Raw genomic sequence first — 144179 nt, forward strand, 5'->3', positions numbered from 1 at the left:
AGTACTGGCTAACTTTCATGAACTGACTAACCAACAAAGATTCAGCAGCATTTGCTTACCCTGAAAAGAGGCCTTATAAAGCAGGTGCTGTCCACGCCCCACTCAGACCTCACAGACTGTGAGCACAAAAACCAGCACCGGATCCCCTGCCGTGCACAGAGCCTATAACCACTGCACAGCAAAAGACCCGAACCGGAGTATCAGCTGCGCTCAGGTTACTCCACTAGCACTTGTCTCCCGGTTGCCATTACGACGTGGCAGCACAGGGCAGGAGACCCTAACAGTACCCCCCCTCTGACGAGGGGTCAAAGAACCCCTACCACCGGGTTTATCGGGGAACTGCGAGAAGAAAGAGCGTATCAGTCTGGGGGCATGAAGATCACAACTGCGCACCCACGACCGCTCCTCCGGGCCATACCCCTTCCAGTGCACCAAAAATGACAGCCGACCCCGAACCACCTTGGAGTCAAGAATCCTTTCAACAACAAACTCCCTCTGGCCACGTATCAGAAGAGGGGAAGGTCTTCCACTGGAAGAAGGATTACTAATCGCCCGTTTTAAAAGGGAACAATGAAATGTTTTATTGATACCCAAAGAACGGGGCAGATCTAACTGAAATGCCACCGGATTGATAACCCTGGTGATCTTATAAGGGCCGATGAACCGGGGCCCTAACTTATGAGATGGCTGTCTCAACTTCAAATTCTTGGTAGACAACCAGACGAAGTCTCCTAATTTGAAGCTGCAGGGTCTTTTCCGCTTATCAAAAACCCTTTTGGTCACTAATGACACAGACACAAGGGCTTTCTTCACTTTCCGCCAAATACCTCTAAGGACCGAAACCACAGAGGAACCACCAGGCGTGGAGTCCAGGGGGTCAAAAGAATTGGCCTTAGGATGATGCCCATACACACAAAGGAAGGGAGAGATCCCTGTAGCAGAGTGAGCCGCGTTGTTATAGGCAAACTCCGCCATGGACAGATGAGCAACCCAGTCAGTCTGACACTTGGAGACATAACACCTGAGGAACTGCTCCAAGGACTGGTTCACCCTTTCAGTCTGCCCATTAGACTGCGGATGGTAGCCTGACGACAAGCTGACAGAAATCTGGAGATCGGAACAAAATGCCCTCCAGAATTTGGCCACAAACTGGGATCCGCGGTCAGAGACCACATCAAGTGGCAACCCGTGGAGACGCACAACATGCAGCATAAATAATTCAGACAGGCGTCTGGCTGATGGCAGCCCAACCAGTGGAACGAAGTGCGCCATCTTCGAAAACCTGTCAACGACAACCCAGATGGCTGTCATCCCCGAGGATTTGGGCAAGTCCACCACAAAATCCATTGAAATGTGGGTCCATGGCTTAGATGGGATAGAGAGTGGATGTAATGGGCCAACAGGAACCCCTCTAGGAGTCTTATTTCGGGCACAGATGTCACATGCCCGAACCCACTGATCCACATCCTTAGCCACCGAGGGCCACCACACCGCCCTAGATAGCAACTCCCGAGTTCTGGCAATACCCGGGTGACCTGCCGACTTCTTGGCATGGAATTCCAGGAACACTCGCTGTCTTAACCTAGGAGGCACAAACAAAAGACCTACCGGAAGGTCTGGAGGAGCCTGCTCCTGTGCTCTAAGGACTAATGATAAGAGGTCCTGGGTAATGCCCACTTTAATACATGATGGGGAAACAATGGGCAACGGCTCCTCGGTGGTCTCCTGGATTGGAGCAAAACTCCGCGAGAGCGCATCAGCCTTGATGTTTTTTGACCCAGGGTGATATGTTATCAAAAAATTAAAGCGAGCAAAAAACAAAGCCCATCGTGCCTGCCTGGCATTGAGACGCTTCGCTGACTCTAAATATGCCAGATTCTTATGGTCAGTGAGAATTGAGACCACAAACTTAGCCCCCTCTAGCCAGTGTCTCCACTCCTCGAGTGCATCCTTAATAGCCAACAATTCCCGGTTACCCACGTCATAATTCATCTCGGCAGGCGAAAATTTACGGGAAAAGTAAGCACAGGGATGAAGGCGATTATCAGACACTCCCATCTGAGAAAGCACTGCCCCAATACCCATCTCAGAGGCATCCACCTCCACCACAAAAGGACGCTCTGGATCTGGGTGTCGCAGCACCTTGGCCGAAACAAATGCCCTTTTGAGACGGGCAAAAGCCGCTTTAGCCTCACAAGACCAGTGAGCAACATCCGCCCCTTTCTTAGTGAGTGCCACCAAGGGCGCCACTATAGACGAAAATCCAGCGATAAATCGTCTATAAAAATTCGCAAAGCCCAGGAAACGCTGAAGCGCCTTCAAACTAGTGGGCTGCACCCAATCCAGGACTGCCTGTACCTTGGAACCCTCCATTTGGAAACCTTCTGGGGAGATAATATATCCTAGAAATGCGATTTGCTGAACTTCAAATTCGCACTTCTCCAGCTTCGCCCCAAGCCGGTGGTCTCTGAGTTTCTGGAGGACTAAGCGTACATGCTTCCGATGTTCCTCCAGGGAATGGGAGAAGATTAGGATGTCATCTAAGTATACAACTAAGAATCTATCCAAATATTCCCTGAGCACATCATTCATGAAATCCTGGAAGACTGCCGGGGCATTACAGAGCCCAAAAGGCATCACCAAATATTCATAATGCCCTGAGTGGGTATTAAAGGCAGTCTTCCATTCATCCCCCTCTCTTATTCGGATTAGATTGTACGCACCGCGTAGGTCAATCTTAGAAAAAATGGTGGCAGTACGAAGCTGGTCAAACAAGACCGAAATGAGAGGCAGTGGGTATGAGTTTTTAATCGTGATACGGTTCAATTCCCTGAAGTCGATGCAGGGTCGCAACGAACCGTCCTTTTTACCCACGAAGAAGAACCCCGACCCAACTGGAGACTGTGAAGGTCTGATAAATCCCTTAGCCAAGTTCTCCTGAATGTACTCTGCCATAGCCTGAGTCTCAGGACGTGACAGGGAGTACAACCTGCTCTTGGGAAGCTTAGCATTTGGCAACAAATCAATGGCACAGTCATAGGGGCGATGGGGAGGTAGTACCTCTGCAACTTTTTTGGAGAACACGTCCGCAAAATCTGCATAACACCCTGGCAATCCTGGCAAACTTAGCTGTGAGAGCCTGACTGGAAGGCTCAAGCAACTCCTGAAACAATCAGTACCCCAACTAAGAATCTCCCCAGAGACCCAGTCAAATTGAGGATTGTGGGCCCTTAACCAGGGTAACCCCAACACCAATGGGGCAAAAGTACAGACAGTCACATAAAAGGACAATTTTTCAGAGTGTGTGGCTCCAATAAACAAAGAAATCAGGCTAGTGCAAGAGGTAATTTTACCTTGGGATAATGGTTCCCCGTTTAACCCACAAATCTCAATTTCCGATGCCAAGGGTACTAAGGGAACAGAGTGTTTCAGGGCGAATTGGCGGTCCATAAAAACCCCGTCGGCCCCACTGTCCACAAAGGCCTCAGTCTTGACAGTTTGACCGTGGATCTTCAAGGTCACCGGAATGATAAAAGTCTTCTTGGGAAATTCTGACTTCTGGCCTGACAGGATATTTCCCATCACCCTCAGGCCCTGAAGTTTTCCGGCTTTTCTGGGCATGATACTACCACATGACCTTTATTCCCACAGTACAAACACAACCCCTGCTGTCTCCTCCGCATCTTCTCACGCGAGGAGAGGCGGGTAGCCCCAATCTGCATAGGCTCCTCAGAAAATTCCTCAGAGTCTGAGGTTCCCTTGGGAAGGAAGGAAATCTCAGTCTCCCTTTCAAGCCTACGCTCTCTCAGCCGTCTATCCACCCGGATGGATAACTGCATGAGCTGATCCAAGCTATCAGGCAAGGGATATTGTACCAGTTGGTCCTTTATCTGGTTAGAAAGACCTCTTCGGTACTGGTGTCTCAGGGCTGGGTCATTCCACTGGGTATCATGGGCCAACCTCCGAAACTCTGTACAGTAAACCTCAACTGGCCTTCGCCCTTGCTTAAGGATCGAAATCTGAGCCTCGGCTGAGGCCGTCTTGTCAGGGTCATCATACAACATGCCCAGTGCCGTAAAAAAAGCATCAACACTTTTAAGCGACTGACAGTCAGGCTGCAACCCATATGCCCAGACCTGTGGGTCTCCTTGTAGCAAGGAAATCACTATGCCCACCCGCTGAATCTCCGACCCAGAAGACTGAGGCCTAAGCCGGAAGTATAGCTTGCAGCTCTCCTTGAAACAAAAGAACTGCGAGCGATCTCCAGAAAAACGATCCGGGAGATTTACTTTCGGCTCCTTAACCCCTGCAGGTGCTGCTGCTGCGGGAGCTCCGCCAGCAGCCTGGGAGGTGTGCATTTTAATGGACAAATCATTAAATTGTCGAGTCAGGACCTGCACCTGATCGACCACCTGTTGCAACGTATTTTGAGGGGTATGCTCCATATTCCCACAAAATTTCAACAGGAGTATTAGGCTGCTGAATATGTTATGCACACCAGTGCCTGCAGGAAAGTACTGGTGTCAGAACTGTTATGCACTCCAGTGTCTGCAGGAATGTACTGGTGTTTGAACTGTTATGCAAAACAAATGGACTCACAGACAAACTGGGGAATATGACATAACGTACACAGAAGGTAATAGGGTAACAAAATACACACAAAGTGAACAGAGAAGCCCAGAGGCTAAGGAACTGGGTATCTCCCTTGTATTAGAACTGCACAGATGGAAAAAGCAAGATGTTGTGTTTTAATACGTAGAGAACCCGAAATGCTGTTGCTAAGGGCAACAGCAAAACCCTAAAGGGTTACCAACGGGTGTGGCAGTAAACTCCTTGGTCAGAGATGGAATGATAGACACAAGGAGAGTCTCCACAATCCTATTTCTCACTTGCAGTGCACAGGTTTTAGCTTACTGCCACTAAACTGACCCCTGACACCTAGCACAGTGAGACAGGATTAGACAGGCAAGTCTTAGAATACAGCCGCAAACTTGCTAAGTTCACAGAGTAGTAACAGAACCCCAGCAAGCTAAACGACTGACTCCAGTCTTACTGCTAGGTCTGGATTGGCAGAGTGTAATACCAAATCCCCAGGCCTATTTGCAGTAAGCAACAAACAAATACAAAGCTACACAGTACTGGCTAACTTTCATGAACTGACTAACCAACAAAGATTCAGCAGCATCTGCTTACCCTGAAAAGAGGCCTTATAAAGCAGGTGCTGTCCACGCCCCACTCAGACCTCACAGACTGTGAGCACAAAAACCAGCACCGGATCCCCTGCCGTGCACAGAGCCTATAACCACTGCACAGCAAAAGACCCGAACCGGAGTATCAGCTGCGCTCAGGTTACTCCACTAGCACTTGTCTCCCGGTTGCCATGACGACGTGGCAGCACAGGGCAGGAGACCCTAACACTATAGTAGTATGTATAAAGAAGAAGAAAGAAAAAAAAAAAAACGGGTAGGTGGTATACAATATTATATATATATTATATACAATTATATATATATATTATATATATTAAACTGGTGGTGATTATTAAACTGGTGGTCAGGTCACTGGTCACACTATCAGCAACTTGCAAGTAGTACTCCTAAGCAGACAATCACAATATATATTATACTGGTGGTCAGTGTGGTCACAATGGCAGTGTGGCACTCTGGCAGCAAAAGTGTGCACTGTACGTTATATGTACTCCTGAGTCCTGCTCTCAGACTCTAACTGCTCCTCACTGTCAGTGTCTCCCCCACAAGTCAGATATACATTATACAGTCACACTATCTATCTATCACTTCAGCAAGTAGTAGTACTCCTCCTAATGCTCCCCAAAATTACTACTGTGTCTCTCTCTACTCTAGTCTCACTCTCTTCTCTATAAACGGAGAGGACGCCAGCCACGTCCTCTCCCTATCAATCTCAATGCACGTGTGAAAATGGCGGCGACGCGCGGCTCCTTATATAGAATCCGAGTCTCGCGATAGAATCCGAGCCTCGCGAGAATCCGACAGCGGGATGATGACGTTCGGGCGCGCTCGGGTTAACCGAGCAAGGCGGGAAGATCCGAGTCGCTCGGCCCCGTGTAAAAAAAAATGAAGTTCGGGCGGGTTCGGATTCCGAGGAACCGAACCCGCTCATCTCTACTCCCCAGTCCCCACAATTAAGCAGTGTGAGCACAGATATATGCAGCACACAGAGCACAGATATGGAGCGTTTTTTTCAGGCAGAGAACGGATAACTGGTGGTCACTGATCAGCAAAACTCTGCACTGTACTCCTCCTATATTATACAGCTGCTCCCCAGCCCTCCCCACAATTAAGCAATAGTGCACAATCAAGTTCAACAATAACGGAGAGGACGCCAGCCACGTCCTCTCCGTAACATTTCCAATGCACAAGTGAAAATGGCGGCGACGCGCGGCTGCTTATATAGAATCCGAATCTCGCGAGAATCCGACAGCGGGATGATGACGTTCGGGCGCGCTCAGGTTAACCGAGCCATACGGGAGAATCCGAGTATGCCTCGGACCCGTGTAAAAAGGGTGAAGTTCGGGGGGGTTCGGTTTCCGAGAAACCGAACCCGCTCATCACTAATTGTAACCCTTAGTAACCCTTAGTTAACTCCTAGCATTTCCTCTGGGGGTATATGATATTTTACCTGAATCTTACCAAGCAATGAAACGCACTGAAGTATGCAGATTTGTGGAGTCATACACTCTCCCATCTTTCTGAATACTATTATACATTTCAGACAAGCCTCTTATGTTTTATTGACTATACAGGCATCATCTTCTGTGTGTACTGTGTTGGCTAAATAAAACTGTCTTAAGCCTATGACATTATGGTGGTCATTCCGAGTTGTTCGCTCGTTGCTAATTTTCGCTATGCTGCGATTTGCTGCTAAATGCGCATGCGCATGGTACGCAGCATGCATGAGCTTAGTTATTTAACTAACAACTTGGCAGTTTTGCTGTTGTTCGTGCAGCGCTTTTCAGTCGCACTGCTGATCGGTAAGTGATTGACAGGAAAGGGGCGTTTCTGGGAGGTAACTGAGCGTTTTCCGGGAGTGTTCTAAAAAACGCAGGCGTGTCAGGCAAAAACACAGGAGTAGCTGGCCGAACGCAGGGCGTGTTTGTGACTTCAAAGCAGGAACTAAACGGACTGAGGTGATCGCAATCTAGGAGTAGGTCTGGAGCTACTCAGAAACTGCAAGGAATTATTTATTAGCAGTTCTGCTAATCTTTCGTTCGCTATTCTGCTATGCTAAGATACACTCCCAGAGGGAGGCGGCCTAGCGTTTGCAATGCTGCTAAAAGCAGCTAGCGAGCGAACAACTCGGAATGACCACCTATGTCAGACATTTTACCTATTTTGGAGACATACCATATACCCTGTGAGGCAACAGATAAACAAGAATTTATTCTGAATCTGACATGGATTTGAGTTTGGACAGTAGTGGCTGTAGTATTTTTTGTGCTTCACAAATGTTTTTACACCATTTGATGTGGAGACAAAAGAAAATTAATTTCTTAATGAAGCACTTTGTGGTCTGGAGCACTTTATTTTCTTGTGCACTTTAGTTTGTTTGGATTACACTATGATGTGTTTTAATATATTTTTACATACTGTTTAACATGGATCTGTGCACTGCATCAAGACGAGCTCTCATTAATTTTGGTACATATGCACTTCACTGGATTTCTTTTGTAGCACATATCACTTGAAATAAACTAATATACAGCACTACACTATGACCCTCATTCCGAGTTGTTCGCTCGGTATTTTTCATCGCATCGCAGTGAAAATCCGCTTAGTACGCATGCGCAAAGTTCGCACTGCGACTGCGCCAAGTAACTTTACTATGAAGAAAGTATTTTTACTCACGGCTTTTTCTTCGCTCCGGCGATCGTAATGTGATTGACAGGAAATGGGTGTTAGTGGGCGGAAACACGGCGTTTCAGGGGCGTGTGGCTGAAAACGCTACCGTTTCCGGAAAAAACGCAGGAGTGGCCGGAGAAACGGTGGGAGTGCCTGGGCGAACGCTGGGTGTGTTTGTGACGTCAAGCAGGAACGACAAGCACTGAACTGATCGCACAGGCAGAGTAAGTCTGGAGCTACTCTGAAACTGCTAAGTAGTTAGTAATCGCAATATTGCGAATACATCGGTCGCAATTTTAAGAAGCTAAGATTCACTCCCAGTAGGCGGCGGCTTAGCGTGTGTAACTCTGCTAAATTCGCCTTGCGACCGATCAACTCGGAATGAGGGCCTATATTTTCTCACCCACCACCATTTTATATAATGGATGCACCTGGAGTTTCATGTTGTGTCAAGTACAGTTATTTAAGAAAAAAATATTGTTCAGTATGCTTATCCCTGATGAAAGTCAATAAAGTGTGACTAAAATGGAGTAACCTCAGGAGCCATATAATTTAATAAAAATTTGTGCATTGCCGCTTCCACGAATATGTCGTGAACACACACCTAATTGTCATCCCATAAATGACTCATTTCACCTTCAAAATATCTGCTAAGCCTAAAGGTTCAAACATTTTTGCCACTCACAGTGACAGATATGTGATATTGGATCATTTTCCTCAATAAAAAAATGAGCATGTCTAATGTTTTTATCTCATTTGTTTGATTTGGTTCTCTTTATCTTCTTTTAGGACTTGAGTGAAAATCTGACTTAAGGGGGGGTACTCACGGAGCGATCACTGCTTAAAATCTAAGCAATCTGACTAGATTGCTTAGATTTTAAGCAGCGATCACTCTGTGTGTACCCCTCATAGTGATAGCGATGTGCAGCCCCGCGCATTGCTATCGCTGGTGCTAGATTGGCCTGCATGCAGGTAGCACACAGCACCCCCCCATCTCCCCCAGCACGCTCAGCACACATCGCGCTATGCTGAGCGGGGGGAGAGATGTTCAGCACACCTCTCTCCCCATATCGTGCCGTGAATATGGCCCTTTAGTTTTAGGCCAAACTTCAGCAGTATAGCAGTCTAGCTGCTGTGCAGCATGGACACAAACTGCGCTGTGTCAGAAATACTGCCACCAGTGGCCGAAAGCCAATAATCATCCCATTTTGCAACTCAGATAATTCGCCCCTTTTACCAATGACAGGAACGAATGATATGTGTGTAGATGGCCTATTGCACAACTTATACACCCACCAAGCCAGCACACGACACAGTACTTACTTCATGGGCTACACGCTGCTGATGTCAAATGTAGGAGGTGGTCCTAGTAATGTGACTCGACCATGTATATACAGTATATATCAGTGATGGCTAACCTTGACACTCCAGCTGTTGATGAACTACATATCCCAGCATGCCCTGCTACAGTTTTGTTATTTGGCCATGCTAAAACTGCAGCAGGGCATGCTGGGATGTGTAGTTTAACAACAGCTGGAGTGTCAAGGTTAGCCATCACTGGTTTATATAGTATTTATTGGTCTTCAGTTACTTGTATTTTTAGACGCATAGTTATTAGACTGTTCTTCTAATGTTATCAGCTAATAAGAAAATAAGAAAATATTATGTTAATAGCAGCAGAGAAGGGTGAAGCAGTTATCTCCTATTTATACAGACATGATTGCACACCTGGTCTTAGCCTTGGGGCAGGCATGGTGGTACATGTCAAGTCTATGAACCGTATGCATATTTGCTCCATATACTGTAGGTATATACGTTTGCTTTCGTTATTCTTATTAATGTAAGGAGACCATTTGAAGTGTGCATTCTCTCTCACACAAAACAAACTTACAGTATATGCCTAACCATGGATTGTGAAGGGCCCAACACTAATTACAGTATAACTTTCTAATTTGAAAAATGGAAAGAAAAAAAGATTCTTCTCTTTACACATCCCCCAGAGTCATTTACAATGAGCATAGTGTAGATGATTTATACATTTTTCCAGCTATGAATCTAAAATCCCCCAAAAATCTGTGTTTATACTAGATTTATAAAATTATTTTTCCAAATGAGAACTTTGCAGAATTCACCAGAGGCTGTGGAACAGAAAAAAACAGCCCATGAAATACTTAACCTATGAGGCACTGAAGATTATTTAGAACATTACCTGTTATTTTTCTACATGCTGACATCAAACTCTATAACTATACAGAGAAATAAGAAAACGTGGTAAGAAAGAATTCTGATGCTTTTTCTTCTCCTTCTTAACGCTTAGGAATGTTAAAAGAAGAAAAAACTCTCCCTTCCTCCCTAAAGTGCCAATTCAGTTACTCATGGCAAACAAATAACACTTACAAAAAATGACAATTCAGTGTGCAGATAACTATGAAAAGTGAAAGAAAAGGCTGATAAAATTCTGGCTAAAGACGTTGGAGACATATCATTACCATATGATCTAATGTGGGTGTCAGCCTGGATTGTGTTCATTGAAGGAAACTATTCTCTAACAGTGCTTGGGAATAGGAGCAGGAGGGTTTACACAAAGTGACAGTCGCTGAGCACTGGGGCTCCCCCCTCCTCCTCTGCACACCTGTAAGCTTCTTTGTCTGGACTGAATATTTAAATGACATCTCCTCTTTGAAAGTTCTTCTTGCAAATCCTAGGATTACAAGGTATGAATTGTATTATTATTGGATATAATTTAGAGAACTTTATTCAGTTTAAACTAAAGAAAGAGCATTTGTATGGTAAAGTTGCAATCTTTGCAACTTGCTGTTTTAAAAGTTTAAGTATTCAGCATGGGTCAGCGCCTAACTGGATGTAGGTGACATTTCATGCTATTAATTGCTCATTTGTGTTTTTACTAAGGGAAAGATAAATATTAGTGTTGTATTATGTATTATTTCTATCATCACAATAGCATTTTGCAGTGGGACAGATTATCACAATCACTATCAAGTGCTGACATTGATATGATGTATTGCACCTATACTTTAAAGCACATTGCGAATGAGGGTTATATTACTGTGTTACTGTACTCTATTCTGAAGATGAATTAATTTAGCACATTACAGCTAGACTGAACGCTACAGTGGTATGCTTCACTGTGATGATAGGTTGTAATTAACTTAATTGTTTAAATACATTATAAGGACCTTCTACTCACAAGTGGCATCATTTCACATTGCTGTGGTTTGTTGCTGTGCTACTATCTAATTAGTGCAACTACTATGGCATTATGATGAAAAAAGATACACAGAAGTACTGTACACATGTGCATTGTTGAATATAATAAGTATTGCATCTTTTAAGCTACAGCTATCTCTATATTTACATATAATAGTAAAATGTATGGTTTGTGAACTACATTTGGGAGCCATATATAAATTTTGTTTTCTGTATGAAAATGGTCCTATCTGCTCAACAGGTTAAACCATTATCCTATTATGGATGGCTAGTAACTTAGGGGCAGATGTATTAAGCCTGGAGAAGTGATAAAGCAGTGATAAGTGGAAGGTGATAACACACCAGCCAATTGTGACAGTTTGGAGCTGATTAGCCAGTGCGTTATCACCTTCCACTTATCACTGCTTTATCACTTCTCCAGGCTTAATACATCTGCCCCTCAGTGTGCTATGCAGAGCTGGTGAGAGATCATGTATGTGTCAGATCAGGAATACTCACGCCCCTTTTAACCACATTCTAGAATCAGTCAACACTTTTACTATTAATATAAACAGTGCATAAGCATTGTGCACATTAAAAGGACAATATTCTCTAATACATAGATAAATGCATGTAATATATTGTAATATTCTATATGTATGGGATTTTCATTGTAAAAGCAATAATATAGTAACCTGGTATCAGCACTGAATTGTATAAAGTGAGAAGACATTTTGAGAACAAATTCTCATTCCTTGAGTGAACCCTCCCCAAAAAAAGAATATACATGTACTTCACATCATTTCTATTAATCATTTGGTTACGTGCATCTTTACTGTTTAAAGCAGAAGTTAGTTGCCTTCATCTGTTTAAAGTAGTGATTAAACAAAAATGCTAAATAGTTTGAAAGATGTATCTTTTTGATTAAAAATAGAATGGCAAGTTAGATCAACATTATTTACATGAAATTTTTTTCTAAGTATTCAGATTTGGTAAGGGAAACCTTTAGGTTTAACAAGGGTTTGGGCTATGCTGATATTACTGATAATTTAATAACATAATTATTGTCATTTATAAACAAATTTGTATTTTTTTTTAGATTTATCTTAATTACATATTCAACATTACAATAAATTAGAGCACAAGCATTAAGTTAGTGACTTCTTAATATATTTACATTTGAATTTCTAAATATAAATTCTAATATGTATCCTTTATACCTTATAGTACTTCTAATTAATATTTAAAACTAAGTTATGTACTGCAAATCTGTTTTTATTTGGCCTTAGGCAGATAAATACATTTTGATTACTGGTTGTTCATGGTAAGGAAGTGGTAACAGTACTTCCTGTGTGTCTAAGATTACAAAGTAGTACTTATACATGTCCACAAAAAACAAAACATATGCTTATGTCCCTATACAAATTTGGTATTTGTGCATCCTCATGATTAGACAGAGAGAATGGGGGAAGGAAAGGACATGCAAACACAGATCAAAGGGGAGATTTATCAAAGTCTGGAGAGAGATAAAGTGGAAAGAGATAAAGTAACAACAAATCAGCTCCTCATGTTACAGGCTTTGTTTGATAGCTAGGAGTTGATTGGTTGGTACTTTATCTCTTTCCACTTTATCTCTCTCCAAGCTTTGATAAATCTCCCCAAGTACAGTAAAGGCATGTTTGCTTATTTGTAAACTGAGGAAGGACTGCATGGAGTAACAGATACTCCTGTCAATACGTCATATCACTTACTGGTGCCTTTAAGCATATACACACTGATAATGATCATGAGGTACCCAGAAGTAGAGAGCAGCTTCTGATTGGTTGAGTGCTGATTGAGTACAGAATCTGATAGGTGCTGTATACATTCTTCTTGGCTACATTCTATGATTTTGTGGAAATATTTTAGAACTAATCTTTTTTCTACTTTAATTCTTAAACAATAATGCAAAATATACCTGCTATATTATAGAGCACTTTAAATCAAACCTATAAGCAAATGTGATATAAAAAAATAAAGATAAAAGCTTTACTCATGCTTACCTGGCTGGGTGTAAGTATATCTGATGTACAGATATAGCCATGCTCATCTGGGCTACATCTAGGTGCGAACGAGGTTTGTTTGCAGCAACGCACGTGCACGCCACATCTAAATAAGTAATTAATGTAAATCTGACTTACATGCAATTGGAGCAGAGCTAGATGCATCTTGTATACCTCCTGCTCAGCAGATGGATGTAAATGCGCAATTGATGTATGCATTTGATTTGCACACTTTATTATATAAACACAAATCTAATTAACACTGCTTCAGCCCCAATCTATTCATCTAAGCCCCAGAAACAAGTAAGAAATATTATGCACATCTAAAATAAAAATGTAACTGTTTTTAACTTTTTTCGTGAAAAGGACATTAATATATTTTGTTTAAATAAAGTGTTAATAGTGTCACCTGTTTATTTGAGATTATAAACTACTCAAAAGATTTAATATTAACTGTGATGGATTTCCTATGAATGCAGTTAATATTGTCTAGCCCAAGACAGACTTGTAAAGTGGTTGAACAGTAGAGTGAAGTCCATATTATTACAGTATATTAAGCATGTTTAAATTCAAAAAGCAATAAATGATTATAGTTCTATGTGTTATATTTATGTAAATTAGAATGAACCATTACCCACTATTAACAAACTGATCTTACTGTTTACAAAAATAAACCCCAAAACATATTTTGTGTAGAAGAATGGAGAATCAACCTACAGTTGTGGACTGGCTACCAGGGAAATCCCAAGTGTACTCCTACAACCATATGCATCCATGGGAACAGTGGAGGAGAGGGAGATGGCTGGATGGTGGAGAAGTTAAGCCACCTACATGGGCTGGCCACACCACTCCAGTGGGAAGCTATTATGTGGGCACATGCTTTCCCCCTTGGGCCCTTCATATACTAGTCCTAAAGTACACTCAGAGGTGTAGCTAGGTGTAGCTAGGTTCAATGGTGCCTGGAGCAAGGATATGTTTTGATGCCCCCTCTCCTGTATTGAACTGGGTGCATGTTACAGTTTAAAAGAAAAAATATAAAACATCCTAAATTGGTGACAGGGCCTGTTCTAGACCTTGTGGAGCTCAGGGCAAAAGTTTCCTTTGGGCGCCACCCAGCATAACTTAGGAACAGTGTGCGCCGAAGGCGCGCAACAAAAATATAGGTGTGTGGCTTCATGGGGAAGGGGTGTGGCGATAGTACCAATTCAGGTTACACCGCACAATATTGTCAGTTATTCACATTACACCACACAGTAGTGTACAGTATTCACATTACACCACACAGTAGTACCCCTTATACACTTTAAACCACGCAGTAGAGCCCCTTATACAAGTTATGCCACACAGTAGAGCCCCTTATACATGTTACACAACATAGTAGAGCCATATATAAAGGTTATGCCACAGTAGAGCCACATATACATGTTACCCTGCAGCTTCTAATGGAGGGAGAGGTGCTACGGCAGCAGCTGGGCAGAGAGCGGTGCTGCAGCATCAATTTAGAGAGAGGTGCTGAAGCAGCCGCGGCATATAGGGTGTTGCAACAACCAGGGCAGAGAGAGGTGCTGCAGCAGTGAGGCAGAAGGATGTGCTCCAGCAGCCAAAGCAGAGAAAGGTGTTGCAACAGCTGGGGCAGAAAGAGGTTCTGTTGCAGCTGGGACAGAGTGAGGTGCTGCAGCAGCCGGTACAGAAAGAGGTGCTGCAGAGCGTGGTGTATCAGGACAAAAGTAACCCTGCTGCACAGCTACAAGCAGACAATGAGACATATTAACAGGGCAGCAGAGCTGCGGCATGTGCTGGATGTCAGTGTCTCCTGCTGTCGTCTCTGGCCTGCCCTGTCCTCTATCTAGTCTCCGAGTCCGAGTCAGTGTGTGCCCTTCTGCTTCTCCTCCTCCTACTCTGTGGCTGCCTGTACAACAGCCTGCGGTATAGCGGTTGGATCGAGGGGAGGCAGGCAGCATGCCCTCTAACTTTTCCAGCACCCACCCCTCGCTCTCCACCGGAGCCCCTTCGCTACACCCCTGAGTACATTTAGCACTAGTCACTTGGCAGATTTATTCCGTTATGTAACTGCAGTATATAATGGGCAGAGCTACACATCATAATCCTGTGCACTATCAGTAATTGGATTTATACAAATTAATAGTTTTTTCTAAAATATTAATTGAACAAACTTTATGAACCACAAACTCAGATTAAACCTCAAAGTTAATATTAACTTTACAAAATAATAAATCCTTCCAATTAATATTAAGGTGCATATGTAATAGAGTTCGAGTTTGATGGAGTTGCGGGATGACGGCCATTCTCTGATTTTTTTAAATCAGCAATCATTTACAAGGCATGGTTTTGCCTTGTAAATGATTGCCGCTTTTTAACACCTCAGAGATTGGCCGTCATCCCGCATCTCTGACAAAGTCGGACCCTATTACATCTAAAACATTGGGGACATTATAATGGAACATGGCATTTAAAAAAATGTTTTCTAAAACTCTGTTTCATCAACAAATTAAATATAGTGAAGGCCTTATACAACCTACAATGCATGTATGTTTTTGTGATCATACTGTATGTAAACTTTCTCCAAATCGTTTCTAAAGGGTTCATGTACTGTAACTAAATTTTGAAAACTTGCCGAGATTGCTCAATCATTAGCTACACTAAAAACACACTGAAGTGCATTTGAGAAAAGCAAACAGCTTCAACCTTATTGGATCATGTTCAGTCTTAAATGGCTACACCCTGTACCTTTTTAGTATTTTCCATGTGAACAATGATTTCAGACTTCAAACATAGTGATGTTTATTATTTTTAATAAAAATATTAATTGTAACCAAACATAGGGGTACATTTACTAAGCAGTGATAAGAGCGGAGAAGTGAGCCAGTGGAGAAGTTGCCCATGGCAACCAATCAGCATTGAAGTACCATCTGTAATTTGCATACTATAAAATGATACAGAGCTGCTGATTGGTTGATGGGGACATTTCTCCACTGGCTCACTTCTCCGCTCTTATCACTTCTTAGTAAATGTTCCGCATAAGCTTTAAAAGGCAACATGTTGTAGTTTATTTAACTCCTTTTATTTGTGAGCTGCAAGCCTGAACTTCAAACTAAGTTGAATTTAAGTTAACATCATTATAGTTATAACATTTACACCACTGTGTTTGTTCCAAAAACAAGTATTGATAATTTTGAGACTGGTTTATCCAGAATTTTGATGTTGTCAAACTGGCCTGAGATATTGAAATCAGTAGACATATTCCTAGATAGCAGTATCTTCAGGGTTGCAAAATATTCTGTTGGAAGTCGCTTGATATATAGTGGGTATGTGGAGCGTAGAGTAGGGGTGTGAATGCACATAGTCATGCCCCTAAATGCAAAAACATTTACAGCATGAGGAGATTTTATAAGTGAGACCCAAGGGTTATAGTAGGACATTTGGGGAAAGAGGCAGACTCTCCCAGTTTTGTGTGAGCCACACATCATTGTTACATAGGAAGTACTATTAGTCATCCATGTTCTCTACTTCTGGGGAATTTTGCCATTTCCAGTTGCACTTTTTACAGTAAAGGTCTTTAGTAGCAGCATTTCAACTATTATAATAAAAGCAATCACATATATAAAAGTGATACATTTTATAGAGATAGTCAGTTGACCACTTATTCTTGTGCTTAAATTGAGAAAGAAATAAGGATAAACCACACAGCGTTTTAGGATAAGAATGGCAACAAAAAAGTGTGTAGCTCCTAAATAGAAGCGGGATGGACTATCAAGTGTAGCGCTCAGCCTTTAGCTCATGCTCATTCCTAGTCAGCTCCAGAAACCCACTAAAGGGGATGTTTCAAAAGCAGGCATTTAATTGCACAAACTTGAATGCTATTCAGAAAGTTAGGACATTTACACACACACACACACACACACACACACACACACACACCTTTATGTGCCCACCTATATTGCTTTTTTAAATAACCAGATGTAATGGTGGCCAAGTTCAGAGGTCATGCGGGATGCCGGCCGAACTTGGACATTTTTCTAAAGGGGCAATCACTTACAAGGTATGGTTTTGCCCTGTAAGTGATTGCACCTTTAAAAATAATGTCAGTGTTCGGTTGTCAATGTACACGGTCGCCGAACTAAGGCGTCATTACATTCGGCCTCATATCTAGATATGCTCTTTTCCAAAGATATTTCTTTGTAAAGCAAACCTTGTGATTGTTTTATAATAGTTTAATTACCAGGGGCACTGTTATATTAGAGTGTATGGTTGACTGGTGGCCTAACATGCCAAATGGCAGCATACATTATGCCATATAAGAGTGCAACACTGAATAGTAGATCGGTAACTAGAGGTGTGCGAGTGGTCCCATCGCACAGGATGCAGGGTCCTGGGCTTAGCACTGTCACTGCCCGACAACGCATTCATGTAGCTTGCAAGGTCCCTGGTACAGCACCATGCAGCCAGCAGTGCCTGCAGCCTGTGGGGCTGCTGCAGTGCTCTACTTCCCAGAGCTGGAGACTTTGCTCCACAGATGTGACATCATGATATCATGGGGTTAGGGGGCGGGCCCTGCACATGGTACACTGCCACCCTGTTAAAGTGCTGCAAAATAGTATCTTAGTATATCAGATATGACACCATCAGACAGGCTCCCATTTAGATGTAAAAATGCTGTTGTATATTCATTTTCTGATAAAGTTTGACAAACATGAAAATCCCTTGACAATGTTATAGTTTACAATTTATAATGATAATCACATGAGTTTCTTGTTTTCTGTCATGTAATTACCAATGTAACTCTAATTTTAATTGGTGGGCTCAGTTGCCAATTGCAGAATTGTAAAACTGATTAAATGAATGACCGTACATCTAACATATTTTTAATTCCAGCTGCTACATTAGGATGCTATTTTACAACTCTGATGTGGTATTTTCATGTGCCTTTTAGTTTTTGGTAGAGGTTATTATTCTACTGGGATGTATGGTTGGCAGAGAACTGTTTAATCACATAGACATTTGCTTTCAATTTCATATACCAACTGAAAAATGATTTTGATAAAGACTTCTTTCAGTTCCAGGTTTTTGCATGTGTCAGCGATAGAAGATTTGACACCATGAAAGCTGTTATCATCCTCACATTGCTTGCTACAGTCTGCTACTCCAAACCCTTTCACCAAAGAGGCTTATTTGATTTTATGCTAGAAGATGAAGGATCTGGTTCTGAAACAAAAGAATTAGAACCAGTTGGACCTACATGCCCATTTCGCTGCCAGTGCCACCTCCGTGTCGTTCAGTGTTCTGATATTGGTAAGTTGTATCAAAGTAAAAAAAAATATCTATATAAAAATGAGTTCCTCCAGTGTGGAATGTTTGTATAACAATATTATTAACCTTGCAATGATACTGTTGCAGGTGAGGGTTCTTAAATTCATATATGACAGACTCACAGTCAATGAAATATAATGGCTCTAGGGAGTTTTCCTTTACAGTTTGAATGAGTCCATTTGTCACTCATCTCTCATAAGGTACTGGAAAAACGATAGATGCCTTTGTTCCCTGACTTCTTCAGAAGCTGGACGAGTGGAACCTCTTGGTAACATTCAAGCTTTTGTCAATGACCAATGTGCACTGAATGCAACATACAATTGGACAGGTGCCACCGAAATCCAATCCCTATTGACAACTGCTTCTGTCTTGTCTAGTGACTTCAATCCTCTAATGATGGTGCGTGTTATAACTCTATGGGGTACATTTACTAAGCAGTGATAAGAGCGGAGAAGTGAGCCAGTGGAGAAGTTGCCCATGGCAACCAATCAGCACTGGAGTAACATCTATAATTTGCATTCTATAAAATGATACAGAGCTACTGATTGGTTGATGGCGAAATTTCTCCACTGGCTCACTTCTTTGCTCTTATCACTGCTTAGTAAATGTACCCCTAAATCTCCAACAGCATTTTTGTGGTAATGGAGTCCCAGTGAAAGTACAACCACTGGACCTTTACTCAAAGGGGAGAGGAGGCTTCTCTCAGGGATAAACTCCTTTTTCTCAGAGGCATACAGTACTATACTTTAAGGGCAAAATAGTCTACGTATGACTTTATTTATATTACATTTATTTAAAATTATAGTTAAAATTAATTAATAGTGGTACATGCTCTATTTTACTTTTACAATATTATCTAGTGGTTGCCTGGCAAATTGTGGCCTGAGGGGATAAAGCAACTGAGTAGCCCAAAGGTTAACAGACTAGCTAGAGAAGAGGAGTCCCTAGCAGAAGACTGCGCTCCCGTTTTAATTCTTCTGCTACCAGAAAACTGCATTGTGTCTATCTGAAAAACTGGCAACATCCAATGAATGTACTTATCAACTTATTAAATATGATATAATTTATTTGTGCACGAGAACGAGTGATGCACTGCAGGCCCACAATTTTACACTTTTAGAACTGATCCTTACTAATCTATTTACTAATAAGAGGATGATTATGAGGATGTATTCTTTTATTGGCCATCATGGAGGAGAGAGGAAAGAAAGAAATGCTGGTCCCAAGGGATGGGCCAGATGCCCCAATACTGAACCCTTTGAGAACAGCTTACATTGTCCATACCTGGTACCTGTCTTGTTAATGCCAGCCTATACAATGCCTGAATACCACTGACCCAAAGAGCATCACAACAAACAGCATAGATGAAGGTAGGTCTCCAACATGTGGCAACAACCAGACACTTAATGTATGTGGTAAATAACTTTTCTTATGAAGAAAAGAAAAAGTATTTAGAAATAGAGAAATTATTTTCTCTCACAAAAAAATTCCCTCACAAATCTCGTGCATCTAATATTGACTAAAAGTTGTTTTGCATTACTAATACAAGATAATGCACTTACTACTAATTTCTGACATTAGTTTTCTAAGTTGTCTAATTTCTCAGAATGCCATATTTCCATCTAAAAGAATGCCATATTTCCATCTGCTGTACTTATGGTCTGTAGATCTACTTGACCTTTAGATTTTACTTTTAGCGATTAGGTTTAGATGTACAAATTTTACTTGTAGTCAACTCCACATGCTATCATCTCTGAGTTTGGTAGTGTATGTGCCAATACGTTACAGTGGAGGTTACTATAATAGAGTGGTAGCCATTTTTTGGGGCACTACTTTTAGTTACTATAACTGGACATGATCTAGTAAAATGAGCAAACCAGTGGCATTTTCCTTCATTTGTTAAATGGCAATGCATCATTGTATTTAAAGGGGCAATAATGTTAAATACAAAACTAGGAGTGTTTTAGATTTACTGTTATTGTCCCTTAAACTCTAGCTTCTGAGACCAGCAAAGTCACAGCCTATAGTCAGCGCCTGCAAATGCATTCACATCTGGAGAGGCCCCATCTTAGGAGAACCGCTCAGTCTGAGACTGCATAGGGTTGTTCCTAAATCTGAAGGTCTGACCAATATGCGCCCGATGTTTCCGCTTATGTATGTGAGCAGTTGTTTGGGAAACACTGTCAGTGGGCATCTCTGTGCACAAAATGGCGGCTGAGTCAGTAGCATATTTCCGCAAGTCTACTGAAAATGATATTGCAGCTACACAGTGCACCACTGAATCAGGCACACCTATTTATAGGCCGCCAAGCTTCAAGTAACAATAGGGATAAAAGTGCAATGTCAGGCAAATGCTAGAAAATATATATTGTACTGCTAGTTATTATTTCAAATAATAAATGTACATATTACAGAGTGCATAATTGTATTTAATAAAGGAACTGATTCACAATTGCCCCATAAATATAGTTTTAATTCTTTTATATCAGTTTATCCAGCATATAACTTAGATCTGATGATTAGCAGAGTAGGTCCTGAATTGGCAAAAAGTAAATGTAATCCAGCTTTAGGTAATGTTTTCCTTCAACTTTGTCTATACAATTGTGGAAAGGTATCTTCAGTGTTTATTATATTGTGCTTTGTATAAATGTGGTAAAAGCTACTCTAAGCTTACTCTGCATTTACTTTGGTTCTAAACTCATTTTTAAAAGAAATTTGGATTAATTACTAACATTGAATTTAAGTGAAAAACATATACTAAACTATTACCAACAGACACTTGTTTTCTTGCTCTAACTTCCAATAAATTAATAAAAGATAATTGCCAATTGGATGTGGTGAGCCAACGCAAACATTACTGTTGATTATACCCCCAAATTCACACATCTCATACTTATTAAACCAACACACAATTATAGTATATATACTTCTGTATGTATTCTTGGTGGCTGTAGCCAGTTACAGTTGATAAAGATCTCAGGAGTCTATTTACTAAGCCTTTAATGGAGATAAAGTGGATGGAAAGTATCAGCCAATCAGCTCCTAACTTTCATTTTTCAAACACAGCCTTTGGCATGGCAGTTAGGAGCCGACTGGCTGGTGCTTTATCTCTCTCCACTTTATCTCCATCCGAGGCTTAGTAAATAGACCCCTTAGTCTCACAGTCGCTCTTTTCAATACTTCCTCTACTATCTATATGCAGTGTAACCTTTTGGAAACTCTGATTCTCCATCCAGTATCTCTAGCCTCACAAATCATCTGCTCATGGCTGCCATTCTTGTGTAATTATCTTGTATCTACCTATAACCATGTTCCCAAATAAGTTGAGCTGTGGTTCCATAAATGGCAAGTATCAGAAACATCTGGCACACTGTAGCTACTGAGGGAACTGAGAATTGGGAAATAGCGTGGGCAATGGTTTTGGACACTATAAGGTTTTGCATACAAGGCTTTGTTGATTTTCTCTAGAGTTCTATGCTTGGGAATATAATTAAAAGTCCTTAATGGCAAAGAATAACTATATAAACTCATAGACCAGCTGGCTGACTTGCTAAACAAACTAGCAGGCTAATTTAGTGTTAAAGACAAACTAACATGGATTTCATAATGTATAATTAAGGTTCCAAAAATAAAGATATTATGAAATTATTATATTCTTTTTTATTGATTTTGGGGTTGCTGTGTGTAGCCGCTGTGTATGCCCAGTGGCAGCAGCTTCTCCTACCAAGTCTGCTGTGTGTGGATATGAGCGCTCAATCAGCGCACAGGACCAGCAATCGGAGCACAGCTACCAGCAGGAAGAGACAGGCATACTGTTAGCACTGGCCCTGTATGTCTGCTGTATTACATACTCTGCCCTTTGTATGATGCAGACTACAGCTTGAGTGCTAATTATGCTCCCTTCATGGGCTGGCCACACGTATGCTAATATCAACCAATTGAAACCCCCCTCTACAAATCCTGCAATTGCTACTGCAGAGCCAGGTTTTTTTCCACTTCTCAAGAAAAAAAGTAGCATCAAATACTTTGTGATACTGAACATGGTTGTCAGCTACGGGATGCCTCCCGAAATGTGAAGAGTCCACTGATTAATGTTCACTAGACAACTTGCCAGTTTATAAAAGTGTTGTTTTGTATCTTTGTGTACTTTGGTTAGCCCTCATTTAGAATAGAACTCCCCAACATGCTCCCACTGAGATAGACATCATCATCTTGGTATGTATATGTTCATAAAATTATTACATGACATACTGTATGATATAGCTTCACAATTCATTACATTAGGAAGTTATCTCCAGTGTCACAAAATACAGCACATGTATGATCAAGACCATAATATAAAGTATTGGCTGAGTTTGATGCTGGCATTTATAATTTGCACACTATAAACATATACAGAGCAGCTGATTGGTTGCCATGGACAACTTGTCCACTGGGTCACTTCTCTACTTTTATCACTGCTTAGTACATGTCCCGCTTAATTCTTCTGTTTCTTTCTGTATATTTATATAAATGGCAGTTTGCAGGGTTCATGACAATGATGTGTATTAATTCTGCGGTGCACCACCTGGGTAAAATCGTCCTGAATCCCAGAAAAATGGCAAATAACATAGTAGCAGTAGCACAGTATATTAGTTGTTATAAGCAAAGCATTCTATGTGCTTAAAAAGTGTTAAATGGTTCATGTCTACATTTTTTAATGGTGTAAAAATTCTACTAAGCAGGTGTGTTTCAGCAAACAAAAGTATCTAGGGGCTCATTACAGTGCCTCTATAGTGGTTTTCAAGTATGTATTACAAGTTTTGGGCTTTTTGGGGAAAACACTTGTAACACACATTAGCAAGTTCAAAAACCTATTTCCTATCAACATGTCAACATGTTTGTCTCACATCATTTAACTAATTTGTTTGCTTTTTTAGAGACAATTACATCTTTATTGGCCATATTTTCTTATTTAAAAACCTCTAAATACATTACTATTCATTGGGAGGGCTGTCCCTAGTTTACTGTGCTGTGAGCCTGATTCCGCACAGGATGCTGTTTCAAATGATTATCGGGAATGTGCGCAGGAGCAGGATCCATATCTGTGCATATGCAGAATGGGTCCTGAGTGTTCGGACGCAGTCTCCCTTCTGCCTCTGCCTGATTGACAGACAGTACGGGGTACGGGGGTAGTGCGGGGGTTAGAACGGGTGGCATTTCAGGAAATGAAATTATGCCCCATTTTCCAGGAGTGGCAAGGCCAGGGTCTGCGTCTTTGGATGCATACTTCCTTCCCTCGCAAGGTGCCCTGCTTTGGCCAGCCTGAGTAAGCTGTGGCTTACTCAGCTGGCCGTCTCCTGGAAACATTGCGACCATCGGTTGCAAAGTTGGTTCCAGGCTGCAACCTCGGTCACAGCTCTGGGATTACAAGTGCAGCAAGGAGATGTGTGACATTCTACATTTGCATTTTCAGTGGATGGATTTGCAAAGCCGCTTGTGTGCGGCTTTGCAATTCCATCTACTGCTGAATCAGGCCCTGTGTCCCAACATGTTTCTCTTACTTGTCACCTTCCCTTGGCTGGAACCAAATATTGCATTTTCTCCCATTGAAATGTGTGTTAACTTAACGTGGATTTCTACTTGAATAACTGCTGCGTTTAATTGAATTTGGCCCCAAGAATGCACAGTGAGGGTTAAGCTGCTATATTCTTGCTGTTACATGTTTTATTTCCACTACTTCATCTGTTTTACATATCACTTTTTTTTATATAAAACTGTCCCACTGACAGTTTTTAATTTAAACTATCTTATGTTCTTTTGGCACTCAGTGTGAAATCTGTTCTCCAGAACCCTTGGAATCAAATACAATTTTAAACTTAATTTGGAAACAATTTCTCTACAAAAGTCATAAAACGGTCAACTCCCACTCTGTTCATTCCATGTCCAAATCGCTGAGGTGAACAATTTACTGGAAGGAGTCAGAAAAGTGAGCTTAGAAAAAGAATCACTCTACCATTCTTTCTGGCTCTTGAAAATAAGAAAGATGGAAAATGGACAAAAAAAAATTAAGAATAGAGCCCAGTGTTTCTCTATTTCTTTATGGAACTTTTCAGTTGCAGATTGTCTGTAGATATAAGCTTAAGGGTATGTAGTCACTGGCTTAAAAAAAAAGTAATTAATTAATTAATTTTTGAACATTTGTAAAACGCATTTAAATGTATCTCAAAACTCAGCTCTTCATTATTATTATTATCCTTTAATTATATGGCTCCAAGTGGAAATGTGGGTCAACAGGCACATCAAATCAGTTGCAGTATGGAGCAGGAAGCAAAGCAAAACCTATAGAGTAGACTTTCCTACCTAGAGGTCTATTCAATGCATGTTGGATCCTCTCCAACGAAGAGAATCCGACAATGCAGTATTCAATTTGTGGGCAAATCTGACTGGTTTTGGGCATTTTCAACAATGCCAATCTGACTTGTTTTAAAGTCGGACTGACATTGTCGAAAACGGGACTAAAACCTGTCGGATTTGGCCGCAAATCTGACAAAACACATGGATCTGCGGCTAATCGTGTTTTCCGACAAGTCAGAATTGCCAACAAGTCGGAAAAACAGCAGCCCCACTGAATAGGTCGAATCATGATTCGACCTAAAAAAGTCGGTAACTGACGTCCTTCCGACTAGACGGCAGTTCCGGCTTCAATTGAATAGCCCCTATATTAGTAATACAGCATTGGGAAATCAGTAAATCTCTCAATCAATAAATGGTGATGAAAGTGGGAGTGTTTCTGTGAAATTGTGGCTTGTGAATGGTCCTTCCACTCACGCCACCTGTATAGGGTCTTCAGAAAACTGAGGAAAGCCAGATATACCTGTGTGAAGGAACCATTTTTTTCATTCCCAGGCAGTTAGAATTTTCTTTAGGAATATAGGATGCTTTGCTGTTGTCTTGATACGTGTTTCTTTTTGTTGCTGTGTTTCTTACACAAAGTATGAGGAGTAAGAACAGCACAGGGATGGCGTTTGCCTCTTCTCCATCTCTAACCTTACTACACTAATCAAGGGGCAGATGTATTACCCAGGAGAAGTGATAAAGCAGTGATAAGTGCAAGGTGATAAAGCACCAGCCAATCATTACAGATTTGACAAATTACAGTTAGGAGCTGACTGGCTGGTGTGATATCACCTTGCGCTTATCACCACTTTATCACTTCTTTATCACTTCTCCAGGCTTAATACATCTGCCCCCAAGTTTGGTATTGGGAGATATATAGGTACTGTAACTACACAAAAGTTGGTGTAACCCTATTTTTCTTACTATGAGTTAGAAGTTTGCTTTCAGTTTTTACATTGTACTAGGAATATGATAAACAGAATCTTATAGGTTGCTTTTGCTCTTTTTTGAAGCATTTCATGAAATTTCTACTACATTTCATGAATTTTCTCCAAAGGGTTTCTTTACTTTCCCTCCAAAATCCTTTTTTTTTTTTTAAATGTTAATATTGTGCATGAAATCAATGACACATTACAACATTACATGCAAAATACATTTATATTGAAGGAACTTTAACATTTAACTGGCTAATGAATTTCCAAAAATAAATAGCCATTTTAATGATTGAATTAGGTCAAGAACATCTATTTAAAACTTATCCTACACACTTTTCTTAAACAAAATGTATTTTTTAAACACAGTATACCATAAAATAGCAGATTGTATGGTTTACTATAGTGATGGTCATTGACAACTGTACCATTGATGGCCAATGGTTTTATACCATCATTAGAAATCATCAATGGTTTGACTGTCGATGGTTGAGTTATATGCTGACCTCAGCCACCGATGTCTCTGTGACATCGGGCAGGCCCTAGATCAGGGCTGGCCCACCTGTGGCTCTTCAGCTGTTATGAAAATACACATCCCAGCATGCCTAGTCACAGTTTTAGCATTGTCTAATAGCAAAACTGTGGCAAGGCATGGTGGAACTTGCAGTTTTACAACAGCTGGAGAGTCACAGGCTTGCCAGGCCTGCCCTAAATGTGCAGCTTCGGTCCCAGCAATCGTTGGCCTAAAGCAAATAAGTTAACACATACTTGTCATTGGGTAAAGACCATCAATGGACCAGAGCTGGGACTATTATACTGTATAGTATATAGTATACAATCCCTAATCTGAAGCCCCGTATCGATAGTATTTACTGATATGGGGTCAAAATAATCAAATCAACCATGAACAACTTATTTGTGTCTTTATTAGAAGACATGGCATTTAGAATCTGAGTAATTTATTTTATGGCACATTTATCCCATGCACCAGTTTCCATGTACTATAAAGAATGTCTGACAATAAGTATGATTTTTACTGAAACACAGATTGAATAGAAATTGCTTAACACTCATATACAGTAGTAACTGATGAAACTGCATATACTCCTGAGAATCTAGTCAGGATGGGGCTATGTATCCATATGATGCGACTATATGGGGACATCTATTAAAGACTATACTGGATATATACAGAAGAACAGTAACTAACATGATTTGTGCTACAGCTTATTTCTGCCCTTATCTCCATGGACTACAAACTTAAGGTGAGATAGTTGTTTCCACCATACACATAGTCTGATTACCTGCAGGTAAGCAGTTTTGAAATGTCCTTAAACAGCTGTCTCTCTAAGTTGAAGAGTAAGGGAAATATATACTGACATCAAAGCACATTCCTCTGAAGTATAGATATACTGTGCGCATGTTTATAAAGTTTAGAGCTTCAAAATTAAGTGTCATTTTTTTAATATGTTATCAGGAGCCCTTTTTAGTTAGTCACTACTGGATCTCATTTCTTTATATATAAAAATACAAAGCTGCATCCAATTAAGAGAGAAGTCTAAAACATTGCAATAAAAAAAATAGAGCATATTGTATAGATTAGGAATCATAATGAAATAACAGCAACTAGAAAGAAAGAAGAAATAAACTGGATTTAATTTCAATACACAATGAACAACTAACTTCATCATACTATTCAAACACTATCCTATACTGTAGAATAGTTCATTTAATAGATATAATATGTGAATGTATGACCCTGGGAATACGTATTCTTTTTTTTTTCTTTTTAAATGATACAAGTAATACAGTTTTATTACACAATTGTGCTACTGTATTGAACATATTACTTTCACTATTGTAGGTCGCACCAGAGCTCCTTTTATTTTATTTATTTATTTATTTATACATACATATGTATATTAATAATTTTTTATTTTTTATTTCAGGGCTGGAGCAAGTGCCAAAGAACATTCCCCCTGACACAACGTTGCTAGATTTACAGAACAACAAGATTACAGAGATCAAGGATGATGATTTCAAGCAGCTAAAACATCTTCATGTAAGACATACTATTTTAACTGTTATCACCAAAATATGTTGTGCAACATGAGTTGCATCCAAAGAAAGTACTGTATAGAGGAGGAACGGAAACAGTCATTACTACTCAGTTACAAACATACGGAGATTTAAGTGAACAGTAGTTGTTGTCTAAGGGTGGTCTTCAGTTTGCCGGCTGTCGGGATCCCGGCGCACAGCATCCCGCAGTGTGGTGAGCGCAGAGAGCCCGCAAGAGGCCAATTTGCACGCAGTTGGTATGCTGGCGGTCGGGATTCCGGCGCCGGTATGCTGGTCGCCGGGACCCGGCCGCCGGCATACTATCCTACACCCGTTGCCTAAAGCATTAAAATAAAATGTAAAGTTAAAGGGCCAAATGTAAAAGAGTGAGAGTTTCAAAAAGTGAGAAATTTGGTAAGGTTTTGCAGTTTTTTTTAAAGTGGCAATCATTTACACAGCAAGAACAACCTGGTTTTGCAGTGTAAATGATTGCCACTTTTAAAAAAACTGCAAAACCTTACCAAATCTCTCACGTTCTGAAACTCTCATTCTATTACCTTTGGCCCAAAATGTGTAATGATTGTCAAGTACAATATCGGAATAATTACTGACATTATTGGACCCAGAGTTCTCATTAGTGTGAGTCTGGGACCCATGTATAAGTGGTAAAATGTGAATAAAAGGAAAAATACATGAATTGGGGAGATTAAGAGCCTAATTCAAGTAGACCTGATAATTTATCAAGGGTGAAAAAATGTGGTAGCCTCGGGCTTTAACGCCCAGGGCTATTCAATTACAGCCCTTTTTTCTTGCCCGATAAATTATCTGTTATCGGGTGCAGGTATCTAATTAGCCATGGAAATATACAGCGGCTAATTGGTTTGGCAGGGGGTATACTATTAGCTCCAATAGCTAGCACTTATCCCTTGATGCCAGCACTTATCGGGGATTGGTTTCACCTGCCTCAGACAGGCAAAGCCAAATCCCTGATTTTTTATGTGAAAAGTGCCGTAAAAATACATAGGTTTATGGCTTTTTGCAGACACTATATATTTTCACTCAAAAAAATGGGATTTCTCACTTGAAGTAATTGGATAGTGGGGGATAAAAAAAGTATGTCAAAAAGTATTTAAAAAAATAAATAAAAATTGTGACTGTTTGCACCCGATAACAGGCTAAAATAAACATGCCTTAAATGCAGTGCTATGGGCTGATTTCAAGGCTAATTGGATATACTCAGGAGATCAATTAGTCCATGGCATATTACCGCGGCTAGTTGAATTCCCCCTAAATTAGACAATTTCTTAGGCTCAGGCTAATATTAGGACATGGGACAAATTTAGGGTTATGATTTAGACTACAATTAGAGATTGACCTAAGTTTTATGTGTAAAGTTAAAAGGTAGTGATATATAAGGGATAGGAGTAGTATTTTTAAATTAAGGTTTTGGAGAGATTGTTGAGCCAAGAGAATTTAGGAATGCCTTGGTCATGCAATGTTTTGTTTCTGTCTAAAAGATTCATTGGACTGAGACATGTTTGTTAGAGCTGACCCTACCAAGGGTCCATCAGGAAAATGTAATATTTTGTGCTTTAAATCCTGATGGGCAGAAAGCTAAAGTTGCTACTTTATTAAAACAGACATGTTAAATAGTAACATGTAACAAAGAATTTCCCCTTATGGAATAAAAAAATAGCACACATACATGGTGCTCAGAGTGTTCCAGATATATCACATATACCCGCACTGGGCGTCCAACTTTTGAAATATCAAGTATGATGATGTATGTCTCTTGATACAATATCTCCAATACATCACCAATTATAGACTGTGAGTCCAGCAACTTTGCTTCTCAACAAGTATTTGGCTCATAGATGGTACTGTATATGAAATGGAAGCAAAAAAAAAACCATAGAACATATAGCGTAATACCATCAGTACATCTGCACCACCAACATGTGCACATTGTCTATGTAAAGGTGCTGCTCCCAGGGATCTACACCCTAGGCAACAGCTCACACAACCATAGTTACGTCCCAATGTTTGAAAATGAACTGGCCAATATAATACAACAAGCCATATAGTGTCCTCCCTCTCTTACTAATATTTCCCACAAACACCCCACCCCTGTACATAACCAAAGTCAATTCCCCCCCCATTTCCCTTTACAATGTTAACTCTTGCTAGCAGGGCCCTCTTTCATGTCTTGATATGATTGTGTATTTTGCCTCAGTTGTAATTATGTTTCTACTGTATGTCAATTAGATTCTTGTCTGTATTCAATTTTTACTGTTTACTTTATACACATATAATCATGTATGTTACTTGTTTATATAGGTGCTACGTGACACCATATTATTAAAAAAATCATGATATTAATAATAATAATAATAATAATAATAATAATAATAATAATAACAACAACAACAGTAATAATAAGAATAATTCACAGGTCTGCCTGGTGCCCACTGCTCCGTCTGCCCCCCACCCACTACCCACTGCTCCACCCCCCGCTCTGACTGCAGCTCACCCCAATCCAACCGGTCCCATCCACCCCCCCCCCCCCCGCTTAGTCCCGCACTTCTGCCCCCCTCCTCCATACGTACCCCATTTTTCTCCTCCAAGGTCTGTCCCTTCTACCTAGCAGTGGGAGCTGTTGGAGGGTTGGCACACCCGGCTCCCACTTTGCATGAATTCAGGAGACGAAATAGACCATAAGAAATGATTATATAGATTAGGTAATAAACATCACAACAACAGTTTTGTACAGTATGTAACAGTTAAATTTTTATCTCCTGATAAAAGGCTCACATTCCTGTAACTGCTAAGTGTCCTTCAATTCCATAGACTTACCCAATATTTAAAAGAACACTATTGCACCGAGCCTGTTCCTCTTCATTGCTCCTTTTAACTTTAGCAGCAGTGACAGCATGGCATCACATACGCTGTGCCAGAAAAGAAAGCCACTGGGACCTGAGGAGGGGGTGAATTCTGTCCAACAGACACAACGTGTGTGAGTACCAGGAGGGGTGAGCTGTAAATGGAGGAGGACCATGGGTCCACCGGGACCTGAGGAAGGGGGAGGTAGCTGCTGCTCATCAGTAACACTAGCACCGCCTGCATCATTTATTGATGTAGGTGATGGGTCAGGTTTTTCTGTTGGTATTACTGTGCAGGGCAATGGAGTTGGTGGAACTAGTTCCCCCTCCCACTACAGGTGGTGGAACTCAGTTCCACCTTGTCCCTTCCCCACTTTAACCCGTGCCCATATACATAGAAAAGAGTGGCACCAGTTGCCTATACTATAGTACAGTGTTTTCTCTCCAGTATACAGGTTATTGCTGTGTATTCTCCATACATACAGATTACAGACATATTAAAGAACAAAAAACACACTTTGAAAATGGCTTTGCAGCTCAACACTAAAATCTTTCCAAACTTCTGCATCACTTTTCCCTTACCAATGAATTTTGCTTTCTAGCAATTTTTATTCTGCATATGGGGGGTAGGTGGAAAACCTTCTAAAGAAAGCAGGCTGAGAAGTTTCTTACATCAGCCAATCACCTTCTAGTTATCATTTTATAGAATGCACTTGATATTAATAGCTAGAAGCTGGTTGGTTATTATGGGGAATTTCTCAATTTGCTCTCTTTAGAAGGCTTGACAAATTTACCATTAAGTCCTCTGTAGCACTTCATAAAATTGTGCAACACTAAAAATGTAATTGGGAATTCTATGACTCCATCTTTGCTAAATACGCTTTTTAAGATTACCTCCAAAGCATGAAGAAAATGGGTATTTGGCCTGTGAATGAGTACATAGGTATTACCTTGGAGGGAGTGTAAACATAAGTGAAGTCCGTGGACTGAAGGGGATGGTGATTGTAGATAATCTAGGCTGTATGGTCCTAACTGTATGGTCCTATCTGTCAGCCTGATATTTAAACCATACAGTACAGCAGGGACGTGCGGTGAAGTAAATGGCTGAGGAGGCACTGGCTAGTACCAGAGCCAGATTTACACACAATATATCAGCCAATGGGTTCATGTGGGCTTTTAACAAAGATGCAGCAGTATAGACTTTGATCAGAGATGTTCGGAAAAGGTAGGCAGGTGAGGCTATAAAAATGATTATAATAATACAAACAAGATATTGCTAATATAAGTCCCGATTCAGTAAGGATTGCAAATTCTGCAAAATTTGCATGCTGAGGGCCGCCCATCACAGGGCAAGGCTGCCCAGCATGCTGACCACCGCCTCCCCCCTCTCTTTATAAAGCAGAAATTCCGATCGCATCGCAATTCCTGCTTCATCGCAGAAAGTAGGGATGCCTCCTGCCGGCGCCCTAGCTGCGCCCGCAGGAGGCCCTGCCGCCATGTTCCTGATCACAGCGGCTGCGTGTGATGTCCGCTCCCATTTGACTGCCTCCACCCCAGCAATGCTCTGTCTCCTTCCTGGAAATGGAGCTTCACCCTCCCCCCCGCGACTGCCTCTGCCTGATTGACAGGCAGAGGCAATTGCATTTTCTGTGGCCCCCCCGCAGAAAATTTGGGTGCTTGCGCAAGATGGGTACTGCGCATGCACCCGCATCTTTTTCTTATTTTTTGTGGTTGGATCGCAAAAAGTAATAATCAATCAGCTCATAACTGTCATTTTCCAATCACAGCCTTTAACATGGCAGTTGGGAGCTGATTGGCTGATACTTTATCTTTCTCCACTTTATCACTCACCAGCCTTGGATAAATCTCCTCCTTAGTCTTATTATCTCACATTCCAAAGGTCACCTTCAGTCACAAGCCTCATGCAATCTCTTAGGCATTCCAGTACCAGGAGCAAGACTTTAAAGCCCCAGTCTTGTGGCACATGGAAATTAAGAGTGACGTCAGTATGATATGTTGATGCCTTAAATGGGAGTATATGAGGGTCAGACAGAGTCACAAAACCTTCTAGTGACATCAACTGGAAATAGATGGGGTGTCAGTGGAAATGCTCATGCCCTTTATTAACATTCAAAGAATATCGCTAGAATGTGTACTATATGGAAGGTTTGTTAAATCCAATTTATTTAATTAATTTGTAATTATTTTCTGAATTACATGCTTTTCAGTATGGAGATGATGATTGCCAAGATAGTAATGTGAATTATGTTGTGACTGTTCTCCTGAACTCACTGGTGCAGTTTCATTGATGGCCAGTAGTGGTGCTCAGACTGCTGCCACTGAGTGTGGTGTTGACATGACTTTTTATCTGACCCACTCTAGGACCACTTGATGTCACTATATACATTGTCAAAACAAGTAGAATTGAACTGTCACTATTACAAAATTAGCAGCAGTTACTTTAGTACAAAAGCAGAAGTTTAATCTCTTGATGGATGAAGACTTTAACAATCAGCTAGGCTTTAAAAGACCCATCCCTGTTTTTATTATTGTATTATTGGCACTCCATACCAGCGAAACATAAATACAGTAAATATTGAACTTGCTACTATTGCAGAACATTCATTTATGTGATGTTAAAAGAACAAAAATTACAGTATCTTGTAAATGTTTTCATGGTTGGTAGTGTCTTAATTCTTAAGTACTTTTGGATCCTGCTTAATATCTTCAGGACAAATAATCATCCTAAGTGAAGGACATTTCCTCAGAGCATGGATCTGTTCTCACTTGCCCGTATTTCTGAGAAGGACTGCAAGATAATTATTAGGAGCTAATTGCAATAGTAGAAGTCACTGATAAATTGTTCTGTTGACTTCAGTGTATTCCTTTTGTTTTCTATTCCCTTACATACTCTTCCTTCACTTGCATCATCTCCATCTATCATCTCCTCTTCCATAGTATTCATTTTGCTGTCACCATCTCTGAACCTGTACGCTGCACCCGTCTACTATGGTACTGGTCCAGTCAGCGCAGATTTTCTAACAACTACCACCAGAGCTGGCCCTAGGCATAGGAAAACTAGGCAATTGCCTAGGGCATCTGGTATGCCTAGGGGCACAAGCAGCTTCTGCTGATTAAAATGATATGCGGCATGCCTATATTGTGTGTAGCATTTCGTATGCAGATACAGCCACAGTCGCACACAGTAGATAGGCATGCTGCATATCATTTTAATCAGCAGAAGCTGCTTGTGCCCCTAGGCATACCAGATGCCCTAGGCAATTGCCTAGTTTGCCTAGAGGCACAAGCAGCTTCTGCTGATTAAAATGATATGCGGCATGCCTATATTGTGTGTAGCATTTCGTATGCAGATACAGCCACAGTCGCACACAGTAGATAGGCATGCTGCATATCATTTTAATCAGCAGAAGCTGCTTGTGCATCCTAGCCACATAGCAATGCAAATAAGATGCATTTTCATAAAAAATAGGCACCCAACGTTAGCAGAGCTGCCAATTGACTCATGCCAGGAACTACATGTGTCATTATGTGTATAATGGCACTAATAATGTGCGGCATATGTGTAAGGGACATTATGTGTGTCATTATGTGTATAAGGGCATTTACAATGTGCAGCATATGTGTAAGGGAAATTATGTGTGGTATTATGTGTATAAATGCATTACCAATGTGTGGCATTATGTGTATAAGGTGCTCTACTGTGTGGCGTAATGTATAGAAAGGACACTAATGTGTGGTCTAATGTGAATAAAAAAAATATGGTGTGGTGTAATGTGAATAAGGAGCAATTCAGTATGATGTTATGTGAATTTGGGGCACTACTGTGAGGAGTAAAGTATATAAGGTAAAGTGGTACTACTGTGTGATATAATGTGAATAAGGGACACTATCGCATTACAAATTGTGAATAAAGTTGCACTACTGTGAGGCATAAGTTGAATTGGGGATACTATTGAGTGGCCATGCCCCTTGCCAGCAAAAACACATACCTTTTTGGGCTGTGCGCCGAATGTGCACACTGTTCTTATTTAAATTACAGGGGGTAGAAAAAAAAAAAGACTGCTATGGGTGGGGGGTGATGGTGCTGGGAAAGGGGTGCAGGTTCAGAGGCGGAACTAGCGGTGGTGCTAGGGGCACCAGCCAAAATCTTGCCTAGGGCATTATATTGGTTAGGGACGGCTCTGACTACCACTTACATACCTTTGCATGCACCTTATATCCTGCAATGTATTGAATTTTGTATTTTTGTATGCACTTTGTATAGCACAGTGGAACACTTGTGGCCCTTATAAATAAAGGATAATAACAGTAATAACAGTAGTAATAATAATAATAATAATAATATTCTTTATTAGTCCTATTGTACTGTAGTCCTTGTTTGGCCACTTCTTTGCTCTAGCATGTTATGATTGTCCATTATAACTTTGTTGTATGCACCTTTGGTTTTAATTCTTTGTCCTTATTCTGGTACAACAGTAAACATTTGAATGTTTTTGTTTTTTTTAGCATAGTAAAGGGTCTATTTACTAAGCCTTAGCAGGAGATAAAATGGATGGAGAAAAAAGTACCAGCCAGTCAGCTTCTAACTGCCATGTCACAGGCTGGGTTTGAAAAATGACAATTAGGAGCTGATTGGCTGGTACTTTATCTCCATCTACTTTATCTCCACCCAAGGTTTAGTATATAGACCCCTTAGTCTATAATATTTGTCCTGTTCTCAGAATTTAACAATACATAACTGACTTTTTTTTAATTGTTGATGTGGTCATAGCAGATTTACAAATTAAAATTTGACATGGTTATAAAGTATGTATGTGAAATAAAACTGTTTTACAGAGAATTCTTGTAAAAAGAAATTAGCAGCATTGATGATCATGTTTCAGTCCCCAATAATTTATTATAGATTTATATTACTAAGAAACTGCAAGCCAGTTGTTCGGAATAGAAAGATTTTGCCTTCTGAGTACTCTATCTACATCATCCCTTCTAGACTAACCCATAATATAAACAAATCAGCTTTCAAGGAAAGGAAGGAAAATCAGCACACTACCCCAGAGTTTCACAAACTCAGCCATCACAGTCCAGGTTTTAAAGATATCCATGCTTGAGTCCAGATGGTTAAATCAAAATTACTGATGTACTAATTAAGTCACCTGTGCTTAGGCAAGGATATCCTTAAAACCTGGAATGTAGTGAGTTTGGAAACTCTGCTCTAGACAGATTTAGGGTTTATTGAGTCTCTGCTAACAATCAATATTTAGAGTCGCTAAGTTACTCCAGTGAAAGATTTTAACAACACTGGAATTTTTTAAAATGGAGATCCTTTTGAAGCACCTGTGCAAGGTTTTCTCTAATTCACCAGGTGAAGGGTCACAGTACCATGTGATGACCATGCATGCTAACAGTATTTTAGCCTGACACATGACCGGCTTGACCATCTGGCAATACTGGCAAATGTCAGAAGGGCTGATGGCCAGATGGGTCCTTTGCTTGGCCGAGCAAATCCCTCTCCCGATGCTCTACTTGGCCAGTATGCTTAGACTGAGGCATGCCACATGGCCAAGCCCTCTTTTTCATGCATGCATGGCAGGAATGCCAGGGTCAAATTAAAGCTTCAGTCCGTCCCTGACCCAGTGGCGATGAAGCAAAGTGTTTCTGTTGTTGCAGGTCCCCCATTGAAAGGTGTACGGTAAAAAAAATCTCAAAATTAATAAATTGTTTTAAGGTTCTGTCCCCATAGAGGTCTATAGGGACAGTGGCAAGTGATGCTAAATAGGTGAGCACTGGAGAAATCTCAGATTTGTTGAATGTGGGTCAGTTGCAAAATTGCAAAATCGCGAAACGGCTGATTATTGGACGACCGGGGCCAGTGCAAGATCTCTCTGCACCCTAGGCAATGCATCAGCTTAGTGCCCCTTAACCTACAACCCCCCCTCCCTCATCTCCCGGATATAGTCTATATATGGGGTCTGGTGGGGATATTTAATTGGGGCTGGGTACGGGATGCCGGCGGTCTTAATACCAACAGTGGCATCCCAATCACCATAATCCTGACATTTTGAATTAAATTAATTAACCCTTACCCTAACCCTCTCTCTTTGCAGCCTAACCCTAACCCTCCCTGGCATACTAACATTCAGGATGCTGGCTGTCGGGATTCCTGCATTGGCATTCTGACAGGTGTCAGGATTCCGGCGCTGGTATTCTGAAAGCCGGAATCCAGTCCACTGGGATGCCAACTACATCCTTTTAATTGTATGTGTATACAGACATATAAAGTCACAGACATACTTATATTTGCAGGCTCCTAATTGTGTTCCATACCCCATCTGTAAATTAATTACTGACCCCCCTCCTCCATTTGTACTGTATTGTACGCCAGTGCCAGTGTTTTCCTTATTATGCTGTTTACAAGTGCAAACCACCCATCAGGCTGTAAGATCTGTACTGTCTGTGGTCCCACAGAAACCCCCATGGGTTACTTTACTTACTTAATTTGTTTTCATGTTTTTCTCTCGTCATTGGCGGGATTCCTCTTGCAGGCGGCAGCAGCATTACAGCGACTCCTATGTGCCTCCACATGACTTGATGTTACATGTGTCAGCACGGAGGAAGCAATGAGACACTATGCGGTACAGCCTGATAGCGGTGGCTGCACCTGATAGACCCGCAGCAGCAGCCAGCACAGTGTAAAAGGAGGAGGTCGCATACAGAGAAATCCTTCAGTTTTTTGCTAGATGAATTCAGTGGTGCCCTCCAGTGGAACGGCGCCCCTAGGCAGCCTCCTAAGGCTGCTTAATGGTAGAGCCAGCCATGCGGATGACTACGCATGTGCTGCGTATGCATCACGCATGCACAAAAGCCTCAATACAATCGACAGTTGTGGATGACCCATGGCTACTCAGAATAATGAAAATGCAGTCACACCGCCACCATGTTTTTAGTCGCAATACATTGCAGCTGACGTCAGATACATTCACTGAAAGTGTCCATGGCATGCCTGCGTTTTCCCAATCTTTCCCTACAAACACCATGTAACCTTCCACAAATGATCACTCCCTGGCAATCGCTAATACCGGCCTGCGATTGCATTGCCATTTTTGCCCACGCACGCTGCAGACACAGCTCATACGCAGTCGTCTAATAATTGGTTGATTCACAATTTTGCAACTGAAGCTGATTAAGATCCAAAAGCCATTGGGGCACTCATAGGAGCATGTTGGATTCATACCTATGTGAATTTGTAGTAGAGTGAAGATAAGAGGAAATATCTAATGTTTATTAATTAAAAGTAGTTAAAATGAAACAACCTATTTTGTTACAACAGGGGTCATTTTATAATATACATATACTACTCTCAGGTGTGCAGTCGTACTCTGAAATATGCATGCTTCGTGTGGTACAGTATATCAGAGCATGACCACACACCCATGAGTGGTACATGAACCTATATATATATATATATATATATATATATACAGTATATAAACACACACACACACACACACACACACACACACACACACACACACGCCCACATACAAGACAAAGGTTCTCATTATTAACATATACCATGTTGCCAAGTCACATCACATATCTATTTGAATCAAATCTACACAGGGGCACTGCCCTTTTGCACATTGTTTATGCTCTCTAAATGATTCACTTTTCTCTAGTTTTAACAAACTATGTCTATATATTGCTTACATTTATGGCATAACCAATTCCATGCACCCAATATGGCCAGAACAGCTGTACAAATATGATCCAATAGCAACATACAGTATATTTTAATATTTTCTTAAAATTTTTCAAAGTTTGCTCATATGGAATGTGTTGGAAGAACCAGATAAACCTGTAAAATATGTTTATAAATCCAGCCAGGGATTAAAATGCATTTTAGAATACATAACTTTAAGAAGTCATCTCCAAGAGTTGTTTGCAAGCCCAGCAATGTGAAGTAGCAAGCCAACAAGATGATTATAAGACTGGCTGTATTGTTGGTGGTTATAGAAAACATCTGTCAGAACATTAACCTCAAATCTGAAAATTAAAACAAGAGAAAAAAAATTGTACAACTAATTCTAAACATGTTCTGCAATACCCATGTAACACTACAATGTCTATTATACGTACTCACGTGGAGTATACCGTAAGTTCACATGTTTTATCTCTGTACATGTATTATATGTATCCTCATACAACTAGTCTCAATATACCATAAGGCGCTAGACGTCCACCATAACTGAGCCGCTCTGAGAGGAGTAGTGTAGCATCTTTTTCTTTACATTTTGCATCTTATTCAAGTGAAACACCAGGGTGTACTAGATATGCTGGGTTGCGACTATAACAATGTAGGAGTTAGTTTTAAAAATAATGTTATAGGCGAAGCCCAAGGGAACATGGCGTAAGAAAAAGTTGCAACATTGTAGCACTTTGTATACAGATTCAGACTCATTGTTGCACATCAAGTTGATCAGTGCAATCTAGCAAAGTAGTTTTGCTGCTTAAAGTTGTTTTATTTGTGAGAATAGTTCCACCGAAGACTGCAGTGCGCATAATGTTTAACAGCCTATAGTAGTAATGAGTGTTGCTACGGTATCAGTATGAAATACCGCTGTGTGGTATCCCAGTGCTCGAAATACCAACACTAGGATACCGAACATTGAAAGACCGACAGGGGTGAGTTATCCTCCCTGCCCGCTGCCTAACCCTAACCTCCCCCCTTTGTGCCTAATCCTAACCACACCCCGGGAGGTGCCTAAGCCTAACCCCCTACATCTGTGTGTCTTTTTTAATACAGTATAAAACACAAGGGTGGGAGGGCTCAAGGACAATTCACTCTTGTGACACTTTTACTTTGATAATGGGCTGTATTTTTGGGTGGCAGTGAGGACAATCTTTTTTGCACAGACATTTTTATTGGTTAATACATTGGCTAATACATTACTAATTTGCAACACATTTTTAAACATAAATAACTGCCATGTGTTTGTGATGCTGCTCTGTTGCTTAGTTCAGCCAGTCTTTGGCCAATATTGATGAAGACTATTGTGAGCTGTGAGGTGGTCAAAATTGACTGGAACTGACTGGAAATGAATGTTATTAATGTTGCTAATAATAATGTAGGTCCAAATTGCATGATTTTAGTTGTTTTAGCATTTTTTTTAAAAAATACCGAACTAAAACAAAAACACAGTAGCAAAATTAGAGCATAAACCAAAAACACAAAATTAATACAAATCCAAAACTAAAACATGCGGGTCATGCATGGGTGCAGTATGATATAACTGCAGACGGGATGGCGGATGCCAGTATACCGACAGCAGCATCCCACTTGCCGGTATACCGGCAGCGAGTCCGCTAGCCACACTTCGGGTTCTATTCAAACTCGATTGGTGGCGTCTACCCACCAACCGAGTGGGAAATCAAGGGCGGGGGGGGGAGGGAAGGAGGGGATTCCGACCACCGGTAAAATGTTGGATGTCAGGATTCCAGCGTTGGTCTCCTGAACGCTGGGATACCAACCATTGGCATTTTGAATACATCCCCAGTGCACATGTGTACTTGATATTGCGTTGTTGTGATGATATATGGAATCAATCGCAAATTATTAGCTTTCCTTTCCCTTTCTGGGTGTTTCAAATGTGTACACTGTACTTACAGGCCTGTGCTCTGTAAGAGACATGTTATGTGTTCTTAAAGAGTCAAAGGTACTTATTTGATTTTGTATGAAGAGGTTTACATTTTTTTTTTACCAATTTTGACGACTGGCAGATGCCAGGAAGTCTTCTAAGAATCCTGATAACTGTTTATGGCCTTGCAGCCGGGAATGTCCCCATAGTAATTGCAAATCTAATATCCCGGCTGGGTAGACTTTAGTGACATGTGCGATTGCACCCAGCACGTTGTGGTGCTTTCAGGTGGGTTGGCTAGAATGGGAGCGATTCCTTAGGCAAATAAGAGCTTGCACTATATTATGCTAGCTTTTGTATGGAACTTGTACACCCAAGGATGTTTGATCATGGGCATTCAGCATATTTTGGTGGGTGTTTCCTATTTCCATCCCTTTATGACCAGCTCGACCATTCCAATTCCTTCTTTGGGTCGAGGACTTCCAACAGTTGATCACAGGCATTCATTCAACATTATTTTGCTCCATTTGTTAAACTTGATTCCCTCAATTTGTTATTCAGTTATGGATGTTTATTATTCCAATGCATTTTTTGCTATGGTGTATTGCAGCGCATTCAATTTTGTGAGCTTTGTGCTCCTTCTCTTAGTGCAAAATAACCATGTTATTTTTGTATGTGATAATTTAGCAGGACACCAATTTGGTGGTGTTCCAAGAATGACATAGCTGGTAAGTGATATTGGATTTCTTTCAGCCATGCTCCCTGAGTAGAGTGTGTCTATTGATGTTGGACGGAACTTTTGTGCCATGTGTATTGTAGATGCACTCAGATGGATCCCCGGTTACCAAGTACCAGTTTTGACAATGTCTTGAAATGCTGTTTGTCTTCATTGGGTTTCATGCCAAGTGAGTTCAGTACCCATTTGCTTCAGGTTGGGGCTGCTATCTCTGCAACTTCTGTGGGCCCTTCTGACATGAAAAGTCAGTCTCTGGATCAGTGGCATTCTATGTATTTTCATTATTATATCTGTACAGTTTTATCTGTTTTTGTAGCCAACTGGTTTATTATCCACTTTTTGACATACTGTGGGAGTTTGTCAGGAATTTCATTTTCTCCCAGGAACCCATTAGTAACTTACTCCAGGGGTTTTATGTTTTTGCCTGTCCAGTTGGCTACATTTTTCCTACACAGTGTCTTGTTGGTGTAATGTGTAATGTGTAATGTGGTTTGGCTTCCTTTGTTTGTGTGTGGATCTTAATTTTGTTGACTGTGGGATGGCTCTCGATCTGTGCTCTATTATCATTCAGGAAATGCACTTGATATGGGGTTGTCTATTGTCCTAGTGGTCCCACACATCCTATAGAATCAACACTTTGCTGGTTGCCCGCTTAAGGTAATAATACCGTCAGAAACGGCACTCCACGCATACAATATAAAGTTCACTTTATATTGCTGCCTTAACTGAACTTATTCTACGCATGGAGTGCTGCTTCTGATGGGTGATATACAGTGTGTGTATATATATTTATATAAAAAGAAAGGGCAAAGGTGCCTCCTAGTGCATATTGTGTAAACAGCACCAGTATGTGCTGGTGAACCTGTACTATGTGAGCAATCTGTAACTGCTTTTCTGCAGACGGGGTACACTGTGTTTCACAGGAAAACATTAGGGTGTAGAGTAGATCTAGATCCAGAGGCACCAACAGGCTAAAGCTTTAGGCTGTCCCAGGATGCATTGGGACCTCCTCTGCAACCCCGCATCCAGGCACTGTGAGCTCAGTTTCGAGTTGTTGCCTGTTGTCAACAGGAGAGCTTTTTCTGACAGAAAATTTCTTCAAAACTGGGCTTTCAGCGCTGTATGTCATTTTGACACTTCAGCGCTGCAGCTCCATCACCTCCCAATCGGCTTTGCACACTCCCGTGGTTCAGTTCCTGGGTACTTGCAGCGGAGACGCTATGGATTTAGGCACGCGGTCGCAGATACTCTCCTGGTTCACGTGGCTGCTACGGGGAGGAGGTAAGAGGGTCCCCTAGGTGGGACCTGCCACTAAATCACGTTCCTGATCGCAGTCTAGGGAGACGGACTGCGATCCTGGCATGGACACTGTCACTGAGCAGGGACCCCACTACATCCATCAGGGCACAGGAGTACAAGTCAGGTGTACTAACACCCCTATTGATAAGGCTCCATAGTACCGGTGGTGAGGTCCAGCATAGGGGAGTCGGCGCTTGACCTGTAGCCTCTCCCCAGCCCAGGGCGACATCTACTGCAGATTTTCCTGCCCTGGAGCTTCCTCCTACTCTCCCGCACTCCCTGACTGAGATTCTGGGCACCATCTTAGGAGTATAGCTGCGACTAGTCCCTGGGACTGCAGGGCAAGGTCTCCCTTGTAAAGCCACCTGTATACAGCGCTGTGACTTTACAAACACTTGAGTATTCTACTGTACATGTCTCTATACAGACAGCATTAGTTAAGAAAAAGTGTACCAAATACAGAATATACTGTATTGTACTAGTAGTCTGATATATACGTCCGGTCTAAGACCACACTGTGTTTTATATATATACAGTATATATATATATATATATATATATATATATACATGCAGTATATTAGCTCAATGCAGTTTTAATGTCATACTAATAATTATCTGCATTGCTAATGTGACTGTGTGTGCCTGTATCTGCTGTCAGGTTTCACTTTCAGTGTTTCCCAGAGATCTATTATCAATATATTCCATACCCTAAGGGACTAGGTGCGTCAGGATTGTTTATATAGTGCATCACAGTATTTACCTATTCAGTGTATTCTACTGTCTACTCAGTCACATAATACCGGATTTATTTGCAGGTGTTGTGTACTGGGGACTCGGTCACATACTATCTGATTTATTCGAGCGTATTATACTCTGTTTGGCTTCATCGTACTAAACCGCTCTCTGTTGCATTTGTGTAAAATGTCTAACAGGAAGGGCAGTAAATCTGTGGATGCTCCTGTATCATGCAGAGTAAGGATTTACCAGAGGGGGAAGCTGTGTATGATGGTCTGTGTACCATGTGTCATACACTCTCCAGTCAGTCCGCAACTCCTGTATCCAATCAGGAGCCACCCTGTGCCGCGTTCTCAAGCCTACTGGGTACTCTAGTGGAACGCCTAATGCCCCCTATGGGACTGCCTGTACCATTACAGCCTCAAATAGTCCCTATGGGTAATCCGCCTTGGGCGGACAGCTTGTCTAACCAGCTGCAGCAGTTGTCTCATTCCTTGGTTAGACAAAAATCTACCTCTGGTCACTCCCGTGTCGTTGGGTCATCTAAGCGGACTGCTTCCTCCTCACAATCCACAAATCTCTCAGATGTTTCCTCTGAAGAGGAGGGAGAGCATATTATCCTGTCAGACACTAAATCAGGCGTTTCTGACGAGGATTTTACAATGCAAATTGACGTCCCTGCTCTAGTGGTTGCTATTAAGCAAATCCTACAAATCACTAATGATGAGGAACCCACTACTGTAACCAAGGAAACTGACATGTTTAAATGGCAGAAGGTGGATAAAAACATCTGTTACCCCATTCTGACAATTTGGTGGACATCAGGCAGGGACCCTGGTCTAATCCAGGGAAGAAATTCCCTCTCTCTAAATGGGCTTTAGCTCTGTACCCTCTCCCGGCAGAGTTATTTAACAAGTGGGAAAATTCACTGCCGGTGGATTCTCATGTCACCTGCCTAGTGGTGTCATCTACTCTGCCTGTCACCACTGTCACTTCACTGAAAGAACCAACAGATAAGTGTGTGGAGGGATGCCTGGAATCTATTTACTCCCACTATTGCTGCCTCCTGGGCTGCTAAAGGTATTGAATCATAGGTTCAGGCAATAGAGGAAGAGCTGTGTGAGGATATATCTGACAATACCAGACAATACCTGTCTCACATCACCACCACTTCTTATTATATTCAAGAGGCATCCTCTGAGGCAGGTGTGTTGGCGGCCAAAGCGTCGACTACGTCTGTCCTGGCTCACCGTATTCTGTGGTTGAGTTCATGGAAGGTGGACCTGGACTCCAAAAAGACCTTGGAGGTACTCCCTTTTAAGGGTGACATATTGTTTGGGGAAGACCTAAATAAGATTGTGTCTGAACTGGCGGCTACCAAGACTGCCTTTCTCCCAAATATTAATCCTTCTGCACAGAAGGCAAAAGGTACCACTTTTCATTCCTTTAAACCTCAAGGGAAAGCAAAAGGTCAGGCATACCGGAGACAATCTCGTGCTTCCAAAACCACTAAGCCCAAGACAAAGCAGTCCTGGGCAGCCCATCAACCTGCTTCTAAACAAGACAAGCCTGCCGCATGATGGGGCGGGCCTCCCCCAAGGGGACTCCAGGGTGGGAGGCAGTCTTCAGCAATTCACCCAGGTATGGTTGAAGACTACTTCAGACGCATGGGTACGAGAAGTTGTCTTTTACGGGTACATACTCTCTTTCAAGAGACGTCCACTTCGGCAGTTTTGCACCACGGTCATCCATTTGGATCCACTAAAGGCGCAAGCTCTGCAGCAGGTTGTGAGTTCTCTCCTGAATACAGGAGCGGTAGTGCCAGTACCTGTGTCCCAAAGGGGCAGTGGTTACTACTAGACCCTCTTTCTAGTCCCAATACCCGATGGGTCCTTCCGGCCTATACTCAACCTCAAATCACTAAACAAGTTTGTGAGAGTGTTCAAGTCTCGTAAGGAGATGCTGCTCTCAATTGTACTGGCTATGGAACCCGGACACTATATGGTATCCCTGGATATTCAGGATACATACCTGCATATACCTATTGCCAAGTCACATCAGCAGTATCTGCAGTTTGTTATTTGTAACCTACACTATCAGTTCCATGTGCTGGCATTTGGACTTACTGCTCCTTCGCCAGGGAGTCAGGATCCTGCCATATCTGGATGACTTGCTGATCATGGCAAACTCCCATGATGTCCTCCTCAATCATCTACAACTACTTTAAGCTTCCTTCAAGCCCACGGGTGACTCATCAACTGGAAGAAATCCTCGCTGATCCAGGCTCAGAGCATGGTGCACCGGGGGGCACTCCTGGACACACACAGTCAACATCTGTTCCTGTGTCCGGAGAAAGTCCTGAAGCTTCAGGACAGGATAAGATGCTTCCTTTGTAGCCCCAGAGTGTCAATGCACTCGGCGATGCACGTACTTGGCCTGATGGTGTCGGCATTCGACATGGTATGCTCAATTTGATTCCCGCCCTCTGCAGAGGTAAATCCTTTTGAAGTGGAACGGACTACCTCATCGAAACAAATCTCACATGATTACTTTGACTCCGGAGGTTCGTCAATCGCTGATCTGGAGGCTACAGGATCAGCAATTGAGCAAGGGACATCTCTTCTGGATCCCTGGCTGGGTCCTGCTGATGACAGATGCCTGTCTGCTGGGATGGGGTGCAGTGTTGGAGCAACACTGGTTCCAGGGTCGTTGGACCAAGGAGGAGTCTCTCCTCCAGATAAACATTCTGGAGCTGCGTGTGGTGTTCAATACGTTACCTCTCGCCCTGCATCTGGTACAGAACAGGCCTGTTCAAGTATGGTCAGACAGTTGTTGGTAGTGTCAAAAATCTTTCTATGGGCGGAACACCATCTGCCAGCAATATCGGCAGTGTTCATTCCTGGTGTCCTAAACTGGGAAGCGTACTTCCTCAGTCGTTCAGGCATACATGCCAGAGAGTGGAGTCTTCATCCGGAAGTCTTTCAACTCCTAGTGGACACGTGGGGCCTACCGAATGTAGACATGATGGCGTCTTGACATAGTCACAAAGTTCCAGTCTTCAGATCAAGGACCAGGAAACCTCAAGTAGCATTCGTGGACACTAGCCATTCCATGGAACTTTTGGCTGCTTTACGTGTTCCCTCCAGTGTCACTCATGCCCAGGGTCCTGCGGAAGTTCCAGCCAGAAGGAGGAATACTACTGCTAGTCGCTCTGATGTGGCCCAGATGGTTTTGATTCTCAGACCTGCAGGGTCTATCGACAGAGCGTCCTCTTCTACTTCCTCAGCACCCAGACCTCCTCGTACAGGTCCCGTGTCTCTATCCAGACCTGGCCAGAGTGGCTTTGATGGTGTGGCTCTTGAAGCTTCACTCCTGAAGGCCAAAGGATTCTCTGAGGTGGTCATCCAAACTATGTTGAAAGCCCACAAACTGGCATCTACCCAGATCTATTACAGGGTCTGGAATTTTTACTTCACCTGGTGTGCTGATAAGAACTATGATGTGTACAGATTCAAAACATCCAGAATCCTGGCTTTACTGCAACAAGGCCTGGACTTAGGCCTTCGTCTGATCTCCATCAAGGTACACATATCTGCCTTGTCGGTGTGGTTTTAGAGAAAAATTAGGTCTCTACTTGATGTACATACATTCACTCAGGGTGTGTTAAGGATTCAGCCTCCCTATGTCCCTCCGGTGGCTCCATTGGATTTGTCTGTTGTCCTGAAAGCCCTGCAAGAGTCTCCATTTGAACCTCTTGAGTCAGTGGACCTTAAATGGCTCACAGCCAGGGTCCTGTTTCTGTTGGCTATTGCCTCTGCTACAAGGGTGTCGGACCTAGGCGCTTTGTCCTGTTGTCCACCCTTTCTAATATTACATCATGACTGGGCAGTTCTTAGAACTCACCCGGTTTATTTACCTAAGGTGGTGTCATCTTTTTACCTTAACCAAGAGATTGTGGTCCAGGCCTTTATCTCTTCAGATTTGTCCCCCAAAGAGCAGTCTTTGGATGTCATAAGGGCTCTCCGTATATAAGTGGAGAGGACTGCCACTATCATGAGGTCAGATAACCTTTTTGTACTGTTTGGTTTCCACAAATGTGGCTGGCCTGCGAATAAGCAAACCTTGGCCAGATGGATTAGAATGGCGATTGCACAAGCTTATGCGTAGGCTGGACTCCCGGCTCCTGCTGCCATGAAAGCCCATTCTACTCGGTCTGTTGGACCTTCTTGGGCGGCCTGCCGTGGCACGTCCACAGGACAATTGTGCAAGGTGGGTACATGGTCCTCAGTGAACACATTCAATAGGCTCTATGCCTTTGATACTTTCCTCCCAGGAAACTTCCTTTGGACGCCGTGTTCTCATACCCGCTAAGGCACGTCCCCTCCCTTGAGGAACTGCTTAAGGACACCCCTGATGTTTTCCTGTGGAACACAGCGTACCCCGCTGCAGAAAAGGAGAGTTATGGTAGACTTACCATTGTTAATTCTCTTTCTGCAAGGTACACTGGGTTACACAGGGCATCCACCCTGACGCACCTAGCTTCTATGGGTTTGTATGGCATTATCCATTGGTCCCTTCTCCTGTTGTGAGAATGTGGTTCTATGTGACTAACATCTGCCTTCTCTCTTACCTGCTCCTACATTGAGGCGGAGTTGCAGAGGAGGCCCCAATGCATCCTGGGACAGCCTAAAACTTTAGCCTGTTGGTGCCTCTGGATCAAGATCCACTCTGCACCCCAATGTTTTCCTGTGGAATCCAGTGTACCTCGCAGAAAGAGAGTTAACAATGGTAAGTCTACCATAACTCTCCTTATTTGGTTTACTTATCCACACAAAGTCACCAGCGCCGTGAGTTTTCTATTTTAACGGGTCTCCAAACATCATTAAAAAAACAAAAACAGACAACATAATGTAATCCAGTTGTGGGATTAGTTCACATGGTGCAGGTTTACCTGTAGCCCGGGGGTGATGTGGCCAGCCACCTCAGACATTTTGCTAACCATGAGTTGAATCTTGGTGTGGTTCCTATAGAAGCCAATCAAGCACCCATGCTTATCGGTGGTCTTGCTCCACCAGGTAACTGACCCTCTAATAGAGCAACAATGTATAATTCAAGTGCACATTCTGAACCTGACAATTAGAGGAGTGAGTGGGCCTTCAGGCAGTCCTCCAGAGATTTCTCCTGCACCACTGTAGGCTCTTACTTTTTGTTTTATTGTTTTCTCTACAATATGTAGGGATTTTTTTGTGTCACTGGTCAACATGAAAATACTAATTATACAGAATACAGTACATAAGGAATTCATGTCTTATGCTGCTGTATTCGCAGTAGTAATTATAGTTACCTCTTTACAGATTGGTCACGGCTTCTCAGTTTATTTTGTATTTGCTATTTTTAAATAATCATATAATCATATATATACTCTGTAAAGCACAGCGGAATATAGGGTCTATTCAATTGAAGTCAGAATTGCTGTCAAGTCAGAAAGACAGCAGTTTCCGACTTTTTTTGATCAAATCAGGATTTGACCTATTCAAAGGAGTTGCCATTTTTCCGACTTGTCTGCAATTCTGACTTGTCTGAAAACACATTGATCAGTGTATTAGCCACGGATCCACGTGTTTTGTCGAATTAGCGACCAATTCCGTCAGGTTTTTGGCCCATTTTCGGCAATGCTGATCCGACATCAAAAAATGTTGGATCAGCATTGTCGAAAATGGACAAAACCTGTCAGAGATGCCCGCTAATTGAATACTGACATGTCGGATCCTGTCCGTCGGAGAGGATCCAATAGGCGTTGAATAGACCCCTTTGTGTGCACTATATAAATAACTGGTAATAAATAAATAATCATGATTTGTACTGTAGTACAGGTTGGGTATCCCATATCTAGAAATCCAATAACCAAAATATTCTGAAATCTGAAATGTTTTGTGCATGACTGAGATTGACACCTCTGCTTTCTGATGGTTGTACACAAACTTTGTTTCATGCACAAAATTATTTAAAATATTGTTTAAATCACCTTCAGGCTGTGTGTATAAGGTGTATATGAAACATAAACTTATTTCTTGTTTAGATTTGGGTCCATCCCCAAGATATCTCATTACAGTATGCAAATTTTCCAAACTACAGAAAATCAGAAATCCAAAATACTTCTGGTCCCAACCATTTCAGATATGGGAGACTCAACCATGTGATCTAATGTTCTGACTCTAACAGATCCCTTGTAATCCATAGCAGCATATTTATTTGTATCACTGATAACCTGTATATTTCCCAGAATTAACCATCTAATTCCTTTTTATAATGTCATATTTTGTTTTTTAGGCATTAATTCTTGTTAACAATAAAATCAAATCGATCAGTCCTGGCGCTTTTGCTTCTCTCACTAAACTGGAACGACTCTACTTATCAAAAAATAACTTAAAAGAACTTCCAACCAATATGCCCAAGTCACTTCAAGAGCTGCGTGTACATGAGAACATGATAACCAAAGTGAAAAAGACAGTGTTTGATGGATTAAATAACATGATTGTGATTGGTGAGTTCAACATACGCATATGCAGCGTCAGTTTCAAAAATACTTTACTGATTTATTTTTTAGTTCAAATAGAAATTGTGTTTTCATAACGTCTATCTCTGCTTTTTCACAATATTGGTTATGCTGGGCATATACATTATAATTATCTGGCCAATCCACTCAATATCGGCATATCATCCAGATAATTGTATAGATAGTGTATTCAGACGACCAATCTGAAAATATTGATCTGTCAGCCTTTCCGGATCATCCAACATGTCCGTCAAATGCAATATAAGTTGAAAGCTGATCGCATCCGGCAGTGTATGCCCTACAGTGGCTGACCGACAGACATGTCCCCTCACATGGAAAGAACAGGGAAATGCTTCCTCCCAGTGGAGCAAATATACCATGACCAATACACTGGGAGATATCTGACAGCTGTCCTTGATATCAGCAGGGTCTGAGGCTGTCAGACAAAATGCCTTTCTTTCTAACAGGCATTTTATCTGCATGTGTATGCCCACCATTAGGTGTTTGTGTGCCAAGCTGCTGCCACCTCCAGAAGCCTCTGCTCTACTCCTCTTAGAGCATAGGGCTGATGATGCCATCCGCACATGCTCAGTAGACTAATGTGGGAACCTCAGGAGCAGACAAACAGAATTCAGTTTTATAGTAGCTGTAAAGCATTTTATGTGACTTCTAGGATGGTCATTTTTTTATTAAGGAGGTAATGGTCCACAACTTCCTCTCAATGAATGCTCACCAGGGATGAGTGAGGACAGATAAACAAAACCTGTGATTGTCACTGTCAGTCTTCTCTTCACAATACAGCACATTTAGGGTGGGATGTACTTCGCATCACATTTATCGGGATTGTTAGCATTGTTAATAATGCCATTATGTACCTAGAATTAAGATTAAAATTGCAAAGGACAGCTCTACAAAAAGACACGACTTCCAGGATTATGACCTGGGTGTCCTTCTGCGCATGAGTCAAATGCTGTGCGCATCGCTGGGGAAACTAGGAAGAAGACTGTGAAAAGAAGCCCGTAGCTTCTATTGGACAGTGGTTGCCTAATGTGTCCAATCTCTGGAAAATATCACATTCCGGAGCTTAGTACATATGGAAAATGTGGCCCAAACATTGAAAAATGACTGTTTTTACTGAGTTTTGGTTGCATTTTGCTTTTAGTACATCTCGCCTTTAGAGTGTTTGTTACTCTACCCAGGAGTAGTTGTTCTGTAAATTGAGAAATTGACAAGTTTAGTAAATAATCATGAATGATCCAGAAGACTATTTCAAGAATTTGATGTGGGAGGATGAGAAGAAAACAGAATTCCTGTGAATGCCAGCTCAAGCTATGACCGGGTAGCCTCCTCGAGACCTTGATTGTATAGGAGGGGGGTTGTATTTTTTTAATGTAGATAAAGCTTTATGCTCACATTCTATTATGTCAGCTGTTCGGTGCGCATATCTGCCCGAAGTACAAGAGCCTCCATGGCCAATCCTGCTTTAGGGCATAAACAAAAACATGTTATATTACAGAAAATGAATCATGCCAGCCATAATGCCTACCTCTGGAAGTATAATAGGGCTCATAGTAGTTATTTAAGTGTGCAATCAATTCTATAAGCAAATTGTACTGGAGAAAGTGAAGATATCCACCTGTTATCTAACACAAAAGTGGGTTATATATGGAACAACTACAGCTTTAAACACACAAATACATTAAAAGAGTGTGATTCAAATAGAATCAATGTTTCACTGAGAATTTTCAACTTAAGATCCTGACTCATTTGAACTTTGATGGCATGGCCTGATATCAGTTTCACTGCGTAGTTGCTTGGGAATTGTTGATCTACATTGTAGACGTGAAACTAATGACAAATCTCTAATATTCAACTTTTACAGTACATACACTATCTCATAGTTTTATTAAAGATGGATGTAAATGGCAAAAATGTAAATGTTACACAAAGTGGTGACTGGCACCTTGCATAAACCTTTCCTTTATCCATCTCTTATTAACTTTCATCTCTCCCTCTCATGGTTAAAAGAGTTCTTCTTCTCTATATTTTACTAATCGTTATATAATTATTTTGTAAATTCAGTCTTTAAGGTCAAAATTCTCTCTCTAAATATCTATCTATCTCTATATATACTGTATATGGATTAATTAATCTTTATGTTTTGAATTTTGTGACAATTTATTTAAACATGTATGATATAAAATGATGTTCTAAGTTTGTGCTGTGTGCTACTGTATGTGTCTTTTTGCAGAACTGGGCACAAATCCTATAGACATTTCTGGGATTGAAAAGGGGGCTTTTCAAGGAATGAAGAAACTGTCCTACCTCAGAGTTGCAGATACAAACATAACTAGCGTTCCCAAAGGTAATGTTTATTTTTTAATTATATCCTATATTGCATTCAATAGAATAATACTAAGATACTGTAGCCTACTAATTCAACACCATGCTTTAGGACACAAAATACTACTGGGTAACTATAGTCAAGCACATTTGGTGCTCCTTGCCACCCCATACTCACAGAAAAGAGAATGTAAATGAGGGTCTTTTCCTATGGTGCAGTAATAATATAATAATATTAGTAATGATATGAATTTATTTATATTTCCAATTTATAATGTTACAAAAAAACTTTTATTACATCAGTCATTTTGAATGATGGAAATGACATTGTCAGTGGTCTTCAGTTAAATGAAACCAAAGTCTACTTTTTGTGAACGTGAAGTAGAATAACTGTAAGTAGCAATAACTGAAGATGAGTAAGTCACAAAATTTGTACTACTGAATCAAACAAAATACTCATTACAACAAGTGTAGCTTATAAAAAGTCATTTGTAATGATTATTATTCCTAAAATGTATTTATATTGGGAAGAAGGATTGTAATTAAACAATACTGGATATTAATAAACTAAACGTCATAAAGAAAAAAAAAATCCTGCTTGCTATCTTACAATCTGTAGGAAAATAAGCGTTTATTATCTGGGGTTAAATGTCACAGATAGCATACTGGCCCAGCAGATTACAGTGACAGAAAATACATAGGTGGTCATTCCGAGTTGTTCGCTCGGTATTTTTCTTCGCATCGCAGCGATTTTCCGCTAACTGCGCATGCGCAATGTTCGCACTGCGCCAAGTAAATTTGCTATGCAGTTAGGTATTTTACTCACGGCATTACAAGGTTTTTTCTTCGTTCTGGTGATCGGAGTGTGATTGACAGGAAGTGGGTGTTTCTGGGCGGAAACAGGCCGTTTTATGGGTGTGTGTGAAAAAACGCTACCGTTTCTGGGAAAAACGCGGGAGTGGCTGGAGAAATGGAGGAGTGTCTGGGCGAACGCTGGGTGTGTTTATGACGTCAAACCAGGAACGACAAGCACTGAACTGATCGCAGATGCCGAGTAAGTTTGAAGCTACTCAGAAACTGCTAAGAAGTGTCTATTCGCAATTTTGCTAATATTTCGTTCGCAATTTTGATAAGCTAAGATTCACTCCCAGTAGGCGGCGGCTTAGCGTGTGCAAAGCTGCTAAAAGCAGCTTGCGAGCGAACAACTCGGAATGACCACCATAGATGTAGTTACACATGAATCTCGGGTTATAAGTGTGTAGGTTGCTTGAGAATAGAAAAATAATAAATGTAAAGGTGGGTACACACTAGTAGATATATCTGCAGATCAACTGATCTGCAGATATATCTATGGACGGATCGGGCTGTGTGCTGTGCATACACACTGCCCGATCCGTCGGGGACTGACGTCATGAACTGGGCGGGCGTGTACACACGCCCACCCAGTTCAGCTTTCAATCACCGCCGGCCGCCGCAGCATGTGTACAGGCGGTCGGCCGACCGCCCCGTACACACACAGCGACGCGCCAATATATCGGTAGATATATTGGCCGTCGGCTGTGCTGCGCGGCCGACGCGATACGTCTGTGAACGACGGAGTTCACAGACGTATCGGCCATACACACTGGCCGACGGTCCCGCGATATATCGGCCGTTCAAGAGAACGGCCGATATATCGACCAGTGTGTACGGGCCTTAAGATTTGCGAGGGGTTCGGTTGGAAATTTCAAGTAGGTAAAAGTGGTTTGGTTTCTGAAGGATTTAAAAAAAGTGTTATGCTGGAGAAAAAGCCCCATAACCAGGAAAAGCAGCAAGTAATGAGTGAGGATGACAAGCATAGATACTGGGGAGAGTGAAGTTGTTGAGTTGGGTAGATCATTTAAGTCAATAAGGCATTAATGGTAGAGATGAGCGCCGGAAATTTTTCGGGTTTTGTGTTTTGGTTTTGGGTTCGGTTCCGCGGCCGTGTTTTGGGTTCGACCGCGTTTTGGCAAAACCTCACCGAATTTTTTTTTGTCGGATTCGGGTGTGTTTTGGATTCGGGTGTTTTTTTCAAAAAACCCTAAAAAACAGCTTAAATCATAGAATTTGGGGGTCATTTTGATCCCAAAGTATTATTAACCTCAAAAACCATAATTTACACTCATTTTCAGTCTATTCTGAATACCTCACACCTCACAATATTATTTTTAGTCCTAAAATTTGCACCGAGGTCGCTGTGTGAGTAAGATAAGCGACCCTAGTGGCCGACACAAACACCGGGCCCATCTAGGAGTGGCACTGCAGTATCACGCAGGATGTCCCTTCCAAAAAACCCTCCCCAAACAGCACATGACGCAAAGAAAAAAAGAGGCGCAATGAGGTAGCTGTGTGAGTAAGATAAGCGACCCTAGTGGCCGACACAAACACCGGGCCCATCTAGGAGTGGCACTGCAGTGTCACGCAGGATGTCCCTTCCAAAAAAACCTCCCCAAACAGCACATGACGCAAAGAAAATAAGAGGCGCAATGAGGTAGCTGACTGTGTGAGTAAGATAAGCGACCCTAGTGGCCGACACAAACACCGGGCCCATCTAGGAGTGGCACTGCAGTGTCACGCAGGATGGCCCTTCCAAAAAACCCTCCCCAAACAGCACATGACGCAAAGAAAAAAAGAGGCGCAATGAGGTAGCTGACTGTGTGAGTAAGATAAGCGACCCTAGTGGCCGACACAAACACCGGGCCCATCTAGGAGTGGCACTGCAGTGTCACGCAGGATGGCCCTTCCAAAAAACCCTCCCCAAACAGCACATGACGCAAAGAAAAAAAGAGGCGCAATGAGGTAGCTGACTGTGTGAGTAAGATAAGCGACCCTAGTGGCCGACACAAACACCGGGCCCATCTAGGAGTGGCACTGCAGTGTCACGCAGGATGGCCCTTCCAAAAAACCCTCCCCAAACAGCACATGACGCAAAGAAAAAAAGAGGCGCAATGAGGTAGCTGACTGTGTGAGTAAGATAAGCGACCCTAGTGGCCGACACAAACACCGGGCCCATCTAGGAGTGGCACTGCAGTGTCACGCAGGATGGCCCTTCCAAAAAACCCTCCCCAAACAGCACATGACGCAAAGAAAAATAAAAGAAAAAAGAGGTGCAAGATGGAATTGTCCTTGGGCCCTCCCACCCACCCTTATGTTGTATAAACAGGACATGCACACTTTAACCAACCCATCATTTCAGTGACAGGGTCTGCCACACGACTGTGACTGATATGACGGGTTGGTTTGGACCCCCCCAAAAAAGAAGCAATTAATCTCTCCTTGCACAAACTGGCTCTACAGAGGCAAGATGTCCACCTCATCATCATCCTCCGATATATCACCGTGTACATCCCCCTCCTCACAGATTATTAATTCGTCCCCACTGGAATCCACCATCTCAGCTCCCTGTGTACTTTGTGGAAGCAATTGCTGCTGGTCAATGTCTCCGCGGAGGAATTGATTATAATTCATTTTAATGAACATCATCTTCTCCACATTTTCTGGATGTAACCTCGTACGCCGATTGCTGACAAGGTGAGCGGCGGCACTAAACACTCTTTCGGAGTACACACTTGTGGGAGGGCAACTTAGGTAGAATAAAGCCAGTTTGTGCAAGGGCCTCCAAATTGCCTCTTTTTCCTGCCAGTATAAGTACGGACTGTGTGACGTGCCTACTTGGATGCGGTCACTCATATAATCCTCCACCATTCTTTCAATGTTGAGAGAATCATATGCAGTGACAGTAGACGACATGTCCGTAATCGTTGTCAGGTCCTTCAGTCCGGACCAGATGTCAGCATCAGCAGTCACTCCAGACTGCCCTGCATCACCGCCAGCGGGTGGGCTCGGAATTCTGAGCCTTTTCCTCGCACCCCCAGTTGCGGGAGAATGTGAAGGAGGAGATGTTGACAGGTCGCGTTCCGCTTGACTTGACAATTTTCTCACCAGCAGGTCTTTCAACCCCAGCAGACTTGTGTCTGCCGGAAAGAGAGATCCAAGGTAGGTTTTAAATCTAGGATCGAGCACGGTGGCCAAAATGTAGTGCTCTGATTTCAACAGATTGACCACCCGTGAATCCTTGTTAAGCGAATTAAGGGCTCCATCCACAAGTCCCACATGCCTAGCGGAATCGCTCCGTGTTAGCTCCTCCTTCAATGTCTCCAGCTTCTTCTGCAAAAGCCTGATGAGGGGAATGACCTGACTCAGGCTGGCAGTGTCTGAACTGACTTCACGTGTGGCAAGTTCAAAGGGCATCAGAACCTTGCACAACGTTGAAATCATTCTCCACTGCACTTGAGACAGGTGCATTCCACCTCCTATATCGTGCTCAATTGTATAGGCTTGAATGGCCTTTTGCTGCTCCTCCAACCTCTGAAGCATATAGAGGGTTGAATTCCACCTCGTTACCACTTCTTGCTTCAGATGATGGCAGGGCAGGTTCAGTAGTTTTTGGTGGTGCTCCAGTCTTCTGTACGTGGTGCCTGTACGCCGAAAGTGTCCCGCAATTCTTCTGGCCACCGACAGCATCTCTTGCACGCCCCTGTCGTTTTTTAAAAAATTCTGCACCACCAAATTCAAGGTATGTGCAAAACATGGGACGTGCTGGAATTTGCCCATATTTAATGCACACACAATATTGCTGGCGTTGTCCGATGCCACAAATCCACAGGAGAGTCCAATTGGGGTAAGCCATTCTGCGATGATCTTCCTCAGTTGCCGTAAGAGGTTTTTAGCTGTGTGCGTATTCTGGAAAGTGGTGATACAAAGCGTAGCCTGCCTAGGAAAGAGTTGGCGTTTGCGAGATGTTGCTACTGGTGCCGCCGCTGCTGTTCTTGCGGCGGGAGTCCATACATCTACCCAGTGGGCTGTCACAGTCATATAGTCCTGACCCTGCCCTGCTCCACTTGTCCACATGTCCGTGGTTAAGTGGACATTGGGTACAACTGCATTTTTTAGGACACTGGTGAGTCTTTTTCTGACGTCCGTGTACATTCTCGGTATCGCCTGCCTACAGAAGAGGAACCTAGATGGTATTTGGTAACGGGGGCACACTGCCTCAATAAATTGTCTAGTTCCCTGTGAACTAACGGCGGATACCGGACGCACGTCTAACACCAACATAGTTGTCAAGGCCTCAGTTATCCGCTTTGCAGCAGGATGACTGCTGTGATATTTCATCTTCCTCGCAAAGGACTGTTGGACAGTCAATTGCTTACTGGAAGTAGTACAAGTGGGCTTACGGCTTCCCCTCTGGGATGACCATCGACTCCCAGCAGCAACAACAGCAGCGCCAGCAGCAGTAGGCGTTACACGCAAGGATGCATCGGAGGAATCCCAGGCAGGAGAGGACTCGTCAGAATTGCCAGTGACATGGCCTGCAGGACTATTGGCATTCCTGGGGAAGGAGGAAATTGACACTGAGGGAGTTGGTGGGGTGGTTTGCGTGAGCTTGGTTACAAGAGGAAGGGATTTACTGGTCAGTGGACTGCTTCCGCTGTCGCCCAAAGTTTTTGAACTTGTCACTGACTTATTATGAATGCGCTGCAGGTGACGTATAAGGGAGGATGTTCCGAGGTGGTTAACGTCCTTACCCCTACTTATTACAGCTTGACAAAGGGAACACACGGCTTGACAAATGTTGTCCGCATTTCTGGTGAAATACTTCCACACCGAAGAGCTGATTTTTTTGGTATTTTCACCAGGCATGTCAACGGCCATATTCCTCCCACGGACAACAGGTGTCTCCCCGGGTGCCTGACTTAAACAAACCACCTCACCATCAGAATCCTCCTGGTCAATTTCCTCCCCAGCGCCAGCAACACCCATATCCTCCTCATCCTGGTGTACTTCAACACTGACATCTTCAATCTGACTATCAGGAACTGGACTGCGGGTGCTCCTTCCAGCACTTGCAGGGGGCGTGCAAATGGTGGAAGGCGCATGCTCTTCACGTCCAGTGTTGGGAAGGTCAGGCATCGCAACCGACACAATTGGACTCTCCTTGTGGATTTGGGATTTCGAAGAACGCACAGTTCTTTGCGGTGCTTTTGCCAGCTTGAGTCTTTTCAGTTTTCTAGCGAGAGGCTGAGTGCTTCCATCCTCATGTGAAGCTGAACCACTAGCCATGAACATAGGCCAGGGCCTCAGCCGTTCCTTGCCACTCCGTGTGGTAAATGGCATATTGGCAAGTTTACGCTTCTCCTCCGACAATTTTATTTTAGGTTTTGGAGTCCTTTTTTTACTGATATTTGGTGTTTTGGATTTGACATGCTCTGTACTATGACATTGGGCATCGGCCTTGGCAGACGACGTTGCTGGCATTTCATCATCTCGGCCATGACTAGTGGCAGCAGCTTCAGCACGAGGTGGAAGTGGATCTTGATCTTTCCCTAATTTTGGAACCTCAACATTTTTGTTCTCCATATTTTAATAGGCACAACTAAAAGGCACCTCAGGTAAACAATGGAGATGGATGGATACTAGTATACAATTATGGATGGACTGCCGAGTGCCGACACAGAGGTAGCTACAGCCGTGGACTATTGTACTGTACTGTGTCTGCTGCTAATATAGACTGGATGATAATGAGATGTAGTATGTATGTATAAAGAAGAAAGAAAAAAAACCACGGGTAGGTGGTATACAATTATGGATGGACTGCCGAGTGCCGACACAGAGGTAGCTACAGCCGTGGACTACTGTACTGTGTCTGCTGCTAATATAGACTGGTTGATAAAGAGATGTAGTATGTATGTATAAAGAAGAAAGAAAAAAAACCACGGGTAGGTGGTATACAATTATGGATGGACTGCCGAGTGCCGACACAGAGGTAGCTACAGCCGTGGACTACCGTACTGTGTCTGCTGCTAATATAGACTGGTTGATAATGAGATGTAGTATGTATAAAGAAGAAAGAAAAAAAAACCACGGGTAGGTGGTATACAATTATGGATGGACTGCCGAGTGCCGACACAGAGGTAGCTACAGCCGTGGACTACCGTACTGTGTCTGCTGCTAATATATACTGGTTGATAATGAGATGTAGTATGTATAAAGAAGAAAGAAAAAAAAAACCACGGGTAGGTGGTATACAATTATGGATGGACTGCCGAGTGCCGACACAGAGGTAGCTACAGCCGTGGACTACTGTGCTGTGTCTGCTGCTAATATAGACTGGTTGATAAAGAGATGTAGTATGTATGTATAAAGAAGAAAGAAAAAAAAACCACGGGTAGGTGGTATACAATTATGGACGGACTGCCGAGTGCCGACACAGAGGTAGCTACAGCCGTGGACTACCGTACTGTACTGTGTCTGCTGCTAATATAGACTGGTTGATAAAGAGATGTAGTATGTATGTATAAAGAAGAAAGAAAAAAAAACCACGGGTAGGTGGTATACAATTATGGATGGACTGCCGAGTGCCGACACAGAGGTAGCTACAGCCGTGGACTACTGTACTGTGTCTGCTGCTAATATAGACTGGTTGATATAGAGATGTAGTATGTATGTATAAAGAAGAAAGAAAAAAAAACCACGGGTAGGTGGTATACAATTATGGACGGACTGCCGAGTGCCGACACAGAGGTAGCTACAGCCGTGGACTACCGTACTGTACTGTGTCTGCTGCTAATATAGACTGGTTGATAAAGAGATGTAGTATGTATGTATAAAGAAGAAAGAAAAAAAAAACACGGGTAGGTGGTATACAATTATGGATGGACTGCCGAGTGCCGACACAGAGGTAGCTACAGCCGTGGACTACTGTACTGTGTCTGCTGCTAATATAGACTGGTTGATAAAGAGATGTAGTAGTATGTATGTATAAAGAAGAAAGAAAAAAAAACCACGGGTAGGTGGTATACAATTATGGATGGACTGCCGAGTGCCGACACAGAGGTAGCTACAGCCGTGAACTACCGTACTGTGTCTGCTGCGACTGGATGATAAATAATGATATAAAAAATATATATATATCACTACTGCAGCCGGACAGGTATATATTATATAATGACGGACCTGCTGGACACTGTCTGTCAGCAGAATGAGTTTTTTATAGAATAAAAAAAAAAACACCACACAAGTCACACGACGAGTGTTTAACTTTTTCAGGCAATCACACAATATAGTATACTACTAACTATACTGGTGGTCAGTGTGGTCAGGTCACTGGTCAGTCACACTGGCAGTGGCACTCCTGCAGCAAAAGTGTGCACTGTTTAATTTTAATAATATGTACTCCTGGCTCCTGCTATAACCTATAACTGGCACTGCTCCCCAGTCTCCCCCACAATTATAAGCTGTGTGAGCACAGTCAGATATATACATAGATGATGCAGCACACTGGGCTGAGCAGTGCACACAGATATGGTATGTGATGAGTCACTGTGTATCGTTTTTTTCAGGCAGAGAACGGATTATATTAAATAAAACTGCACTGTCTGGTGGTCACTGTGGTCAGTCACTACTAAACTCTGCACTCTCTACAGTACTCCTAAGCTCCAGTAAATCAAGTGTCTCTGTCTCAAATCAATCTCACTCTCTCTCTTCTAATCTAAATGGAGAGGACGCCAGCCACGTCCTCTCCCTATCAATCTCAATGCACGTGTGAAAATGGCGGCGACGCGCGGCTCCTTATATAGAATCCGAGTCTCGCGAGAATCCGACAGCGTCATGATGACGTTCGGGCGCGCTCGGGTTAACCGAGCAAGGCGGGAAGATCCGAGTCGCTCGGACCCGTGAAAAAAAACATGAAGTTCGGGCGGGTTCGGATTCCGAGGAACCGAACCCGCTCATCTCTAATTAATGGCACTGCTTCTTTCTTTCTACATGTGCGTTCCTGACACCACTTAAACTCCTCCTAATTGAGGGCATCTGAGCATTTCTCCTGCTTCCTCCACTTACTCTATTAGCTGGTCTTTCACTGTAACCATACTGTTCACTACAATAAGCTAGGATGAAAAACAGATGAGGAAGTGCCCACAGGCCACTTCCCATTGGTTGTGCTTGTATCTACTGGCTCACCCATCGATCTTGATTTACCTTTTCCTCCCTGGCCTACACTTGGTTTTTTCACTGTCACCTACAGATGTGTCCTCATACACTGTTACTCGAGTCACACGAAATAGCTCCTCTTGGTATGCCTGATCCTGGGGGACTCTGACACGCTGGGGATTTTTTTAAATACATTTTAGAGTTGAAACTTTGCTGTTTGATCTATCAAAACTTCCAGTAGCTTTCCTAAACAGACTGAGATCTTAACCCTAGACTCCAATACCCAGTGGTGATGAAACACTGAGCAGTTGTGTTGTTCCTATAACTTGATCATTATGTTTTAAAGTCCCTGTATGCAGGGCAGCTAAGAGGGAGAGTAAGGACCTTTGCCTGAGCCTCCTGTTCCCTGGGAATGCAAAAAGACAAAACCTCACTCTCAAGATTGTGCAGTTGAACTACCGTTGAGGTTTTGCTGCAGCACCCAGCTTTTGCTGAAGGTGACACTTCACACTGGGGCCCAACAAATATCTTGGCAGCCCTTATTATATATATTGAAAACACACTGGAAGCACTATCCTGTAATAGTTGCATTTTTTGCGGGATGGAGCCAAAGGCACATTTGCCCTGAGCTTCACTTGGTCTAAAACCTAAGCTGCAAGTTAGGGGTGTAGGATTTATTATCATGTGATCAACAGAAACAGGTATATTAGGTAACTAGCTTCTGTCAGCTGGTGGTAAAAATAATAACTTTCTTTTTGAAAACGTGAGTTGGTGAGAGAACATTTTAGATAAAATAACCAAAAAAAAGCTTTTTACCAGAATAGTGCTTTAGAATTTGAATAGCAAAGGGCCTAGGACTAAACACTGTGGTACCTCAGGTGATAGTGGGGAAAAGGGAGGTCCAGAGAAACAGACTGAAGGAACAGTTTCACAGATCAGATAACATTCAGAATTGGACAATATCTATTTAATGCATAGTAATGCATAGGGAGATGATATATATATATATATATATATATATATATATCAATAAAAGAAGAAAGTGGGCATCCTATAGTGTGTAAAAGTTTTATTTAAAATTTCTAAAACATCTAAAAAGCATTGGTACACTCAATGGATATTGCTCATACCAAATACACAACAGTATGGGCTGGTTACCACATGGTTTGATTTATATATAGGCCATCAGAGATTACCTTTAACACCACTGCATAATGCTGCTGCACACACACACCACACCATAACCAGCTGTTTGCAATCTGGAGCCACATCAGTCAGGGCTGCAGGGGAGAATCCAGACCGGTGTTCAGCACTTAGGGGCAAATTTATTGACCAACAGTTACCATTCATTTCTATAGACAATGACCACTAGTGACCATGTCACTTTTGTTGCTGCCTTGCAAAGGACAGTTTGTTGTTTCTTTATTTTGCCAACCGCGAATGCCTACTTGGAATGAAGAGGACCTCATCCCAGGATTTTCCCAACTTCCCTATGGATTCCAGCCACTTTGGGGCTGGTTAATGTTATAACAGCGGACCTCACACTTTGTTTCTCACTGCTATAACATTATCGCCCTAGTTGCTTCAGCCTAGTTCTGGTTACTGGAAAGTACAGGGAACCCATACACATAATTAATTTATGAACTCCTGGCTATACATTTGCTCACTTCTTGGCGAGCAATGCATTGCTGTGACATGTCCTGGTTTGATTCCTGTAAAAAAATATATTGTAGCAATCACCCTTTTTTCTCCAAAAGTCAGCTAGGGGTCTATTTACTGGTTCTAAAACAGCGCTTCCAAATGTGTTTATTCCCGAAGTTACTAGCCGTGTTTTGTTAGTTAAATAATTGCCCCTTTAAATTTTGGCCATAAAAATGATCAGCAAAGCCGGGATTTAGAACCCGACACTTAGAAAATAAACCCCCTAATCCCTTTAAACAACTGACTTAAAACATTGTATTTCGAATAAATTTGAGTGTGATGTTTTAGAAGATGAACAAGCATTTTTCTATTGCTAAATAACTTTGAAAATGATGTACAATATTTAGAATTTAGTCCATTATATGTTTAATGAAGGTCTTTTGAGGATGCACTAATGTGGTCATGTTTGGACTGGTTCCTAATTCATCACTCTGTCCTTTATGCTTTGGTCTCTTTAGTTGTCTACTCTATTCGCTTGATAGACAAGGGTAATGGAAGTTTCTATACACATGCCTGGATGTGATGTGTCCAGACAATGCATTACCAGTCATATGTCATTTTTCCAAAGTACACTCTTTAGGCTCTTTTCGTTTTACATAATCTGATCTGTCATTGTAGCATCTTGAAAAACTGATCAATTTCAGTTTGCAGAGTAAGAAACACACATTTGGAATTTTGATACTTTGTCAGTTTGTTTCCTTTCTATTGTGAAGAACACTCCTTTTTCCAATTTTTATTAACATTTAAGCAGTTCAAGTCCAGTGAATAACCTGAAATAGTACAAAAGTCTCCGACTATAGGATCATCAATTCCTGAGGTGCTGGATCTCCCATCCCCCAAAATGTTTATAAAACTTTGGAGCATAACGCTACTCTTCATTGGATGCCGTCTTCTATTTGTAATCTAGATGTCCAAATTACAAATCATTACAGTCAGATTTTTAAACCTAACTACACCCCACCCTTCTTACCACCTGGGGACCCCTGTTCATTTCCTGGTTTAGACTGATTAATGCAGTTAAGATTTATGTGTTGCCCAGGCTGCTCTGTCTTATTCTAACCTTGACTTTTTCAGTGGCGGAGTGAGGGACCAAGTATAATCTCATTGAGACTATACTTGGTCCCTGTCAAATTGCATCAGATGTATCCCACCCTTTCCAGTTTACAGTACATTGGAGACAATGTGGCTGCCTTCTTTGGTGGGGATGTGCCTTGGTGTCTACACTTTGGAATAGAGTCTCTGCCCTCTTGGGGTGACTTGCTGGCACCACAATACCTACTAAACCCTGTGTTCTATTACTCTGTTACTTCATTCTCAGGAGGCTGCTTGCAAATTGGTACAACATTTATTGTATGTACTGCAGCTCAATCTCAAATCACTGAAGGCTGGAAAATGATGATGCTATGGTTACTCATATTTGGCATGTGGCTGTGATGGCATACTGTACATAACTTGCCTACTCCATGACAGAAGCCAAAAATTCCATTTGGTTTGGAAACCCTTTTATTCCCTCAACAACTTCCCCAACCCCTAATACTTCTTGCTAATTACTGTTTTTCTGTTTGCTTGTTTTGCTTTTATTTCTTCTGTTTCTACAAGCTCCTGTTTGGCAGGATGCTTGAGCTTTGGGATACTTCCAACCTTTCCCTTTTATTGTACCACTTCTAAATGATGTGTAAATGCTCATGTGCCTTGTATTTTTAGTAAGCATAAGACAACAGAACAAATCATGAAATTTTTTGTCTGTCAGCTTAATATTCATATACAGTAAATGGTACAAAAAGGTTAAATCATAAATGAAATTCCAAACTTGCATCCATATGGGTGTCTACTATATACTATGGGTGTCAACTATATACTTGTCATATATTATTCAATTAATGTTTAAAGAAGTAGAACATTTAAGACTTTAGGTGTACAGTGTACATTTTTTTGATAAATGCTTTTGAAAATTTGTATTTTTCTCCTTACGTCTTTATACTACACCATTTAAATATATACTAATTATGTTGAGATAGTCTGTGCTCTATTCTTATACTGTTACAGCATGGCACTGGGTGATCAATAGAATCCTGGGCATCATACAGTATGATCACATGATCAGTGCTGTCTCCATGAAGGAGCAAAAATTACTGGTTTAGAAAGACATTTAGGGGCATATTTACTAAATTGTGTGTTTATAGAAGTGGGGATGATGCCCATAGCAACCAATCAGATTCTACATATCTTTTATCTAGCATCTTCTAGAAGATAAAAGCTAGAATTGGATTGGTTGCTATGGGCAACATCTCAACTTCTATAAACTCGCACTTTGGTAAATATACCCCAGATTGAACAAATAAATTCCAGTAAAAGATAAAATTAAATTACAGTGTCTTCAGTTGTCTAGTGTGATGTGTTAGTGGTGTACTAATAATAATGAAAAAATAAATAAAATAACATTATGTAAAAAAAAACAAAAAAAACAAAAACTCCCAATTGTAGACACTACTAAATATATTTTATGTTTTATTTCTATAGAAATTTCACTCCTTTTAAATAGTCATAGGTTGAATCTTTGAAAATATATATTTATTTACAAAAACAATAGGATGGGGAGAGCACCCTTAGGATCATCTAAACACATCGACTGTATCTTCTATATTCTGTGTTGTTCCTGAACTCCTTATTATCTGTAAATAATTTTAAAAACTGTCTGGTCCAAAACCATAAAACCAAATCTTATTTATTATAAAAAGAAAGCTGCAGCATTGACCCGTGAGAAATGCAGCAGGTGAGCCGGGGAGGAGGAGCAGGGGCTGTTGGACCCTCTCTGGCTATCAGATCTATAGAAAGGCCGCCTTTAGTGCTGCCCTGTGGGTGGAAAGAGAAGTCTACCTCACCCCTTTCTGGCTGCACAGTTAGAGGAAAGCCGCATCTTTCACTCCTCATACCGACTGTCAATCAGGGCAACTGGAAACAGCAGCGGTTTGCCGTGAAACCATGCCCTCTCCTGGGTCAGCCATGCCCCCTTTTCAGAAGCATGCACATTCTGCGTCCACAATGGTAACATGATTTTTTTTAATGTGTGTGGGGGGGCTGTTGTGATGTTTTTCAATATGCCCTGGATGCCGAAAGCCCTCATAACGCCTCTGGTCCCTGGTTTGACCTCCCGTTGAAACCTGTATACTACTGACGTGAATTGTATATGTGTGTACAGGCGTCTTTGGAATTGAGAGGTCGAACTGACAAATATTAAACTGCTCATAAGATGCGACCTCCCGATTCTGACTGTTGCAGTAGCATTATAAGCCATTTATCAGCTTACGCTCTTGCATTGGTACTGCATACACACCTATACAATAAACGCTCATTCTCTAGATTTCAGGAGAATGGGACAATGATTGTATAGGTGTGTACCCAGCTTTAGGCATTGTCAGGCCCCAAAGCATAATTTGTGGAAGGGCCAGTCCAATGTCCCAAGGACCATACTCTACTATATTGAGAATTTTCCTAATAATTTTTTCTGCAAATGGGCTTCTACCCAAACCCCATCACCAAACAGAATTAATTAACCTTTATTATCTCAGCTCCATTTAGAGATGATAAATTCCACAAAGTGATGCAGAATGCTGAGTTGGATGGAATGTCCGTCTGAACTGTAATGGTTAAATGCGCCAAGGAAAAGGGCACAAAGCATGCAGAGATGACCATATTTATGCAAGATGTGTTCAGTTTGGCAAGAGTAGCATGTGCTTCTCCTTATCCTTTTGGAGGCAATAGTAGTATATGTGCATGTTAGTCAGTGGCGTTGGAATGGGGGGGCCCCCAAACATGTAAGAGGTGCAGGCGCTTGGGAAGGGGAGCGCTTACCCCCAGATCCCCGCAGAGACTTCTCCTTTAAAAGTCTGCCACCAGCGCTGCAGCGTGCTGCCCCCTGTCCTGTCCCAGCCAGTTCTTCACCACTGATGCATTTCTGAGGGCCGGAGGTGGGGATGTCCCAGCAGGCCCAGCATGGCCACTCCTCCTCCCAGTAATGCATCCCTGAAAAGTGAAGAGCCAACCAGGATAGGACATGTGGCAGCATGATGCGGCACTGGCAGCAGCCTTTTTACAGTAGGAGTCTCCGCGGGGAGCCTGAGGTAAGCGCTACCTGCATGGGAGGGGGGGGGGGGTTGGTGAATCAGGGGGGAGCACCAAAATGGATATTTTACTATGCCCCCCCCAACCACAAAACATTCCTGCGCCCCTGCTGTTAGTAGCACTAGCAACTGCTAAAAATACAGAACAAATTTCATGTACAATATAGCACATGTCCGGGCAGTGTTAGTAATAACTAATATAGTAAATTAGAACAAAAGACAAAATCAGAGGTGACTGCTTATCATCATCATCATCATCATCATCAGTATATGATTTGAACCAGGTATTACGTACTGGAAAATTATTAGATCTAAACATTCATATAAGCGTCTCTTTAGTGGTCAGCATGGGACAAGATACTGTACTCTAGGGCTGATTCAGAGATGGGCACTGTACCGCCACTGCATCTCTGTACGTTCCGGCTGTACACAATTATGTAGAAGCCACAGGAGACGTCTTAAGTAAGCCAAGCCCCTTTATTTGCAGCCATGCCCCCTTTTGCTGCGAGTGGCTGTGATATCAAGGGTGCGCACTGGGTGCCACCACACCCGGTGACGACTCTGCTTAGGATGTCCAGCAAAATCACACCGGGCCAGTGAAGCTGCATCCAGTGACACAGCCACTGGCTTCAGCATGCCCAGACAATGGTGCCAGCACTCTCCCATCTTCTGGAATGCTTACCGTTGCCGTCAGCAGCATGTCAATCATGCTGAGGATTTTGGGGCATTGTGGCCATCATCACAGTGCCATTCCTGCGCATATGCAGATTTAAAAACTTTGGAGATTTATGTAAATATAAAATTGAGGTAATTCTCTGAATAAGGCCATTTGGGTGCAATTACATACCATCTCCTACCCATGTCTCATCCCCCTCAACATAGCATGGATGCATGCAAATGTCTGTGTGGATACACAGTAAGAAAAATAATAATTCTGCCAGGATTTAAAAATAGAATTTGTGTATGTGTCCAACTCTGTATGAGGCCTACAGAGCAAAATTTGGATATATTTGAAAAATAAGTAGAAACATAAGTACGTTTTGGAGTTAGATGTGTAATAAAGTAGTGAACAAGAGATTGTGGGGACACTGTTTTTCTCTTTACCACCACAGGTGACAACAGACCATGGAATCCAGGGCATGTAGGTGTTTGGAGTTCTACAAGTACCAATCAGTTCTGCCAATTATTGCTTGCTGGTACCGCTAATACAGATAGACATACTTTAAATGTTTATTACTCCAAGGATAGCGTTACAATGTTTTCAGCATTGGGCTGTTTCATATATATATATATATATATATATATATATATATATTTTATTTTTTTGTGACCCTGATTCTAATAAAAAATTCTGCTTAGTAATGTGTGTGGGGCTGAATATCACTAAACCAGGGGGACCCTGCACTGTGTGTCTCCCTATGCTCCTGTTCTTGTCTTTAGTTATACACAATCCTTTAAATCGTTATATTGCAGTATTTCTTTATACGTAGTGATTTTAAAATATGGTCTTAAAGTATGTAATTACAGAGCATGTAAATAATAACTATGTCTTATTTTTAATTTAAGGTCTGCCACCTTCTCTAACAGAACTTCATCTTGATGGAAACAAAATTGCTAAAGTTGAAGCTGACAGTTTAAGTGGATTGAACAATCTAGCAAAGTAAGTACTGCGCTTAGGAGCTGTAAGTAAATACTAATTAGAAGTTGTCCATACATTCTAATATTGTACTGTTCACCACAGCAGCCCATGGGGCAGATTCCGTTAGCTGCAAGGTTCATCAGAAGCGCATGTGATGTACGGTATGGCTGCACCGTACACCTAGTTATTATGATAGGTTAAACCTCTAGAGACGCAAGCAAAAATGAGCAAGGATTTCCTATTATAATTTCCTACATCATGAAAAGTTCTGACATCGCATCACAGCTTGTGGCCAGAACTAATCTGACCTTATTGCAGAGACATAGAGGATGCTTCAATGCCTGAGAGAACTCTGCTTATGGCCATAATCTTACACCACTCATCTCTTATGGTAAAGTCATCTCTACACACACTTTGTCCAACACAACTGTCCTAGCAAATATAAGCTCTAAAATGCTGCAATGGTTTAGGGGCACCTAAAGCACAGAATGTTGACAAAGGGGGAAATTTATCAAACCTTCTAAAGAGAACAGATGGAGATGTTGAAAATAGCTACCAATCAGATTCTAGCTATTGTTTATAAAGTAGATGCTATAAAAGGATGGCTAGAAAGTAACTGGTTGCTATGGTGAATATCTCCACTTATCTTTATGGAAGCTTCATAATCTACCCCATAAAGTGACTAATTTAGCGCCTTTAATTTCCCTGTTGCTTATCCACAATGAGCGTGGCTGTTGACATGAAAGTGCAACTGCCTGCTACTCCTTACCTACTGTATAAAGGTCCCAGTAGCTTATTCACCATGTCAGTCATGCATTGTGAATGTGTGCTATATCATGATGTTGCAGACCAGACAGTGCTGTACTCCCAGTCTTGTACCTCCCAACTGTCCTGATTTCAGGGAAGGTTGGGGGAGCATTACATCACCGCTGTTCTTCACAGCATGAATCAGGTGAATCCTAAATAGATGGTGAGTGCACGTACATGACATCTACATAGACCAGTGATATAAGCTTGGGGAAACTCAGCTTGTTGGTGGAGCACTGGGTATGCACCCAGAGTGATGTAAACAGGGACAAAGACATGTAAAGGTCTAGTTTTTGGAATGACAGTTTGTTGGGAGGTATACAGCCTGTTAGGCACAGAGAATGATGCAATATAATCTGAGGGTAAGGAAATAAGGGCACAGCGACCAAGGTGTGGTTGAGTAGGGCAATCACATTGACTCTGCATGTAAAACCAGAAAAAATGCATTTCAGGGTCAGCTGTAAATTCCACTATAGGGCTGATTCTGACTTGAGAGTTTAAAAAAAAAGAAGTTTGCGCCTTGACAAAGTATACTGCAGCACGACCATCGTCACCCCCCCCCCCCCATTTCTAGGAATGCAGGCCTCCCTCTGCCCCCCTCCTCACCCCCTCATCACCTCTGCCTGTCAATCAGGCAGCAGAAGAGATGAAATACAGGTAACATTGCAAAGCTAATTCTACACATGAGCAGAACGGACCTTGCGCAGCCACAGATTCCCGATAATCATGAATCTGCGTGCTACGCCTCATCAGTGGTAATCTGTGAATCAGTCCTTTAGAATTTACATATGTGTGCCTATCTCAACTGTAAACTGTTTGTATAAATAAAGTTGTTTAATATTTGTGAGTTGCATACAAAAGTAGCCAGTAACTACTATGCATGCCAAAATAATAGATCATTTTTTTTTACATGCAGGGTAAATACTGGCTGCTGCTGTATGTAGCTCACAAATACTGGACAGCATTAGGTATTTACACCACTTGCATTTCAGCATTGTATGTCCGGGTGCAAAGATAGTTACTTTTTTCACTTTTCCCCAAACTGAGAATCAGCCCCTATAACTATAAAAAAAATACAAAAATACAAACACTAATAAGTTAAACAACAGCACAATGCATAATAAAATAGTAAGGACAAAGCACAGTACAGTGTAATCATATATACCAAAATAAAATGAAAAAAATAAGAAACAGTTTGACAACAAATATGTATTACAAAGGTTTAGTATTTCAATGTACTAGATATCATCCCAGACATATTTAACTAAGATTGCATTTGTGGTTGACCTGCTCAACAAGGAATAACCTTTTCACCAAACTCAGACTGCTGATAGGCAACTAGAGATAAGAAATTACAAAGTTACAGAATGGTATGTCATAGCCTGTAGAAAAATGGTGATGAAATACCTAACACTAGATGTTCAGAGGGTGATTGTAGGTCAAAGAAAGTTCCTGTCAACTTTGAATATAATATATGAGGAATAATGATATCATATGCATTGTAATTTTAAATCTAGTGAAAGAGGCAATGAAAAAAATAAATGCAAATAAAAATAAAAATTCTGGCACACATAATTACAAACACACACACAAACACTCACATATGACAATCAGCAATCGCAATGTGAAATGATTATGTATTGTAGTTATGTGTTTTGCTCTGTATTAAATATAAATTGTACCCCAAAACTGACCCCTACCCCACTTTATGTTATGCTTGCACTCAGAGCCGTAACTAGACTTTTTGGTGTTGGTGCCCCTCCTCCCCCAATTTTTCCAATAGTTACATAGGGCGCATGCCTCACAGGGAAGATAACATTGATCACCTTTATAAATATATGTGTCTGTCTATCTATCTATCTATCTATCTATCTATCTATCTATCTATCTATCTACCTACCTTTCTAAACACACATTTGTAGATCACTACAAGAGAATGGATTTGGACACAAATCCTCTTTATACCACATTCATGCACTCAATCCGAGTGCTCGCCGTCATTAAGCCACAATACCCCTCATTAAATAACACTTTTCAATATACTGCCACACCCTTGAATCAAACCCACAACCTGCTGCATCCCAGGCAAACACCCCACCCACCAAGCCACTTGATCCTGCATAAAACCTATGAGATTTCTAACTATATGAAACTACCTGTACCCAGTTAAAAAATTGGCAGCACCATAACTGAGCAGATCCATGCATTGTGCAGCCACATATCCAATCCCTTGCAGTCACACACTACATAGATCTAACCAGCTACAGCGCTGATCAACCTATTGAAAAGGTGGATTATTTGCAAAACAGGAACCACAAAGCATTTATTTGGGGTTTTTATAAGACAAAATCATCACATTTGCTTGTGGTTCCCATTTTTTGGATTTTCAATAAAATCGGTTATTTTTGCCAATTTGGGTTAAAAAAAAAGTGTTAGAATGAGTAAAAAGAAAAATGACATTTACTGAAAATACAAAGTCTTCTGTAGAAAAACAAAATAGGTATAATTTGTGCGGGCACCACATAAAAACTTCATTGATATTGATGTTGGAATGTGACGAGTACAAATGTGAAAAAAAATGACCTCAGCACAAAGGTGAGAAATCCCTCAGCATGGCAGGGGTTGTAAGGATGCCCTATTATATTATACCTATATTATGCTGTACATATATTGGGACATTTCATAGTATTCCATTTCATAAACCAATACTATGTGGTAACATTTTATGTGTACTTAAATTAAATACATTGAGAATGAAATTAACTTCTATATGATAAATTAACAAAATAACTGTTGAAACATGAGAAACCCTAGAGGCAATACTTTGATACAAGTGCTGACATACACTGAGTACACAGTCAAAATACCTAATCTTTTCTCAGATAACACATTCCAGAAATGCACAAATTTGTGATTTAGTTTGTGCTTTTTCCATATCACTATATATGAAGCACCCAAAATATACTGCACCACTTGTGGAAAATACAAATATCAATAAACAATATAGAATACACTACATTATTACAATTAATGCAGTGTATTCTATTACAAATAAATAAGAAATGTCAATATTTTTCTCTCCATTTTATTGAAGTTTTGGTATCCTTTACTTCTAATCACATGTGAGAAAAAGATAAGCTGTTGCACCACTGTGTTTCAAAAATGTAATCTGTAAAGGTTTTTTGTATGTGGTGGGGTCAGTTGAAGGGTTGACCTAGGTATATAGGGTCTAACTCAGAGATGTACGCAAATCCAGTAATTTACGTAAATCTCAGATGTTAGGCGTTCTGAGCATGTGCAGTATCTGTGTTGCACATGTGCAGATAAAGGCTTAGCTACAGTAGGTGCATGGGGCACGGTCTGCCTACTGGTCTGGCTCTCCCCCTGCACCCATTTACACTACCAGCAGGCGAGCGCTCAACTGCTAAACCCATGGGTGACTTTTAATTTCTAAGCAGTGTGCTGCTGCAGAGCAACACATCTGCTGTCCTGGCTGGCTTGATCTCTCCTCTCTGTTACTGGGAAGAAGAGCGGCTGTACTGAGCCTGCTAGGACATCCCTGGACCACAGCCACACCTTCTCCCAGCATCAGTGAGGAGAGAAGTAGCAGGCTTGGAAAGCAGATGTGCCGCACTGCAGCAGCACACTGTTAAGAAATGAAAAGCCACTCATGGGGCTCAGGAGGTGAGCACCTGACCCACTTTGCATTAGTGTGCAGGGGAAGATTGGCTGGTGGACATATTGCTATTGGAACCCCATACAGTAGGTAAAGCTACACCCATATGTGAATGTATGTTTCTGCAACATACTTACCTACTTTTTTGTATCCTTTCCGGCAGAAGCCTGGAAAGGAGACGCAGCAGCCCACTTTTTGTGTGGTGGGGCCGGGGTGTCATATAATTAAGCCTCACCCCCATCATGGCAAAATGCTCGCAATTTGCTGATCTTTGGGTAGGGGGTGGTCTAAATGATGCAGTTTGCATCTTTTAGTCCCACACCTTTCACACCTTTGCCACAATTTCAGTGAAGAGGGTGGGATGCGGGAGAGCCATCTACCCTGCTGGGGCTGCGGGGGACTACCCAAATAATTTGGAGTCCACCCCAGCTTCCAGGCGGGTAGGCAAGTAAGTATGTTCTGCAACAATGGTTGGCATGCCCCTAAACCACAGCATGATTGACATGCTACAGCAGTTTGAGGGCGGGAAGTCCTTGTTTTCTGGCCATGCCGAGGCCAGCGACTATGTCCTGGGATGTAGATTCTCTGTCTCTGGCAGTGTCAAAAAACATCGGACATCCGGAGTAACCTGAAGGTTACTCAGAGCCGATGTTCAGGTCCTTGAATGCAGCAGCTGATCGGATAAGCTGAAAGAAGGCATCTGTTTATACAAGAATCTTCCTGCAGCATAAGAGTATTATTGCACAGTTGCTGCATAGAAAGTTGCAGCAGCTGTGCAATAGTGCACATCTCTAACTCTGGCCCATAGTAGGTAGTAAAGTACCTAGCTGGGTTAACAATGATGGCTGAACACAAGACTGAAGCAGAGAAACGGAGGGTCATTTTCAAACACGGTTCATAAATAAAGGTTACAGTATGTACTGCACATTAAGACAAATGTAATATTTTCTGGTTTGACTAAAATTTTTATATTTTTTGTTTAGTTTTCTGTCATTTAAAGCCAACATGGGCCCTCATTCCGAGTTGATCGGTCGCAAGGCGAATTTAGCAGAGTTACACACGCTAAGCCGCCGCCTACTGGGAGTGAATCTTAGCTTCTTAAAATTGCGACCGATGTATTCGCAATATTGCGATTACTAACTACTTAGCAGTTTCAGAGTAGCTCCAGACTTACTCTGCCTGTGCGATCATTTCAGTGCTTGTCGTTCCTGGTTGACGTCACAAACACACCCAGCGTTCGCCCAGGCACTCCCACCGTTTCCCCGGCCACTCCTGCGTTTTTTCCGGAAACGGTAGCGTTTTCAGCCACACGCCCCTGAAACGCCGTGTTTCCGCCCAGTAACACCCATTTCCTGTCAATCACATTACGATCGCCGGAGCGAAGAAAAAGCCGTGAGTAAAAATACTTTCTTCATAGTAAAGTTACTTGGCGCAGTTGCAGTGCGAACATTGCGCATGCGTACTAAGCGGATTTTCACTGCGATGCGATGAAAAATACCGAGCGAACAACTCGGAATGAGGGCCATGGTTTTTCGTTTACGTAAAAACCTGCTGCTAAATAATGCTCCAAAAAAATTGCTGGAAAATCTGCACTTTTGTGAAATTGGAATCTATTCTGTTTCCATCACTGTCTTTTGGAGATAAAAGAGTTATGACCGAAAATAGACACAGTACTAGATTACATTGTTATTTGTGATGTCTGGTGATGTCAGAAATATAGAAATAACAGTTTATTGAAACTTTGCAAAAATGAAAAAATTCACTGACATTTCTCAGAATTTTGATTGATTAAAAATTTTAGTCCCAGCAATCAGAATAGGTTCAAACACATTAAGGGCTCTATTCATGAAGCAGTGAAAACAGTGGAGAAAAGTACCAGTGGTGTAGTTGCCTTTGGTAACCAATCAGCTTTGAAGGAAGCTTTTATCAAGAACATTCTATAAAATGTAAGGGAGATGCTGATTGGTTGCCATGGGCAACTTCTCCACTGGTCTGTTCCTCCACTGTTTTCACTGCTTCATGAATAGACCCCTAAATCTTTACAACTTTACTGTTTTTATGCAAATAGTAAGCTTGCAGCAACCATGAACAGCAGACCAGCCTGTAAAACACTCAATGCCAGATGCACATTTTGAACCAAAAAGATCTTTTGCAGATTGTACAATGAACCTACTAGAAGCCATCAAACTGATGAAATTCAATCAAGTTTTGTAACGGTTTAAAATTTTTAAGCCTCTAGTTAAAAAGCAGGAATGTCTTTCACAGCTTTTTATACAAGTATTCACACCATTTATGTGATATATTTCTTTTATATAGGTGTGCTTTACCTTCATTGACAGTTAGTCTGCTGAATTGTATTTATTCAGATGTAAGAAATAAAAGAATATGCAAAAGTCCTACTGAACCAAAGCAAAGATACTCACATTTCAGCCATAACATTCTTCATGTACTTCTACCTAACTCCTTCATAGAATACAGGGGCCGATGTATGAAGCCTGTAGAAGTGATAAAGCAATGATATGTGCAAGGTAATAATGCACCAGCCAATCAGCTGTTAACTGTCAGTTTACATATTGGAGCTGATAGGCTGGTGTGTTATCACCTTGCACTTATCACTAGTTTATCACTTCTCCAGGCTTAATACATCTGCCCCAACGATTGTCTTTTAAGTCACAGGATTTTATTTATTTATTATTATTTATTACAAGTCATTTATAGTGCCATTTACATCAGTCCCTGCCCTAGTGGAACTTACACGCTATTATTCCCTATTTACATATTTTTGGATTGTAGGAGGACACTGGAGTACCCGGAGGAATCTCATGCAAGAATGGGCAGAATATACAAACTCCACACAGTTAGGGCCATGATGGGAATCAAGCCCATGACCTCAGTGCTGTGAGGCAGTAATGCTAACCATTACACTATCCGTACTGCCCATGCTGATTTTAGAATTTTCCTTAGTGTCACTTGACTTCCACTAATTTTCAAATTCTTCTCAATATACAGTATGTGCTTGTCTTATTATATTAGGTATTTTAGTTATTTTAACATTATACAAGTGTGTGAATAAAGGTCATCAACCTGCAGCCTGGTGTTTTTGTATGGACATTAGACTCCTGTTGACTCCTTATAATTTGCTTTGTATTATACCGGACCTCCTGGAAATATTTCTTATTCATTTTTTTCAGATTAGGCTTGAGCTTTAACAACATCATTAACTTTGAAAATGGATCCATTGGAAATGTACCTCACTTAAGGGAACTACACTTAGATCACAACAGCCTCACTCAGGTTCCCGCTGGACTTAATGAGCACAAGTACATCCAGGTACAGTTTGAAATGCAAAATGTGAACAAGTATCACTTTGAACAACACTGAATTTAATACTCTAATTGAAAACATAATGGACACTAAAGACCCCACCTAAAAGGAGTCAGGGGAGGCATTCAATTTACCGGCTATCCGGATCCCAGCTGTCAGGATACTGACGCTGGAATCCCGAGACCCGGTGACATACTGGCAGTCATAATCCTGACCGCCAGCTGGAATCCCCACTTGGGTGGTGGGCCACTACCCGAGTAGGAATAGAACCTTGTGGCGACCAAAGGTCACCAATGGGCCCGATGCAAGGTGAGCACAGCGAGCCCACGAGGGGACATGCTGCGCTTACCGCTAGTATCTGGCTGTTCGGATCCCGGCGCCAGTCTCCTGACAACCGGGATCCCGGCAGCTGGGATATACTGATCGGATATACTGATCTTGGAGTCAGGGAGCACTCTGAGTTTGCAGGCATTGTTGGGGTTATAGGAAGAAGTCCTGTTCGAGAAAGAGTGCTCTATAAATAAAATAATAATGATACTACTACTACTACTACTACTACTACTACTACTACTGCTACTAATAATAATAATACTAATAATAATAATAATAATAATAATAATAAAAAAAAAATATCCTGGCAAACAGTCAACTTCTTATGGCCTAATAGACTGAATGGTATGTCTGATACACATGCATAGATATGTAATGCCTGATAATTTCCGAAAGACTCACATTGGAACTGAGTAAGAATCTTATTGAGCCTTGTACTGTGTATGTTAGTCACAGGGAGGTCAGTGCTGGGTCTTCCTACAGCTGCATTCCAGTAGGAAACACAAGTCTGACAATGGTTGGGAATGAATAGGCTGTAATCTGTGAAGTCCTATACAGGTGCATAAGTTCAGACCTGGTGACGGGAGGTGAAATAGAAGGTGGTGCCCCCACACTGGCTTTGGCTTGCACATGTGATGATGTCCCAGTGACTTGCCAATGGTACATCTGGGAGAATAAAGATTCCTTATCGCAGCTAATTGTGGCAATAAGTAATCTTTATTTTCTGGTGCTGGCTGCAAATGATAACAACTAGAGCTGTGAGGGTCATCAAACAGCAGGTTCAGACACATTGATGTATGAGCTTCACTATAACCAGCATAGCATTGGCACGTCTACCTACTGGAAAGAAATACAGAAGCAGTGTCATTACTTTTAGTCACGCTCGGTGTGAGTTGGGGTTCCGACAACCGAGCTTTGGCTGAAGGGACAGCTGCCTATGAAGGAAGTAGACGAGGTGGCTGAATGTAATTCCTCCTCATGGGGTGGAGGCCCAATAAGTATTAAAGTTGGCAGGAGGGCATAAGTAAAGAAGGAGGACTCTGTAGGAGGATAACTGTAGTTTTAATGAAAAACAAACTGTACACTGATACTTGAGGTATTGAAAGACACTGAATAAAAGAACTGAAGTCTATGGTTAATGCCGTGAAGAATAAGGCTGAAGAACTCTGGTTTTGAAGAACTGAAAACTGTGGTTAGTGATTAGCAGACAAGGCTGAAGAACACTGGTTTTGAAGAACTGAAAGACTGTGGTTTGTGAATGGAAGACGAGGCTGAAGAATGCTGGTTTTGAAGAACTGAAAGACTGTGGTTTGTGATTGGAGGACGAGGCTGAAGAACTTTGACTTTGAAGAAAAGAAGACCGTGGTTCATGACTGAAAGACGAGGCTGAAGAACTCTGACTTCGAAGAAATGAAGACTGTGGCTTGAGCTTGGAGGACGTCCACGGGAACTACCGTTTAGCACTCGAAGCTCCTCTACAACCTGGGACCCCGTGAGCGCTTCCACGAGTACTGATGAGCTTAAGCAACAGGACTGCAGCAGCGATAGGTAACGAACAGATGATAACAACCAGGACCAGGGCACCAGGAACAACCTGGGAGCACAGAGCTAGAACACCTTTCACAAGAAAGTAAATTGAAGCACTGGCACTCCCCCTCTGAGCCTGCCCCCTTTTACTACACAGGATTGGCTGGACACATTGGCAGATCTCAGGTCTCCAACGGCCGCCCCCAGTACAGGGGACATTCTCAGCTGCAGCACACAGCTAGCCCAGCTCCGGCCTCTGACTTCCTGAGACTGTGTCACCGCCAGAGGGCCCTGCTGCAGCGACTCCCCGCAGCAGCACCCAGCTCACAAGACCCCGGCCCCCGGAAGCCACACACGCATCCTGAAGGACCCGCCGCAAACAGCTCCCTAGGCACTATCTATTGCATATTTGTCCACTGGATTGCAAAGGTTCTAGGTGGGTTGCATGATATCACATCACAGCAATGATGAACCATGGTCAAAAGGTAGAGAAAGTGAAGACAGAGAAAATATGTGGAGGATATGTGCAGAATGTACAGTGGGGATATAATCGGGTAGGAAAGCTTATGTAGGTTGAGTGAGCGGTTCTGGAATGTGATACGCTAGCCTGAATAGGTGAGTCTTCAGGGAACTTGGTGACTAGAGGAGAGTTTTATTGTGCGTGGTAGGGCATTCCACAGAGTGGGTGCAGCCCGGAGAAAGTCCTGCAATCGTGCATGATGTTGTCATATAGTGGGGTGGGGAGGTCAGGAATAAATTGCAGCATTTGTTTTGATTAGTTTTACAAATCTTTCAGTAACATAACTCACAATGTGATTTTGCAGGTTGTGTATCTTCACAGCAACAAAATTGCTGCTATTTCAACCAATGATTTCTGTCCTGTCGGATACAACACAAAGAAGGCATCATATACAGGAATCAGCCTCTTCAGCAACCCAGTCCAATACTGGGAAATCCAGCCAGCCACATTCCGATGTGTGTATGAACGCTCAGCTATACAAATTGGAAACTACAAGTAAAAGTATTGATGCACCTTGTATTTTAAATAAAGTCTTCTTTGTTTGTTTGCGTAATTGTTTCAAAAAGCCTTCGCAACTAATAAAAAAGTCAAATACTGGAAATCGGCCCCAAAATATATTTTGTGACCATGTTTCATGAAACAGTGGCTTCTTTACTCACAAGGAGGTTGCTGGTGACATTCATCATGTAGCAGCATGCATTCCCATTTTACCATGGTCATCTACTCTTCATGAAACATGGGTTTTCACTGTTGTAAGGTATGCAACAGTCTACTTATTTTGTATGTACGTAGTAGCCTACTAAGGAAACTGCAGGTATTAATAAATTAAGTGTGAAAATCTTATTAAATAAGAACAAATCATTTTGAGTAATTATACGTTTCTACTGAACCATAAACAATTTATTGACAATATAAAGATGTAGTCGTGATATCCCAACGTCAGCTTTTATGCTATCACAGTTATTTCTGAAGTATTTTATTAAGCTGCATTCCTATGTGTGATTAGACTAAAAGGACTTAAGATTGCATTATTGGCATTTGTAATAAAAACACATATTATGCATTTAATTATCAGTGTATTGGGGAGCTTTATCTAACCTAAGGAGGACAAGTGGAGGTGTAGCAATTCTACCACACCTATCAATTATCTGGTACAGTACCTTGGTTCTATGTGGATACCTCCAATTGTCCTCTTTAGTCAGTTTGATAACTCTCTTCCTATATATAAATGTGCAAATGTGTTTCTGGAGAACAGCTATGCAATGATTAGGAAGTTGGCAGTCACTGTAGTTTAATGTATTGTAATGGCATTATGGGTGGAAACCAAAAATATTCTATGTTAGTATACTCAGAAAGGACTGTAACTGAAAACAACTTGTGATATTCACAAGAAAATTGCAATTGATAAATACATTGTACTGGTGAAACAGATAAACCACAACAACGTTTAAGGAAATTGGAGCTAAAACATTTCTTTTTGTCTTTTGTGTGCCACTGACATGTCAATATACTTACTTTATTCTTTAATATATCAAAATACAGCTCAAAGCAGTTGAGACCTTACTTATGCATATGGTCCTAGTTTGTAACATTAAAATACTTTTATAGCATAAAATGCTTTAGTTCCCAAAGTAAGGATATTTTTATATTGTGTACTGAGCATATAACATTTCTAGTTACTGTTCTCACTATAAATACTATAGTCTAGTAGATATGTGTTTGGCTTCTCAAAAAAAGCTACAAATAGGGATATATATCAACTGAAAATAAACCGGTTTTATTACTATGTAAAATGAACAATATGGTTGGACCGTTGACAACTGTCTTGAAGCACTCCATTGGACTCTCGGATTGACATTACTAAATCCATGGACTAGATGGTTATTTTACCGGTTTGTGTAATGCACATACTGAATGTTTTGTGAAGTTATGGTCAAATACAGATATACATGTCTGTTGGAGATCTATGTGCGACCGTATATAAAATATTTTGACTGGATTTTGTTTGGTTTGAGAAAAAGATACTATTTGTATAGTGCATTAAAATTGTCAGAAAGATCAATTATGTTGACTTTTAGAACAGATCTGTGTGACGTCTTATTTGGCTATAGTGTATTACTAAACATTGCTTTTTGATTATAGAAATCAATGGTAACATTACATGTTTGTTCAATATATACAGTATAACTTGTTATTAGTGTAATTAATATATGGTGGCAGCGTTGCATGTGTGGTCACATGCTCATGGTATATTACATGAAAAATACTGTGAGAAGTGCAGTAACATGTTTGGCAGGGACAGAGCTTTCTTGCAACCTCTGTTCCTGCATGCGATATTTGATTTATCCTTGCGATGTATTAATATCGCATTGCGGATTTAGGCAAAATTTTTACATCCCCTCCCTATCCGAGATGCAGAGTGTGATAAATATGCCCAGAGATTATTTAACAAATAATGAAGCTGTCTTAATTTAATTGTTAATGGAGCCAGTGGATAAGAATGGGACTTTAGGTATAATACTGACATTATCCAGGCAAATGATTTTAACCATAGGAGATCTGCAAAATGATATCCGATCTGGGCTAATTATACTTTGTGCTGACTGACCCTCTCACAGCAGAATTATGTAACGCTCGATCATCTTGAATTTAAAATTATCCTGAAAACACCTCTCAATTTGTTTTATTTCATATTATATAAATGTTACAAGGTAATGATTACATTATACATTTCTAACTTGCAGTAAATTACACTTATGACATATATCTTCCAATATAAGTGGCAATAGATCTAAGGAATTCCCTTCATCCTGCTAGTCAGAAGTTGTGTCCTAATTGCCAGAATGATGGCATGTATGTACAACACAACAGCATGGCAGGGAACAGGTGGCACACGTGCCTGTCAGAGTTGTGAGTAGAAATGTGGCATGGCATGCGGTATGTAGGGGAGGTGGCTTGGGGGGCACTTCAGACAAGCTAGGTATGTCCACAGGGCTGCAACATTGTCGAGCACATGCCCTGATTACCAAACATACAATGTTGGGAGGTATGAAATGACATACAAAAAGTAGAAGTAGATATTTAATAGACTTAGGGGTCTATTTACTAAGACTTGGATGGAGATAAACTGAATGGAGATAAAGTACCAGCCAACCAGCTTCTAAGTGCCATGTTACAGGGTGGTTTGAAAAATGACGTGAGCTAGTTAGTTGGTACTTTATCTCTGTCCACTCTATCTCCATCCAAGACTTAGTAAATAGACCCCTTAGTGTCTATAACTATGCAGCCTATTCATTTACCTTTACCCAGAGACATCAATGAATCACGGACATCAAATTCTCAGTTATCTCACTAGTTCCAAGTGAATAACCAAGCTGGATTTTCATATATATGGCTTCAGCCTCCCACAGTAACTGCTGCCTCCACCAGGTATACTAGAGTGCAGTACTGGTGCTACCTCTTCCTGTGCAGTGTGCTGCCCACCTCTATGCAAGCTCTGTGACGCCCTGTTTGACATCTCGCTGCTTATGCATGGAAGAGGTGTCATTGCTCATGTGCCGCCCTCTCCATATCACCCCACTTTAGGGATGAACATCACAAACCCACCAGAAAATGGTAAATAATAACCATTACATAAAAATTATTTTGATGGGAAATAAACATTCATATGATTAGTGTACGCGCAAAAAAAAACCCTCTCTGCACATGTGTACTACTCCTGCAGCGCAGGCAGCTGGGAATAGGACTGGGGGCAGACTCAGCGGCGAAACTTGGGCATCATCAAATGATTACCACACATTGTAATGCCACTATCGCATGGTAGAAACACTACCATCAAATAAAAAACTTTGATCGTTTGAAACAATGGCATTCCAATTTCAATCCCTACACCAGTTTTCCAATTTCCTCCTCCCTGGAAAGTATTACTTACAGGCAGGGTTCCTCAAAAATGCTGGGCTTAATGTGTTCCACCGACCCTACTGTTGGGGATTGTAACATTTACTGGAGATTTTGAGAATTGAAATTATAAATACCTGGTGTAGAACTACAGAGTCAACTTACTAAACTGGACTAAGAAGAGCTGGTGAAGAAAAGAGTACACAGCTAAGGAGTGTATTACTTTCATATATGTTAACATTTTGTGCATACCCTACAAGTAAGTATAGTTAAAAATTTAAATGTTTTGTAATAAAAATGTAAATGTTTTATAATAAAAAATGACTTTTACCCTTACAAGCTATCTTAGTTAGACTTTATTCATATTTCACAATATTATTTGAATTTTTTTTCGCTGCTAGACAGTGTAATGACTTCCTACCCTGCATGGTTACTATTACTACTCCGCAGACAACAAAAACTAATAAAAAGTGCTGGATAACATTTGATATGGGATCCTAAATACATAATCTGTTCATATTGTGTTTCAAATGAATAATTAAACATAGTTATTAAATGCATTTTGATTAATTGCACAAATTATATTTATTGTTAAACTACCTATATTCCTCATTGTATTATGTGATGTCTTCTTCTGGCCTATGGCTGTCACTGCTGTTATTGCCATTTGTAGAACATTTTGTTTCCCACTGAAAGCGTATTATATATTAAAATATCACATTAGATCAAAGTGCTGTGTTCTAAGAGATTTTTCGCAGGTTAGGGATCAGTTTTGAGCTGCAGAATAATTGTCTGTTATTTTATATCAACATATTTTAATACATCAATTTAATTATGTATTTCCAAAATGAAACATACATAGGCGCGTATAGCTAAACTTACTGAAAGAAACACTGCAAAATGTATAGGTTGCCCAATAAAGGGAATAGAACCCCAGCTCCATTTTAATATTTATGGTGATTGGTAGTAGGATTTGGCAGCAAGCAGACACATCTGGCTGAAGGAAGCACCCGGGATTGGTTGTGAGCCACATAATGGGGTCAACTAAGATACAAACAGCTGTTAAGCAACATTTTGTGCAACATTTTGTGAAGCAACCATTAATCAACTTCCCCCAAAACCTTTCATTGGCATAATGACAGTAATATAGTGTTGATTTTACTTTTATTTTAGTTCCTATATCCACAGAAATTATAAGTACATTATGGCTGTCATAAATAAAAGTGACAAATACTTCACCTTTATTATTTTGGATAAATTGCTGTACTTTCACACAACTAGGTACATTGCGTTTCTTTACAGTGTACTTTCAAGTGACTAAAGCAAGTGACTTACTGTAATTTACATAATTAGAGAAGACTTTTCTATACATTGCTTTGTTTTAAGTTCATTTTTACAACTAAAAAAACTTCAGCAACTGACAAAAGAGAGCAATACTGTACCTACACATACAGTGGCGTAAGTTCGTCCTAGACGCCCGGAGGCAATATAAATACAGGTGCCCCCCTATATAGAGGTAAAAAAATAAAATTATATATATATATATATATATATATACACACCACACCAATATTGATCCTGCAGGCTATATATATATATATATATATTTATATATATATCCTGCCATTCTTTGCAAGCATAATGGCGTATGCATGAAGAAATTTCCAAAGGACAGCTCTTGCGGTGAGAGCTATTCTTTGCCATGATACAGTAGAACTTCCCGGTGTATGATCCGGAGTCCTATCTGTGCATGCGTGGGCTGATGCGCCCCACTGGGGGGTGCTGGGAGGGGTCCAATGGGAAAAGTGATAGAAGCCCATCTAAAGATAGTGTTGCCCACCGCATCCAAGCCCTGGGGTCTAGGCTTGGTGGATAAGTAGTAAGCCGCCAAACCTCTGAAAACTGCATTTTTGGAGGTTTGGCTGCATTTTTAACCTTGTGCTAATGATACATCCAAGCAGACCAGTGCCAGTTTAGGGTCCACATGGGCCTGGAGCTGAAAGTGAGTCTATTATGTGATCGATACTGCGGGAGGGGAGGCAATCATTTTGCTGGCTGTCGGGATTCCTAGCGGTCAGGATACCGACACCAGAATACCGTCTCACAGGTCTTATTCCCATTCATGGGTGTCCACAACACCAATAGAGTGGGATGGGAACCACCGAGACCACTGCGTTGCGAGCGCAACAAGCAAGGGCCTTCATTGCGCACGCCCCCTGCCAGCATTCTGACGGACGGGATGCTGCTGTCAGGATGCTGACAGACGGCATCCCGTCTGTCAGTAAAACATATGTATTCCCTGCGGGAGGACAATTAATTATGGGAGGAAGATGGGGAGGGATGGTCGCGGGCGGGCAGAAGGACTTGGCAAATGGGGGGGGGGGGCGGATGGAGTAACAGAGGTCTGGAGGACGGGATGAGGCAGAATGGGGGTCATTGTATATATGACAAAAATGCAGATTCATTAAACGGGCATTGAAACGTTGCACTACTTCAATTGGTGTCAGTGTGCAAATCATTGGAGTGCCGCACCACCTCTATTTTGCTAAACTACTTTGCTGTGAGGGCACCCAATGTATTAGTCTATTATGTGGCTGTGCCAGACCCCTACCTCTATCTATATATACAAACATACATACAGTATACTGGCAGTGCACTTATACAGGGAGAAAGGGAGCATAGATGGATACCTTGTGTAGTGAAAGAAGGCTCTTCTCTCCTCCCCAATTACCGGAGGCAGAGCGCAATTAGGAAGTGGAATCCAAGGCAAGCGTGGTACCAGCTCTTAAACACCGCCTCGCACGTGTGTCCATCCATCCCGTCCCCCCCTTCCCCACAGCAGCGGGGCAACGGTAGCAGCAGCTCCTCTCCTACCTCCCACAGCAGGCGCGCACCAGCGTACTCTCCTGGGATTTGCGCTGTAGTGGCGGCTTACAGGAATGTGTCAGTTCAGTGACGTAACTAGAAATTTTTCTCCCCAAGCCAAAAAATTATTCGCCCCCCCCCCCCCCCTCCATAATTGGCAGTATAGAGTGTGTGGCTTAGTTGGGATGGGCGTGGCTTACCATAAAGGGGCGTGACATTGCAGGAAAAGACTGCGTTATACCCCAGTTTTCCAACCTGCACGCCCAGACGGGAAAGAAAAATAATCCTGATTCATGCCCCTTACATTATTTGTAATTTTTCCTCCTTATAGTAATGCCCAGTATACATTATGCCACATACTGCAGTGGCCCTTAGACATTATGCCACACACAATAATGCACATGACACAATATGCACACACCATAATGCCCCCGACACATTATGCCACACACCGTAATGCCCCCGACACATTATGACAGGAATCGCAATGCCCGTTATACATTATGCTACACACTGCAATGCCCCTGATACATTATACCACACACCGTAATGCCTGTGACACATTATGACAGGAATCACAATGCCCGTTATACATTATGCTACACACTGCAATGCCCTTGATACATTATAGCACATACAATGAGCCTGAGACATTATACCACATATCACAATGCCCGCGATATAGTATACCATACACCGTAATGCCCGACACATTATGACACACACCGCAATGTCCGTGATACATTATGCCACACACCGTAATGCCCATTATACATTAAGTTCTACAGTAAGGCTTCTAATTACTTTTAAATTACCTGCTCGTTGCCAGGGGTTTCATGCTCTTGGTTCCATGCACGGTGCCAGGGGTTTTCATGCTCAGGGTGTCATGCTCGTTGCCAGGGGTTTCATGCACTGGGTGTCATGCTCGTTGCCAGCGGTTCCATGCACGGTGCCAGGGGTTTTCATGCTCAGGGTGTCATGCTCGTTACCAGGGGGTTCATGCACTGGGTGCCATGCTCGTTGCTAGGGGGTAGTGCTTGTTGCTAGGGCCGTGCTCCCAGTGCCACATATGCCCCCAGTGCCAGATATTCCCCCACAGTGTCAGTTATATGCCTCCAGTGCCAGGTACATGCCCCCAGTGCCAAATATACCCCCCCCCAGTGCCACATATGCCCCCTCAGTGCCTGCTCCCCCCAGTGCCAAATATTCCACCACAGTGCCACATATGCCCCCTCAGTGCCTACTCCCCCACAGTGCCAGCTATATGCCCCCAGTGCCAGATATTCCTCCACAGTGCCAGGCATATGCCCCCAGTGCCAGATATTCCCCCACAGGGCCAGGTATATGCCCCCAGTGCCAGATCTTCCCCCACAGTGCCAGGTGTATGCCCCCAGTGCCAGATATTCCCCCACAGGGCCAGGTATATGCGCCCAGTGCCAGGTATATGCCCCCAGTGCCAGATATTCCCCCACAGGGCCAGGTATATGCCCCCAGTGCCAGATCTTCCCCCACAGTGCCAGGTATATGCCCCCAGTGCCAAATGTACCCCCCTCCCCAGTGCCACATATGCCCCCCGCCCCAGTGCCAGGTCTTCCCCCACAGTGCCAGGTATATGCCCCCCAGTGCCAGGTATATGCCCCCCAGTGCCAGGTCTCCCCCCCCAGTGCCAGGTATATGCCCCCCAGTGCCAGGTATATGCCCCCCAGTGCCAGGTATATGCCCCCCAGTACCAGGTCTTCCCCCACAGTGCCATGTATATGCCCCCCAGTGCCAGGTCTCCCCCCCCAGTGCCAGATATATGCCCCCCAGTGCCAGGTATATGCCCCCAGTGCCTGCTCCTCCCCCTTGTGTTGGAGGGACACGGAGCGCATAGAGCGTCTCTCCTGTGTCCCTCCCTGGCTCTCTCCCCCGGCCGGTCTAATACAGGAAGTGCCGGTTCGTGAGCCAATCAGAGCTCACGAACGGCACTTCCTGTATTAGACCGGCCGGGGGAGAGAGCCAGGGAGGGACACAGGAGAGACGCTCTATGCGCTCCGTGTCCCTCCAACACAGCAGGGATGGAGACCGCAGATTGACATGCGGACGCTCGTCCGCATGTCAATCTGTGTAAAGTCAGTGGCGCCACTGCGAGGCGCCCTCTGCAGGTCAGGAGCCCGGCGGCAGCCGACTCCGCTGCCTCCCGGACTTCCGCCCCTGTACACATATGCAATCCTCTCTCCCTAGTCTCTCAAATGTCCTGTAAAATACTAAAGGGGGGTACTCACGGAGCGATATTCTAAGCAATCTGACTAGATTGCTTAGAATTTGAGCATTATCGCTCCGTGTGAAATCCCTACAGCGATAGCGATGCACAGCCCCGTGCATCGCTTTCGCTGCTGCTAGATTGGCCTGCAGTGCAGGCCAATCTAGCGGGTCGCTCATTTCACCCGCTGGGTGAAATGAGTGGCCCCCCCCCGTACGCTCAGCACAGATCGCGCTGTGCTGAGCGGCGGGAGAGAGGTGTGCTGAGCGGTTCGGTCAGCACACATCTCTCCCGCATCGGCCCGTCTATATGGGCCTTTACTTTTTAGGATTAAGGAGTGGTCTATTTACTAAGCCTTGAACAGAGATAAAGTGGACGTAGATAAAGTGCCTAATTCAGATCTGAACTTGGGTTTGCTAAATTTAGCACATCTTCGATCACCTTCTCAGACATGAGGGGGGACGCCCAGCACAGGTATAGTCCACCCCGCATGTCTGGCTCTGCCTCCCCGCACAGATGCAAAAGCATTGCACCGTGGCGATGTTTTTGCACCTGGCCAGTAGCTTCCTGACTGCGCAGCTCCTGTGCAGCTCCTGCGCGCTGGCAGGGAGCTACCGGCAGAGTCCCGGGTTGCAGGGGCTGTGTGTGACTTCACGCAGCACTGTGGCCCACCCCCGAAACAGTGCAGACACGTCTGCACTGTCCGACCGTGCCACGCCAACGGTGTTCTAATGCTGTTGGCACGCCCCCTCCTGCCCTGCGACTGCCTCTGCCTGTCAAACAGGCAGAGACAACTGTAGCTCTGGGATGCTTTTAGCATCTCACTGGGATCCCGGGGTGTGTGGGCGCACTCCACAAAGAAATTCAGACTGTGATCGCTGCTGCAGCGATCCAGTCTGAATTGCCCCCAAAGTACCAGCCAATCAGCCTCTAACTATCATGTCACAGGCTGGGTTTGAAAAATGACAGTTATGAGCTGGTTTGCTGGTACTGTACTTTATCTCCGTCCATTTTATCTCCATCTAAGGCTTAGTAAATAGACTCCTAAATTTGCTAAAGGGTGATTTCAATCATTCTAAATCAGTGAACTTTGGTGTTGTGTTTCAAAGCCTGAATCGCACATTTACCAACGATATGACTTTTTTTAAGTAAATGGGGGTCATTCAGGTGCATCCATCGGCAAAAGTGCCAATTTTCTGTAATTTGCGCATGCACAGAACCTGCTGCGCATGTGCAAGCAGGTCCTGCGGCATAGGACGCAGGCCAACATCAGACTGTCATTGTTTGACAGTCTGATGCTGTTTTGGTGGCAGGGAGGTGGCGGTGACAGGCTCCCTTTGGAGGAATGCCACCACCATTTAGGGGATGGAAAAACGCCAGGGATCTCCGTCGTAGGACGGAGATTTCCTGGCCTCTGCAACGGGCGGCTTGCACAACACCATGGGTGCCGCAAGCCTCCCGATGGTGGGTGCTTTGACCCAATGCTGCATCCCAGGACGCAGTGCAGAAGGAGGTGCCTGCATGTAACAGACGCCTCCTTCTGCATTTACATAAAGCGTTATGACTGCTGCTTCCAAGGAAGCAGCAGTGATTGCAAATCCGACCACACTTGAATAACCATCTATGTGTGATTTAGCCCCTGAAAAAGAACATTGATGTTGCTCAATGTTTTGGAAATTTACCCCTAAGAGTACAGCACATCATGGTGCCTCGCTGATATTAATAGGGATTGCATCCTTTCCACGCAGTTGCAGGCAGCAGCAACCTGTGCAAAGGCAGCTTACTTCACATTTTATAGTGAAAATCCATGCACAGCACATACTGTAATCTGTGGTGAATGTTTTACTTGTGAAATTGTTGCACTGTGCTGTTAAAGTGAATGACAGTGCAGAAAAATATCTAAAAGTGTGTGGAATTATTAAGGTTTTGTTAACATTTAACTTGTAAACTTATTTTTGCAACCTTAAACAACTGTTATACACATTGGGAGGTTCTGTCTCTTGTTCATGATCAACATATTTATCCTCTAGCTCAGGGGTGTCAAACACAAGGCCCGCGGGCCAAATCCGGCCCGCCAGACCTCGTCTGATGGCCCGCGGACTCACATTTCAAACATGGGTGGGTCCGTGGGACGCGCTTCGCTGCAGCCAATCCCCAGCCTGCCAGATTGATTGATGGCTCTGTGGCCCGGCTGCAAACTTTAAAAATAGGAGGTGGAGCCTTGCCAGTGCGGACTTGATGGCGCAGCTCTCCTCGATTTGGTGAGTTGTGCTTCGGACAGTGGCTGGAGGAGGGTGTTGGGGTCTGAGAGCTGCCAGTGTTCCGCAGCCGGGGATCGGGGCTGGGTACTCCGTGATCCCGCGGCCAGCTCCGGGTGGTGATGCTGCTTTAGCTCTGAGCTGTTACAATCAGCGGTGACAGGGGGGCTGACTGTTCCCGCGGTGGGGGCTGGTTCAGGTCCCCGAGCTTCCGGCATTACAATGAGTCTCACTGACTCATTTAATGCCGCCACCAACGCTGCGCCTGTCTGCCCACCACCAGTGCCCCGGAGCCCTGTGCATTAAGACAGTCACTGCACAGTCAGTGACTCGGGTCCCGACTCCCGGCCGGAGGGGGAGAAGGAGATGCTCTGCTTTCAGCTCCTCCACCATAGACTCAAATGCTGCATGTGCCCGACTTGTTTAACTATTCCAAGTCCCTCTCTCTATTGCTGTTCACACGGACACCTGGCTGTTACACCCCGGTCCTGATTGTCACCAGCGCCAAAAGTTCATGGGAGGGATGCATAGAGTCACTGGCAGCCATCTCCATGCACAGTGACAGCCCCTGATTGTAAGCACTACTGATGCCAGGCAGGAAAATGCAATACTATTGTTGTACAAGTGGAAAGTGCTGCTCCTCCTCTCTCTCGCTCCTCTGTCCCCTCTATCTTCATGTATCCCCCTCTATGCATCTCCTTCCTCTCTGTCTCCCCCCACTCTCCGTCTCTCCTCCTTTCTCGCTCTCTGTCTGTCTCCCCCCTTTCTCTCTCCGTCTCTCCCCCCTCTCTATCCCTATCTCCTCACTATCCATTTCCCCTCTCTGTCTCCCCCTCTCTCTGCTCCTCTCTCCGTCTCTCCCCCCTCTGCGTCTCCCCCCTCGCGCTCTCTCTCTGCGTCTCCCCCTTTCAGAGCTAGTTATTACTTACATTATTACAAAAAACAGTAATAATTGAATGCAGTGACATTAATTTATGATAATAAAGAGTGGACACATAGACCTACAGATACAACCGGCCCTTTGATGGGGACCAAACTGCTGATGCGGCCCCCGATGAATTTGAGTTTGACACCCCTGCTCTAGCTCATGGTGCCAACCACTAGACTTTCTAATTATAAATTGCATACTAACTTACTCCTCCGGAGTGTCCATGTTACACGCAAAATTTGGGGAGCTCTCTCGGACGTAGTGCCTAATTCATGTTTGCATGCAATGGAGATATTATCGGCAGACTACGCATGTGTCATGATCGCAATGCACATACGTGAAGATGCCACTGCAATCTTGTTCGTAGTTTGATTGACAGGAAGTGACTTTTTGGAGGTGTCAACTGGGAGTTTACGGGGAATGGTTGACGAAATGCAGGCATGTCATGGGTGTTTTTGGGGCATGTATCCATTGTCATCTGTTATGTCTTTTACAGCTCTAACTGGAGGAGTTTGCTATGTTCTTGCAACATTCATTATCAGGTACTTAATGTTGACATGTACATAATGTTGACTACCACAATGTCGGCATGAAAATTTTAATATGTTCAGCATGTTGACCTGTTAAAAAAACCGACATGTGTTTAATGTCAACACCCAATATTCAGTTTAATCTAAAATTTCTATTATCAACTGTGTTGATATTTAAACCATGTCGACATTATGACAGTTGACCTTATGGTGGCAACCATTTGACTGTCAATATGTGGTTGTTGACATGAGTACATACAGTACCAACTATAGCTGGCATGTCAGCTCCTCCTTAGCTCTTCAGAGGTATGGAATTGGTACAGTATGCCACTCCAGTTACAATGAACAATTGCTGTAGTCCCAAAGACTATTCTGACCTAGTGGAATACATTGTATTAAAATAATAAGATCAAGAAAAACAAGTTTAACAAAAACAGTGATCAGATCCAGGGATAGGAAGTTGTAACCAGGAACCGAAGCAGGAAACGTAGCAGCTGTATCTGAAGACTAAACCAGAGCATACAGCACAGGAACCAGGAATCATGGAAGCTGTATCAGTGGACTGAACCAGGGCAAATACTGTACATACCTCCCAACATGACCAGGCCCATTCCAGGAGGGACAAAATGCTCTGATCCCGGATTTCCCTCTTAATGTATGATTGCTGTCACCTGTGTTGAACTAGTTAATTGATAAGAAATTCAACCAAGGAGATGGCAATCATAAAAAAAGGGGTTTAGACTAGGTGCAGAGCATTTTGTCCCTCCTGGAATGGGTCATGTTGGGAGGAATGCATATAGCATAGGATCCAGTATTAGTAGGCTTACCATACAGTCCTTTTAAACCAGGACACTCATTAATTACTCAGATTCTGTGACTGGCTGACTTCAAGCCTGCATTTCACTTTGTTTTAATCAGCCACAGAACCTGTATAATTCATGAGTGTCCTGGTTTAAAGGAATGGTATGGTAAGCCTAAGTAATAGTAGAAACTATATCAGGGGGCAAGAATAATTAATATACAGCTCAGAAACCAGGCTCTGCTGGGTGCAGTGCTAACACTGGCAGAGGTGGAGTGCCAACAGGCCCGGCGCTAACCGCTCAGCAAAGGGATGCAAAGCAGGTAGGCGTCAGGCTGGGAGAGGCGCTGTCACCACTCTGCATCCCCGTGCTGAGTTCCCCTGCTGATGCCAGCTGCTGCATCTGTCACACTCTATGACAGGCAGCAGCGCCGGCATCATGAAGTCCCCTCTCACCCTCCCCTGTCACAGACTCACAGTGCAGTGTGCTGGGCATATCTAAAGGGGGCGGAGCAACACTGGAATAAGGGGTGGGGCTACACAGGACCTGGCTGCAGCCTGCAACACAGGAGGACAAGATGACAGACTTCTTTATGTAAGTGGCTGGAAAGACTGAAAGTGTGTGTGACTGTATATGTATACAGTATCGTGTGTGTGTGTACACAGTATCTGTGTGTGTATACATGTAAACAGTATCTGTGTGTGTGTGTATATGTATACAGTATCTGTGTGTGTGTGTGTGTGTGTGTGTGTGTGTGTGTGTGTGTATACAGTGTCTGTGTATATGTATGTGTGTAATGTATGTACAGTATGTGTATGTGTGTATGTATACATGTATACGTGTATGTGTGACTGTGCAGCATAATGTGTGTAAGCGTCACTGCTACAGGGGGCACTATGTGTTTAAGCATCACTGGTACAGGGGGCATTATGTGTGTATGAGTCAAACCTACAGGGGGCGTTATGTGTGTAAGCGTCACAGCTACAGGGAGCGTTACGTGTGTAAGCATCTCTGGGACAGGGGGCGTTACATGTGTAAGTGTCACTGGTAAAGGGGGCGTGACGTGTGTAAGCGTCACTGCCACAGGGGGCGTTACATGTGTAAATGTCACTGGTACAGGGGGCGTTACGTGTGTAAGCTTCACTGGTACAGGGGCATTACGTGTGTAAGCGTCACTGGTACAGGGGGTGTTACATGTGTAAGCGTCACAGCTACAGGGGGTGTTACGTGTGTAAGCGTCACTGGTATAGGAGGTGCTACATGTGTAAGCATCACAGCTATAGGGGGCGTTGTGTGTGTAAGCGTCAGGGTGTGTAAATGTCACTGGTACAGGGGGCATTACATGTATAAGCATCACAGCTACAGGTGGTGTAACGTGTGTAAGCGTCATTGGTAAAGGGGGCGTTAGGTATGTAAACAGTACTGCCACAATGGGCGTTACATGTGTAAACATCACTGGTAAAGGGGGCGTAACGTGTGTAAGCGTCACTGGTACAGGGTCCGTTACGTGTGTAAGCATCACTGGTACAGGGGGCGTAACGTGTGTAAGCATCACTGGTACAGGGGGCGTTACGCGTGTAAGCGTCACAGCTACAGGGGGTGTTACGTGTGTAAGCATCACTGGTACAGGGGGCATTATGTGTGTAAGTGTCACTGCTACAGGGGGTGTTACGTGTGTAAACATCACTGGTACAGGGGGCATAACATGTGTAAGCTTCACAGCTACAGGGGCGTTACGTGTGTAAGCATCACTGGTACAGGGGGCATTACGTGTATAAGTGTCACTGGTACAGGGGGTGTTACGTGTGTAAATGTCACTGGTACAGGGGGCGTTACATGTGTAAGCTTCACAGCTACAGAGGCGTTACGTGTGTAAGCATCACTGGTACAGGGGGCGTCTAATTGTCACTGGTACAGGGGGTGTTACGTGTCTAAGTGTCACTGGTACAGGGGGCGTTATGTGGTTAAGTGTCACTGGTACAGGGGTTGTTACATGTGTAAGCATCACTGTTACAGGGGGCATTACGTGTGTAAGCATCACAGCTACGGGGGGGCATTACATGTGTAAGCGTCACTGGTACAGGGGTTGTTAAGTGTGTGAGCGCGACTGGTACAGAGAACGTTATGTGTGTAAGCGTCACTGGTACAGGGGGGCGTTATGTGTGTAAGCATCACTGGCCCAGGGGGCATTACGTGTGTAAGCGTCACAGCTAGAGGGGGGGGGGGGCGTTACGTGTGTAAGCATCACTGGTACAGGGGGCGTTACATGTGTAAGTGTCACTAGCACAGGGGGAATTACGTGTGTAAGCGTCACAGCTACAGGGGGTGTTACATGTGTAAGCATCACTGGTACAGAAGACATTATGTGTGTAAGCTTCACTGGTACAGGGGGTGTTACGTGTGTAAACGTCACTGGTACAGGGGGTGTTACGTGTCTAAGCATCACTGCTACAGGGGGCGTTATGTGTGTAAGCGTCACTTGTACAGGGGGCTTTACGTGTGTAAGCATTATCTGTGCTGTCCCTTTGTAAAGTATGGGAGGGAGCAAATTAATAGTTTGCTGTGGGGTGCCAAACTCCCTATCACTGTCCCTGACTGCCAAGACAGAGCTTAAAAACCACACATACAGTACATTACTGTACCTCCCAACAGGACTCTTGCCAAGAGGGACAAAATGCTCTGCCCCTGGACTTCCTTCTCAATTTATGCCATCACCTGTGTTGAAAGAAACACATTTGTTATCAATTAATCTGTTCAAAACAGGTGATGTCAATCCTAAATTAAGAGGGAAGTCCAGGAACAGAGCATTTTGCCCCTGCTGGAATGCGTCATGTCGGGAGGTATGCAATACCACTAGGTAACCACACCTGCATAGCGCATACCTCCCAACATGACCCTCTCCAGGAGGGACAGAATGCTCTGCTCCTGGACTTCCCTCTTAATGTATGATTGCTATCACCTGTAGTGAAACACCTTTCTTATCCATTAACCTGTTCAAAACAGGTGATGGCAATCATAAATTAAGAGAAAAGTCCAGAAGAGGAGCATTCTGTCCCACCTGAAGAGGGTCATGTTGGGAGGTATGATAGTGGCTCAACTTAATTAAAAGCAAGCTCTCCCACATGCAGGGTATTACCATAGCAGAAACCGACATTCTCACACCTGAAGGCGGCACAAATGCATTCCAACTTAGAATGATTGAAAACACACAAATGCAAAGTTAGTGACTTACACAAGCAAAAAGGCAGAATCCTAACAGGCCTTAATTGACACAAAGGGGTTTATTTATGAAGCACTGAATTATAAAACCTGGCACTTGTGATTGTGTTTTAGCCTCTAATTTAATAGGGCAGTGACTTACTAGCCATGTAAACTTACTAGCGAGTAAAATCATTGTCCTTTAAAATTTCAGGCGAAACTCTATCAGAAACGCAGGGTGTTACAAGCCAATGCTTCTTAAATAAACCCCTACTTTTGCTTTCAGTCTATGATGTATGTGATCCAGCTGTTGGAAATCTGCAAAATAGTCTTATGCTAGGTACACACTGGCACATTTCTTTTGGGTCGGCCCGGCAATCGGACGATTTTTCAGGAAACTGTAGGCACCAATATCTGAGCTACAAACTTAAAGATTTTTTTTTCAGTTACCAATTTCCTGCCACGTCACACTGCATTTGCATATGTCCGCCCACAAGGAGGAGGCTGTAGTGAGAGGAAAACATACGAAATATGCCCAGATTATTGAGACTGCTCAATGGGGGTAATTCTGAGTTAATCGCAGCAGGAACTTTGTTAGCAGTTGGGCAAAACCATGTGCACTGCAGGGGAGGCAGATATTACATGAGCAGAGAGAGATAGATTTGGGTGTGGTATGTTCAATCTGCAATCTAAATTGCAGTGTAAAGATAAAGCAGCCAGTATTTACCCTGCACAGAAACAAAATAACCCACCCAAATCTAACTCTCTCTGCACATGTTATATCTGCCTCCCCTGCAGTGTACATGGTTTTGCCCGACTGCTAACAAAGTTCCTGCTGCGATCAACTCAAAATTATCCCCATATCTGGAGATTGTGGCAGATATTTTTGGTCTGGGCTGATTGATCGGAAAATCGATTGTTCGGGAGTGTGTGCAAGATTTTTCCAAATTAATGACGAAACGCTGACACGAGTGTTCGTACACACTATACAATATATCAGGCCGATGTCCCAATTATTGGCAAATCGGCCAAATAATTGTATAATCAAATTTCTTTGTATGAGGCCTGGTATGTGAGGGTGGCATATGCAAGGTCGGACTGGCCCACAGGAATACAGGGGAAACCCCAGGGCCGGCGCTACCATTAGGCAGCTTTAGGCAGCTGCCTATGGGCGCTGGCCACTGGAGGGTGGCATGCTCGACTTAAGTTTATTTTACTAAAAATTTTTTATTTTGCTAAGTAAGCCCAGACCAGGAGCGGCCGCAGCGAGGGGCTAGCCTGCCACAGCCGTCCGTCACCTCACTAACGCCAGTAGGTTTGATTTCCCTGCTCCATGATGTCTCTAACAGAAATAGACGGAGCTGCACGTATGAGAGAGCAGGGCAGGAGACGGGCGCCGCCCACACTGACACATCCTAGGCGCCGACAGCACTCAGCACAGCACTAACATGCCGTGCGCTTGTGAATAACACCCTGTGCGGCGCCCGTCTCCTGCCCTGCTCTCTCATACGCGCAGCTCCGTCTATTTCTGTTAGAGACATCATGGAGCAGGGAAATCAAACCTACTGGCGTTAGTGAGGTGACGGACGGCTGTGGCAGGCTAGCCCCTCGCCGCGGCCGCCCCTGGTCTGGGTTTACCGTTTACCTAGGGAAATATCATTTTTAGAGAGGAGGAGCAGGGGCAGGGCTGTCGGCATTATGCTGAGGAGACAGCACTTCAAGTTCTCCCCTGGCTGCCATCGATGATCCCTCCACCTAACATTATCGTCATTACTGCTGCCGGAAGCCCCAAGATAAGCATAGTTGGGCAGAGGGGAGATGCTGCGGATGGTGATGTCTACTGCGTCTGAAAGGCAAGATAAGCCTCCCTGCTACCCTGCGTCTCGCTATCCCCTCCCTCCCTGCCGCCCCGCGCCTCCCTATCCCCTCCCTCCCTGCCGCCCCGCATCTCCCTATCCCCTCCCTGCAGCTTCGCATCTCCCTATCCCCAACCTGCAGCTCCGCGTCTCCCTATCCCCTCCCGCCCCGCGTCTCACTATCCACTCTCTGCCGCCCCACGTCTCCCTATCCCCTCCCTGCCGCCCCACGTCTCCCTATCCCCTCCCTGCCGCTCCACGTCTCCCTATCCCCTCCCTCCCTGCCGCCCCGCATCTCCCTATCCCCTCCCTGCAGCTTTGCATCTCCCTATCCCCACCCTGCAGCTCCGCGTCTCCCTATCCCCTCCCGCCCCGCGTCTCCCTATCCACTCTCTGCCGCCCCACGTCTCACTATCCCCTCCCTGGCGCCCCGCGTCTCCCTATCCCCTCCCTGCAGCTTCGCATCTCCCTATCCCCACCCTGCTGCTCCGCGTCTCCCTATCCCCTCCCACCCCGCGTCTCCCTATCCACTCTCTGCCGCCCCACGTCTCCCTATCCCCTTCCTGCCGCCCCGCGTCTCCCTATCCACTCTCTGCCCCCCCGCGTCTCCCTATCATCCTGTGTCTCCCTATCCCCTCGATGCTGCCCTTTCAAGATTCTACTACGGGGGCCCACAAAGCAGGGACGTGTAGTCAGGGGAGGCAGTGCCTCCCCTGCCATTAATGATTAAAATAATATAAAGAAGATACTTATGACACATATTCTGTGTCATAAGTAATCTATTTATATTATGATAAGCATTTTACATCTTTAAATCACTTTGGTAGGCACAGATAGCAGTACCTCCCATTAACAATTGGAATGGGAGAGAAAGGGGGGCGGGGCCAAGCACAAGGTTGTAAAAGCCCATTAAAAAACTGCGGGGGAAGAGGCACAAATGCCAGTGCCTCGTTGACAGGGAAAACCTGCCCCTCTCAGCAAGGCAGATGTGATTGGACAGCAGATCCAGTACTGGATCCGCTGGTCCAATCACCCATAGGCATTGAGGTCAAGCTGCGGCGGGACCCGACGCTACAGTGGAGCTGCCTGACACTTCAGGAGCGCGGCGGGGGGCAGCAGCAGCGGGACCCGATGTTGGAGTTGCCTACAGCAGCAGCAGCTCCGGAGACAACGGGCAGCGCTGTTACCTCTATTTCCGTGCCCTCAGCATCTCCGGGAGCATCTGCTTCCTCCGGGACTGAGGAACCAGGACCACTAAGGCGAGGGGGGGGGGAGTTGTGCTTGGTGGTAAGTGTCTGGGCAGCTCACCCCCAGATCACTTGGACTGCAGCTCACCCCCACTTGGACGCAGGGACAGGGAAAAATAAATAAAATAAATGTAAAAAAATGATATATTTATATCACAGCTGCCCGCCGCCCACCGCTGACTAGCGCTCACTGCTTCACGCTGCACCGCCATTGAAAGTTGACCACCGCAGACCACAACTGGCGGTGGTCAGAGGGACATCAACGCCGCAGTGACGTAGGACAGCTTAGTACTGCCGCATCCCCCGCAGACCATGGGCTCATACGCCACCGACAACCACAGTCCCTTCCGCACCTCCGCTGCACATATCAGGTAATGTTACCCTATGTCCCTGCTGTCACGCTCTCAGTCCCTGCTGTCACTCTCTCAGTCCCTGCTGTCAATCTCTCAGTCCCTGCTGTCACTCTCTCAGTCCCTGCTGTCACTCTCTCAGTCCCTGCTGTCACGCTCTCAGTCCCTGCTGTCACTCTCTCAGTCCCTGCTGTCAATCTCTCAGTTCCTGCTGTCACTCTCTCTCCCTGTCCATGAATTGTGGGTCATACCGTTTGCTATAATGTGAATTTCGGCTCATACCATGTACTATAATGTGAATTTCGGCTCATACCATGTGCTATAATGTGAATTTCGGCTCATACCATGTGGTAAAATCAGAATTTTGGGTCATACCATGTGCTGTAATGTGAATTTCGGGTCATACCGTGTGCTATAATGTGAATTTCGGCTCATACCATGTGGTAAAATTAGAATTTTGGGTCATACCATGTGCTGTAATGTGAATTTCGGGTCATACCGTGTGCTATAATGTGAATTTCGGCTCATACAGTGTGGTAAAATCTGAATTTTGGGTCATAGCGTGTTCTGTAATGTGAATTTCGGCTCATACCGTGTGCTGTAATGAGAATTTCGGCTCATACAGTGTGCTGTAATGTGAATTTCGGCTCATACGGTGTGCTGTAATGTGAATTTCGGTTCATACTGTGTGGTAAAATATGAATTTCGGGTCATACGGTGTGCTGTAATGTGAATTTCGGCTCATACCGTGTGCTGTAGTGTGAATTTTAGCTCATACCGTGTGCTGTAATGTGAATTTCGGCTCATTTTTTGTGCTGTAATGTGAATTTCGGGTCATACTGTGTGGTATCAGGTGAAAGGGGCGCCAGTACTAGATAGTATAAGGGGTCCCACTACACTGAAGGACACGCCCCATTTGAGTAGCCACACCCCCTCTTCCAGAGGCGCACGCATAATTGCAACCTTCACTTTTCCATACCCCCACTTCAAAATGTCCACTTCGACCACTGTATATGTATGTGTGTGTGTGTGTGTGTATGTGTGTGTGTATATATATATATATATATATATATAAAATCTCAGTGCCTCCCCAGCCAATGACCTCACCGTACGTCACTGCCACAAAGTTCTAGTTACAACCCTGGTGCCTATCTATAATACTGTATAAAACAACAGACTGTGGTATTATACTATATATGGATGTGGGGCTGGATGCTTTTTAACTTGTGTGTATTTAATATAATATTTGTCAGGTTTTCCGTTGCTGTTATTTGGCTGCTTCAGGAGGATCAACATACTGTTAACACAGCCTATAGATAACGTGATCACTCCACTGTCCAAGCAACAGGGGAAGGGGAGGGCCGGGAGGGGGGGGGGGGGGGGTTGGTGTAGGCAGAAATTTTGCCTAGGGTGCCGAGAAACCTTGCACCGGCCCTGGGAAACCCCAGTGGACCCCACTTCCTGAAGGCCCACCCCCCTACTCTAGGGATTAAGTTCTAGACTGTGCACTTGAATTACACATTATACATATGTTACATTATACTACACATGACTATGTATTTTCTACAGTGCATGCTGTTATTAATCTGGTATGTTACCATGCACTATTAGTATTTACAATATACAGGTTGAGTCTCCCTTATCCAAAATGCTTGGGACCAGAGGCATTTTGGATATGGGATTTTTCCGTATTTTAGAATAATTGCATATCATAATGAGATATCATGGTGATGGGACCTAAATCTAAGCACAGAATGCATTTATGTTACATATACACCTTATTCACACAGCTTGAAGGTCATTTTAGCCAATATTTTTTATAACTTTGTGCATTAAACAAAGTGTGTGTACATTCACACAATTCATTTATGTTTCATATACACCTTATACACACAGCCTGCAGGTCATTTAATATAATATTTTTAATAACTTTGTGTATTAAACAAAGTTTGTGTACATTGAGCCATCAAAAACAAAGGTTTCACTATCTCAGTCTCACTCAAAAAATTCCGTATTTCGGAATATTCCGTATTTCGGAATATTTGCATATGGGATACTCAACCTGTGTATTAATCTAGGGGCCCAGGCAATGCACTCTCTAATGGTTAGCCAAGTCTCTATAGTGGCTGTCCACATGGGCCCCTATCGCTGCATTCCCCCGATGGGCCTTTCATGCCCCAGTCAGACACTGACTATATGCATGATAGCACCTCTCATTACTCTCATTATGTTTATTATCAGTATTCATAGCTGTTCTTAGTATTAAGGAGTGCGCATCCGCTATTTTTCTTCTTCTGTGTGGAACTACAAGTTTCATCATGATAGCACCTCTCATTATGTTTGGAATTAGGGTGTGCAGTCCAAATCCTCCCCCCCCCCCCCCATATATTCTATATTGCATACATGTATACACTTGAAGGCGTGGACTCCTTCAGCTTGGATTAGCACCCCACCCACCTACCCAAGGGCATTTTTAATTAGCATAGATCTCTGGCATTTACAGACTGCGTATTGGGAAATGCCCTATGATGGTAAGTCCTAAATAACTGTATATAACTTGTCAGTTTTATGGCTGATTTCTTGGCATAGGGCCCCCTGGGTTGGTTTGGCCTGGCTGCGTTGGGGCATTACATTGTAATACTTAATTTAGCACTTTTTTAGCACCTTATTATTTTATTATTATCTCTCACCCATGTAACACTCTTAACACATAGCTTATGCTTCTTATTAATACTCACTTTAACCTCTCACTTGTGTGGTGCCTTAGGGCGTTGGCCTGTGCTGACTTGGGGGGTTCCTGTGCCCTGGACTTGAACCTTAGTGTTAGGGACCCACCAGATGTGGTCACCTGGTCTATTGTGTGCCCATATTTTTGGCCAAAAACTATGCTAAGAACTTCCATTTTGCTCTATGTTAAATTACAAAGTTTATTATCATTATTCGATTTAGCAGGGCTTAGTGCTTAGACTGTGCATCTGTCATTTTTTTTTCCTTCTGTATGAGACCTGTTAGCCAGCTATGAATCTTTTGGTGCTCATTATCATTGTAAACCTGTTATTTGTGTTTGCATTGCACCCTGCCACTCATTGCATGCATATCTGCTTTTGCTAACACTGTATGCATGAATGTCCTTTGCGATGTGTGTGTGGACTTTTGGGTTTATGACCTGAAAATCTGTCTTCTCATGCATCTAGTGATGTGCACGCCACAGGGGGTGCTGGAAGGGATCAGTTTGGATCCCTCCCAACAGGGAAATGTGAAAAAGCCCATAAGCTTCTATAGGACAACGCCATCTGGAGATGGCATTGCCTACCGCATCAAAGCCCTGGAATCTATCGCATTCTGGTGCTTGGTGCATATGCGGTACACGGCCAAACCTCTGCAAATGGCATTTTCTGTGGTTTGGCCACATTTTTCAGTTTGCTGCACCTTGCCCAATATCTTTCTTATGTATACGATTGCTTTTCCATTTTTCCCAGCTAATTTCAGAATATATCAATCAGTAGTTCAATTTTGTGAATCTCCTCATTGGAAGAGAGTCTATATACAGTAGCTACTGTAGAAATTAATCCACATAATAATTGGTAACTATTAAAATGAGGTCTCACATGTGCTTCACAAAACATGCCTTCTCTGGATCCTGACATCGGGCAACTTGGATGACTCTAGGCACCATCTAGGCCAGGAACTCTATCTGATCTTCATGTGATCTAGGCCACAGTGTCAGCCTACTACTTTGGGTCACAGCTCTGGCTTTGCCAACAACACTCCCTGTTTCCCGGACCTTACCCAGCATTCCAGATTTGGCTACCCACCATTGACAAGTAATCAGGATCATGATGCCCACCTCTGTACTCCCCCAGCCTGCATAAGGAAAATCTGACTATGGCCTACATGTTAAATCCTTATTTTGTCCTAGTCAGACCTTTGTGCTAGTCAGACCTTTGTAAGCCTCAAGGCTTATGGTGCCCATACACTTGTGAGATAATCGGTGCTAACCTTCGATTTCGACCTCATCTGTGAGAGGAATCGAAGGATTGTATGCACATTTTAGGTACCTTTCGACGCGATGTGCGGGCATGCCGGTCGAATCTCACGTCTCAAGATAGCATGTGCTGCACTTAATATTTATCGAATTGCAGTGCGATCGCATGTGTTTTTAAAAACACATGCTATATATCGCACTGCGATGTGTGATGGGCACCCGCTGAGAGCGCATGGAGGCCGCTCCCACTCGGCGGTGACGTGCCCATCACGTGATTACCATTAGAGATGAGCGGGTTCGGTTTCTCTGAATCCGAACCCGCCAGAACTTCATGTTTTTTTTCACGGGTCCGAGCGACTCGGATCTTCCCGCCTTGCTCGGTTAACCCGAGCGCGCCCGAACGTCATCATGACGCTGTCGGATTCTCGCGAGGCTCGGATTCTATCGCGAGACTCGGATTCTATATAAGGAGCCCGCGTCGCCGCCATTTTCACACGTGCATTGAGATTGATAGGGAGAGGACGTGGCTGGCGTCCTCTCCGTTTAGAATTAGAATAGATTAGAGAGACACTTGATTTACTAATTTTGGGGAGCATTAGGAGTACTCAGTAGTGTACAGTGCAGAGTTTTGCTGATAGTGACCAGTGACCACCACTTTTATTTATAATCCGTTCTCTGCCTGAAAAAAGCGATACACAGCACACAGTGACTCAGTCACATACCATATCTGTGTGCACTGCTCAGGCTCAGGCCAGTGTGCTGCATCATCTATTATCTATATATAATATTATATATATCTGTCTGACTGCTCAGCTCACACAGCTTATAATTGTGGGGGAGACTGGGGAGCACTACTGCAGTGCCAGTTATAGGTTATAGCAGGAGCCAGGAGTACATAATATATTATATAGTGAGTGACCACCAGACACACAGTGCAGTTTATTTAATATATCCGTTCTCTGCCTGAAAAAAGCGATACACACAGTGACTCAGTCAGTCACATACCATATCTGTGTGCACTGCTCAGGCTCAGGCCAGTGTGCTGCATCATCTATATATATATTATATATCTGTCTGACTGCTCAGCTCACACAGCTTATAATTGTGGGGGAGACTGGGGAGCACTACTGCAGTGCCAGTTATAGGTTATAGCAGGAGCCAGGAGTACATAATATTATATTAAAATTAAACAGTGCACACTTTTGCTGCAGGAGTGCCACTGCCAGTGTGACTAGTGACCAGTGACCTGACCACTAGAGATGAGCGCCTGAAATTTTTCGGGTTTTGTGTTTTGGTTTTGGGTTCGGTTCCGCGGCCGTGTTTTGGGTTCGACCGCGTTTTGGCAAAACCTCACCGAATTTTTTTTGTCGGATTCGGGTGTGTTTTGGATTCGGGTGGTTTTTTCAAAAAACCCTAAAAAACATCTTAAAACATTGAATTTGGGGGTCATTTTGATCCCATAGTATTATTAACCTCAATAACCATAATTAACACTCATTTTCAGTCTATTCTGAACACCTTACACCTCACAATATTATTTTTAGTCCTAAAATTTGCACCGAGGTCGCTGGATGACTAAGCTCAGCGACCCTAGTGGCCGACACAAACACCGGGCCCATCTAGGAGTGGCACTGCAGTGTCACGCAGGATGTCCCTTCCAAAAAACCCTCCCCAAACAGCACATGACGCAAAGAAAAAAAGAGGCGCAATGAGGTAGCTGTGTGAGTAAGATTAGCGACCCTAGTGGCCGACACAAACACCGGGCCCATCTAGGAGTGGCACTGCAGTGTCACGCAGGATGTCCCTTCCAAAAAACCCTCCCCAAACAGCACATGACGCAAAGAAAAAAAGAGGCGCAATGAGGTAGCTGACTGTGTGAGAAAGATAAGCGACCCTAGTGGCCGACACAAACACCGGGCCCATCTAGGAGTGGCACTGCAGTGTCACGCAGGATGTCCCTTCCAAAAAACCCTCCCCAAACAGCACATGACGCAAAGAAAAAAAGAGGCGCAATGAGGTAGCTGTGTGAGTAAGATTAGCGACCCTAGTGGCCGACACAAACACCTGGCCCATCTAGGAGTGGCACTGCAGTGTCACGCAGGATGTCCCTTCCAAAAAACCCTCCCCAAACAGCACATGACGCAAAGAAAAAAAGAGGCGCAATGAGGTAGCTGACTGTGTGAGAAAGATAAGCGACCCTAGTGGCCGACACAAACACCGGGCCCATCTAGGAGTGGCACTGCAGTGTCACGCAGGATGTCCCTTCCAAAAAACCCTCCCCAAACAGCACATGACGCAAAGAAAAAAAGAGGCGCAATGAGGTAGCTGACTGTGTGAGAAAGATAAGCGACCCTAGTGGCCGACACAAACACCGGGCCCATCTAGGAGTGGCACTGCAGTGTCACGCAGGATGTCCCTTCCAAAAAACCCTCCCCAAACAGCACATGACGCAAAGAAAAATAAAAGAAAAAAGAGGTGCAAGATGGAATTGTCCTTGGGCCCTTCCCACCCACCCTTATGTTGTATAAACAAAACAGGACATGCACACTTTAACCAACCCATCATTTCAGTGACAGGGTCTGCCACACGACTGTGACTGAAATGACGGGTTGGTTTGGACCCCCACCAAAAAAGAAGCAATTAATCTCTCCTTGCACAAACTGGCTCTACAGAGGCAAGATGTCCACCTCATCATCATCCTCCGATATATCACCGTGTACATCCCCCTCCTCACAGATTATCAATTCGTCCCCACTGGAATCCACCATGTCAGCTCCCTGTGTACTTTGTGGAGGCAATTGCTGCTGGTCAATGTCTCCGCGGAGGAATTGATTATAATTCATTTTAATGAACATCATCTTCTCCACATTTTCTGGATGTAACCTCGTACGCCGATTGCTGACAAGGTGAGCGGCGGCACTAAACACTCTTTCGGAGTACACACTTGTGGGAGGGCAACTTAGGTAGAATAAAGCCAGTTTGTGCAAGGGCCTCCAAATTGCCTCTTTTTCCTGCCAGTATAAGTACGGACTGTGTGACGTGCCTACTTGGATGCGGTCACTCATATAATCCTCCACCATTCTATCAATGGTGAGAGAATCATATGCAGTGACAGTAGACGACATGTCCGTAATGGTTGTCAGGTCCTTCAGTCCGGACCAGATGTCAGCATCAGCAGTCGCTCCAGACTGCCCTGCATCACCGCCAGCGGGTGGGCTCGGAATTCGGATTTGGGATTTCGAAGAATGCACAGTTCTTTGCTGTGCTGCTTTTGCCAGCTTGAGTCTTTTCATTTTTCTAGCGAGAGGCTGAGTGCTTCCATCCTCATGTGAAGCTGAACCACTAGCCATGAACATAGGCCAGGGCCTCAGCCGTTCCTTGCCACTCCGTGTGGTAAATGGCATATTGGCAAGTTTACGCTTCTCCTCCGACAATTTTATTTTAGGTTTTGGAGTCCTTTTTTTTCTGATATTTGGTGTTTTGGATTTGACATGCTCTGTACTATGACATTGGGCATCGGCCTTGGCAGACGACGTTGCTGGCATTTCATCGTCTCGGCCATGACTAGTGGCAGCAGCTTCAGCACGAGGTGGAAGTGGATCTTGATCTTTCCCTAATTTTGGAACCTCAACTTTTTTGTTCTCCATATTTTATAGGCAGAACTAAAAGGCACCTCAGGTAAACAATGGAGATGGATGGATTGGATACTAGTATACAATTATGGACGGACTGCCACGGTTAGGTGGTATAAAAAAACCACGGTTAGGTGGTATATAATACAATTATGGATGGACGGACTGCCTGCCGAGTTCCGACACAGAGGTAGCCACAGCCGTGAACTACCGCACTGTACACTGGTTGATAAAGAGATAGTAGTATACTCGTAACAACTAGTATGACACTATGACGACGGTATAAAGAATGAAAAAAAAACCACGGTTAGGTGGTATATATTATAATAATAATACAATTATGGATGGACGGACTGCCTGCCGACTGCCGACACAGAGGTAGCCACAGCCGTGAACTACCGCACTGTACACTGGTTGATAAAGAGATAGTAGTATACTCGTAACAACTAGTATGACACTATGACGACGGTATAAAGAATGAAAAAAAAACCACGGTTAGGTGGTATATATTATAATAATAATACAATTATGGATGGACGGACTGCCTGCCGACTGCCGACACAGAGGTAGCCACAGCCGTGAACTACCGCACTGTACACTGGTTGATAAAGAGATAGTAGTATACTCGTAACAACTAGTATGACACTATGACGACGGTATAAAGAATGAAAAAAAAACCACGGTTAGGTGGTATATATTATAATAATAATACAATTATGGATGGACGGACTGCCTGCCGACTGCCGACACAGAGGTAGCCACAGCCGTGAACTACCGCACTGTACACTGGTTGATAAAGAGATAGTAGTATACTCGTAACAACTAGTATGACACTATGACGACGGTATAAAGAATGAAAAAAAAACCACGGTTAGGTGGTATATATTATAATAATAATACAATTATGGATGGACGGACTGCCTGCCGACTGCCGACACAGAGGTAGCCACAGCCGTGAACTACCGCACTGTACACTGGTTGATAAAGAGATAGTAGTATACTCGTAACAACTAGTATGACACTATGACGACGGTATAAAGAATGAAAAAAAAACCACGGTTAGGTGGTATATATTATAATAATAATACAATTATGGATGGACGGACTGCCTGCCGACTGCCGACACAGAGGTAGCCACAGCCGTGAACTACCGCACTGTACACTGGTTGATAAAGAGATAGTAGTATACTCGTAACAACTAGTATGACACTATGACGACGGTATAAAGAAAGAAAAAAAAATACCACAGTTAGGTGGTATATATTATAATAATAATACAATTATGGATGGACGGACTGCCTGCCGACTGCCGACACAGAGGTAGCCACAGCCGTGAACTACCGCACTGTACACTGGTTGATAAAGAGATAGTAGTATACTCGTAACAACTAGTATGACACTATGACGGTATAAAGAATGAAAAAAAAACCACGGTTAGGTGGTATATATTATAATAATAATACAATTATGGATGGACGGACTGCCTGCCGACTGCCGACACAGAGGTAGCCACAGCCGTGAACTACCGCACTGTACACTGGTTGATAAAGAGATAGTAGTATACTCGTAACAAGTATGACACTATGACGACGGTATAAAGAAAGAAAAAAAAATACCACGGTTAGGTGGTATATATTGTAATACAATTATGGATGGACGGACTGCCTGCCGAGTTCCGACTGCCGACACAGAGGTAGCCACAGCCGTGAACTACCGCACTGTACTGTGTCTGCTGCTAATATAGACTGGTTGATAAAGAGATAGTATACAATACATACAACAATATACTACTATACTGGTGGTCAGGCACTGGTCACCACTAGTCACACTGGCAGTGGCACTCCTGCAGCAAAAGTGTGCACTGTTTAATTTTAAATTAATATAATATTATGTACTCCTGGGGGCTCCTGCTATAACAACCTGCAGTGCTCCCCAGTCTCCCCCACAATTATTATAAGCTTTGCCTTTTATACATTGATGTGCAGCACACTGGGCTGAGCTGAGTGCACACAGACTGAGTCACACTGTGTGACTGGCTGCTGCTGTGTATCGTTTTTTTTCAGGCAGAGAACGGATATAGCAGAGAACGGATATATTATATTAAAATAAATAAAAGTTAACTAACAACAACTGCACTGGTCACTGTGGTAAACTCTGTCTGACTCTGCACAATCTCTCTCTCTCTTCTAATCTAATTTCTAATGGAGAGGACGCCAGCCACGTCCTCTCCCTATCAATCTCAATGCACGTGTGAAAATGGCGGCGACGCGCGGCTCCTTATATAGAATCCGAGTCTCGCGAGAATCCGACAGCGTCATGATGACGTTCGGGCGCGCTCGGGTTAACCGAGCAAGGCGGGAGGATCCGAGTCTGCTCGGACCCGTGAAAAAAACATGAAGTTCGTGCGGGTTCGGTTTCAGAGAAACCGAACCCGCTCATCTCTACTGACCACCAGTATATAATATTAGTAGTATACTATCTCTTTATCAACCAGTCTATATTAGCAGCAGACACAGTACAGTGCGGTAGTTCACGGCTGTGGCTACCTCTGTGTCGGCACTCGGCAGCCCGTCCATAATTGTATATACCACCTAACCGTGGTTTTTTTTTCTTTCTTTATACATACATACTAGTTACGAGTATACTATCTCTTTATCAACCAGTCTATATATTAGCAGCAGACACAGTACAGTGCGGTAGTTCACGGCTGTGGCTACCTCTGTGTCGGCACTCGGCAGCCCGTCCATAATTGTATATACCACCTAACCGTGGTTTTTTTTTCTTTCTTTATACATACATACTAGTTACGAGTATACTATCTCTTTATCAACCAGTCTATATATTAGCAGCAGACACAGTACAGTGCGGTAGTTCACGGCTGTGGCTACCTCTGTGTCGGCACTCGGCAGCCCGTCCATAATTGTATATACCACCTAACCGTGGTTTTTTTTTCTTTCTTTATACATACATACTAGTTACGAGTATACTATCTCTTTATCAACCAGTCTATATATTAGCAGCAGACACAGTACAGTGCGGTAGTTCACGGCTGTGGCTACCTCTGTGTCGGCACTCGGCAGCCCGTCCATAATTGTATATACCACCTAACCGTGGTTTTTTTTTCTTTCTTTATACATACATACTAGTTACGAGTATACTATCTCTTTATCAACCAGTCTATATATTAGCAGCAGACACAGTACAGTGCGGTAGTTCACGGCTGTGGCTACCTCTGTGTCGGCACTCGGCAGCCCGTCCATAATTGTATATACCACCTAACCGTGGTTTTTTTTTCTTTCTTTATACATACATACTAGTTACGAGTATACTATCTCTTTATCAACCAGTCTATATATTAGCAGCAGACACAGTACAGTGCGGTAGTTCACGGCTGTGGCTACCTCTGTGTCGGCACTCGGCAGCCCGTCCATAATTGTATATACCACCTAACCGTGGTTTTTTTTTCTTTCTTTATACATACATACTAGTTACGAGTATACTATCTCTTTATCAACCAGTCTATATATTAGCAGCAGACACAGTACAGTGCGGTAGTTCACGGCTGTGGCTACCTCTGTGTCGGCACTCGGCAGCCCGTCCATAATTGTATATACCACCTAACCGTGGTTTTTTTTTCTTTCTTTATACATACATACTAGTTACGAGTATACTATCTCTTTATCAACCAGTCTATATATTAGCAGCAGACACAGTACAGTGCGGTAGTTCACGGCTGTGGCTACCTCTGTGTCGGCACTCGGCAGCCCGTCCATAATTGTATATACCACCTAACCGTGGTTTTTTTTTCTTTCTTTATACATACATACTAGTTACGAGTATACTATCTCTTTATCAACCAGTCTATATATTAGCAGCAGACACAGTACAGTGCGGTAGTTCACGGCTGTGGCTACCTCTGTGTCGGCACTCGGCAGCCCGTCCATAATTGTATATACCACCTAACCGTGGTTTTTTTTTCTTTCTTTATACATACATACTAGTTACGAGTATACTATCTCTTTATCAACCAGTCTATATATTAGCAGCAGACACAGTACAGTGCGGTAGTTCACGGCTGTGGCTACCTCTGTGTCGGCACTCGGCAGCCCGTCCATAATTGTATATACCACCTAACCGTGGTTTTTTTTTCTTTCTTTATACATACATACTAGTTACGAGTATACTATCTCTTTATCAACCAGTCTATATATTAGCAGCAGACACAGTACAGTGCGGTAGTTCACGGCTGTGGCTACCTCTGTGTCGGCACTCGGCAGCCCGTCCATAATTGTATATACCACCTAACCGTGGTTTTTTTTTCTTTCTTTATACATACATACTAGTTACGAGTATACTATCTCTTTATCAACCAGTCTATATATTAGCAGCAGACACAGTACAGTGCGGTAGTTCACGGCTGTGGCTACCTCTGTGTCGGCACTCGGCAGCCCGTCCATAATTGTATATACCACCTAACCGTGGTTTTTTTTTCTTTCTTTATACATACATACTAGTTACGAGTATACTATCTCTTTATCAACCAGTCTATATATTAGCAGCAGACACAGTACAGTGCGGTAGTTCACGGCTGTGGCTACCTCTGTGTCGGCACTCGGCAGCCCGTCCATAATTGTATATACCACCTAACCGTGGTTTTTTTTTCTTTCTTTATACATACATACTAGTTACGAGTATACTATCTCTTTATCAACCAGTCTATATATTAGCAGCAGACACAGTACAGTGCGGTAGTTCACGGCTGTGGCTACCTCTGTGTCGGCACTCGGCAGCCCGTCCATAATTGTATATACCACCTAACCGTGGTTTTTTTTTCTTTCTTTATACATACATACTAGTTACGAGTATACTATCTCTTTATCAACCAGTCTATATATTAGCAGCAGACACAGTACAGTGCGGTAGTTCACGGCTGTGGCTACCTCTGTGTCGGCACTCGGCAGCCCGTCCATAATTGTATATACCACCTAACCGTGGTTTTTTTTTCTTTCTTTATACATACATACTAGTTACGAGTATACTATCTCTTTATCAACCAGTCTATATATTAGCAGCAGACACAGTACAGTGCGGTAGTTCACGGCTGTGGCTACCTCTGTGTCGGCACTCGGCAGCCCGTCCATAATTGTATATACCACCTAACCGTGGTTTTTTTTTCTTTCTTTATACATACATACTAGTTACGAGTATACTATCTCTTTATCAACCAGTCTATATATTAGCAGCAGACACAGTACAGTGCGGTAGTTCACGGCTGTGGCTACCTCTGTGTCGGCACTCGGCAGCCCGTCCATAATTGTATATACCACCTAACCGTGGTTTTTTTTTCTTTCTTTATACATACATACTAGTTACGAGTATACTATCTCTTTATCAACCAGTCTATATATTAGCAGCAGACACAGTACAGTGCGGTAGTTCACGGCTGTGGCTACCTCTGTGTCGGCACTCGGCAGCCCGTCCATAATTGTATATACCACCTAACCGTGGTTTTTTTTTCTTTCTTTATACATACATACTAGTTACGAGTATACTATCTCTTTATCAACCAGTCTATATATTAGCAGCAGACACAGTACAGTGCGGTAGTTCACGGCTGTGGCTACCTCTGTGTCGGCACTCGGCAGCCCGTCCATAATTGTATATACCACCTAACCGTGGTTTTTTTTTCTTTCTTTATACATACATACTAGTTACGAGTATACTATCTCTTTATCAACCAGTCTATATATTAGCAGCAGACACAGTACAGTGCGGTAGTTCACGGCTGTGGCTACCTCTGTGTCGGCACTCGGCAGCCCGTCCATAATTGTATATACCACCTAACCGTGGTTTTTTTTTCTTTCTTTATACATACATACTAGTTACGAGTATACTATCTCTTTATCAACCAGTCTATATATTAGCAGCAGACACAGTACAGTGCGGTAGTTCACGGCTGTGGCTACCTCTGTGTCGGCACTCGGCAGCCCGTCCATAATTGTATATACCACCTAACCGTGGTTTTTCTTTCTTTCTTTATACATACATACTAGTTACGAGTATACTATCTCTTTATCAACCAGTCTATATATTAGCAGCAGACACAGTACAGTGCGGTAGTTCACGGCTGTGGCTACCTCTGTGTCGGCACTCGGCAGCCCGTCCATAATTGTATACTAGTATCCAATCCATCCATCTCCATTGTTTACCTGAGGTGCCTTTTAGTTGTGCCTATTAAAATATGGAGAACAAAAATGTTGAGGTTCCAAAATTAGGGAAAGATCAAGATCCACTTCCACCTCGTGCTGAAGCTGCTGCCACTAGTCATGGCCGAGACGATGAAATGCCAGCAACGTCGTCTGCCAAGGCCGATGCCCAATGGCATAGTACAGAGCATGTCAAAACCAAAACACCAAATATCAGTAAAAAAAGGACTCCAAAACCTAAAATAAAATTGTCGGAGGAGAAGCGTAAACTTGCCAATATGCCATTTACCACACGGAGTGGCAAGGAACGGCTGAGGCCCTGGCCTATGTTCATGGCTAGTGGTTCAGCTTCACATGAGGATGGAAGCACTCAGCCTCTCGCTAGAAAACTGAAAAGACTCAAGCTGGCAAAAGCACCGCAAAGAACTGTGCGTTCTTTGAAATCCCAAATCCACAAGGAGAGTCCAATTGTGTCGGTTGCGATGCCTGACCTTCCCAACACTGGACGTGAAGAGCATGCGCCTTCCACCATTTGCACGCCCCCTGCAAGTGCTGGAAGGAGCACCCGCAGTCCAGTTCCTGATAGTCAGATTGAAGATGTCAGTGTTGAAGTACACCAGGATGAGGAGGATATGGGTGTTGCTGGCGCTGGGGAGGAAATTGACCAGGAGGATTCTGATGGTGAGGTGGTTTGTTTAAGTCAGGCACCCGGGGAGACACCTGTTGTCCGTGGGAGGAATATGGCCGTTGACATGCCAGGTGAAAATACCAAAAAAATCAGCTCTTCGGTGTGGAGGTATTTCACCAGAAATGCGGACAACAGGTGTCAAGCCGTGTGTTCCCTTTGTCAAGCTGTAATAAGTAGGGGTATGGACGTTAACCACCTCGGAACATCCTCCCTTATACGTCACCTGCAGCGCATTCATAATAAGTCAGTGACAAGTTCAAAAACTTTGGGTGACAGCGGAAGCAGTCCACTGACCAGTAAATCCCTTCCTCTTGTAACCAAGCTCACGCAAACCACCCCACCAACTCCCTCAGTGTCAATTTCCTCCTTCCCCAGGAATGCCAATAGTCCTGCAGGCCATGTCACTGGCAATTCTGACGAGTCCTCTCCTGCCTGGGATTCCTCCGATGCATCCTTGCGTGTAACGCCTACTGCTGCTGGCGCTGCTGTTGTTGCCGCTGGGAGTCGATGGTCATCCCAGAGGGGAAGTCGTAAGCCCACTTGTACTACTTCCAGTAAGCAATTGACTGTTCAACAGTCCTTTGCGAGGAAGATGAAATATCACAGCAGTCATCCTACTGCAAAGCGGATAACTGAGTCCTTGACAACTATGTTGGTGTTAGACGTGCGTCCGGTATCCGCCGTTAGTTCACAGGGAACTAGACAATTTATTGAGGCAGTGTGCCCCCGTTACCAAATACCATCTAGGTTCCACTTCTCTAGGCAGGCGATACCGAGAATGTACACGGACGTCAGAAAAAGACTCACCAGTCTCCTAAAAAATGCAGTTGTACCCAATGTCCACTTAACCACGGACATGTGGACAAGTGGAGCAGGGCAGGGTCAGGACTATATGACTGTGACAGCCCACTGGGTAGATGTATGGACTCCCGCCGCAAGAACAGCAGCGGCGGCACCAGTAGCAGCATCTCGCAAACGCCAACTCTTTCCTAGGCAGGCTACGCTTTGTATCACCGCTTTCCAGAATACGCACACAGCTGAAAACCTCTTACGGCAACTGAGGAAGATCATCGCGGAATGGCTTACCCCAATTGGACTCTCCTGTGGATTTGTGGCATCGGACAACGCCAGCAATATTGTGTGTGCATTAAATATGGGCAAATTCCAGCACGTCCCATGTTTTGCACATACCTTGAATTTGGTGGTGCAGAATTTTTTAAAAAACGACAGGGGCGTGCAAGAGATGCTGTCGGTGGCCAGAAAAATTGCGGGACACTTTCGGCGTACAGGCACCACGTACAGAAGACTGGAGCACCACCAAAAACTACTGAACCTGCCCTGCCATCATCTGAAGCAAGAAGTGGTAACGAGGTGGAATTCAACCCTCTATATGCTTCAGAGGTTGGAGGAGCAGCAAAAGGCCATTCAAGCCTATACAATTGAGCACGATATAGGAGATGGAATGCACCTGTCTCAAGTGCAGTGGAGAATGATTTCAACGTTGTGCAAGGTTCTGATGCCCTTTGAACTTGCCACACGTGAAGTCAGTTCAGACACTGCCAGCCTGAGTCAGGTCATTCCCCTCATCAGGCTTTTGCAGAAGAAGCTGGAGGCATTGAAGAAGGAGCTAAAAGGGAGCGATTCCGCTAGGCATGTGGGACTTGTGGATGCAGCCCTTAATTCGCTTAACAAGGATTCACGGGTGGTCAATCTGTTGAAATCAGAGCACTACATTTTGGCCACCGTGCTCGATCCTAGATTTAAAGCCTACCTTGGATCTCTCTTTCCGGCAGACACAGGTCTGCTGGGGTTGAAAGACCTGCTGGTGACAAAATTGTCAAGTCAAGCGGAACGCGACCTGTCAACATCTCCTCCTTCACATTCTCCCGCAACTGGGGGTGCGAGGAAAAGGCTCAGAATTCCGAGCCCACCCGCTGGCGGTGATGCAGGGCAGTCTGGAGCGACTGCTGATGCTGACATCTGGTCCGGACTGAAGGACCTGACAACGATTACGGACATGTCGTCTACTGTCACTGCATATGATTCTCTCAACATTGATAGAATGGTGGAGGATTATATGAGTGACCGCATCCAAGTAGGCACGTCACACAGTCCGTACTTATACTGGCAGGAAAAAGAGGCAATTTGGAGGCCCTTGCACAAACTGGCTTTATTCTACCTAAGTTGCCCTCCCACAAGTGTGTACTCCGAAAGAGTGTTTAGTGCCGCCGCTCACCTTGTCAGCAATCGGCGTACGAGGTTACATCCAGAAAATGTGGAGAAGATGATGTTCATTAAAATGAATTATAATCAATTCCTCCGCGGAGACATTGACCAGCAGCAATTGCCTCCACAAAGTACACAGGGAGCTGAGATGGTGGATTCCAGTGGGGACGAATTGATAATCTGTGAGGAGGGGGATGTACACGGTGATATATCGGAGGGTGAAGATGAGGTGGACATCTTGCCTCTGTAGAGCCAGTTTGTGCAAGGAGAGATTAATTGCTTCTTTTTTGGGGGGGGTCCAAACCAACCCGTCATATCAGTCACAGTCGTGTGGCAGACCCTGTCACTGAAATGATGGGTTGGTTAAAGTGTGCATGTCCTGTTTTGTTTATACAACATAAGGGTGGGTGGGAGGGCCCAAGGACAATTCCATCTTGCACCTCTTTTTTCTTTTCTTTTTCTTTGCATCATGTGCTGATTGGGGAGGGTTTTTTTGGAAGGGACATCCTGCGTGACACTGCAGTGCCACTCCTAGATGGGCCCGGTGTTTGTGTCGGCCACTAGGGTCGCTAATCTTACTCACACAGTCAGCTACCTCATTGCGCCTCTTTTTTTCTTTGCGTCATGTGCTGTTTGGGGAGGGTTTTTTGGAAGGGACATCCTGCGTGACACTGCAGTGCCACTCCTAGATGGGCCCGGTGTTTGTGTCGGCCACTAAGGTCGCTAATCTTACTCACACAGCTACCTCATTGCGCCTCTTTTTTTCTTTGCGTCATGTGCTGTTTGGGGAGGGTTTTTTGGAAGGGACATCCTGCGTGACACTGCAGTGCCACTCCTAGATGGGCCCGGTGTTTGTGTCGGCCACTAGGGTCGCTAATCTTACTCACACAGCTACCTCATTGCGCCTCTTTTTTTCTTTGCGTCATGTGCTGTTTGGGGAGGGTTTTTTGGAAGGGACATCCTGCGTGACACTGCAGTGCCACTCCTAGATGGGCCCGGTGTTTGTGTCGGCCACTAGGGTCGCTAATCTTACTCACACAGCTACCTCATTGCGCCTCTTTTTTTCTTTGCGTCATGTGCTGTTTGGGGAGGGTTTTTTGGAAGGGCCATCCTGCGTGACACTGCAGTGCCACTCCTAGATGGGCCCGGTGTTTGTGTCGGCCACTAGGGTCGCTAATCTTACTCACACAGCTACCTCATTGCGCCTCTTTTTTTCTTTGCGTCATGTGCTGTTTGGGGAGGGTTTTTTGGAAGGGCCATCCTGCGTGACACTGCAGTGCCACTCCTAGATGGGCCCGGTGTTTGTGTCGGCCACTAGGGTCGCTAATCTTACTCACACAGCTACCTCATTGCGCCTCTTTTTTTCTTTGCGTCATGTGCTGTTTGGGGAGGGTTTTTTGGAAGGGACATCCTGCGTGACACTGCAGTGCCACTCCTAGATGGGCCCGGTGTTTGTGTCGGCCACTAGGGTCGCTTATCTTACTCACACAGCGACCTCGGTGCAAATTTTAGGACTAAAAATAATATTGTGAGGTGTGAGGTATTCAGAATAGACTGAAAATGAGTGTAAATTATGGTTTTTGAGGTTAATAATACTTTGGGATCAAAATGACCCCCAAATTCTATGATTTAAGCTGTTTTTTAGTGTTTTTTGAAAAAAACACCCGAATCCAAAACACACCCGAATCCGACAAAAAAAATTCGGTGAGGTTTTGCCAAAACGCGGTCGAACCCAAAACACGGCCGCGGAACCGAACCCAAAACCAAAACACAAAACCCGAAAAATTTCAGGCGCTCATCTCTAATTACCATGCGATCTATCGCATGATCACATGGTAATCACTTTGGCAGTTCAGGTGCGATTTCATTGCACCTGAACTGCTGGTGTGATGCCCCGCGATGTCGCGTAGCGGGGCATTGCACAAGTGTATGGACGCCATTACACTTCATATTGGTCTCTGTGGCACTGAGGTCTCAATTGCCACTTCAACTCGCCCTCTTGCAATTTGGACTACCCGGGCCAGTACCCCACCATACTGTAACTTTTCCTACTGCAACCTGGACTGTTCTGCCTTCTATCGCCCATCCATCAAGCCCCCTAACAATTAGTCTCTACAGCATCTTGGGGTATATTTACTAGAGATGAGCGGGTTCGGTTTCTCTGAATCCGAACCCGCCAGAACTTCATGTTTTTTTTCACGAGTCCGAGCGACTCGGATCTTCCCGCCTTGCTCGGTTAACCCGAGCGCGCCCGAACGTCATCATGACGCTGTCGGATTCTCGCGAGGCTCGGATTCTATCGCGAGACTCGGATTCTATATAAGGAGCCGCGCGTCGCCGCCATTTTCACACGTGCATTGAGATTGATAGGGAGAGGACGTGGCTGGCGTCCTCTCCGTTTAGACACTTGATTTACTAATTTTGGGGAGCATTAGGAGTACTCAGTAGTGTACAGTGCAGAGTTTTGCTGATAGTGACCAGTGACCACCACTTTTATTTATAATCCGTTCTCTGCCTGAAAAAAGCGATACACAGCACACAGTGACTCAGTCACATACATACCATATCTGTGTGCACTGCTCAGGCTCAGGCCAGTGTGCTGCATCATCTATATATATTATATATCTGTCTGACTGCTCAGCTCACACAGCTTATAATTGTGGGGGAGACTGGGGAGCACTACTGCAGTGCCAGTTATAGGTTATAGCAGGAGCCAGGAGTACATAATATTATATTAAAATTAAACAGTGCACACTTTTGCTGCAGGAGTGCCACTGCCAGTGTGACTAGTGACCAGTGACCTGACCACCAGTATATAATATTAGTAGTATACTATCTCTTTATCAACCAGTCTATATTAGCAGCAGACACAGTACAGTGCGGTAGTTCACGGCTGTGGCTACCTCTGTGTCGGCACTCGGCAGCCCATCCATAATTGTATATACCAGTGACCTAACCGTGGTTTTTTTTTCTTTCTTTATACATACATACTAGTTACGAGTATACTATCTCTTTATCAACCAGTCTATATATTAGCAGCAGACACAGTACAGTGCGGTAGTTCACGGCTGTGGCTACCTCTGTGTCGGCACTCGGCAGCCCGTCCATAATTGTATATACCAGTGACCTAACCGTGGTTTTTTTTTCTTTCTTTATACATACATACTAGTTACGAGTATACTATCTCTTTATCAACCAGTCTATATATTAGCAGCAGACACAGTACAGTGCGGTAGTTCACGGCTGTGGCTACCTCTGTGTCGGCACTCGGCAGCCCGTCCATAATTGTATATACCACCTAACCGTGGTTTTTTTTTCTTTCTTTATACATACATACTAGTTACGAGTATACTATCTCTTTATCAACCAGTCTATATATTAGCAGCAGATACAGTACAGTGCGGTAGTTCACGGCTGTGGCTACCTCTGTGTCGGCACTCCGCAGCCCGTCCATAATTGTATATACCAGTGACCTAACCGTGGTTTTTTTTTCTTTCTTTATACATACATACTAGTTACGAGTATACTATCTCTTTATCAACCAGTCTATATATTAGCAGCAGACACAGTACAGTGCGGTAGTTCACGGCTGTGGCTACCTCTGTGTCGGCACTCGGCAGCCCGTCCATAATTGTATATACCAGTGACCTAACCGTGGTTTTTTTTTCTTTCTTTATACATACATACTAGTTACGAGTATACTATCTCTTTATCAACCAGTCTATATATTAGCAGCAGACACAGTACAGTGCGGTAGTTCACGGCTGTGGCTACCTCTGTGTCGGCACTCGGCAGCCCGTCCATAATTGTATATACCAGTGACCTAACCGTGTTTTTTTTTTCTTTCTTTATACATACATACTAGTTACGAGTATACTATCTCTTTATCAACCAGTCTATATATTAGCAGCAGACACAGTACAGTGCGGTAGTTCACGGCTGTGGCTACCTCTGTGTCGGCACTCGGCAGCCCGTCCATAATTGTATATACCAGTGACCTAACCGTGGTTTTTTTTTCTTTCTTTATACATACATACTAGTTACGAGTATACTATCTCTTTATCAACCAGTCTATATATTAGCAGCAGACACAGTACAGTGCGGTAGTTCACGGCTGTGGCTACCTCTGTGTCGGCACTCGGCAGCCCGTCCATAATTGTATATACCAGTGACCTAACCGTGGTTTTTTTTTCTTTCTTTATACATACATACTAGTTACGAGTATACTATCTCTTTATCAACCAGTCTATATATTAGCAGCAGACACAGTACAGTGCGGTAGTTCACGGCTGTGGCTACCTCTGTGTCGGCACTCGGCAGCCCGTCCATAATTGTATATACCACCTAACCGTGGTTTTTTTTTTCTTTCTTTATACATACATACTAGTTACGAGTATACTATCTCTTTATCAACCAGTCTATATATTAGCAGCAGACACAGTACAGTGCGGTAGTTCACGGCTGTGGCTACCTCTGTGTCGGCACTCGGCAGCCCGTCCATAATTGTATATACCACCTAACCGTGGTTTTTTTTTCTTTCTTTATACATACATACTAGTTACGAGTATACTATCTCTTTATCAACCAGTCTATATATTAGCAGCAGACACAGTACAGTGCGGTAGTTCACGGCTGTGGCTACCTCTGTGTCGGCACTCGGCAGCCCGTCCATAATTGTATATACCACCTAACCGTGGTTTTTTTTTCTTTCTTTATACATACATACTAGTTACGAGTATACTATCTCTTTATCAACCAGTCTATATATTAGCAGCAGACACAGTACAGTGCGGTAGTTCACGGCTGTGGCTACCTCTGTGTCGGCACTCGGCAGCCCGTCCATAATTGTATATACCAGTGACCTAACCGTGGTTTTTTTTTCTTTCTTTATACTTACATACTAGTTACGAGTATACTATCTCTTTATCAACCAGTCTATATATTAGCAGCAGACACAGTACAGTGCGGTAGTTCACGGCTGTGGCTACCTCTGTGTCGGCACTCGGCAGCCCGTCCATAATTGTATATACCACCTAACCGTGGTTTTTTTTTCTTTCTTTATACATACATACTAGTTACGAGTATACTATCTCTTTATCAACCAGTCTATATATTAGCAGCAGACACAGTACAGTGCGGTAGTTCACGGCTGTGGCTACCTCTGTGTCGGCACTCGGCAGCCCGTCCATAATTGTATACTAGTATCCAATCCATCCATCTCCATTGTTTACCTGAGGTGCCTTTTAGTTGTGCCTATTAAAATATGGAGAACAAAAATGTTGAGGTTCCAAAATTAGGGAAAGATCGAGATCCACTTCCACCTCGTGCTGAAGCTGCTGCCACTAGTCATGGCCGAGACGATGAAATGCCAGCAACGTCGTCTGCCAAGGCCGATGCCCAATGGCATAGTACAGAGCATGTCAAAACCAAAACACCAAATATCAGTAAAAAAAGGACTCCAAAACCTAAAATAAAATTGTCGGAGGAGAAGCGTAAACTTGCCAATATGCCATTTACCACACGGAGTGGCAAGGAACGGCTGAGGCCCTGGCCTATGTTCATGGCTAGTGGTTCAGCTTCACATGAGGATGGAAGCACTCAGCCTCTCGCTAGAAAACTGAAAAGACTCAAGCTGGCAAAAGCACCGCAAAGAACTGTGCGTTCTTTGAAATCCCAAATCCACAAGGAGAGTCCAATTGTGTCGGTTGCGATGCCTGACCTTCCCAACACTGGACGTGAAGAGCATGCGCCTTCCACCATTTGCACGCCCCCTGCAAGTGCTGGAAGGAGCACCCGCAGTCCAGTTCCTGATAGTCAGATTGAAGATGTCAGTGTTGAAGTACACCAGGATGAGGAGGATATGGGTGTTGCTGGCGCTGGGGAGGAAATTGACCAGGAGGATTCTGATGGTGAGGTGGTTTGTTTAAGTCAGGCACCCGGGGAGACACCTGTTGTCCGTGGGAGGAATATGGCCGTTGACATGCCAGGTGAAAATACCAAAAAAATCAGCTCTTCGGTGTGGAGGTATTTCACCAGAAATGCGGACAACAGGTGTCAAGCCGTGTGTTCCCTTTGTCAAGCTGTAATAAGTAGGGGTAAGGACGTTAACCACCTCGGAACATCCTCCCTTATACGTCACCTGCAGCGCATTCATAATAAGTCAGTGACAAGTTCAAAAACTTTGGGTGACAGCGGAAGCAGTCCACTGACCAGTAAATCCCTTCCTCTTGTAACCAAGCTCACGCAAACCACCCCACCAACTCCCTCAGTGTCAATTTCCTCCTTCCCCAGGAATGCCAATAGTCCTGCAGGCCATGTCACTGGCAAGTCTGACGAGTCCTCTCCTGCCTGGGATTCCTCCGATGCATCCTTGCGTGTAACGCCTACTGCTGCTGGCGCTGCTGTTGTTGCCGCTGGGAGTCGATGGTCATCCCAGAGGGGAAGTCGTAAGCCCACTTGTACTACTTCCAGTAAGCAATTGACTGTTCAACAGTCCTTTGCGAGGAAGATGAAATATCACAGCAGTCATCCTACTGCAAAGCGGATAACTGAGTCCTTGACAACTATGTTGGTGTTAGACGTGCGTCCGGTATCCGCCGTTAGTTCACAGGGAACTAGACAATTTATTGAGGCAGTGTGCCCCCGTTACCAAATACCATCTAGGTTCCACTTCTCTAGGCAGGCGATACCGAGAATGTACACGGACGTCAGAAAAAGACTCACCAGTCTCCTAAAAAATGCAGTTGTACCCAATGTCCACTTAACCACGGACATGTGGACAAGTGGAGCAGGGCAGGGTCAGGACTATATGACTGTGACAGCCCACTGGGTAGATGTATGGACTCCCACCGCAAGAACAGCAGCGGCGGCACCAGTAGCAGCATCTCGCAAACGCCAACTCTTTCCTAGGCAGGCTACGCTTTGTATCACCGCTTTCCAGAATACGCACACAGCTGAAAACCTCTTACGGCAACTGAGGAAGATCATCGCGGAATGGCTTACCCCAATTGGACTCTCCTGTGGATTTGTGGCATCGGACAACGCCAGCAATATTGTGTGTGCATTAAATATGGGCAAATTCCAGCACGTCCCATGTTTTGCACATACCTTGAATTTGGTGGTGCAGAATTTTTTAAAAAACGACAGGGGCGTGCAAGAGATGCTGTCGGTGGCCAGAAAAATTGCGGGACACTTTCGGCGTACAGGCACCACGTACAGAAGACTGGAGCACCACCAAAAACTACTGAACCTGCCCTGCCATCATCTGAAGCAAGAAGTGGTAACGAGGTGGAATTCAACCCTCTATATGCTTCAGAGGTTGGAGGAGCAGCAAAAGGCCATTCAAGCCTATACAATTGAGCACGATATAGGAGATGGAATGCACCTGTCTCAAGTGCAGTGGAGAATGATTTCAACGTTGTGCAAGGTTCTGATGCCCTTTGAACTTGCCACACGTGAAGTCAGTTCAGACACTGCCAGCCTGAGTCAGGTCATTCCCCTCATCAGGCTTTTGCAGAAGAAGCTGGAGGCATTGAAGAAGGAGCTAAAAGGGAGCGATTCCGCTAGGCATGTGGGACTTGTGGATGCAGCCCTTAATTCGCTTAACAAGGATTCACGGGTGGTCAATCTGTTGAAATCAGAGCACTACATTTTGGCCACCGTGCTCGATCCTAGATTTAAAGCCTACCTTGGATCTCTCTTTCCGGCAGACACAGGTCTGCTGGGGTTGAAAGACCTGCTGGTGACAAAATTGTCAAGTCAAGCGGAACGCGACCTGTCAACATCTCCTCCTTCACATTCTCCCGCAACTGGGGGTGCGAGGAAAAGGCTCAGAATTCCGAGCCCACCCGCTGGCGGTGATGCAGGGCAGTCTGGAGCGACTGCTGATGCTGACATCTGGTCCGGACTGAAGGACCTGACAACGATTACGGACATGTCGTCTACTGTCACTGCATATGATTCTCTCAACATTGATAGAATGGTGGAGGATTATATGAGTGACCGCATCCAAGTAGGCACGTCACACAGTCCGTACTTATACTGGCAGGAAAAAGAGGCAATTTGGAGGCCCTTGCACAAACTGGCTTTATTCTACCTAAGTTGCCCTCCCACAAGTGTGTACTCCGAAAGAGTGTTTAGTGCCGCCGCTCACCTTGTCAGCAATCGGCGTACGAGGTTACATCCAGAAAATGTGGAGAAGATGATGTTCATTAAAATGAATTATAATCAATTCCTCCGCGGAGACATTGACCAGCAGCAATTGCCTCCACAAAGTACACAGGGAGCTGAGATGGTGGATTCCAGTGGGGACGAATTGATAATCTGTGAGGAGGGGGATGTACACGGTGATATATCGGAGGGTGAAGATGAGGTGGACATCTTGCCTCTGTAGAGCCAGTTTGTGCAAGGAGAGATTAATTGCTTCTTTTTTGGGGGGGGTCCAAACCAACCCGTCATATCAGTCACAGTCGTGTGGCAGACCCTGTCACTGAAATGATGGGTTGGTTAAAGTGTGCATGTCCTGTTTTGTTTATACAACATAAGGGTGGGTGGGAGGGCCCAAGGACAATTCCATCTTGCACCTCTTTTTTCTTTTCTTTTTCTTTGCATCATGTGCTGATTGGGGAGGGTTTTTTTGGAAGGGACATCCTGCGTGACACTGCAGTGCCACTCCTAGATGGGCCCGGTGTTTGTGTCGGCCACTAGGGTCGCTAATCTTACTCACACAGTCAGCTACCTCATTGCGCCTCTTTTTTTCTTTGCGTCATGTGCTGTTTGGGGAGGGTTTTTTGGAAGGGACATCCTGCGTGACACTGCAGTGCCACTCCTAGATGGGCCCGGTGTTTGTGTCGGCCACTAGGGTCGCTAATCTTACTCACACAGCTACCTCATTGCGCCTCTTTTTTTCTTTGCGTCATGTGCTGTTTGGGGAGGGTTTTTTGGAAGGGCCATCCTGCGTGACACTGCAGTGCCACTCCTAGATGGGCCCGGTGTTTGTGTCGGCCACTAGGGTCGCTAATCTTACTCACACAGCTACCTCATTGCGCCTCTTTTTTTCTTTGCGTCATGTGCTGTTTGGGGAGGGTTTTTTGGAAGGGACATCCTGCGTGACACTGCAGTGCCACTCCTAGATGGGCCCGGTGTTTGTGTCGGCCACTAGGGTCGCTAATCTTACTCACACAGTCAGCTACCTCATTGCGCCTCTTTTTTTCTTTGCGTCATGTGCTGTTTGGGGAGGGTTTTTTGGAAGGGCCATCCTGCGTGACACTGCAGTGCCACTCCTAGATGGGCCCGGTGTTTGTGTCGGCCACTAGGGTCGCTAATCTTACTCACACAGCTACCTCATTGCGCCTCTTTTTTTTTTTGCGTCATGTGCTGTTTGGGGAGGGTTTTTTGGAAGGGCCATCCTGCGTGACACTGCAGTGCCACTCCTAGATGGGCCCGGTGTTTGTGTCGGCCACTAGGGTCGCTAATCTTACTCACACAGCTACCTCATTGCGCCTCTTTTTTTATTTGCGTCATGTGCTGTTTGGGGAGGGTTTTTTGGAAGGGACATCCTGCGTGACACTGCAGTGCCACTCCTAGATGGGCCCGGTGTTTGTGTCGGCCACTAGGGTCGCTAATCTTACTCACACAGTCAGCTACCTCATTGCGCCTCTTTTTTTCTTTGCGTCATGTGCTGTTTGGGGAGGGTTTTTTGGAAGGGACATCCTGCGTGACACTGCAGTGCCACTCCTAGATGGGCCCGGTGTTTGTGTCGGCCACTAGGGTCGCTAATCTTACTCACACAGCTACCTCATTGCGCCTCTTTTTTTCTTTGCGTCATGTGCTGTTTGGGGAGGGTTTTTTGGAAGGGACATCCTGCGTGACACTGCAGTGCCACTCCTAGATGGGCCCGGTGTTTGTGTCGGCCACTAGGGTCGCTAATCTTACTCACACAGTCAGCTACCTCATTGCGCCTCTTTTTTTCTTTGCGTCATGTGCTGTTTGGGGAGGGTTTTTTGGAAGGGCCATCCTGCGTGACACTGCAGTGCCACTCCTAGATGGGCCCGGTGTTTGTGTCGGCCACTAGGGTCGCTAATCTTACTCACACAGCTACCTCATTGCGCCTCTTTTTTTCTTTGCGTCATGTGCTGTTTGGGGAGGGTTTTTTGGAAGGGCCATCCTGCGTGACACTGCAGTGCCACTCCTAGATGGGCCCGGTGTTTGTGTCGGCCACTAGGGTCGCTAATCTTACTCACACAGCTACCTCATTGCGCCTCTTTTTTTCTTTGCGTCATGTGCTGTTTGGGGAGGGTTTTTTGGAAGGGACATCCTGCGTGACACTGCAGTGCCACTCCTAGATGGGCCCGGTGTTTTTGTCGGCCACTAGGGTCGCTTATCTTACTCACACAGCGACCTCGGTGCAAATTTTAGGACTAAAAATAATATTGTGAGGTGTGAGGTATTCAGAATAGACTGAAAATGAGTGTAAATTATGGATTTTGAGGTTAATAATACTTTGGGATCAAAATGACCCCCAAATTCTATGATTTAAGCTGTTTTTTAGTGTTTTTGGAAAAAAACACCCGAATCCAAAACACACCCGAATCCGACAAAAATAATTCGGTGAGGTTTTGCCAAAACGCGTTCGAACCCAAAACACGGCCGCGGAACCGAACCCAAAACCAAAACACAAAACCCGAAAAATTTCAGGCGCTCATCTCTAATATTTACTGGTACATTATTACTGGTGCGAATTGTGTGTACATTGAGCTAAATCTTTATTTCTGAAACTCCAGAGAGACTGAAGCATTCCCCACATTCAGAAAATAAAGCAATTTCTGTACGTACAGTAGCAAAGCAACTTTGTTAACTGCTCCAGATCTTAGCAACTGTACCGTAGAGCTAGTAGTTTCATGATACAGTAACTAGAGATGAGCGGGTTCGGTTTCTCTGAATCCGAACCCGCCAGAACTTCATGTTTTTTTTCACGAGTCCGAGCGACTCGGATCTTCCCGCCTTGCTCGGTTAACCCGAGCGCGCCCGAACGTCATCATGACGCTGTCGGATTCTCGCGAGGCTCGGATTCTATCGCGAGACTCGGATTCTATATAAGGAGCCGCGCGTCGCCGCCATTTTCACACGTGCATTGAGATTGATAGGGAGAGGACGTGGCTGGCGTCCTCTCCGTTTAGACACTTGATTTACTAATTTTGGGGAGCATTAGGAGTACTCAGTAGTGTACAGTGCAGAGTTTTGCTGATAGTGACCAGTGACCACCACTTTTATTTATAATCCGTTCTCTGCCTGAAAAAAGCGATACACAGCACACAGTGACTCAGTCACATACATACCATATCTGTGTGCACTGCTCAGGCTCAGGCCAGTGTGCTGCATCATCTATATATATTATATATCTGTCTGACTGCTCAGCTCACACAGCTTATAATTGTGGGGGAGACTGGGGAGCACTACTGCAGTGCCAGTTATAGGTTATAGCAGGAGCCAGGAGTACATAATATTATATTAAAATTAAACAGTGCACACTTTTGCTGCAGGAGTGCCACTGCCAGTGTGACTAGTGACCAGTGACCTGACCACCAGTATATAATATTAGTAGCATACTATCTCTTTATCAACCAGTCTATATTAGCAGCAGACACAGTACAGTGCGGTAGTTCACGGCTGTGGCTACCTCTGTGTCGGCACTCGGCAGCCCGTCCATAATTGTATATACCAGTGACCTAATCGTGGTTTTTTTTTCTTTCTTTATACATACATACTAGTTACGAGTATACTATCTCTTTATCAACCAGTCTATATATTAGCAGCAGACACAGTACAGTGCGGTAGTTCACGGCTGTGGCTACCTCTGTGTCGGCACTCGGCAGCCCGTCCATAATTGTATATACCAGTGACCTAACCGTGGTTTTTTTTTCTTTCTTTATACATACATACTAGTTACGAGTATACTATCTCTTTATCAACCAGTCTATATATTAGCAGCAGACACAGTACAGTGCGGTAGTTCACGGCTGTGGCTACCTCTGTGTCGGCACTCGGCAGCCCGTCCATAATTGTATATACCACCTAACCGTGGTTTTTTTTTTCTTTCTTTATACATACATACTAGTTACGAGTATACTATCTCTTTATCAACCAGTCTATATATTAGCAGCAGACACAGTACAGTGCGGTAGTTCACGGCTGTGGCTACCTCTGTGTCGGCACTCCGCAGCCCATCCATAATTGTATATACCAGTGACCTAACCGTGGTTTTTTTTTCTTTCTTTATACATACATACTAGTTACGAGTATACTATCTCTTTATCAACCAGTCTATATATTAGCAGCAGACACAGTACAGTGCGGTAGTTCACGGCTGTGGCTACCTCTGTGTCGGCACTCGGCAGCCCGTCCATAATTGTATATACCAGTGACCTAACCGTGGTTTTTTTTTGCTTTCTTTATACATACATACTAGTTACGAGTATACTATCTCTTTATCAACCAGTCTATATATTAGCAGCAGACACAGTACAGTGCGGTAGTTCACGGCTGTGGCTACCTCTGTGTCGGCACTCGGCAGCCCGTCCATAATTGTATATACCAGTGACCTAACCGTGGTTTTTTTTTCTTTCTTTATACATACATACTAGTTACGAGTATACTATCTCTTTATCAACCAGTCTATATATTAGCAGCAGACACAGTACAGTGCGGTAGTTCACGGCTGTGGCTACCTCTGTGTCGGCACTCGGCAGCCCGTCCATAATTGTATATACCAGTGACCTAACCGTGGTTTTTTTTTCTTTCTTTATACATACATACTAGTTACGAGTATACTATCTCTTTATCAACCAGTCTATATATTAGCAGCAGACACAGTACAGTGCGGTAGTTCACGGCTGTGGCTACCTCTGTGTCGGCACTCGGCAGCCCGTCCATAATTGTATATACCAGTGACCTAACCGTGGTTTTTTTTTCTTTCTTTATACATACATACTAGTTACGAGTATACTATCTCTTTATCAACCAGTCTATATATTAGCAGCAGACACAGTACAGTGCGGTAGTTCACGGCTGTGGCTACCTCTGTGTCGGCACTCGGCAGCCCGTCCATAATTGTATATACCACCTAACCGTGGTTTTTTTTTCTTTCTTTATACATACATACTAGTTACGAGTATACTATCTCTTTATCAACCAGTCTATATATTAGCAGCAGACACAGTACAGTGCGGTAGTTCACGGCTGTGGCTACCTCTGTGTCGGCACTCGGCAGCCCGTCCATAATTGTATATACCACCTAACCGTGGTTTTTTTTTCTTTCTTTATACATACATACTAGTTACGAGTATACTATCTCTTTATCAACCAGTCTATATATTAGCAGCAGACACAGTACAGTGCGGTAGTTCACGGCTGTGGCTACCTCTGTGTCGGCACTCGGCAGCCCGTCCATAATTGTATATACCAGTGACCTAACCGTGGTTTTTTTTTCTTTCTTTATACATACATACTAGTTACGAGTATACTATCTCTTTATCAACCAGTCTATATATTAGCAGCAGACACAGTACAGTGCGGTAGTTCACGGCTGTGGCTACCTCTGTGTCGGCACTCGGCAGCCCGTCCATAATTGTATATACCACCTAACCGTGGTTTTTTTTTCTTTCTTTATACATACATACTAGTTACGAGTATACTAACTCTTTATCAACCAGTCTATATATTAGCAGCAGACACAGTACAGTGCGGTAGTTCACGGCTGTGGCTACCTCTGTGTCGGCACTCGGCAGCCCGTCCATAATTGTATATACCACCTAACCGTGGTTTTTTTTTCTTTCTTTATACATACATACTAGTTACGAGTATACTATCTCTTTATCAACCAGTCTATATATTAGCAGCAGACACAGTACAGTGCGGTAGTTCACGGCTGTGGCTACCTCTGTGTCGGCACTCGGCAGCCCGTCCATAATTGTATACTAGTATCCAATCCATCCATCTCCATTGTTTACCTGAGGTGCCTTTTAGTTGTGCCTATTAAAATATGGAGAACAAAAATGTTGAGGTTCCAAAATTAGGGAAAGATCAAGATCCACTTCCACCTCGTGCTGAAGCTGCTGCCACTAGTCATGGCCGAGACGATGAAATGCCAGCAACGTCGTCTGCCAAGGCCGATGCCCAATGGCATAGTACAGAGCATGTCAAAACCAAAACACCAAATATCAGTAAAAAAAGGACTCCAAAACCTAAAATAAAATTGTCGGAGGAGAAGCGTAAACTTGCCAATATGCCATTTACCACACGGAGTGGCAAGGAACGGCTGAGGCCCTGGCCTATGTTCATGGCTAGTGGTTCAGCTTCACATGAGGATGGAAGCACTCAGCCTCTCGCTAGAAAACTGAAAAGACTCAAGCTGGCAAAAGCACCGCAAAGAACTGTGCGTTCTTTGAAATCCCAAATCCACAAGGAGAGTCCAATTGTGTCGGTTGCGATGCCTGACCTTCCCAACACTGGACGTGAAGAGCATGCGCCTTCCACCATTTGCACGCCCCCTGCAAGTGCTGGAAGGAGCACCTGCAGTCCAGTTCCTGATAGTCAGATTGAAGATGTCAGTGTTGAAGTACACCAGGATGAGGAGGATATGGGTGTTGCTGGCGCTGGGGAGGAAATTGACCAGGAGGATTCTGATGGTGAGGTGGTTTGTTTAAGTCAGGCACCCGGGGAGACACCTGTTGTCCGTGGGAGGAATATGGCCGTTGACATGCCAGGTGAAAATACCAAAAAAATCAGCTCTTCGGTGTGGAGGTATTTCACCAGAAATGCGGACAACAGGTGTCAAGCCGTGTGTTCCCTTTGTCAAGCTGTAATAAGTAGGGGTAAGGACGTTAACCACCTCGGAACATCCTCCCTTATACGTCACCTGCAGCGCATTCATAATAAGTCAGTGACAAGTTCAAAAACTTTGGGTGACAGCGGAAGCAGTCCACTGACCAGTAAATCCCTTCCTCTTGTAACCAAGCTCACGCAAACCACCCCACCAACTCCCTCAGTGTCAATTTCCTCCTTCCCCAGGAATGCCAATAGTCCTGCAGGCCATGTCACTGGCAAGTCTGACGAGTCCTCTCCTGCCTGGGATTCCTCCGATGCATCCTTGCGTGTAACGCCTACTGCTGCTGGCGCTGCTGTTGTTGCCGCTGGGAGTCGATGGTCATCCCAGAGGGGAAGTCGTAAGCCCACTTGTACTACTTCCAGTAAGCAATTGACTGTTCAACAGTCCTTTGCGAGGAAGATGAAATATCACAGCAGTCATCCTACTGCAAAGCGGATAACTGAGTCCTTGACAACTATGTTGGTGTTAGACGTGCGTCCGGTATCCGCCGTTAGTTCACAGGGAACTAGACAATTTATTGAGGCAGTGTGCCCCCGTTACCAAATACCATCTAGGTTCCACTTCTCTAGGCAGGCGATACCGAGAATGTACACGGACGTCAGAAAAAGACTCACCAGTCTCCTAAAAAATGCAGTTGTACCCAATGTCCACTTAACCACGGACATGTGGACAAGTGGAGCAGGGCAGGGTCAGGACTATATGACTGTGACAGCCCACTGGGTAGATGTATGGACTCCCGCCGCAAGAACAGCAGCGGCGGCACCAGTAGCAGCATCTCGCAAACGCCAACTCTTTCCTAGGCAGGCTACGCTTTGTATCACCGCTTTCCAGAATACGCACACAGCTGAAAACCTCTTACGGCAACTGAGGAAGATCATCGCGGAATGGCTTACCCCAATTGGACTCTCCTGTGGATTTGTGGCATCGGACAACGCCAGCAATATTGTGTGTGCATTAAATATGGGCAAATTCCAGCACGTCCCATGTTTTGCACATACCTTGAATTTGGTGGTGCAGAATTTTTTTAAAAACGACAGGGGCGTGCAAGAGATGCTGTCGGTGGCCAGAAAAATTGCGGGACACTTTCGGCGTACAGGCACCACGTACAGAAGACTGGAGCACCACCAAAAACTACTGAACCTGCCCTGCCATCATCTGAAGCAAGAAGTGGTAACGAGGTGGAATTCAACCCTCTATATGCTTCAGAGGTTGGAGGAGCAGCAAAAGGCCATTCAAGCCTATACAATTGAGCACGATATAGGAGATGGAATGCACCTGTCTCAAGTGCAGTGGAGAATGATTTCAACGTTGTGCAAGGTTCTGATGCCCTTTGAACTTGCCACACGTGAAGTCAGTTCAGACACTGCCAGCCTGAGTCAGGTCATTCCCCTCATCAGGCTTTTGCAGAAGAAGCTGGAGGCATTGAAGAAGGAGCTAAAAGGGAGCGATTCCGCTAGGCATGTGGGACTTGTGGATGCAGCCCTTAATTCGCTTAACAAGGATTCACGGGTGGTCAATCTGTTGAAATCAGAGCACTACATTTTGGCCACCGTGCTCGATCCTAGATTTAAAGCCTACCTTGGATCTCTCTTTCCGGCAGACACAGGTCTGCTGGGGTTGAAAGACCTGCTGGTGACAAAATTGTCAAGTCAAGCGGAACGCGACCTGTCAACATCTCCTCCTTCACATTCTCCCGCAACTGGGGGTGCGAGGAAAAGGCTCAGAATTCCGAGCCCACCCGCTGGCGGTGATGCAGGGCAGTCTGGAGCGACTGCTGATGCTGACATCTGGTCCGGACTGAAGGACCTGACAACGATTACGGACATGTCGTCTACTGTCACTGCATATGATTCTCTCAACATTGATAGAATGGTGGAGGATTATATGAGTGACCGCATCCAAGTAGGCACGTCACACAGTCCGTACTTATACTGGCAGGAAAAAGAGGCAATTTGGAGGCCCTTGCACAAACTGGCTTTATTCTACCTAAGTTGCCCTCCCACAAGTGTGTACTCCGAAAGAGTGTTTAGTGCCGCCGCTCACCTTGTCAGCAATCGGCGTACGAGGTTACATCCAGAAAATGTGGAGAAGATGATGTTCATTAAAATGAATTATAATCAATTCCTCCGCGGAGACATTGACCAGCAGCAATTGCCTCCACAAAGTACACAGGGAGCTGAGATGGTGGATTCCAGTGGGGACGAATTGATAATCTGTGAGGAGGGGGATGTACACGGTGATATATCGGAGGGTGAAGATGAGGTGGACATCTTGCCTCTGTAGAGCCAGTTTGTGCAAGGAGAGATTAATTGCTTCTTTTTTGGGGGGGGTCCAAACCAACCCGTCATATCAGTCACAGTCGTGTGGCAGACCCTGTCACTGAAATGATGGGTTGGTTAAAGTGTGCATGTCCTGTTTTGTTTATACAACATAAGGGTGGGTGGGAGGGCCCAAGGATAATTCCATCTTGCACCTCTTTTTTCTTTTCTTTTTCTTTGCATCATGTGCTGATTGGGGAGGGTTTTTTGGAAGGGACATCCTGCGTGACACTGCAGTGCCACTCCTAGATGGGCCCGGTGTTTGTGTCGGCCACTAGGGTCGCTAATCTTACTCACACAGTCAGCTACCTCATTGCGCCTCTTTTTTTCTTTGCGTCATGTGCTGTTTGGGGAGGGTTTTTTGGAAGGGCCATCCTGCGTGACACTGCAGTGCCACTCCTAGATGGGCCCGGTGTTTGTGTCGGCCACTAGGGTCGCTAATCTTACTCACACAGCTACCTCATTGCGCCTCTTTTTTTCTTTGCGTCATGTGCTGTTTGGGGAGGGTTTTTTGGAAGGGACATCCTGCGTGACACTGCAGTGCCACTCCTAGATGGGCCCGGTGTTTGTGTCGGCCACTAGGGTCGCTAATCTTACTCACACAGTCAGCTACCTCATTGCGCCTCTTTTTTTCTTTGCGTCATGTGCTGTTTGGGGAGGGTTTTTTGGAAGGGCCATCCTGCGTGACACTGCAGTGCCACTCCTAGATGGGCCCGGTGTTTGTGTCGGCCACTAGGGTCGCTAATCTTACTCACACAGCTACCTCATTGCGCCTCTTTTTTTCTTTGCGTCATGTGCTGTTTGGGGAGGGTTTTTTGGAAGGGCCATCCTGCGTGACACTGCAGTGCCACTCCTAGATGGGCCCGGTGTTTGTGTCGGCCACTAGGGTCGCTAATCTTACTCACACAGCTACCTCATTGCGCCTCTTTTTTTCTTTGCGTCATGTGCTGTTTGGGGAGGGTTTTTTGGAAGGGACATCCTGCGTGACACTGCAGTGCCACTCCTAGATGGGCCCGGTGTTTGTGTCGGCCACTAGGGTCGCTTATCTTACTCACACAGCGACCTCGGTGCAAATTTTAGGACTAAAAATAATATTGTGAGGTGTGAGGTATTCAGAATAGACTGAAAATGAGTGTAAATTATGGTTTTTGAGGTTAATAATACTTTGGGATCAAAATGACCCCCAAATTCTATGATTTAAGCTGTTTTTTAGTGTTTTTGGGAAAAAACACCCGAATCCAAAACACACCCGAATCCGACAAAAATAATTCGGTGAGGTTTTGCCAAAACGCGTTCGAACCCAAAACACGGCCGCGGAACCGAACCCAAAACCAAAACACAAAACCCGAAAAATTTCAGGCGCTCATCTCTAACAGTAACATTTACCACTGACAATTAAAACAATAACAAAACAAAAACTTCCTAAAACTTAGCATCATCAATTACCTTCAGCACAAAGTGCACCTGTCACAGTCTTTGACAGGCAGCAGCACCGGAAGCACTAAGCCTACTCTCCCCCTCCCCTGTGACAGTGCAGTATGACTAGTCGGGACCTATAAAGGCGGCAGAGCTACACAGGACTAATGGGCAGAGCTACACAGGAACAGGCTGCAGCCTGCTACAAAGGCGGATGATCTGCTACAGCTCCAGCAGCCAGGTAAGATGGAAACAGACTCAGTGAGTGAAAGGGTGTGTATGTGTATATATATATATATATACTGTATATACTGTATATGTGTGTGTATATATGTATATATATATATATAGATGTGTATGTGTGTGTATCTGTGTGTATGTGTGACTGTGTGGCCATAATGTACATCATTACTACAGGGAGCATAACGTGTATAAACATCACTACTACAGGGTGCATTGTGCATAAGTGTCACTGGTACAGGCGGCATCATGTGTATAAATGTCACTGCTACAGGGGGTGTTATGTACATAAGAGTCACTGCTACACTGCTACAGGGGACGTCATGTGCATAAGTGTCACTGCTACAGGCAGCATCATGTGCATAAGCATCACTGCTACGGGGACATTATGTGTATAAGTGCCACCACTACTGGAAGCATTATGTGTATAAGCGGCACCACTACAGGGGGTGTTATGTGTATAAGTGGCGCCACTACTGGGGGCATTATGTATAAGCGACACCACTACTGGTTGTATTATATGTATAAGCAGTGCTACTACTGGGAGCATTATGTATAGGTAGCATTACTACTGGGGGCGTAATGTGTATAAGCGGCATTACTATGTGCGGTGTAAGGTGAATATTGTGCTACTGTGTGGCGTAATTTGAATTGAGCATACTATTGTGTGGCCACGCCTTTTCCTTTTGAAACCACACCTCTTTTTCGGTGCTCGTCAAAGGCATGCACTGTCCCTTTGTAAAGTATGGGAGGGGGCAAATTTATTAAAATTGTTGGTAAAATTCAAAACATATTAGGAGATAATTTGTGAGGGTGGGGGCACAAGATTTTGACTGCCTCAGGGACTGCCCCCCATAGTCATCACAACATCTCAGCAACTGCGTACTTCATCACAACCACCATGCAGATGCAAGGAACACTGACTCCCTAAGTGTCTCTATGGTGTCTCGTGCTATATCTTCTGCATATGAGATTCCAGTTGGATGCCGAAACATGCACTGAAAACCGTCGCAACATACCTGCATTTTGCCGCCACTCCGCATTACCTACAAAAGCGATCCCTTCCTGTCAATCACTTTGCAATTAATTCCTCACTGTGAGCTGTATCACAAAAAATACCATTTGTGATGCAGTAAATCCATAGGTGACACTCCTGATGAGTAAATCTGTGTTTTCTTTATAGTGGCTCTCTCTATGGAGAGAAAGACCTAATGCTCTGGCAACCTCTGGAAACTAAACAGAGACTGAGCTGAATGTACCGTGCTGCAGCTGCCATAGAGCAGCATAAGAGTACAAAGGCTTACAAGCACCAGACAGGAAGCAAAGAGTCCACAGCAACTGACAGTGGGGAAAGTCTGTGCTGGAAACGATGTGTGTGCAGGTGCTGATATTGCTAATTTATATAGGTATATAGGTACACACCACCTATGAACAGCCCAGTTACTTAACCAGTGGTGTTAATTTATTGAAGGACAGCAGATACAGCTATACTCACTGTTAAGTGTAGACTGGTTATGGAGACTGAGTGGAACAGGGTTTCATACAGATTGTCAGCTGGTGAGTGTACAGATGTATCCACTGTTATCTTGAGTAGTTTTCTGTGCCTAGTCACAACATGACTTATTAGCATAAACCCTTCAGCTATTGTTCTCAACTGCAATACAATACAGAGAACAATACAGCAGGGGATTAAGTCTGATTGGCCAGTCACAGTTAATCCTATTAACCGTCAAGATAAATGTGGATACATGTGTATGTAGGCGCTGGCTAGTGGTGCAAGAACACTGGAATTGTTGTGGATTGCAGGTAATCGCTGGTTTCTCTGAAGCTAAGTGTAAGACATGGTTCTTCCCATGCTCAGTGGTGATCTCAGTGGCAGGGTTGTCACTTACCCCAATGACACCCAGTGTGGCTCTGAACAATCTAAACGAGTGCCACAAAAACAGGGTGTGGCTTGATGGGAGGGACATGGCTTGACAGGAGGGTCATGGCTTGACATCCCAAACCCCCATTTTCATCAGACTGGGAGTCTGGGAGATACATGCTGCCCCCGGAGTAGTGCCTGCTCCTACATAGTGACAGGATATGAGTGTTGAACATAATGTTACAGTGCAGCACTTAGCTCCTGTCACTGAGCAGGAGTCAGCATTTTAGTGTCACCCCTCGGAGGGTGACACCTGGGAGAGGCCCACATCCCCCACTCCCCCATATAGATGCCACTCCTCAGTGGCCATCTTGGGATACAGCATGAAGCTTCCCAGCACAGTAGCGCACTCCTCCTTCAACAGCCTGGGGAGAAGCATGAATGCAATGCTGATCCCAATAACAGCAAGACAGGTGCTAGCAATTAGTAATATGACCAACAATTTTTTTTTCACAGACAACACTAAGGAACATGCAGCATACCTCCCAACATTGGCAGCTTGTTGAGAGGGACTCCCCTTGTGCAGCGTATCTATGCCTACAGAAAGGGAGCATGGCCTTGTAGGCAAGCCATGACCGGGAGCCACGCCTCCCATTTTCATAGCTGTGGGAGCATGGCCAGCGCTCTGTAAGCTGCTGGCATGCCCCCAGTCCCTCTGTCTACTGTGAATAGACTCGATGTGTGCATGCTTATGCAGAGCAGAGTGACAGGAGCCTCCCGACTGCCCCCCGCACTGCGGGAAAATCAGGACATCATTTGGTGGTTGGGACATTTTAAAAGGCGTTTGTGATGTAAAAATAGTACAAAAGCAAGACATGTAAAATACAAAAAGGATGTGTTCATTGTTTCTTGGTCGGTTTCTTGGACGGTTTTACAGGTACATTTGATGGTGGCTTCCATTGGAAACAAGTAAATTCACAAGGAATTTAGATGTCAAAAACTGATATGATATTTCTGGTGTCATAAAAGAAGCATTGGGAGCACTCAACAACTGGAACCACTAAAGCTTTTGATATTGTATATGAATTATGGGCCTAATTCAGACCTGATCGCAGCAGCAAATTTGTTCTCTAATGGGCAAAACCATGTGCACTACAGGTGGGGCAGATATAACATGTGCAGAGAGAGTTAAATTCAGGGGGGTTATAGTGTTTCTGTGCAGGGTAAATACTGTCTGCTTTATTTTTACACTGCAATTTAGATTTCATTTTGAACACACCCCAGCCAAATCTAACTCTCTCTGCACATGTTATATCTGCCCCACCTGCAATGCAAATGGTTTTGCCCATTAGAGAACAAATTTGCTGCTGCGATCAGGTCTGAATTAGGCCCTATAACCTAAGGCAAGATATTTTAAAAATGTTTTTTTTTTATTATTAGTCTTCAGGGCTTATAAAAAGACAAAAATATTTTTGTTATTATTAAACTATAAAACTAAAGAAGTTATACACCTGTCCACTTGAGTGGACATCATGCATCTTTGACATAAAACATTGAGCTATTATCATGGAACAGTATTTAGGTAAAACATATGTCTGGTATGGTTCATGTACTGTATTTTTCTTCAGAAGCAAAAAACACTCTAAGTTAAAAAACAATAATTTTTCTATGACTATTTATAGATATATTCATCCAGAAACAAAAATGTCCTCAGTATTTATAACACAAATATTTTCATTTAATTCTGAGGTTGCTTTTTACCTAGAAAGTTAGCCTTTTTTTCACAAACTGAATCTGAGTGACTTTAATGCTTTTTGTGGAAGTTTGTGTAGCAACCTGGACACAAAGGCTCAAGACACTGCATGCAGATGTATTTAGTTTTCCATGTACAAGCTGCATTGTATTACCTGTTAGCATGTTTTGCATCCATAATTTCCTCATGCTGAGCCTGATTTCAGGGGGTGCCTTTGACATGTCACCGCACTTCAACATAGGTGGTGTCTCACTTCTCTTTGAGGTTGCTCCATAGTGCCAGCATTGGCTAATGCTTGTACAATGGATGCTTTGAAATCCATCTGATTCTTGTCATTGAATCCAGACATTTGATATAGCAGCCATGCAATTACAAAAGTCACATCAAGAAAGTGAAAGAACACATGATTGTACAATGTTCTGTTTTTGTGTCTGTCTGAGTAAATCTCCACCCATCCATAAGATCCACTCCCTCCATATGCATGTTGTACTACACTGTACCTAACCTTGTTGCTAGATGTCCGTGATGTCTGGAGAAAATAAAAACAATGCTACCACAGCTCCTACAAATGATAATATTTTTTTAAATAATTCATAATTTAAATAAGTTAAGGTAACATATTATTATACATATAAAACAGTGGACAAAACTGTTTATGGCTATTTTATGAGCAAAATATTTAGAATATTTAGATTAGGCCTGTATGCTAAGATAGACCTAGCTAGCAGTATGGATCTTTGTATTGCATGATGTCCACTGAAGAGGACATATGATTTGGTAAATTGAGTGTTTGAGCAGAATATCTACCATTTTATACCCTTAACATCACTTTCCCTGACTGCAGCAGTCACATGACAATCTCATCAGCTGCAGGGACAGGAGTAATTTGACCTGGAGCTACTAGCCTGGCTCTGGCAAATTAATAACAAAAAAGGCTAAATCTGCTATGCTCATGCTACTCCTCTGTCTTTGTATGGAGGTTGAGGCAAGCTGACAAGGACAGAAATGGTGAGAACCTCTATGTCGGTCTGTACCAGTGGCATTAGAAGGGGTGTGTGTGTGGGGGGGGGGGAGGGGGGGTGCAGCCTGAACCCAGGTGTCAACCTCCAAAGGGGTGACACCAAAATGCCGGCTTCTCACAATCGGGTGCTGCAGTGTGACAGTCTCCTGCAGCACTGGGCTCCTGTCATACACAGGGAGCCCACACTGCATTTGCTGGTCTCCGGGGGCAGTCCAGCTTCTTCAGTTGATGCTGGGCTGCCCCCGGAGTGATGTCACGAGGTTCTCCAGTGAGGCCACAGCCAACCATCTTAGGCCACACCCCTTTTAAGCTGCAGGTGCACCTGCGGTGCACTATAGAATGCAGAGTGCGCACTGGGTGTCACCAGAACCAGTGACACCTCTTGTCTGTACTGTCCTTTTTTCTTCTTTTCCTTGGGGGCAAGTGGGAATTAAACTCCAGTGTAAGGTCACAGTTTTCCATCTAGTGCGTAAGCATACACAGGGGAACACTTGGGATCCATTTTCTTCTTTTACTCTACCCAGGGAAGGGCTTTCTACTAGGACCACACATTCCAGTTGCATAGAGAAGGAACCATACTTATCCCTTGTTTTGTTTTATTACTGAAAATGATCTGTTATAACCCAAGAGTACAGTACCGTACATATGGAAGGACCGCAAGGGTCTATGAACTAGATGTTTGAAGTGAGCACCCTGCAAGTGACCCCTCTAGTAAGCTTAAGATGTCATATGACATGCACCCTTTTTTTTACAATAATTGGACACTTTGAGATGCTGCTAAGATAGTATGAGGCACTTCTGTAAATTGCCCTCAGACTGAATGAAAGACAGACTGGACTTATGCGAGTCTCCAGCATTGGTGAAGTACAACAGTGCATACACGAGATGCCAGAATCTTGTTAAGCTTTCAGATCACAGCACCACAACACCATAAAGCATGTCAGACCTGTCAGTCTATTCTTAGTTATTGCCAGTGCTATCCAACCTTTTCTTGCACAGCAATCTACATATCGGGGGTCATTCCGAGTTGATTGCTAGCTGCATTTGTTTGCAGCGCAGCGATCAGGCTAAAAAAACTGTAGTTCTGCGCATGCGTATGCGGCGTAATGCGCACGCGCGTTGTAAGGGCACAACGAACGATGTAGTTTTGCACAGGGTCTAGCGAAGCATTTCAGTCGCACTGGTGGCTGCAGAATGATTGACATAAAGTGGGCGTTTCTGGGTGTCAACTGACCGTTTTCAGGGAGTTTTTGGAAAAACGCAGGCGTGGCTGGGCGAACGCTGGGCGGGTTTGTGACGTCAAAACAGGAACTGAACAGTCTGAAGTGATCGCAAGCGCGGAGTAGGTTTTGAGCTACTCTGAAACTGCACAAAAAAACTTTGTAGCCGCTCTGCGATACATTTGTTCGCAGTTCTGCTAAGCTAAAATACACTCCCAGTGGGCGGCGGCTTAGCGTTTGCACGGCTGCTAAAAACTGCTAGCGAGCGATCAACTCGGAATGACCCCAATCATGTCTTGTCTGTGTACCAATCAGTGTTTCAGACCTATGGAACAAACTTGACCAAGATGTCTGCCTCAGCCCTTGTCTGTTATTACTGTATATTTGCCTGCTTATGTGCTGAATGAGAGACAGGTTAGAATCTGCTATACAGTATTGCTCTTCCTAAATAAATTATCCTCACAGCATACCTTACAATTTGTGGGTTGCTTACTCCTTGCTGACATGCCTGCACTGGCTCCTGCTACCGGAATCCTCACCAAAATCCCACTGGGCAAGTTCATTCCCAGCTCACACACTACTGCTTTGTTGAAGAGGTTAAAGAGTTTATAACCTTGAAGCGCAATTGGAAAAAGGACACATATAATATCGATAGAAAGCAATTCCCAATTATTAGAGAAAGAGTAATTTTATATTTTTGTTGATAAATAATAATCAGTACTGTTTACAGATGTTAATGTACAGCATTTAATGAAAATGTCTAATTTTTGTTTAGTTGTTGAATTAAAGAGAAATTTGATAACAAGTATACAAACAGTGATTTTTTTTTGTATTGTATCAACCTTTTCCTACACACAATACATCATTATCTAGAAAGTAAGTATGTGTAACAGAAAAAAAAAAGTATATGGGGGAGACACAATTCCTGCTGTACACAAAGACATTTTAAATATATCCCAGAATAGACCCTTTTCCATTTTGTGATGCTTATTACATTTGGATGCATTTAAGGTTGCATGGAATTGTTCAAATTGTGGTTACATTCCTTCCATGGCCCTCATTCCGAGTTGATCGCTCGCTAGCTGCTTTTAGCATCAGTGCAAACGCTAGGCCGCCTCCCTCTGGGAGTGTATCTTTGCTTAGCAGAAGTGCGACCGAAAGGTTAGCAGAACTGCTCATAAAAATGTTTATGCAGTTTCTGAGCAGCTCCAAACCTACTCCTACCTTGCGATCACTTCAGTCAGTTTAGTTCCTGCTTTGACGTCACAAATACGCCCTGCGTTCGGCCAGCCACTCCCCCGTTTCCCAAGGCACGCCTGCGTTTTTACCTGACACGCCTGTGTTTTTTAGCACACTCCCGGAAAACGGCCAGTTACCACCCAGAAACACCCACTTCCTGTCAATCACTCACCGATCAACAGAGCAACAGAAAAGCGTCGCTCGACCTTGTGTAAAACTGCATAGTTTTGTGTGAAAGTACTTGGCGCATGCGTACTGCGGCCCGTACGCATGCGCAGAAGTGACAATTTTTTGCCTGATCGCTGCGCTGCGAACAACGGCAGCTAGCGATCAACACGGAATGAGGGCCCATAACCGGAGTTATGCAGTAAGTGCAAAAATTACTCCCCAAATTGTATTTTCATTATGATAAGACTTTCTGCCCTCATGGAATTGTAAACAGGCTGTTGGGAAATATCTCCATATAAGGGTGTTGCTGCCATCGGTGCAGGGAGAGCAGCTGCTGTTACTGTACATGTGTTATGTATTAGATCTACACTAAAAAGGTCTACAGTCAAAAGGTCGACAGGGTCAAAATATTGACTTGGGATGGGTAGAAAGTAGAAAAGGTTGACAGGGTTAAAAGGTTAACAGGGTCAAAAGGTCGACATGAAAATGGTCAACACAAAAAATGTAGACACAATTTGCTTTGTTTTATGGAGTGTTTTGTCCATTTTCTGCCAAAAGCAAGCACCATTAGTGTTCCACATCCCCTCACATGGCGAGCAAAGACAAGGTGGCTCGCTCCACCTCCACTATGCTCAGCACAGGTTACTATTCCCATTAGTAGTCCACATGGATGGCACAGTATAAAATAGTAAAAAATAAATAAATAAAACTTGTGTCAACAATATGTATGTGTCTACCATTTACATGTCAACCTTTTGACCCTGTCAAACTAATGCATGTTGACCATTAGTGGACGACCTATTATTATTATTATTTTCCTTTATTTGTATGGCGCCACAAGGGTTCCGCAGCGCCCAATTACAGAGTACACAAATAATCAAAACAGGAAAACAGCGATTTACAGTTGAATACAATATAGGACAAGTACAGGGTGAATAAACATAGCTACATCAGCAGGTGACATCTGATAATTATCAGATGGCAGAAAACCAAGTGATTTGGTGCAGCTGAAGATTATTAAAGTAAGAAAAGGATTAGCACATGAGGGAAGAGGGCCCTGCTCGTGAGAGCTTACATTCTTAAGGGGAGGGGCAGACAGACAGGGGTGATACAGATGGGGTACATAGAGAGTGTACATACAGAGGGTTAGGATGAGATTTGGCTGGGTTTGATGAGGAAGTGGGTCTTGAGAGGCTGTTTGAAGTTTTCTAGAGAGGTGGAGAGTCTGAGGTAGAGAGATAGTGAATTCCAGAGAAAGGAGCAGCACGTGAAAAATCTTGGCGGTATGAGTTGGAGAAAGTAATCAGCAGGCAGAAGAGTCAGCGTGAATTAGCAGAGAAAAGAGGAGGGTGGGCGTGTAAAAGGAGATAAGGTCAGAGATGTAGATGTATAGAGGAGTGGGTAAGGGCTTTGTAAGTGAGTGTGAGAAGCTTGAATTGGATTCTGAAAGGGAAGGGAAGCCAGTGAAGGGCTTGTAGGAGAGGGGACGTGGACATAGTGCATTTGTTGAGGAAGATGAGCCAGGCTGCAGCACTGAGGATAGATTGGAGTGGAGAGTGGCATTTGTCAGGAATGCCAGTCAGGAGGAGATTACAGTAGTCTAGTCTGGAGATGACCAGTGAGTGGATAAGGGTCTTAGTAGCATCCTGGGTCAGAAAGGGTCTGATCCTGGAAATATTTTTTAGATGAAAACGACAGGTTTGTGAGAGTTATTGAATGTGTAGTTTGAAGGAGAGGGAGGAGTCTAGGATTTCTTCAAGACAGTGCACTTGGGGGCTAGAGGAGATCGTTGTGCTATCAATAGATAATGTACGTAATTGTGGGAGGTGAGGTTGTGCGAGAGGGTGGGAAGATGCGGTATCTGGACTTTAGATCTACACTAAAGAGATATGCAGTCAATAGGTCTGCCACTAATGGTAGACATGCATTAGGTTGACAGGGTCAAAAGGTCAACAGGGTCATAAGTTTGACATGTAAAAGGCAGACAGTTTAAAAGGTTGACAGGGTCAAAAGGTCGATATGATAATGGTAGACACACAAATGGTAGACACAAGTTTTTTAGATTTTTTTTCTTCATTTTTTAAAAACTATTTCATACGTTACCATCCACATGGACTACAATTGGGAATAGTGACCTGTGCCGAGTGCAGCGGTTCTGAAGGGAGGCACCTTGCCCAAAGCATGGTGAGTGAAGCGAGCCATGCAAGGGTATGTGGAACACTAATGGGGCTTGTGTGTGGCAGAAAAATGACAAAACACTCCCACAAAAAAATTATGTCTACCTTTTTGTGTCAACCATTTACATATCAACCTTTTGACCCTGTTGACATTTCCTATGGTCTGCTTATTCTATGTTGACCTTTTGACCATGTCGACCTTTTGACTCTGTTGACCTAATGCATGTCTACTATTCGTGGTAGACCTATTGACTGTAGACCTTTTTAGTGTAGATCTAATACTTCA

General features: G+C 43.7%; 1 protein-coding gene across 1 annotated transcript; it reads left to right on the forward strand.

Moving 5' to 3' along the window:
* The first annotated feature begins 10312 nt into the window (after window positions 1-10312).
* Window positions 10313-83312, forward strand: DCN (decorin). The gene is made up of 8 exons (XM_063927636.1): window positions 10313-10591; window positions 18202-18436; window positions 27714-27826; window positions 49460-49673; window positions 51937-52050; window positions 68429-68522; window positions 76176-76314; window positions 78990-83312. The coding sequence occupies exons 2-8, from the start codon at window positions 18244-18246 to the stop codon at window positions 79182-79184; spliced, it is 1062 nt and encodes a 353-aa protein (XP_063783706.1). The 5' UTR covers window positions 10313-10591; window positions 18202-18243; the 3' UTR covers window positions 79185-83312.
* The last annotated feature ends 60867 nt before the right edge of the window (window positions 83313-144179 follow it).

The sequence above is a fragment of the Pseudophryne corroboree genome, chromosome 6 (assembly GCF_028390025.1).
Source record: "Pseudophryne corroboree isolate aPseCor3 chromosome 6, aPseCor3.hap2, whole genome shotgun sequence".
Classification (NCBI taxonomy): Eukaryota; Metazoa; Chordata; class Amphibia; order Anura; family Myobatrachidae; genus Pseudophryne; species Pseudophryne corroboree.

What these genes read in the sequence shown, in the direction of transcription:
- DCN (XM_063927636.1), top strand. Translation starts at nt 18,244, where the DNA reads ATGAAAGCTGTTATCATCCTCACATTGCTTGCTACAGTCTGCTACTCC. An exon ending in CGTTCAGTGTTCTGATATTG is followed by an intron (nt 18,437 to 27,713) that starts GTAAGTTGTATC and finishes TTTTTATTTCAG; the next exon opens with GGCTGGAGCAAGTGCCAAAG. An exon ending in ATGAGCACAAGTACATCCAG is followed by an intron (nt 76,315 to 78,989) that starts GTACAGTTTGAA and finishes GTGATTTTGCAG; the next exon opens with GTTGTGTATCTTCACAGCAA.